The sequence below is a fragment of the Aotus nancymaae genome, unplaced genomic scaffold (genome assembly GCF_030222135.1).
Source record: "Aotus nancymaae isolate 86718 unplaced genomic scaffold, 86718_ANA_hifiasm-v0.15.2.pri h1tg000012l, whole genome shotgun sequence".
In the NCBI taxonomy this organism is placed as follows: Eukaryota; Metazoa; Chordata; class Mammalia; order Primates; family Aotidae; genus Aotus; species Aotus nancymaae.
The window spans coordinates 3,502,717-3,646,895 of NW_026988423.1; the positions used below are offsets into that span (position 1 = coordinate 3,502,717).

General features: G+C 35.6%; 1 pseudogene; it reads right to left on the bottom strand.

Moving 5' to 3' along the window:
* Positions 1-917, bottom strand: part of LOC135274640 (ras-related C3 botulinum toxin substrate 1-like) — a 6,807-nt pseudogene extending 5,890 nt beyond the window's left edge.
* Positions 918-144,179: the final 143,262 nt, after the last annotated feature.

A 144,179-nucleotide genomic window follows, 5' to 3' on the forward strand; every position in this document is an offset into this window, starting at 1 on the left:
AAAACCAGAGAGTGTTAAATGTATTGATATTTTTGTCTGGCATCTTTGATTCCTCAGGTGCCTTTAAAAAATTCAAAAAAAAATGGAACATATGTTTCATGTGCCTATCAATCAACTGAATCAACAGAAACGATATGCTAAATAAATACTAAACTAAAACGCTGATTAGTTTGGCCTTATTGTGATTCTGTTATATAGATTAGAAATTGTGAATTGTAGAAATTATGCTGGCCATCTGGAATACTTTACTCAATCCTTATGTCATCTGTCTATTCCTTGCACTTGGATAGAGGAGTATGAAAAAAGGGAAGTCATTTATTAAAACCCTTTAGGTTATCCTCAGTTTATTTTTGTCAGAAGTCATTATAATATACATAAAGTATATGCATGTGTACATACATTTCTCAATGTAACTAAATATGGCAAAATACAATATTGAAACTCCTAGAAATGTGCTACATAGTTTTTCTTAATCTTTACCTTTATCTTATTAAGAAATAATATAGTCGTGATTGTATGCGAATATGTTGGTAACTGATAACAGAGACAACAAAAATTCTATCTTCCTCTCTTCTAAAATATTTCTTTTGTTTCTTAGATGTTGTTTTCCCAGCTTTTAGGTTCAGGGAGTACATATGCAGATTTGTTACACAGGTACATTTTATGTCTCTAGGGGTTTGATTTACAAATTATTTTGTCACCAAGGTAGTGAACATAGTAACAAACGGGTAGTATTTTGATCCTCACCCTCCTACCACCCTCCACGTTCAAGTAGACCCCGTTTATTTTTCCTTCTTTGTATCCCCGTATATGCGGTGTTTACCTCCCACTTTTCTCTCGTAAATAAGAACATGTGGTATCTGGTTTTCTATTCCCATGTTAATTTGCTTAGTATAATCACCTCCAGCTGCATCCATGTTGCTACCAAGAACATGATTTTATTATTTGCTAAGGCTGCCTAGTATTCCATTGCATATATGTACAACGTTTTCTTTATTCACTCCACCATTAATGAGCATGTAGGTTGATTCCATGCCTTTGCTATTGTGAACAGTGCCATGATGAATATACAAGTACATATGTCTTGATGGTAGAGCAATTTATATTCCTTTGGATCTATACTCAATAATGCAATTGTTGGGTCAAATGGAAGTTCTGTTTTAATTAAGTTCTAATCACCAAACTGCTTTCCACAGTGGCTGAACTAATTTACATTTTCACCAGTGGTGTATAAACATTCTCTTTCTCTGCAACCAGCATCTGTTATTTCTTCATTTTTTAATGTACACATTCTGAGTGGTTTGAGATGGTATCTCATTGTGGTTTTGATGTGCATTTCTATATTGATTAGTAATGTTGAGCATGTTTTTGTATGTGTGCTGGGTGTGTGTACATCTTCTTTTGAGAAGTGTCTGTTCATGGGCAAAGGTGCCCATTTTCTAATATTTTTTCCTTGTTAATTTGTTACATTCTGTATAATTTGTGGGATTAGAAGTTTATTGGATACACAGTTTGCAAATATTTTCTCCCATTCTGTAGATTGTCTGCTTACTCTGTTAGTTTCTTTTACTCTGAAGAAGCTCTTTAGTTTAATTAATAATAAACTAAATTAATTAATAATAATAATAATTCCCATTATCATAATAATAATAATAATTCCCATTATCAAGTTTTTTGTTGCAATTGTTTTTGGACACTTTGTCATGAAACATTTGCCAGGGCCTATGTCCAGAATGGTATTTCCTAGGTTTTCATCTAGGATTTTTGTAATTTTAGGTTTACATTTAAGTTTTTAATCTATCTTCAGTTGATTTTTGTGCATAATGAAAGGAAGGGGTCCAGTTTCAATCTTCTGCACGTGGCTAGTGAGTTATCCCAGAGCCATTGACTGAATAGGGAGTCCTTTCCCCATTGCTCGTTATTGTCCCTTTTGTGGAAGATCAGATGGTTGTAGGCGTGGAGATTTTTTCTGGGTTTTCTAACATGTTCCTTTGGTCTATGTGTCTGTTTTCATACCAGGACCACATGCTATTTTTGTTACTGTAGCCTTGTAGAATACTTTGAAGTCCAGTAGTGTGATGCTTCTGGCTTTGTTGTTTTGGCTTAGGATTTCTTTGTATGTTCAGGCTCTTTTTGGTTTCATATGAATTTTTAAATTGCTTTTTCAAATTCTGTGAAAACATCAATGATAGTTTGATAGAAATCTCATTAATTCTGTAAATTGTTTTGGGTAGTTTTCTCATGTTAGCAATATTTTGTCTTTCTGTACATGAGGATAGCACGTTTTTCTGTTTTTCTGCATTGCCTCTGATTTTTTTCAGGATTGTCTTGTAATTCTCATGGTAGAGACTTTTGACCTCCTTAGTTGGCTGTATTTCTAGGTATTTTATTTTATTTTATTTTTTATAGCTGTGAATGAGATTACATTCTTGATTTGGCTCTCAGTTTGGATGTTATTGGTGTATAAAAATGTCACTGATTTTTATACATTGATTTTGTTTCATGAAATTTTGCTGAAGTTGTTTATCAGATATAGGAGCCTTTGGGCAAACACTCTGCGTTATTCTAGGCATAGAATCATATTGTCTGTGAAGAGAGAGAGTTTCATTTCCTCTCTTCCTATTTCAGTGTCTTTTATTTCTTTCTCTTGCCTGATTGCTCTGGCTATGATTTGCAGAACTATGTGGTATATAAGTGGTAAGAGTGGGCATCCTTTTCTTGTTCTGGTTCTCAAGGGGAGTGCTTCCAGATTTTACACATTCGGTATGATGTTGGATGTGGGTTCGTTACAGATAGCTTTTATTATTTTGAGTTATGTTCCTTAGATGTCTAGTTACTTGAGGGTTTTCAACATGCATGTATATTGAATTTTATTGAAAACTTTTTCTGTGTCTATTGAAATGATCATGTCATTTTTGATTTTAGTTCTGTTTTATATGATGAATAGCATTTATTCATTTGCATATGCCGAACTAGCCTTGTATCTCAGGAATAAAGGCTATTCGGTCATGGTGTATTAGCTTTCTAATATACTGCTAGATTCTGTTTGCTAGTATTTTGTTGAGGATTTTTTCAAGTATGTTCATGAGGGATAGTGGTCTGAAGTTTTCTTTTTTTATTGTGTCTCTGCCAGGTTTTGTTATCAGAATGATGCTGTCTTTATAGAATAAATTAACTCTTCCTCAATTTTTGGGAAGAGTTTTATTAAGTGATACTAGCTCTTCTTTATATGTCTGGTAGAATTCAGTTGTGACTCTGTCTGGTCTAGGGCTTTTTCTGGTTGGTAGGTTTCTTATTACTGATTGAGTTTTGAAACTTGCTATTGGTCTGTTTGGGGTTTCAATTTTTTCATGGTTCAGTCTTGGGGAGTTGTATGCTTCCAGGAGTATATCCATTGGCTTTCTAGTTTGTATGTATTGTAGTGTTTGAAGAGTCTCTGGGGGTGTTTATTATTATTATTATTATTGTGGGATCAGTGGTAATGTTCCCTTTGTCACTTCTGATTGTATTTATTTTGATCTTCTCTCTCTTTTTTTAATTAGTCTAGTTGGTGGTTTATCACCTTATTTATTCTTTTAAGAAACTAACTTTTGGGTTTTTTAATATTTTATAGTGTTTTCACATTTGCATTTCTTTCAGTTCAGCTCTGATTTTAGTTATTTCTTTTCTTTCTTTCAAACATTTTGTCATCAGGCATTGCCTCCATCATCAGTGAAAAAGTACTAAGTCTGTGTGCTACCAATAACCATTGTATAAGTGATTTAAACTGCAATTACGTGACAGAATATTTCTGGCAGATATACAGGAAATTACAGAAAGGCAGCATGTACTTGGAGAATATCATTTTCTTGCAACAGGTAAATGCAAGCTTTTTAGGTTTAATTACCTTCTTTTTAATCTTGTTTGATCAAACATACTCTAAATCAAGATTTTGTCATTAATTTCAAAGCCTGAACAAAAGAATGCTAGTAAGTTTGAAAATCTGTGCTTCATGTTTTTTCATGCCCTCAGATAAATTAGCACCCTGCAGCCACAAGAAGGTGGTCAGCACATTTTGATATAAAGAATAACAACAACAATAAATGATGGAGCCAGTAACATTACCAATGTTACTGGTAAAGTAGGAGATAACAGCCTTTGTCCTCTCATAATAAACAAGACAAAATAAACAAAAACAAATATAGAAGATATCCACAAACCAAAATAGCCCACTGAGGGTTCATGGGCACATTTATGAATCTGCAGTAACATAGTGGAACCAGAATATTCACACAGAAAGGATCATTGGTTAGACTGGAATACCTTAGACTCCAGGAGACAACTAGGAATAAAGACAATAGAGAGAGACTATTGGCATCAGAAATGTGGTCAGAGCCACCATGGTTCCCAGTGTTCTGCTTCACAGACAACACTAATATGCTTTGCCACTGAGGTAATTCTTAGAGAAACCTAGAGAGGAAAATATAGCTGCATACCCCACCCCTCACGAAGCAGTAGGACTCCACTCCTGTGCCACTCCAGGACTCAAGGCACTACCTTTCCCAACCTCATGCATGCTCCTGATCACCTGAGTAGTGGCCATGCTGCAAGTGCCCACACTTCAGACTCCAGATCTATGGCTTCACTGTGCCCTTCTATGCCTCAGAAACCAAAGCCATCATCATAGCAAGCCAATTTTTACCCCAAGCCCCAGAGCCAAGAAGATCTCTCCAAGTGTGCGCACACCCCAGACAGTAGCTCAGCTGCCAAAGAGAGCTTGCCTGCAGTCCAGAACCTGGAGATGCTGTAGCTACCTGTATGCCTGTGTCCCAGGAAAAGACACAACAAACAAATTTAGTAAACTAGCAGGATACAAAATTAACATAGAAAAATCAATAGTATTTCTATACTCTAACGACCTGAAATCCAATAGCTACAAAAAATACAATAGGTAGTGATAACTTAAAACAAGCAAGTAAAAGATCTATACACTAAAAACTGTAAAACATTGATGAAAAAAATTGAAGAAGATACAAATAAGTAAAAAGATACACTATGTTTATAGATTGGAAAAAGTAATATTGTAAAAAATGTCCATACTGCCCAAAGTGATCTACAAATTCAGTGCCATCCCTAACAAAATTCCAATGAAATTTTTCACAGAAATAGAAAGAACAATTCTAAAATGTATGTGACACCATAAAATACCCTTATACCTAAACGAATATTGAAAAAAATAACAAAGCCAGAGACATTGCACTGCTTGATTTCAAAATCTATCTCAAAGCTATAGTATTCAAAAGAGCATGGTATTGTTACCAAAAATAGACACATAGTGAATGGAGCAAAATAGAAAGCCTAGAAATAAACCCACACATTTATAGTCAACTGATCTTTAAAAACGGTGTTAAGATCACATAGTGGGAAATGACAGTTTCTTCAATAAATCATGTCAGACACCTGGATGTCCACATGTGAGAGAATAAAATTAGATGCTTATCTCACAATATGCACTAAAATCTACTCAAATAATACCTACAACTGTAACAATACTAAAAGAAAACATAGGGTAATATCTCCATGTTATTGGTCTGAGCAATGATATTTTAATATGACCCAAAAAGCACAAGTGAAAAATGAAAAATAGACAAATGATTTTATACCAAACTGCAACCATCTGCACAGCAAAGGGAACAATCAATAGAGTGAAAAAACAACCTATGGAATGGAATGACATATTTACAAGTCACACATTTGTTAAGTGATTACTATCCAAAATATTTTAAAAATTCAAACAACTCAATAGCAAGAAAACAACCCAATTTTTAAAAATGGACAAAATATCTGAATAGATATTCCTCACAGACATACAAGTGGCCTACAGGAATAGTATAAGATGGTCAATCATCGGGAAAAGTAATTTTAATTTTTAAATTTAAAGTGAAATAATCTAGGCACAGAAAGACAAATATAGCATGATCTCACTGATATGTGGACTCTAAAAAAACCTGAATTCATAAAAGCAGAGAGTATAATGGTTTTTACCAGAAGCTAAAGGGTATGGGGATTGGGGAGATATTTGTCAAATGATTCAAAATTTAGTTAGACACAGACTCTTCGACTGCATATTATTATTTCACAGATGAAAGAGAAATTCTACTGAATCAAGAAAAATGTCAAAAAGCACATAAGAGTCTACAACTTGCCAAAGTAAAGCTACATACAGTAGCATTTGTGTTAATATTTATTTTCACATGCTTCTTGGTCCTTGGCTTTATATTCTTATCTACATATATAATTCTGATCCTTCTAGGAGGTGTTTTTCTATTTAAGTTTTTTCTTTATATTCAGTCCTCAAACTAGTATGCAGCTTCTCATTTTTTTTAAATTATACTTTCAGTTCTGGGGTACATGTGCAGAATGTGCACATTTGTTACATAGGTATACATATGCCATGGTGGTTTGCCGTGTCCATAATCTAGATTAGCTATTTCTCCTAATGCTATCCCTCCCCTAACCCCCTACCCCCCGACAAGCTTCAGTGTGTGATGTTCCCCTCCTGTGTCCATGTGTTCTTGTTGTTCAGCTCCCACTTATGTGTGAGAATATGTGGTGTCTGGTTTTCTTTTCCTCTGTTCGCTTGCTGAGAATGATGATTTCCAGCTTCATCCATGTCTCTGCAAGGACATGAATCATCCTTTTTTATGGCTGCATAGCATTCCATGGTGTATATGTGCCACATTTTCTTTATCCAGTCTATCACTGATGGGCATTTGGGTTGGTTCCAAGACTTTGCTATTGTGAACAGTGTCACAATAAAGATACGTGTGCATGTGTCTTTATAGTAGAATGATTTATAATCCTTTGGGTATATACCCAGTAATGGAATTGCTGGGTCAAACGGTATTTCTGGTTCTAGATCAGATCCTTGAGGTTTGCCACAGTGTCTTCCACAATGGTTAAACTAATTTACACTCCCACCAACAGTGTAAAAGCATGCCTATTTTTCCACATCCTCTCCAGCATCTGTTGTTTCTTGACTTTTTTAATGACTGCCATTCTAACTGGTGTGAGATGGTATCTCAATGTCGTTTTGATTTGCATTTCTCTAATGACCAGTGATGATGAGCATTTTTTCATATGTTTGTTGGCTACATAAATGTCTCCTCTTGAGAAGTCTCTGTTTATATCCTTCACCCACTTTTTAATGGCATTGTTTTCTTCTTGCAAATTTATTTAAGTTCTTTGTAGATTCTACAAAGCCTTTCGTCAGATGGATAGATTGCAAAAATTTTCTCCCATTCTGTAGGTTGCCTCTTCACTCTCATGATGTTTTCTTTTGCAATGCAGAAGCTCTTTAGTTTAATGGGATCCTATTTGTCTATTTTAGCTTTTATTGCCATTGATTTTGGCATTTTGGTCATGAAGTTTTTGCCCATCCCTATGTCCTTAATGGTATTGCCTAGGTTTTCTTCTAGGGTTTTTATGGCTTTAGGTCTTACGTTTAAGTCTTTAATCCATCTTGAGTTAATTTTTGTATAAGGTGTAAGGAAGGGATTCAGGTTCAGCTTTCTGCATATGGCTAGCCAGTTTTCCCAACACCATTTATTAAACAGGGAATCCTTTCTCCAACGCTTGTTTTTGTCAGGTTTGTCAAAGATCAGATGATTGTAGATGTGTGGTGTTATTTCTGAGACCTCTGTTCTGTTCCATTGATCTATTTATCTGTTTTGCTACCAGTACCATGCTGATTTTGTTACTGTAGCCTTTTAGTATAGTTTGAAGTCAGGTACTTTGATGCCTTCAGCTTTGTTCTTTTTGCTTAGGATTGTCTTGGCTATTTGGGATCTTCAAGACAGACAGTCTGACCGAAGAGGCCTTGCTGAGCTGTGATGGGCTCTGCCCAGTTCATACTGCCTGGGGCCTTTGTTCACACTCTGAGGGGAAAACTGCCTACTCAAGCCTCTGCAATGGCGGACACCCCTCCCTCCACCAAGCTTGATTGTCCCAAGTGGACCTCAGACTGCTGTACTGGTAGCAAGAATTTCAAGCCAGTGGATCTTACCTTGCTGTGCTTCCTGGGGATCTCACCAAGCCAGACCACCTGGCTCCCTGGCTTCAGTCCCCCTTCTAGGGGAGTGAAGGTTTCTGTCTCACTGGTGTTTCAGGTGCTGCTGGTGTAAGAAATAAAAAACAAACTCCTGCCATTAGCTTGATGTCTGCCCAAATGACTGCCCAGTTTTGTGCTTAAAACCCTGGGCCCTGGTGGTGTAGGAACCAGAGGGAATTTCCTCATCTGCCAGTTGTGAAGACCATGGGAAAAATGCAGTACCTGAACCAAAATGTACTATTCTTCCTGGTACAGCCTCTCATGGCTTCCCTTGGCTAGGGGAGAGAAATCCCCTGATCCCTTGTGATTTCTGGGTGAGGCAACACCCCACCCTGCTTTGGCCTGCCCTTTGTGGTATGCACCCACTTTCCAACTAATCCCAATGAGGTGAGCAATGTACCTCAGCTGGAAATGCAGAAATTACCTGCCTTCTGCATCAGTCTTGTTGGTAGCTGCAGACCAGAGTTGTTCCTATTTGACCGTCTTGCCAGTGGCTCCGCAGCTTCTCATTTAGTCAATATTTTGGTCATTTTACCTTTAGTTTCCTTACGCAAGAACTCTTGGAATCATGCCTAAATCTTGCCCTAATATAATTCTATATGTGTTTTGCTTGTGCAAAACCAAAATAGCTGTAGTTGTACCTGAAGCTTTCATGAGGTGTAGGAAGAGAAGTTTTGATTTTTGAGGTTTCCAAGATGCACTGAAGGAAATGTGAAACACTACTTGGAAAATACATAATTCCCCCAACTCCTGAATAAATTTAATTGAGCATTAGAGATAGTGAGAATGTGTTTATTATGTGCAAATGTGACTAACATGTTTATTTTCTAAGCAGACCCCTATGATAAGAATGCAAAATATATCTTCATGTAAGTCTATTTATTGGAAAACATTCTTTTTTAAAATTCAATATTTTCATAAAAGCCATCTATTTGATAAGAGAACTTCTGTCATGCTAGGGAGATCTTTTTCTCCAGACTCCTATTTGCCATGTTTTCATGACTCTAATTCATGATAACTAACTCAAGAAATTAAAACTTCAACATTTTTATTGCATTTTATTACCTAAATCATTCTGAATTTAACAAGAGATTTTAGTGCCTTAAATTTAAAATGTGGAATGTTGGGTTATTATTATGCTTAATAAAATATAAAAGCAATTAGATTCCCTAAACTAATTTTAACCTGATTGTTAAGCATGCTTTGAATGAAGAGACCACCTAAACAGGCTTTGTGTGAGCCACATGGCTATTTATTCACCTGAGTGCAGGTGAACTGAGTCTGAAAAGAGTGTCAGTGGAGGGCAGTGGAATAGGAGTTGGTTTTATAAGTTTGGGATGGGCAGTGGAAAGTTACAGAAATTACAATTCAGGGCAATTTTTTGCAAGCAGAGCGAGGGGATGGGGATGTTTCCTGAGGGGAGAGTGTCACAAGGTATAAGGTCCAGTGTTACAAAGTTGGCTTATCAGTTGAGGCATGAAATGTGGAGTCAGGAACAATGGCAGAATATTGCAAGGTCAGTTAACCAGGCTGCAGAGTCCAGTATCACAAAGATTGACTCAGACTTTCTGGCTCTGAGAGTCCTTCTGGACATGTACATGCAGGTGACAGAGGTCACCATGGCTTGACTTAAAGGTTCAAAGGGTCTAGCATTCCTGTCTTTTTATATTAATAATAGAAAAGTAAAATAAATAAAAAAATGAGGGGCAGTGAAATTTCAGGGGGTGGTACAGAGGGGTGATGGGTGACATTTCTCAGGGCATCTGAGTGGGATTAGGGGTGGCATGGAAACCTAAAAATGGGAGAGATTTTAGACTGCCAAGAGATTTTGAGGCAAAGGTTGATAATGTGGATTAGGAGGAGCATTTGCCACATTGACTGATTGGTTATAGCCTCGATATGGTTTTGTAGGAATTAAGAGATTAGTCAGAAAATGCAAAGTCCTAATAAGAGAAGGAGAAAAATGGGTATGAGTGGGCCTGCTAATGGAAGGAGCTATGATACTCAGTTAGAGAGTGGCCAGTGGCCAGCTAGGTCTAGAATAATTGTTTGCCTGACTAGCAAGCTTTTTGACCCTGTCTTTAAGTCTTCTGATGGTGTTATATACAAGGCCAGATTGGTGTAGATAAAAGCAGCGTTCTTTATTTAGGAATAGGCAGAGTCCTCCTTTTTTAGCAGTTAGTAGGTCGAGGGCTTGGTGATTTTGGAGCACAGTGGCCACCAAGGAATTAACTTGGGCTTGAAAGACATAGTGTTTGAGCTATGTCTGTATTGCTGGTGGAGAAATTATTAGAGAGACTACAGTATGTGGTTACGGAAGTAGTAAGGCCTGCTACACCTGTTCCAGTTGCAGCAGTGGAGACTACTAAGCAAGGGGATTAATGGAATGAGATTTTTGTTGTGTAGGAGTTACAAGGGAGACAGTGAGGGGTTTATTTCCATTGGCAAACTGGAGTTTGGGAGTAAAGAAAATTAAGGTACAGGTACCTGTCCAGTTGGTAGGAAGGCAGATATAGGTGGAAGAGTCACAGAGAAAGAAAAGTCCTTGGCTTAGAAAGAACTGGAAGTGTAAACTGAAAAGGTGAGAAAGTGTTTGTGGGGGCTGGGGTCTTGATTAGCATTTGGTTTGGACAGGCAGGGAGGAGAAAGGTTGGAAGGATGGATAGATAAGGAGGATTCTGAGTTACTGGCAGAGGGAGGGAGGCGGATGGAAGGGAGAGAAGAAAATTTGGGACAGGTTGCATTGAGAGCAGAGATTAGGGAGGGATTAGAGTGTAAAAAAATGCCTGGACATTGGGCACCTCAGACCATTTGCCCATTCGATGACAAAAATTATCTAGGCCTTGCAGAATAGAAAAATCAAAAGTGCTGTTTTCTGGCCATTTGGAATCCAATTTGTATTGAGGTCAGGCTGTGTTACAGAAAAAATGTTTAGGTTTCAGATCTGACAACAGTTGAAGAGGTTTTAGGTTTTTTAGGACGCAGCCTAGATGTGAAGACAGAGGAATAGAGGGCAGAGTATTGCCCCTGGTGAAGGAGGTAAGTTTAAGGAGAGAAATAGAGACAAGGAGAATGAGAGCAGCTACCAGGGTTTTTAGTAGGCATCCCTGACTGAGTTCTGGGCTTTAACGTGGGTTAGTGGTAAAGGCAGGCATCCCTGCTAATGACCAGACACCAAGGGAAGACCATCTTCCCAAGTCCCTGACCAACGTTGGAGTTTTTTGAGCAAACAGATAAAGAATGTCTCCTTTGCCTCTACTTAAAAGGAGAAGGATTTAAACGAAAGGAGAGAGAGAGGGAGAGACTTGTACTTAGAAATAGAAGGATTTAAAGGAAAAGAGAGAGAAAGGGAGAGACATACCTCCTTTTCTCTACTTAGAAGGAAATAGATTTAAAGGAAGAAAGAAAAAGGGAGAGACTTATCTCCTTTTTTCTCTATTTAGAAGGAGGAGATTTAAAGAAAGAGAGAGATAGGGAGAGACTGCTTACCCAATCTGAAGGTGAGAACGGGGTTGTTGGGCTGGTGTGACGTGCTGAGGTCACAGTTGGGTCTCTTCACAGAGGAAGAGCTGGGACACAGGGTCAGTCTCCCAAAGGCGTACCCCTGTCTCAGGTTTTGGTACCAAATGTTAAGCACATTCTGAAGAAGGAGACCACCTAAACAGGCTTTGTGTAAGCAACATGGCTGTTTATTCACCTGGGTGCGGTCAGGCTGAGTTTGAAAAGAGAGTCAGTGGAGGGCAGTGGAATAGGAGTTGGTTTTATAAGTTTGGGGTAGGCAGTGGAAAATTACAGAAGTTACAGTTTAGGGTGTTTTTTTGCAAGTAGGAAGGGTGTTGTCGGGGAGGTTTCACAAGGTCCAAGGTCCAGTGTTACAAAGTTGGCTTATCAGTTGATGCGGGAATAGTGGAGGCAGGAACAATGGCAGAATGTTGCAAGGTCAGTTAATCAGGCGGCAGAGTACACTGTCACAAGGTTGACTCAGACTTTCTGCCTCTGGGAGTCCTTCTGGAGGTGTACATGTGGGTGACAGGGGTCACCATGGCTTGACTTAATGCAGTCAGTTCAAAGGACCTTGCATTGACATTGTTCACTCAGGCTGGCTGTACGGTTGGGCACACTCTTCAACTGCAAATACATGATGGCTAAACTTAGCTTGTACAATTCAGTGTTGTGGTGTACGATTCAAGACTTCACATTTTTTATCCTTGACATTTCTACCTTAACAATTTCTGATATTAAAGTATAACCCTATTTGCTTTCATATTTTCCTGATTCTACTCTGTTGGAATGGCTAGTGAATTACAAAGAGGAGAAAGCCTGGAACGGACCTAAACAAATCTACCACACATTTCTTTCATGTAACTTCGACTAGGCCTTAGGGAAGCACCATTACTTTTAAATTAATTTCTAGTTTGCTAAAACAGGCTTTAGTGTAACTGGGACATAACATCCATATTGTCCTAACTCTACTACTTTAAATCTATAGATTCCCTCATTGCAAAGTTTGTGGAGAGGATAGAAGCCATCTAAAACAAATTTCTACAACGTCTAACTTATCACATTGTTTTATTCATGCTCTCTTCTTTTTCTTTTCTAGCCTTATTCTCCAAACTTTTAAAAAACTATTTTGCATTCACTATCTACACTTACAAATCACCTAAGTCACAAAATACGTCGTAGTCAAGCTTTGGCTTTCATTATTTTTTGAAATTTCTTTGCTGAAATTCCTGAATCTAATTTTTGTTTGTTTTTCCGAGTCATTTTCTATTAACATTGCCGGGTTGATTTTCCAAAAACATATAACAGAGTATATCATTACTTATCTTAAAAGCTTCAAAGCCTGGACTTTGTTTCTGGCAAAATTGGAAATCAAATATTGTAAAATGTACTGGATACAAAAAACATTAAAATGTTGAAACAAATATTGTAACAATTTCTTTAATTCTGTGGATGAACTGACAAGAAGGAAACTCTTTTGAAGCTGAAAGACTTAATAGAAACAGAAGACTAAAAAGGTCAGCAGACATTAAAGTCAATAATACTTCACAAATAGCCTGAGCTTCAGTTTTAACGGCCTCAAAACCTAAGGCTGTTTAGAGATAAAGCTTTACATTTACACAATGCAAAACATCTGACTTAGACCAAAAAGATCAGTTCCTTGGTTATTATCATACCCAGAGAAAGGAGAAACAAAGAAACAAAATAAAATGTTTGTTTTAGATGTGACTGGTTGGGTAGGAAAAAAATTATAAAAGGTTATTTTAAGAATTTGAACAAATTCTTTAAGAATTTGACTAAATGTGCCCCACATTAGTTTGGGGTTGCAATTCACTCTACTTTCATGTTCCAAGAAACTAGAACTAGTCAAAAATCTATAATGTTATGCAAATTAGACCTGTTTTGGTTGTGCCTCCAAACACTGCAACTGAAATAGACGTAAACTCCAATCCTGTCTGAAGTAGAAAAGCAAAGAAAAAACTAACAACAACAACAACAAAAATTTAGTTGAGCCTCAGATATCTGTCAGATAAACTTAGGACAAACTTGACCTCACAATAAGTTAATAATGCAAAAAGAAAAAGCAAAATATACATGGATCACGAACAAGAACAGGCAGAATTTTTTTAAAAAACTGGAATAAGACCAATAAAAAAATTAAAATTTTGAAGTATTAGATCTAGTATAAATGTTTCTGACCAAGAAAAAAAACATAGAAGAAATCAAAATCACATGTAAGGAGAAAAGCCTGTCAAAGGGTCAAATATATATGAAAAATTTAAAAATTTAATTGCAAAACATTTAAAGGAAAAAAATCAAAATTATAATTGTCTTATACTTATTAATTGGAATGTGATATACAGCTGAATAGAAAAGGAGTGAAGTGGATGTTGTTTCTGAAGAAATTATACAGAATGCAGTACAATGTGATAAAGACATAAAATGTGAAGGTGAAGTTAAGAGACATGGATCATAGAGTGAGAAGGTAAAATAAGCTTAACTGGAGTTTCTAAGGAAGATATTAGAAAAAAGATTAAGGACTTGCTTTTTTACTTTTTTATTTGTTTTGAACAACAAAAAATGCATATAGACATATATAGGCTCAGGGAACAAAATAATTCTGATCAGGAAATATACTAAAATGTCTATACTTATATTATCATAAAAACAACTCAGAATATCAAAAACAAGGAAAGAGAAAATTTTAATAGCAACCAGAGGAGAAAAAATTACATATAATGCAATAACAGCAAAGGAGCAGATGATCTCTCAATATAGTATTTTAAAACTATAAGAAAGATATACTATTAAATTAAATGGTAATCCAACAAACTAGTTTTCAATTTTTAGGATGAAATAATGCAATTATTAGCAAACTACAACAGAAAAAATTTAAAATCCAGAAATTCATCTAAGTCACTTGAAAGCATATACTTCAATAAGCAGAAACGTTTGCCCAGAAAAATTTAGGGATAAGACAAAGAGCTGCACAAGAATGGCAAACGTGGACAAATCTAAACAAATATTGACCATATAAAACAATAATTATAACTGTCAGCACATTACTATTACCTCATTGCTATAGAACTTATCTATTGCTGCCTAAGTAATCACTGTAAAAGTAGATGATTGGAACAAATGTATACATATAAACAGTAACAAAAATGCAGAGCCTTAATTTTGTAATTTATTAGCATTTCAGGCTGAATTACATGTTAAAATTTAGATACGTTTTGTTTAGAAGATATGTATTTAAACATAAAGCCATAGAAAGTAGAACATTAGCTGAAGAATAAAATTATAGCAGTCAATTTATAAGCAAATTAATAAAAAATGTTAGTACTAATAAACATTAAAAAAAAAAAAAACCCTTTCAGGATGGGGAGCATGCAGGTGAGTGGGTGCAGAGACCAGGACAAGCACTTCTGGGCAACCACCAGGAGAAGAATTTTGTTCAGGCCTGCAGCAGCATCTGGGGGTTGTCCGCAACCTTTGGAGCCCCAAAGGGTGCGTGTTACAGTGCACTTTCTTAGCTTTGACATCCATGGACAGCTTACTTGTTAAATAGCTCAGTGAAGAGTCAGTGTGACAGCCTCTTGCACTGGCACCTAGGTCCTTACCTAGTGTCTAGGAGGAATGAGGTCACATGAATAAATAGGAGAGTGGTAAATGTGGACTATTTTATTGAGTGGTGGAAGTGGCTCTCAGTGGTATGGGCAGCTGGAAAGAGGATGGAGTGGGAAGGTGGTCTTCCCAGGAATCTGGCCATCCCTGGCTGAATTCCTCTCTGACCATAGTCACTGATGTCCATATCCTTCTTCTCAATGTTTAGATACTTCTTTTTTTTCTCTCCTTCTCTGCCTCACCACTCCACTGACGGTGGAGTTTGGGGTTTTGTGGGTAAAGGATGGGATTGGGGTGAGCCAGGGTGGTGTTGGAAAAAGCAACATTTGGGCAAGAAAATAGAAATACATGTTCTCACTTTGGGCCATAGGTCTAGGCTTGAGGGCAGAGCTTCTCCAGGTACCCTGCCCTCCTCTACACAGTATTTCCCTGCCTCCTGTCCAAATCATAGTGACACACTATGAATGTCAAGACTAAGAACCCTTTCCCTTCCCTTATCCAGGTGTGCACTCACCATTGTTCCATCTGTGAGCTGCATCTTTCTGTAGAAGTAAATTGCCTTGCTGAGGAAATTTATATTTGAGTGCTTCTTTTGCAGCACCAAAACTTTACATGTAACAAAAATATGAGAAATAAAGTAATATACAAGCACATATTACTGACATTATCAATGATATCATTCCCCAAAATAAATATCAAAGATATAGGGGGCTTATTAAAAAACTCATAATATTGAAAAAGTTGTACGATGATGAGAAAAAGGAAGATGACATTGGCTAAAAATGTTATGACTAAACGAAGATGAAAACATTATTTCAGATTTTTAAAAATAAGGTACTATAAATCATTTTAAACTTTTGTTTCTGACGGTGACAAAGTGGAAAACTTTTATAATAATAAATAATATCAGAAGTAATTAATAGAGATTAAACAAATTAATATAATATACCCAGTATGATATGCAATCAGTAATTAAATATATTCCTATCAATAAAACACCAAAAATGTATGACAATATACTTCGCATTTAATAGAATTCTGCTAAGAACACATGACTAATCTATTTAAATGTATGTATTTTACCATATTATTAAAATAGAAAAGAAAAAAAAATATGATCAGCTCCCTAGATTCAGAATGATTATTTGATAAATTGAAGCTATTAATTTTAGAAATAATTCTAAATTTAGGTCTAGAAGGGGACTTTCTTAAATTTTATTAAAAGAAGTTATCAAAAGTTGCAAGGAGTATATATTTTCATGGTGAAACATTTAAAGCTTTACCTCAAAACTCAGGAAATACACACTATTGTGATGTGCACTGAACATTTTTAAGTAAATATTAAGCAGACTTAAAATGAATACAGCTTTGCAAGGTAAAAATATTATTTTTTGCAGATCATATGCCTATATAATTATACTTTTAATAAAAATAAGAGCTATATTATTTTAACCTGTAAGATATTTTATATAATTTAAAGTTATGAATTCCATATTTCAAAAATTATTTTTATCCTTGAAACAAATACTTTGGAAAAGTAATTTTTAAAAATATATGTAATGTGATAGTAATAGAATGCAAATTACAATGAAGATGTAGAGAAGAAATTCAAAATTTATATTTAAAGCTGTGAATGAGAACATTAAGGTTGGTAAAAAATGATACTGTTTTCATGAAATCTCAAGATTATGAAGATGTCAGTGTTTTGTGAACCACTCAAATCTTCATTGGGGCCTTGCATATACAGTCATGCCTTGCTTAAAAATGAGGACACATTCTGAGAAATACATCATTAGGTAATTTGATCTGTGTGTGAACATCATGGAGTGTACTTACACAAAACTAGATAACATAGCCCACTACCTGCCTAGGCTATGTGGTGTAGCCTATTGTTCCTAGGCTATAGACCTGTATAGCACAGGACTGTACTGAATGCTATACGCAATTGTAACACATTGGAAAGTGTTAACAATGTATGTAAACATATCTAAACATAGAAAAGGTATAGTAAAAAACAAGGTAGTATCATCTTATGGTACAACTATCATATATGTAGTCCATTATTTATTAAAATGTGTGGTACATGATTGTATTTTCAATAAGTGATTAGAAATGCATCTGAGAGTAAGGAATATCTGACACATTCCTGGAGAAATACAAAATAGTGGGGAGAACTGCCCTAACTCATATCAATTATATTAATGGAGACGCTGTGGAATTGATAAATTGTCCAATGAAATTTGTAGGACTAATAAACAGACCCATTTATACATGAAAACTTGATCAATAACAGAATTGACGATGCATACCTGGGGGAAATTATGGACTATTCAACACGTTGTGAACAAATTGTTTGTAATACATAACAAGGTTAGAAGGAATGAGAAATTGAGTCCTTGCTTCACACAATTTCAATTCCTAAAAGAATGAAAATACATGTGTGGAAGATAAAACTTTAACTGTTTTAAAACAATATTAGAAACTATATTAATTTGGTATAGAGAGGTTCTTAAGAAAATTTCAAAAAGCGAAAATTATTAAAAAGAGACAGATGAACAACATTGATAGTACTGATAGTTGCTCTTCAAAGTCTACCATGGAAAAGTAGAAAACACAAACTGGAAAATGGTTTGCCATTACTAACTGACAAGTTATAAGTATCCAGACTATGTTTGAAAAGAACTACAAATTAATAAGAGAAATGACAAATCAATAGTAAAATGGGCAAAATATATTACTGCTTATTACAGAAAAAGAAATAGAAAACTGCCAAGATGCATATGAAAAATTCTCAGCCTTGTTAATGAAATGGGAAATGCTCGTGAAAAGTATAATGAAACATACACTGTTTAACATGTATACCTTACTTATAGGAGAGCATGTTGTTAAAACTTTATATAAGTAATTTTATTTGGTTAAGCAGAAAATATTCATACTCTTTCTAGAGGAGAAAATTTCTTGCACACATTTACCAGGCAAGAAGATCATAGAAGCATTTTAGTTAATAGAAAATTTGAAAACAACAAAAGTGACCTCAGTATAATGCATAAAAACAAGATAGTATCATCTTATGGGACAACTATTGCATATGTAGTCTATATTTATATAATGGGAAATATATAGCAATCTATAATTTGTAGCTGTGTTCATCAGTCTCTCCGTCTCTCACAAAGATGATATTGAACACAAATAAAGTCAGATATGAATATGCCTATGTGAATCCCGAATATCTGAGACAAGTCTCAGTTAATTTAAAAGGTTTATCTTGCTGAGGTTGAGAACAATGTGTGTCATGGTTCCTGAGGATATGTGCCCAAGGTGTTCAAAGCACAGTTTGGTTTTTTGTTTTTTTTTTGAGACAGAGTTTCCGCTCTTGTTACCCAGGCTGGAGTGCAATGGCGCCATCTCGGCTCACCGCAACCTCCGCCTCCTGGGTTCAGGCAATTCTCCTGCCTCAGCCTCCTGAGTAGCTGGGATTACAGGCACGCGCCACCATGCCCAGCTAATTTTTTGTATTAGTAGAGACGGGGTTTCACCATGTTGACCAGGATGGTCTCGATCTCTTGACCTCGTGATCCACCTGCCTCAGCCTCCCAAAGTGCTGGGATTACAGGCTTGAGCCACCGCGCTCAACCAGTTTGGTTTTATACATTTTAAGGAGACATGAGACATCAGTTAACATGTGTAAGATGAACATTGGTTTTCTCTCGAAAAGTGGGACAACTCAAAGTGGGGAAGCAAAGGTAGAACAACTCAAGTGGGGAGGGGCTTCCAGGTCATAAGTAGATAAGGTAGAAATGGATGCATTCTTTTGAGTTTCTGATTAGCCTCTCCAAAGGCAGCAATCAGATATGCATTTATCTCAGTGAACAGAGGTGTGACTTTGAATAGAAGGGAGGCAGGTTTGCCCTGAGCAGTTCCCAGCTAGACTTTTCCCTTTAGCTTAGTAATTAAACCCCTAGGAGAGATGGATTTTAAATTTTCTCTTGTTTCCTTCTTCAGTGGACTTATGATTAAACCTGTTTCTCTGCTGCAACTTGGTTACTCAGCCTGTTGACTCGCTTTGCGCATTGGGCAGTGGACCCATTACAGTAACAATTATTCATTCTCACCTTCATTTTGAATACTTTTTCCTACAACCTCATATATGATGTCATGTTGTTAGAATTTTCATTGAGATAGTTGTGGTTTAGATTCTCGGCTCTGCCATTTATATGAATGTAAACAAGTAACTTAATCTCTATGAGTTTTTAATTCTCTATTTATAACATGGGGCTAATAAGACCTACACTGGACTTCATTCATATTTGTATTAAAGAACTGATCCTACTCTACCTTGTTTGGGTTTTTTTCAGGCTTAATTTTAAAACTCTTACTAGTAGTCCAAATTTAATAGTCTTTGTAGTTTCATATAAAGTGGCGATGTCTTATATATAAATGATAGATTGTTATTGTTAAAGGAATCAGTGAATGTTCAAATAAATATATGGCATTTAGTCAGTATATAGACTAATAACAAATTCATCTAGAGGTTGCTGAGAAAGAAAGAGAAGATTAATAAACATACTAAGTATCAGAATATATATGGTCTATGAAATTCAGTAATTGCATGTATTTATTTAACTCACCTATTCCCAAATAATATTCTTAAAAAAGCATTGATATCCATATATGTATATATCAGTTATATGTATATGGAAAAATGTTTTGCATATTTAATTGAAATGTATTTTTTCTTGAAAAAGTTTATTAGGCAAAAAACGGGAACTTAAGAAAAGTATATTGACCAGCTGACTAGAATCTTTGATTTCCATGGGCTTACGAGTGTTTTGTTCCTTCAGGTGTGGTCCTTGGACCAGCCACATCTGTATCTATGTGACCTGAGAACTTGTTAACATTCAGAAATTCAGAGCCCATCCAACATCTACGGAATCAAAATCTACATTTTTAAAAGGATATTCTGCAATTCAGACCTAAATTTTGTAGTTTGAGAACTGCTGTAGTGCAGATGAGTAAATCATCCAGTCACAATTTCTTAAATCTGATAAAATAAACCTCTTCCCCATGTTTAATTCCATATTCTAAGATATATAATCACATGAAATAAGTTAGTTTCCCAGGGGGAATATTCTGTAAAGACAACAGAAACATTCTACCATGTTTGGCAGTTCCTTATTATTAATTGCCATTTTGTTTAGTGGTTTACTGTGAGTCTCTTTCATAAGAGTAGGTCTTCTGTGCCTCTTTATCTTTGGACAAGGTAAAAAAGTAATTACTACATGTAATAAGTTTGAGAAAAATCCCTAGGTTAGTATTCCTCTAATAGCATGTTAGATGCAAATGTGGTACTAGTGAAAATGCAGATTCTTGCAATCTGTAATAAGTCTGACTTTACCACTGAACTTTTATTATCTAGGTTTTTAACCAACCCCACATTCTAAAGCTTGTGAATCATTAGATTATTTTCTTGGTGAACCCATCAAGAAGCATGTGGTACTTATTATTATTATTATTATTTTTTTGAGATGGAGTCTTGCTCTTGTTGCCCAGGCTGGTGCAATCTCAGCTCACTGCAACCTCTGCCTCCTAGGTTCAAGTGATTCTCCGGCCTCAGCCTCCTGAGTAGTTGGGATTACAGGCACCTGCCACCACACCCGGCTAATTTTTGTACTTCCAGTAGAGACGGGGTTTTAGCATGTTGGCCAGGCTGGTCTCAAACTCCTGACCTCAGGTGATCCACCCACTTTGGCCTCCGAAAGTGCTGGGCCAGGCCTGAGCCACTGCACCTGGCCAAGCATGTGGTACTTTAAGTTTTTTTTTTTAACATAATATTCAACTTAATGCTCGGCTTTTAATTTAAAACACCTGTTTGAAATTAATAGATTATACTAAGGAAATAATGCTCACATCTGAAGTCCAAGAACATCTGAGGCTGTGAGGTCTTCTACTTACCTTGTAGTACTCATTATTTTACTTATTCTTTATTACTTTGAGGAGTTAAAGGTAAGACTTATAAGCACAGAAGTTATGTGTACAAATAATAATATATATGAGACCTAAGTGAATTATACCAACATTTTATATTTATTGTTACCTTAATATTCTTCATTCCTTGTTATTCATATCTACATAGACCCATGTAGCTGAAATAGTTTCTATTTTATTTCTATTATCAACTAATTTACTTCTCTTATTTAATGAATGCTTAGACTTTTTAATCAATAAGTTGATGCACCATGTGCTAGGAGAATGTCACAGAAAAAGCAAATTGTCAAGACCTTATACATCATAGAGAAAAAGATTTACTTTGTCAGTTATACAAAGTCATTAAATGGCACTGGAGCAATGGTAAAAACAGCGTGAATAGATATCTGTTAGTGGTTTTTTTTTAGTACGGGAAATTATTTACTGTGAAAACAATAAAAAGATAACCAAATATATTAATATGTAATCTTGTTCAGGGTCCAGCCCCTCAGGGTCTAGTGGGTGTTCTTTTGTGTGCGGAGGTGATAGATTGCAGCAAAGGACACAAGGACACAGAGATAAGATAATTCAGCTAGGCCTGGGTGACCACTACTACCAAGGCGCGGAGTCCAGTAGTGGCCCCGAATGCCTGGACATGCTGATATTTATTGTACACAAGGCAGGAGCGCAGGGTCAGGAGAGTGACTAACATGATTGGTAGCGGTCAAGCAAATCACATTCTTACAATATGAGGGGCCACGAGTTCAGGGGGTCATATGGGTACAGTACAGGGGGTCACATGGGTACAGTACAGAGGACCTCTCCCTCTCAGGTAGCCACAAGGAGGGGAGGCATATACATCAGTATCTTTCTATGCACCTATCAGAGAGATCAAAGGCTTTTAGGATTTCTCTATTTTTCTAAGAATTTACAAGGGAGCATCGGGTGGGAAAGTGGAACATGAAAGCGGACAAAGATGGTGACCATTGGAGCACAGCATTATGGAGAGGTGTTTAAGCCTGTGAATGTCTGTGGGCTGGCCTGGCTAGTGTCAGACCTTCACGGCCAACTAAGCAAGGGGTGCCTCCCCAGATGTTGGCGTTACCGCAAGGCCTGCCTGCTAAGTAATGGGCACCTTCCCAGGCGCTGATGCTACTGCAAGGCATTTACTCTCACCTCCTGATCACTTCTCACAGTGTCCTTTCAGTTCCAAATTATATTTCACCCAATTATTTCTATACTATAAGGCTAAAAATGTTCCTACACTGTAATACTAAAGCAAAGGTTAATAATAGAGAATAACAATGTAATAACATTGAAGCTGTGATTATGTGATTGTATCTAAATCTAATTGATGTCATTGCTATAACTAATCAGTTACTTATTATGCTATAACTAAGTAATCAGTAAATATATTTGGTAGCATTGCTATATCTAAGGAATCAGTTATTTATTATGCTGGGACAGATTGTGCCTTTAGTCTCTTGCCTTGGTACCTGGGCGACTTTCTTCCCACAATCTTGCAAAGTATATATCTAGCTAAAATTGTGTAATTATTTTATGAAAATTATAGTGTATAAGAACTATTTAGTAACGTAGCAAATACAAATTTATAAATACTAGGTAATTTGCTGGATGTATTTAACTATCACTATTTTAAAAAATAAAGCAAAAAAAGAATAATAAAATAACAACAGTAAAACCTTCCTGGCCTACAGCTTACTTAAATTACTGAATCTGCATCCTCAAAAAATAAAAATAATGATAAAAATTAATGAGAGATTACAGAAGCCAAAGCGAAAAAAGAAATAATTATTTTTAGAGCCCAAGATACCAATTATATTTGTGGTAAGAAAGCTTCCCATTTACTGAAAATTATTTCAACCTAGATTCTCTATTTAATTTCATTTACATGTATATTAGTAGATTTTAAAATCAGAGTTAATTGAAGAAAGAAACAAGAGCTTATTTACAAAGATTTCCATACCAAGATTTCTCTTAATCTTGGATAATCAGAACAGTACTAAAATTCCCCCATTCTTAACCTCAGTTTGTCTATGTTCTAGATTAACACCTCAATTTGTCTCATGTTGATGATTTTGGAGTAAGTTATTTTAAGAGATTCTGTGACCCTTTTTACTGTTTCAGTATGAAGGAAGTAAAAGGTGTTATATAAAACCATGTAAAAAATAAACAGTTAAAAATTTCTTCCTTCAGTGTAAATCAATCGGAATTTTTTATACTTAAATGTTTATATGGACTTAAGCCTTCCACATGATTTGTAAATGAAGACTATTTCTTTTTGCCTCATAATCTGAAGAGAAGCCTATGCTAATTTCAATGGCTAATGTTCAATTATTCACTTTATTTTAGTTTTAAGTACTTATTTATTTATTTATTTTTTACCATCTCTGCTTCTCTATCTCATGATCAGAAACAAATTTTTTCCTTAGGCCATTCAAAAACACCCTTCAATTCAGAAGTCTTAAAAGAAATATCCATGGATCTACTTTGTTTTCAGATTTTGTAGCCTGTACAATGAGAGAAGAGTTTTGCCCTAAACTAATGTAGAAATAGGATTAACCTATTTTATTAGAGACCATTAAAGGCCATACTGATACTAATGTTTAGAAGCAATGATTTACACTCCTTCATTTGTAAGCCAGTATCACTATTCTAGACCATGCCTTTAAAAGCTTAACTGCTTTCACGTTGAACTATTTGTGATTAACTTTTTATAGAATAGTTCTTCTAAAAGTTTAATCATCCAGTCTTATGACTAAATGTCTTTCCATGGAAGTAGGAAATAAGAGATGTAGCCCCAATTTTAAACTAAAATAACTAAAACATGATTTAAAAAATAGATGCTAAAAAAATCAAAATTAGCCTAGATTGTGAAAGAGAATAAATACGGAACAGAGAATTTGTGATTTGATTGATTTAAAGAGGTAATTTTTTGTTTTTTTGTTTTGAGATGGAGTGTCACTCTGTCACCCAGGCTGGAGTGTTGTGGTGCAATCTGGGCTCACTACAACCTCCTCCTTCTGGGTTCAGGTGATTTCTCTGCTTCAGCCTCCTAAGCTGGGACTACAAGCGAATGCCACCATGCTCAGTTAATTTTTGTATTTTTAGTAGAGACTGGATTTCACCATGTTGGCCAGGCTGGTCTTGAACTCCTGACCTCAGGTGGTCCCGTCTGTCACGTGCTGGGATTACAGGTGTGAGCCACTTGTGTCCAGAAAGAGGTGAAATTTTTAATATGAAAATAATTTTTAAAAATTTAAGGAACATAATTTCTATAGATTTTTAAAATAACCTCTTTAAAAAGGATTATTTATGCCTATGGTTAATAAAAGCCAAAAGTAAAATACAGTACATAATACAAAGTAACCTCTGTTCACATCCCATAATCCCATTACCAAAAGCAAAGAGAAAGAACAGTGGTCTGTGCATGTACAAATGTGTGTATATCCTCCCAAAATTGCATGCATGTATAAGCATATAAACATATGTATATTTTTTTACAGAAATAAGAGCTTATACACATTCTTTTATAATACTTATTGCTATTTGCAGTTACCATATGGATCATCTCATAATACCACATATAAACCTTCATTCCTCTTATCTCATTACCGCAAAGTTGAGTAACAGTACTTTGTATGGATGTTTCAGAATTAACTAATTTTCTTGTGATGAACATTGATTAATTTGCCTTCTGCTTCCCTTTGCTTTCCCAACTGCATCAGTTAGAAAAATATTAAATAATAATGTGGTAGTTACATCCTGACTTAATGGAAGTCCTTCTAAAATTTCTGCAGTAAGTGATACTGATGGCTTTTTATTTATGCACACATACACACAGTCATCATGATACAGCAATTTCCGTGTCTTCATTTATTTCTGTTTTACTAGTATTTTTGGTAGTTGCTATTTTTGTCTGTTTTTGTGTATGTGTTTGTGAGTTTTTTTGCACTCATGGCTGTTAAATATAGCGAAATGCCTTTCTGCAACTATGGAGATAACATTTTCTTTTTCTTCTGTGACTTAATGATTTATATTTATAGAGTTCTAATATTCTACAGTTCTTATAAACTAAAATGAATTATATGTCATGATGTGAGTATGCTACTATAACCAGGGTGGGGCACAGGAGCAGGGGACAGGGGCAGGGCTGAGGGGGAATCCCAAAGACGCTTTCTGTTCTCCAATCCTATGTTTTCTCTGTTGTGCTCAGGTCCTTGACCTCTCTTACCCCAGGAATGGAAAAGGGGTCCTGGAGGTGCGGTGAGCTTACCATTCTAATAAATATCTTGGACCCAAAGAATTTAGCAGAGAGCGATTTATTAGGCAGAGAGAGAGAGAGAATGAGAGGAGAGAGAGCTCCCATGCTGTTGTGGGAGGGGATCCAAGAGACAAATCCGTAAAAGTAAGCAGCAGTGGGTTAACCTTGGAGTTATTCCCATCCCATTCATGTTCTTGTCCAATGAGAGGAGTTCTTTCAAACTTCCGCTGGAGTGATTGATCTTTGACTCTGATACTGGATTGGCTGCTAGGTCTGCAACAGGAGCCCATCCTCCCAGAGCTTTTCACAAGCTTTTTGAACAAAGGAGCACACCTGGATTTTCCACCTAGCCCATGCACAGGAAAGTCAGACAAAGAAGTCTAGTTTCCTGGATGGGGGTGTGGATGGAGGTGTGGTGCTGGGAAGCTCCTTCCTTTGAAACTACACCCCTTGTGGACTGGGGAAGAGAATTTTTTTGTTCCTTACCACAGTCCCTCAGGCACCCCCATGAACAGGGAAATCCAACTGCTGCTGGGACATGGGCGTTGATTACTCTTTAACTACTTCCTCTGAATTGGGGCATAGAAGGGGTCCTGCAGTTGAGGTTTCTTCCAGAGGGGAGTCTTCCAGGGGTGCAGGTTGATCCAGAGGTCGATGGTAGAACTCATGAGCCAAGGACATCTGGGGTTTCATTTCCAGGACCATTTGTGACCTTATGGCTTTAATTCTTGAAATGAATTTGACAAGAAGGTTAAAGATGAGAGTCCCGAAGACCAGCAATAATAGAATGGTTATAAATGGGCCCAGAAGAGGGTAGAGCCAGGACCACCAGTTGTTAAATAAATGCTGCGATCCTGTTTCTTGAAGGTCTTTAGCCTCGTATTTTATTATTTTATTTTGTCCCTAAGTTTTTTAACTTTGTTTAAGACAATACCTGTTGGTTTATAAAGTAGCAACATTTTTTTCCTAAAAAGAGACAGGTTCCTTCTCTCTTTGCTGTTAGCAGTTCCAGGGCCCTTCTATTTTGAAGAGCTACAGCGGCTAAAGAGTTAAGCTGCTTCTGCAGAGAGAAGTAGCAGCCTTTTTCATGTAATTATTTAACTCCTGAGATAGCTTATAGTAAAACTGAGTAGAGGTAGTAACTCTCCCAATGCCAGTACCAAGTCTTTCTATTATTCCACTGCCCCATGAAAGAAATAATTGGGGTTCGAGTATGGCATGGGCTTGGCAAGAGAAGACTGCACCTGAGACTCAGTGTAAATTGTCATGGAGGGGGCACTAGGAAGGAGGGGAGGAGAGCTATTAGGCCAATCTGTAGGGGCAACTGCATAGAGTCATGTCACAGATAGTAAAGTTAAGAATGATAGTCCTATTAATGCCAGGATATAAGTTAGAATCATGAGTAGTTACTTTCCTGGAGATCTCATAGGAAGAGCAAACTTAGAACCTCTAAGGGCTTGCAGGTATATGAAGGGTCGTCTCCTAGAACTTCAGCCTATGGAGTGGAGGACCCATGATTTTCTGCAGAGGTGTCCAAGGCTTCAGCCAAGTGTGATGAATCCACTATTCAGTTCCCACTACCTTAACTGCCGTTGGGGTAGACAGAATAACTGAAAATGGTCCTTCCCAAGATGGGCCTAGAGAGGGAAAGTCTGACGGGAGAGACTTGACAAGAACCAAGTCTCCAAAGCAGAACAACTCTTTTCCTCTTTCCCTAGGGTGTCTTCAAAGATTGTGGGTCAAATTGGTCCCAGTTATCCAGGATACACTTTAAGGGTGATATTGCCTTGAGAAGGGTAGCACCAATCTTAAATCGAACACAGAAATGCCTGCATCCCTGGTTATTCCCTGCAACTGCTAGCCCTGGGGACTCCCCCAGTTATAGTGCTAGCCCTGAGGAATCCCCCAGCTATAGCACCTTGTAATTTCCTTGCACCCTAGATGTGTGATCATATTCTGGGCCCCCCATGTGCCGGGTTTAATCACGCTAACTGGCATCATGGTCATACCCTCACTGTCTAAATGTCCTTATCAGCCACCATAAGGACATGGGGACTGCAGGATTAGTGGCCCTGTACCGATGCCTCCTTGAAGAACTAGGCTAGTGTGGCTTGGGTGATGGGTGCCAATATTCCCTAGCAAGAGTTCAATTAACATAGGCCTAACCATAAAACTGCCTGGGGAGGGTAAACTCCTTGGGAGGGACCCATAAGCATAATAATCTTAAAGAAGGTAATGGCTGGCTGCATGGCCTCATGGAACAATGCCCTTGGGACCCAGGCCTCCTCTCCCGCCCCACTGTTCATTATAGGAATATGCCCTAGGGTTGTGGGGACTGTAATTAACTATTTGAGCATTGGACCAGTCTGACTATGGTATTCTAGATGGAGAAGTTCCACCATATGGAGAGCTGATCCTAGGCAAGACAAATTGTATATCATTAGATTCTGGAACCATTCATTTAGATTGGGAAATTTGTGGGTGATAAAAACACAATGTCCTATAGCTTCCAGTATCTGCTGATAGACTTGGGCTCCATTAGGACATAACCTAGCACTACAGACTAAGGGAACTGGCCCTGTGCATTTATACTTTAGAAGGTCCTCATAGGCATAAGCCTGAGGGCACTGTGGGCATGGGTCCCTGACTGCCACTGCCCAGCTTGGGGGTCACACATGATGTGGCTGTCTGCCATGGTGGCCGCTGGGGCCACGTGTGTGCATCAGGCCCCTCCCTGCACTGCTGCCTCCTGGACACCCTCTGGCTGGCTGAGGTTAGCTCGTCCACTCAGCTCCATGTGGCTCTGTGGCAAGGGCGGTGGCAGGGATGCCCAGGGACAGCTGCAGCATGCGGAGTCCCTGGGCCTGGCCTGGCCACGCCCCACCCCCTTCTGGCCAATCTGCGCCTGCCTCCCAGTCCTTGACTTGGCCTGGAGAAACAGAGAGCAACAAGAAAAGGAAACTGGTTCAGAAACAGCCTGGTGCCATGCTATTGAAAGGCTGGGCATGGCTCCTGTGGGAAGCTCCAATCCAGCTGCCCAGCCTCGCTGCGCGCGGCCTGGTGCAGCCGCTCCCGTGCGTGGCCCGTGTTTCTCCTTAACATATTTAAAAGAAGAGAATAACAAAGATTTTTGCAAGCAAAAGGGGTCCAATACACTCACCGCTCTGATGTTTGCTCCTGGCTGACTTGCCAAAGGTGTAAGTGGTGCGGGACACAGGGACTCAGCTCCCTCCCCATACTCACCAAAGATGTAACCCAGTGCGGGGGGTAGCAGAGCAGCAGGGCCATCCCATAGATTATTACTGTTTTCAAATCTGCTGTTTTCCCCAATGTGCCCAGGTCCTTGACCTCTCTTACCCCAGGAATGAGAGGAGTTCTTTCAAAGTTCCACTGGAGTGATTAATCTTTCACTCTGGCACTAGATTGGCTGCTAGGTCTGCAGGGACCCCTCCTCCCACAGCTTTTCACAAAGGTTGTGAGCAAAGGAGCACACCTGGATTTTCCACCTAGCCCTTGAGCGGGAAAGTCAGACAAAGAACTCTAGGTTCCTGGATGGGGGCGTGGATGGAGGGAGGCATGGTGCTGGGAAGCTCCGGCCTTTGAAATCATGCCATTTGTGGACTCGAGAAGAGCAGTTTTTTTGTTTCTTAACAGAGTCCCTCACTACCAGATTTTCTTTTCTATTATTTAAAATAAATTTGAATATATATGAGTATATATTTTCAGGTGTTTTTAAATATTGGTTTTGTTACGTTATGTCAATTCATCCCAGCCTTTTAAGTACAGATCTTTGAAATATATCCATGTTCTCATTACTAAAAAATTTTAATTGGTATTGAAACGGTGTAATTTTCATATTCACTTATAAAATCACATAGTTTTGTGAATTTGGCAATATGGGAGATACAATGATGCTTGCTATTTACTTCTTTAATTTCTTCTATAATTGGTTTGTACAACATCTATATAACTTCATGTGTCTTGTCCTTATCTTAAAATATCCTTAAATGCCTAAATAACAAAATAATTTCCTGAGGAAACAAGACGAAACTCATTTAATCACTTCCTAGTGTAAAATTCATTAATGGTGATCTTCTTGGTGTGTTTAGAATAAATAAAATACTGCCTACCAAGCACACTTGGTCCTATATGTTAAGGCTCAGTCTCTCATTCTAGTCAAATTTTTCATGAATCCTCGTCCAACCCCTTTAGTCCTGTCATATAAAAATATTGGGTTGGTGTAAAATTAATTATGGTTTTGCCATGATTTTTAATACCTGTAAATTCTACAGATGTCATATTGGCCCACAACCTCTGGATTTACATTTATTATTTTCTCAGGCATAAAACTGAGGCAATATAACTGTTATCTGAACACTTAGGAGATCAGCCTGGTTTCATTTATCCTCAATATTTTTTCTTAGCATTATTTACATATTTCTATCAAGTAATTACCATACTGTTCATAGTCATTGATTTGTATTTCTGTCTTCTTCTCTCCAATGCTTCCAGAGCTGATGACATTTATCACAATTTAGGACCACCCTACTATATCTATACCCTGCCTTATAGTAGGGAAGTCCTAAATGAGTGTAAAATGCATTCCTTCAATTGATTAAAAAAAAAAAAAAAACTTCAAAAATTTTACCACTAGAATAAGAATTGCTATCATATTAGAAAATATGTGTTTTAATTATTTTCTATTATTTTACAAGTTCATCTTTAACTTCTAATATTCTCATATATGATAGTGAACTTATAACAGAACTTAAGAGAATGGCCACTTTCCCCCACCTCAAACCTAATCAAACAAAAACATACCAAAGAAAGCTGATTTACTAATCTCTTAACAACGTAAAAATTCAAATCACACTATCTGTTATCTACCTAAGCAATTTTGTGCCAACTCACAAGAAGGGGACAGGGGCCAGAGATTATTTTCTCCATTTTTTAACTGAGGAAAAGAAATGTGGATAATTAAAATACTTATTACTTTGTACAGAAAAAAATAGATGTTCTTGAATTGCAGTTTTGAAATAATAAAAATGAATGTAACTCTTTAATTCATAATTTTCTTACTGAGAATTGACTATCATCCTGCCTTTGAAAAGGTGACTAATTGCAGTATTGCAGCCACAAAACCCAAGATCCGAGAGTTTGCTTGGCTGCAAAACAGCATAAGGAACAACAAAGCTCACCATTTAATCTCTGTTTTACTTAAAACTAAGTGAAATACCAAACAGGAAATTTGAGAGAATCAAAGAAAGAAAATACCTATTTTAACTATTAAAATCCTCCAGGAGAGCAAATAGAATTTGAACCTCAAGGGAATAAAGATGCCAGCTTAAGGAGAGGAGGTTTTTGTTATTTCTTAGCAGTTGAATTTACTCAGTGAAATGATGCAGTAAAGAGGCTTTTAATGTAATGATAGGGAGCTGTGCGTTAAATTAAATAAATTTTTATTTTTCAGTCAGATGTAACATATCTAGGTTAGTCTGAAGCCTGCTATATCTTCAGTTGTTTATAGTGTCTCTCTCTAAATATATAAAATTACTTCAATATTAATCATACATATATACAATATATTCATGTCAATATTAATCATACATATACATATCGCTTCAATATTAATCATACATATATCATTATACTAGGTTGCTGCATATCTTTTAAAATTTCTCATCTGCCTGTGAAAAGAGGTTAAAAAGAAAAAGAGAAAGATGGGAAGGGAAGAAAGGAGGAATGGAGAAAGGGGAAAAAAGAGAGAAAGAAAGGAATTTGTTACTCGAAAGTGAAACTATAACAGACAAGTACTTAAGGTCTGGAAGTCTGGGGAATACCCATGATTATTTTCTCGTTAGATCACTATAGTTTGACTTGTAAAATACTGAAGATATTCAAATAATTTTTGTGTTCTTTCCTGTCCTAGTTTTCTGTTCCTCATTAGATTACTGTTAAATGTACACATAAAAATGACTTGTGTTGCTTATAATATTAAAAATACAGGGGATATTTTGATTGCTGTAACACAGTAATTCTAAATTACACCAGTATTACTTTACCATGAATATATACAGAGGGCTAAATTTACCCTTTGAGATATCAGCATTCTAATCTCTGGAGAACAAAATGGTTTTTCAATAGATTGCAATTCTGATGTTTCACCTATGACCAGATGAAATAGAAATTAATATGATTTAGCTTTCTTTCAATAATTACTAAAATATAAATTATTAAAATTTTCAAATCACATTTAGGAAACAAAATAAGATTCTCTAAGTTTTTACTTCTATTAATAAGTTACAGCTAAAATAATCTGAAAATGGATAGTTTTAGTCTACTTTTTTACTACCTTAAACCCAACAATTTATCAATGTTGAGAATCTTATATGAATTACCAATGAAAATAATCTGTATTCTTACATTATTTTTTGTTTGGAGTAGATAAGGGGATGGGATAGCAAAAATAATGTGGTCATAAAATGAATTAATATACCTAATTTCTTTCTTACCTAATATACCAACATAATTATTGTACATTGCATAATAAACAGCTTTACATTTACATTATAGAAAATTCTTAGCATATAATTCATTTGTCATTATAAACACACCAGCATGCCTTGGAATGACAGGTAATTCACAAATACAATATCCTATACTAATTGAACTAGGATGAAATAGAAGAACAGTAATCAAAAATGATTTCACATTCTGCTAACCTTCTGGATTGAAAATGGTATCTTCTCCCCAGGGGGAAATATCATGGCAGCCTAAAACCAACAAGAATTATATTACCTAATGCCTCATGAGAAAGAGAGAAATCTAACAGCATAGCTTTCAATTAACAAGTAAAAATACCTGGAAAGAAAGGGATAATTAGAAATGAAGGAAGCTACAGTGACAAGAGTAAATAGGATTCAGGGTCCTCTTTTGAATACACTCTGGTTGTCTGTTTTAAATTTACTATGTTTGGTTTGATTGTTGCTTTCCTCTCCTTTCCCCTCCTCCTCTTATTTCTTTTACCTGGGACAAATTTTTTGACTAATACTTTGCATAAATCAAAAGAAATACTACATGGCTTTTGACAGGTAATGTTGACATTAAATTTCCTTATTTCATCTTGGACAGCATAATAAAGACCTTATAAATTTAAAAAAAATCAAAAAAGAACATCCACACATGATTATAAATGTCTACAGATCTTGCATATTTTGTATAATTAAAGACAATATACTGTTTTCTGATGAAAATGGCAAATAACTTTTGTTTAATGTTTTTGAAAAGTGTTTGAAAAACTTTTCTAATTTTAGGAATAGTATATTTTAAAAAAGTAAAATCTGGAAATTTTGTCTCACTTCAAAAAAAGTACAGAAGCAAATTGCCTTTTGTACATGTTCTAGTCTGTAAGCCACTTGCTTTCTTACCTTGTCATACAGTAAAATTAGCTACTTTTAACAATAAACCTAGGTTCAATAAAAGTAAAATGTCATGTCTGTTATTTCAAGCATATTGCTATAACACCAAATATGCCACTTTTTTTTTTAGAGATAATCAATGTGAATTAAAAATTTCCAGAAGATGACATGTTAATTTATTATTGGGCATCTTTTCATACTTAGATTTATAAACTCTTCAATTTTATATAGTTTATTTGATTAATAGAAATAAATAAATTGAACCTTGGCATAGCAAATGTAAGAAACAAAAGAGAATGTATTTTCATAGTATAAACTACTCACAAAATATTCACATAATACTTTACTTCCTGTTTAAAATATAATGTATAATTAAAGTATAGGTAAACAGATACAAATAGGTATTATCTAATTGTTAAGTGATTTTTACTGTGTGAAGTGGCTCATTTCAGAGGACACAATTTGTTGGACAAAAGACATAGCATTGTTTTACTAAGTAGGTGGACTGGAATCAAGGCATTGGGGAAATTTTAGAAGTTAGAGGGAGAAGTAGCAGAGATACACATTTGGGAATCCATTATTGGGTATGGCCATATTTCATTTCATAGAACAGCAAAAATTGAGTGTATGCTACCAAGTGCAAGATCTTCATATGAATAGTAAAAAAGATATCTATCTCAAGCCATCTTGGTACTTACAGTCTGTGAAAAATATAAATATTAAATAATTTTTATGAGTGTTAAGTACAATTTATAGGAGGTGACTGTTTTGAACTAAGCACCTGAATTAGGCTCCAACAAATGTGAGAAAATCAGAATGGAGTCAGTCTTGCTAGGTACCACATAATCAAACAACCACATAGTTTTTTTCTAAAAATAGGAGATTTGCAGCAATCAGTTGAAAAGGGCCCAGACAAATTGACCCAGCATAAGAAATCCCCTCATTTTTATCCTATAAGGAAAGTAACTTTGAAATGACCAATCCACTTTTTGTCCTTTTCCTCTGCTTTCTTCATCTTTAACTTTACCTATAATGCCCATTTTCTCTGCTTAGCTTATCAGAGCACCTATTCTATTTTGTAAAATAAGATGCTGCCCAATTCATGAATCACAAACAAAAAAGTCACTGTCTTAAAAATTTTATCTTTTGACATGAATAAATTAATACAAATATATGTACAAATTATACTAATAAAATGTGTATGTAATATGAAATATAATAACAAGGAAGTTTAATTTAGACTTTCTGTACAAGTGACATTTAAGCTGCTATTCAATAGATGAGCAGGATTTAGCCATGTGAAAGGCAAGGAGAAGAAAATAGAACGTTCTAAGATAGGAAAAATGTGATGCTTCTGAGGAGCTAAAAAGAGACCTTATGGCTGGAGCTGGGTGAGAAAGCTGCAGTGTAGTGGAAAGTGAGTGTGGAAAGATGAGCAACTATCACACCAGAGAGACCTCGTAGGTTACTGTGATGACAGAATTGAGGTTCATTTTCATGAGAATTTTACATTGTCTTCAGAATGAAAAAAATTTGTTATTTTGATACCTGTTAAACCACCTAGAAATCAATAGCCTTTGTTTTGAAAAATCTTTAAACTTTAAACAGTTAACAAGTATAATTATAAACCTTACATTTTTTATCTGACCTATTGGCGAAGAATAAGAGGAAGACAAACAACACCTGTGGTATCCAGATGTATTTCTGACTGTAATAAGATGTTTAAGGTTTATAGTGAGAAGACTGGGTGATACTTTCACATCTTCTCCAAATTGGAGATTAAAGTGGTAGTGATCATGGGGTCTCTCTTAAACAAAATAATACTCTTAGATAAATAGATTGTACCATTCACAATGGAACTGATGACTTATTGTACATACATGGGTCAAAACACACCCCCTTAAATTTGAAGAGTTTTATACCTAACCTAGTTCTAATGGCACAATAAGCTTCCTGAATAAATGCAAATTTCTAAGAGTCTGTATAACAGAACTTCTCACACTTCATTTTATTATCCCTAAAGCCCAAAGATCCACCATATTTAAAATGGTAATGCCAATAATAGCAATTAAACAGTACATTAAACAAAGTTTATTATGCAGGTATATTTTGGAGAATTATTTGAACTTAATTGATTGGTTATAAGGCAAAAAGATAGAAGGCTAGCATAATTTTTGGTAGCCTTCTATCTGTTATAGATTATAACAAAGGTCTTGAATTCTGATCTCATTTCAGTTATTAACCAGTCTTATAACTTGGGCAAGTTACATAACTTCTCTCCGTCTTGATTATAGTATGAGAAAATTGAATGTTGGACTAAATACAATGACTCTTATACATACTTACACAATTTATTCAGATAGTTTCTTAAAAATACCAGCACTAGATTGTAAAAAAAGAAAAATGGCCAGTTAAATCACTAAATTTTAAAATCAGACTCATCAATTAGATGTAGTACTAGACAAATGCATTTGATAGCTTAGTTTCTATTATTCCAGATTAAAGTACACACAGATGAAAATTTCCCCAAACATGGTCATAAAATTAAGCATACTATCAAGTAAACAGAGTTTTTAGAAAAATTTTATAATATGAAATATAATGTATATTTTACTCAGTGATGGTTTCTACATTGAAAATAATGTTGCATTGTTAATATTTTTATGTGCTTTGTGGGATTTATAAGGCCTATTTTATTCTCATACAACATGATGTTTTTAATTGATTTAAGTATACTTGGTAAAATTATTAAACATATTGAACATTTTTCATATTGAGTATAAATAACCAAAAGCAGAACTCTTTTCTTTGCCAAACTTAATAAAACAAATTAAACATCTATAAAAATCCCTGCACATATAACATAAACTCCTAACCACTTACCCAAAAATGAGCCAAGATTCAATTAAGGATATTGTTCATTCAAAATGATCAACTTATTCATTTATATTTATTTGTGTGTGCTTATTGGGTAACAAATGAAGCTCAGTATCTGCATGTGATGTCTGAGTTGAATGTGGAATCCACTTAATTTATGTAAAGAAATTCAACTTGAAAAAGACCTAACAGCCAGAGATCTAGTATATTAATTTGCAACATAAGGTATAAATAATGGTAGAATTGTGTAACCTTACATTAAATCATTAAAGTAAAAAAAAAAAAGTTTGTTTTTATATATGCTGAGAAGAGACCATTTTTTCATATTATTTTATATTTTAAATTCAACTTTATTGAGCTATAAGGATACTGATAATCTAGAAAAAATGAATTTTGGAAACCAAGTATAAGTAAGCATGTATTTTATTATGCTTAACACTCTACATATGTTTTATCAGTAATGTAAACAGATATACTTAATTACTAACTTATACTAGAAAGTAACCATAATATACATAGATGTTAAAATATTGCAGTATGCATTGTACTTTCAACCACAAATATAGTAAGATTTTTACTGTATTTTGATATTCTCTCTCAGTGTACATATTCTAACATACTTCTAATATTTGAATGGGTTTATTAATTTTAATTTCAGTAACCTCAGCAAAGAGGGAATTATCATGGTGGATGGGAGGCAGGACTAGATTGCAGCTTCCACTGGGACAGAGTGGCATGTGGAGGCTTGTATCATAACGTTTTGCTCCAGAATGCCTGCAGGAATACATTAGGAAAGCCAAGAGAACCCACAAACCCTATGAAGGAAGTGAATTGCTCCTGCAGGACTCAGGAGATACCCCAAATACTGTGAATGCCCAAACTGTGGAGGAAGGAAAGGGAAATCATCCACCCTGAAATACATACCCCCACTGGGGAACTTGAATATCTGGATTACAGGAGATGATTCTGACCTGACCTTAGCTGAGTCAGTTTAGGGAGCAGAGTGAAATACAAGGGTAGAGGAAGCAGTGGGAAAAGCCCTTTGGGCTTGCTGGGTCCCCTAGCAAGTCATTTCTGCCCTGCCTTACAGGGGTCCTTGGGTAGGATGACCAGAGGCACTGAGAAAAGGCCACAGGAAAAAGGAAACATCTAGCGGATCTTTGATAACAATTTGAACTGATTGAGAAGTCTCCTAGCCAGAACTCTGGGTAGGGCCTGAATCTGGTATGCAGACTCCACAGGTGGGGGAAGAATGAAAGCCCTAAGTGCTTTCACAGCTGGGACATGGGTAGCCTGGGACAGATTCTCAGCCCTGCTCACCCATTGTCTGGAAACAGACTCAATGCTGTCTTGCGGGACATGGTGGGAGTGAGACTGGCCCTTCAGATTGCATGAGAGCTGAGTGAGCCTGTGACTGACAGCTTTTTCCCACTTCCCTGGCAACCTGCATGACACAACAAAGAGTCATAATTCTCCTAGGAACATAACTCCATTGGCCTGAGAACATCACCTCTATTCCCCATATGAGCCACAGCAAGACCTGCCCAAAGAGAGTCTAAACTCAGACATGCCTAGCCCTGCCCCACCTAGTGGTCCTTCCCTATTCACCCTGGTAACTGAAGACAAAGGAGATATATATATATATATATATATTATATGTACATTTAAAAAATATTTTACTGTAAGTTCTGGGGTACATGTGCAGATGTTGCGGGATTGTTACATAGGTATACACATACCATGGTGGTTTGCTGTTTCCATCTCCCTGTCACCTACATTAGGTATTTCTCCTAATGTTGTCCCTCCCCAATCTCCCTACCCCCTGCTAACCGTCCCTTAGCCCCCACCCCCCAACAGACCCCAGTGTGTGATGTTTCCCTTCCTGTTGTCCATGTGTTCTCATTGTTCAACACCCACCTATGAGTTAGAACATGCAGTGTTTGGTTTTCTGTTCTTGTGTCAGTCCACTGAGAATGATGGTTTCTATTTTTATCCATGTCCCTGAAAAAGACATGAACTCATCTTTTTATATGACTGCATAGTATTCAATGGTGTATATGTGCCACATTTTCTTTATCCAGTCTATCTTTGATGAGCATTTGGGTTGGTTCCAAGTCTTTGTTATTGTGAACAGTGCCACAGTAAACATGTGTACCTGTGTCTTTATAATAGATGGATTTATAATCCTTTGGGTACATACCCAGTAATGGAATTGTTGGGTCAAATGGTATTTCTGTTTCTAGATCCTTGAGGAATTGCCACACTGTCTTCCACAATGGTTGAACTAGTTTACACTCCCACCAGCAATGTAAAGGTGTTCCTGTTTCTCCACATTCTCTCCAGCATCTGTTGTCTCCAGAATTTTTAATCATCGCCATTCTAACTGGTGTGAGATGGTATCTCAGTATGGTTTTGATTTGCATTTCTCTAATGACCAGTGATGATGAGCATTTTTTCATATGTTTGTTTGCCCCATAAATGTCTTCTTTTGAAAAGTGTCTGTTCATATATTTTACCCACTTTTTGAAATGACATATATTCTTTGGAGTTTTAGAGCCCCACCCACTGCCTCATCCTCCCCATACTGTCAGTTGATGCTCTATTGAAAGCACCACCTCCGGGCAGGAGACCAACCAGTACAAAAATAGTGCATTAAGCAACCCAAGCCAAGGACCCTCAGGGAGTCCATCTTACCCCCGCTACCATCTTTACCACAGCAGGTGCTGGTATCCATGGCTGAGAGACTCACAGATGATTTATATCACAGGACTCTGCAGACAACCCCCAGTACCAGCCTGAAGCCTGGTAGACTTGCTTGGTGGCTAAATCCAGAAGAGAGATAACAATCCCTACATCCTGGCCCTCAGGAAGCCACATCCTTAGGAAAAGGGGGAGAGTATTACATCAAGGGAATATCCACAAGACAAAAGAGCTGGAACAACAGCCTTGAGTCCTAGACCTTTTCTCTGACAGAGCCTACCAAAATAAGAGGGAACCAGAAAACCACCTCTGGTAATATGACACAACAAGGTTCTTTAACACCCTTCAAAAATTACACTAGCTCACAAGCAATGGATCCAAACCAAGAAGAAATCCCTGATTCCTCTGAAAAAAGAATTCAGAAGGTTAGTTATTAAGCTAATCAGGGAGGCACCCGGAAAAGGCAAAGCCCAATCTAAGGAAATTTTAAAAAAAGAAATGATGCAAGAAGTGAAAGGAGAAATATTCAATGAAATAGCATAAATAAAAAACAATCAAAACTTCAGGAAACAATGGACACACTTACAGAAATGAAAAGTGCTCTGGAAAGTATCAGCAATGGAATCGAACAAGCAGAAGAAAGAACTTCAGAGCTCAAAAGACAAGGTCTTTGTATTAACTCATATTTTCTTATTCTTTTTCTTTGTCCAACAAAGATAAAGAAAAATAAGAAAATATGAACAAAGTCTCAAAGAAGTCTGGGATTATGTTAAACAACCAAATCTTGGAATAATTAGTGTTCCTGAGGAAGAAGAGAAATCTAACAGTTTGGAAAATATATTTGGGGGAATAATCACGTAAAACTCCCCTAGCCTAGCTAGAGACTTAGACATCCAAATACTAGAAGCTCAAAAAACACCTGAGAAATTCATTGCAAAATGATCATCACCTAGGGACATGGTCATCAGGTTATCTAAAGTTAAGATGAAGGAAGCAGTTTTAAGAACTGTGAGGCAGCACACTAGGTAACCATAAGAGAAAACCTATCAGTTTAACAGCAGAAACTTTACACCTAGAAGTGACTGGGATCCTATCTTTGTCCTTCTCAAACAGAACAATTATCACCCAAGAATTTTGTGTCCAGCAAAACTAAGCTTCATATCTGGAGGAAAGATAAAGTCTTTTCCAGACAAATAAATGCTGAGAGAATTCACCTCTACCAAGCCAGCACTGTGAGAACTGCTAATAGGAGCTCTAAATCTTGAAACAAATCTTGGACACACATCAAAACAGCAGCTCTTTAAAGCATAAATCTCACAGGACCTATAAAACAAAAATACAACTAAAAAACCTCAAAAAACAAAAAACGAGGGCATACAGGTAACAAATAGCATGACAAGTGGAATGGTACCTCACATCTTAATACTAACATTGAATGTAAATGGACTAAATGGTCCGATTAAAAGGTACAGAATTGCAAAATGGATAAGAATTTGCCAATAAACTATCTGCTGCCTTCAAGATACTTTCCTAATACATAAGGACTCACATAAACGTAAGGGAAAGGGGTGGAAAAATACATTTCATGCAAATGAACACCAAAAGTGAGCAGGAATGGCTATTCTTAGATTAGAAAAAACAAACATTAAAGCAACAGCAGTTAAAAAATACAAAGAGGAACATTATATAATGATAAAAGGCCTTGTTCAACAGAAAAAAATATTACAATCCTAAATATATACGCACCTAACGCTGGAGCTCCCAAATTTATAATACAATTACTAATAGACCTAAGAAATGAGATAGACAGCAACATGATAATAGTGGGGACTTCAGTTTTGCTTCCACTGACAGCACTAGACAGGTCATCAAGACAAAAAGTCAACAAAGAAACAATGGGTTTAAGTTATATACCCTGGAACAAATTGACTTAGATACTTACAGAACATTCTACCCAACAGCTGCAGAATATACATTCTATACAACAGTCCTTGGAACTTTCTCAAAGATAGACCATATGATAGGCCACAAAATGAGCCTCAGTGAATTTATGAAAATTGAAATTACATCAAGCACTCTCTCAGACCACCGTGGAATAAAACTGGAAATCAACTCCAAAAGAAACCTTCAAAACCATGCAAATACATGGAAATTAAATAACCTCCTCCTGAATGATCATTGGGTCAAAAATGAAATCAAGATGGAAATTAAAAAATTATTTGAACTGAATGACAATAGTGACATAACCTATGAAAACCTCTGGGATATAGCAAAGGCAGAGCTAAGAGGAAAGTTCATAGCCCTAAACGCCTGCATCAAAAAGTCTGAAAAAAGCACAAACAGACAATCTAAGGTCACACAGCACAAGGATCTAGAAAAACAAGAACAAACCAATCTAAACCTAGCAAAAGAAAAGAAATAATCAAGTTGAGAGCAGAATTAAAAGAAATCAAAACATTCAAACAACAACAACAAAAAATCAATGTAAAATATAAATGAAACAACTGGTTCTTTGAAAAGATAAATAAAGTGCATAGACCATTAGCAGGATTAACTGAGAAAAGAAGCTAGAAAATCCCAATAAGCTCAATTAGAAATGAAACAGGAGATATTACAACTGACAGAGAAATACAAAAGATTATTCTATGAACACCTTCATGCACATAAACTAGAAAACATAGAAGAGATGGATATAGTCTTGGGAAGATACAACCCTCCCAGTTTAAATCAGAGAGAAATAGATATCCTGAACACACCTATAATAAGCAGCAAGATTGAAATTATAATTTAAAAATTACCAACAACAAAAAGTCCAGGACCAGAATGATTCATAGCAGAATTCTACCAGACATTAAAGAAATAATTGGTACCAATCTTCTTGATATGATTCCACAAGATAGAGAAAGAGGGAACTCTCCTTAAATCATCCTATCAAGCCAGAATGAGCATAATATAAAAACCAAAAAGGGACATAACTGAAAAAGAAAACTATAGACCAATATTCCTGATGAACATAGATGCTAAAATCCTAAAAACAAAAAAAACTAGTTAACCAAATCCAACAACATAACAAAAAGTTAATCCGTTATGATCTAATGGGTTTTATACTAGGGATACAAGTTTGGTTTATTATTCACAAGTCCCATCCTAGCCAACATGGTCAAACCTTGTCTCTACTAAAAATATAAAAAATTAGCAAGATGTGGTGGAAGGCACCTGTAATCCCAGCTACTTGAGAGGCTGAGGCAGGAGAATTGCTTGAACCTATGGAGGAAGTAGAGGTTGCAGTAAGCTGAGATCACACTATTGCACTCTAGCCTGGGTGACAGTGAGACTCTGTCTCAAAAAAAAAACAAAAAACACACACACACACAAGTCAAAAAATGTAATAAACCACATAAACAATTAAAACACACACACACGTCAAAAAATGTAATAAACCACATAAACAGAATTAAAACCAAAAATCACATAATCATCTCAATAGATGCAAAAAAAAGCATTTGACAAAATCCAACATTGCTTTGTGATTAAAACTCACAGCAAAATCAGGATACAAGGGACATTTCTTATTGTAATAACAGCCCTCTATGACAAATCCACAGCCAACATAATAGTGAACAGGGAAAAGTTGAAAGCATTCCCTCTGGGAACTGAAACAAGAAAAGGATGCCCACTCTCATCACTCCTCTTCAACAACATAGTACTGTAAGTCGTAGCCAAGGCAATCAGAAGAGAAAGAAATAAAAGGCATTCAAATCAGTAAAGAGGAAGTCAAACTGTCACTGTTTGCTGATTATATTTTCCTAGAAACCTAATGACTCCTCCAGAAAGTTCCTAGAACTGACAAAAAAATTCAGCAAAGTTTCCGCAGACAAAATTAATGTACGTAAATCAGTAGCTCTGCCATACAGAAACAGCGACCAAGCTAAGAATCAAATCAAGAACTCAATCCCTTTTACAATAGCAGCAAAAAACATAAAATAAAATATTTAGGAATATACTTAACCAAGGAGGTGAAAGACCTCTACAAGAAAAACTACAAAAAACTGCTGAAAGAAATCATGGATGACAGAGACAAATGGAAACACATCCCATGCTCATGGGTGTCTAGAATCAATATTGTGAAAATAACAATACTACTGAAATCTACGAATTCAATGCATTTCCCACCAAAATACCACAATCATTCTTCACTGAATTCATTTACTTTCTTTTTGTGTGTGTATGTGCGCGTGCGTGCCTTAGAATTTTCTATATGCAAGATGTCATTGTCAAGTAGAGATAGATTCATGTTCTTTATGATCATAAGTACTTTTTCTTTTTCTTGCTTAATTACCTTTCTAGGTCCCGTAGTATGTTGAACAGAAGTAGTAAAAGCAGAAATTCTTGCATGTTTCCTCATTTTAGAGGGAAAGCTTTCAGTGTTTCACCATCAAACGTAATTGTAGCTACTAAATTTTGCAAATATGCTTTCTCAGTTGGAAGAAGTTCATTTCTATTCCTCGTTCAGTGTTGTTGTTGTTTTTTAATCATGAGAGGGATATGAAATTTTATCAAATGCTTTTTCTCTGCCAGTCAACATGATAATGTAATTTTGTCCTTTTTTCTTTTTAATACTATGTATTATGTATCAAATTGATTTTTATATGTTAAACTGCATTTCTGGGATAAATCCTACATAGTCATGATGTGTAAGGCTTATTCGTTGCTACATTTTCACATCTATATACAAAATGAACATTGGTCTTTAGTTTTCATTTTTTATATATATTTTTTCTGGTTATGGCATCAAAGTAATAGCCTCAAAGAATGAATTGGGAAGTGCTCTCTTTACCAGTTTTTGGAAGAATTTGTGAAGAGTTGGTATCAATCGTTATCATCCTCTTTTTTCTATCTCATTTGTGTCTCTGAATCTAAAGTGTATCTCTGTCTCTTTTACAGTGCATGCAGTTGGCCCAGTTTTCTTTTTTTTAATTCTATTATGACAATTTCTGGTTTTGATTGAAATATTTCATCAATTTATAATTATTCAGTAATTGTAATTACTGAATCAGCAAAATTTACTTCTGACATTTTTGTACCTGTTTTACGTAGATCCTATTTATTTTGTGTTCCCGTTTCTCCATTACTGCCTCCTTTTGCATTAAAAAGAGATTCTTTAGCATAGCATTTTCTTTCTTTCTTTTAAATTACTATATTTATGAGTTATTTTGTCACTGGCTGCCTATAGGACTACAATGAACATATTAACAAAAGACACCTTGTCTACTTAATTTTTGTAATATGCAAAAAAAAAAAAAAATCATCCAATATAGATGTTTCCAGACCCTCTTTTGTGGTATTATTGTCACAAGATTTTGAAACTCTCCATCACTGGTTCTCTTTCTTCTGGGATTTCGCCTTTAATTTTTTAGCTGAGCAGATAGCCCTGAACTCTGTTCATTTACTCCTCAAACAGGTAAGGATGAGGCTTTCTTGCTGAGTTCTATTTGAAATGCCACCGCAAGAACTGGAGAGTGCTCTAAGGGATATTGTGTAAATTTGTATCTTGGTACTCAGTCATAGTTGCTTCCTTTTTTCAAAGGTCAGATATCCCCCAGTTTCTTTCATCATTTTTGTTTGTTTGTCTTACCTTCTCAAGAGGGAATCACTGTCTTTGGCAGAAGTGTTATTATTATTTTATTATTAGTTTTTATAGCCAGAATCCTATAGAGAAGCTTTAAATTCATTTAATTTACACTCAGACTTACTCCATGCTCATCAGGAAACAATGAGATTATCACTGCAATTAACATTTTTACCTAAAACACTCTACTTAATTTCAATAACATGCAAAAAAAAAAAAGATGCCGCATTATGTCTCTTTTCCTAATCCCTTCCCCTACTTTGTGCAATTATTGTCATACAAGATTTCGAAGCTCTCTCTATTTTTGGAAGGAGATACTTAGATAACAGGGAAACTATGTGCTAATTAGGCTTAGAGATAACTAATGTCAGCCTGCCAAGTTTATCTGTCATGGTTAAGTAATAAGTGGTACTATAGTTTTAGATAAAATTCTCAGGTACATTGGTCTAAGCATGGTTCAACATTTTCTAGTTTCATCAACTGTGAGAAACTAGCTGAAGTCTGGAAATTTGTTCACCATTATTTAGACTTTGATGAATTATCTGAAGTAATATCATATTGTAGTAATTTCTAAGAAACTCATGGTGACCTTCTGTGGTGACAGCCTATGATTAACATATAGTCTGTTTTGAATTTAAAATTTCTGCCAGGCAATCTTCTGTACCTTCACACAAACTCTCAAGCTTGTGCTTGTTGTTGTGAATTTAGTCTTGACATACTTAAGCCCAACAGGATCCACATCAATAGAGAATAATTGGTAGCCATCGAAATGGCCCTTAGTTTTCTACTGTTTCTTTATGAGAGACTCTTCTGGTATTGTTGAAAGTAATCCTTCCACTCTCACACAATGAGTTTCTAGCCTCACTTTTCATTCTATTTAGAAACTAGTGGCTTTTGCATTGGTACGAGTAGGGTGCCCATGATGCCTACTCCACAAAATGTAGCTTGGGTCAATGAACTGAACACTGGATACAAACCAGGGGACACAGAGTTCAAGTCTTGGTTCAGTCTACTAAATAGTATATGACCCCCTGGTCTCTGGTTTCTTCTATAAAATATAAGAAGGTTGAATTTGATCGTATTGAATTTCCTGTCAATTTTAATACTCACCATTTTCCTCAGTACTCATAACCAATCCAGTCAAATAATCTGCAAGTTTGCCTAAGTTTCCTGATGTTTCCTTGAATGTAATTCCTAACATTCTTCAGTGTTATATGAATAGATACATACCTTCAGTAAATATTTACGTCTTTTCCTGTTTCTGCAAATTGCAAGGAAAAAATAAAGATGAGGAATAGCATAGTGAGAGGCTGGGACACACTTTTACTTTTTCATTTTTAGAAATAGTCATTATTTTACAGAATTATTATAGCTATAGTATTATTAAAATGTATGGGCCAGCCACGGTGATTCATGCCTGTAATGCTAGCACTTTGGGAGGTCGAAGCGGGTGGATCTTTTTAGGAATTTGAGACCAACCTGGGCAACATGGAGAAACAAAAAGTATAAAAATTAGCTGGGTGACATGGCAGGCACCTGTAGTCTCAGGTACTGGGGTGGTAGGGGGCACTGAGGCAGGAAGATTCCTTCAGCCTGGGAGGTGGAGGTTGCAGTAAGCCAAGATACACACACACACACACACACACACACACACACACACACACACACAGACATATATACATATATATGTGTGTGTGTGTATATATATATGGACATATATGTCACATACCTTTAATTGTGTATTTTTTTGTTGTTGTTTGTTTGTTTTTGAGAGGGAGTTTTGCTCTTGTTGCCCAGGCTGGAGTGCAATGGTGTGATCTTTGCTCACCGCAACCTCTGCCTCCTGGGTTCAAGAGATTCTCCTTCCTCAGCCTGCCAAGTAGCTGGGATTACAGGCATACACCACCTCATCTGGCTAATTTTGTATTTTTTAGTAGAGACGAGGTTTCTCTATGTTGGTCAGGTTGATCTCGAACTCCTGACCTCATGTGATCCACCCGTCTCAGCCTCCCAAAGTGCTGGGATTACAGGCATAAGCCACTGCGCCTGGCTCCTTTAATTGTTTAAATCAAATTACATCTCCTCCAAACTTGATTCACTCCTCCACAAACCCCATCAGAGTATCTCAGATTTTTGTGTTCTAAAAATCTAGAGGAGGAGCCAGATCCCAGTCTGAATCCTAAATGTTTCTCATGACTATCTTCTGTTTTCTGGGCAGCTTCAGAGCTTGCCTTCCAGGACTCTGTTTATCTGAGCCTGATTTAGCACTCCAGGAAAATTTTCCCAGCAAGAGATCTCATCATAAAATACTTCTGACCAGCATCTCTTCCCTAAACTTCTCCCTAGTGTCAGGGTAAGTTAAACTCACCCTTAGCTCAAGCCACGTTTACTTTACTTTACTTACTCGACGTATCTCCCACTATTTATTCCTTCTACCACATACTTAATGTGAAAATTTAAAATAATTCTCCTCAATGGAATTCGGAAAAATCAAATGCTGACCTCTAATTCTTGTCACAGGGTTCTTTTCCCTAAATAATTTATCATGTTACACTTGAAAATAATTTTATGTTTCTTTTTAAAATTTGGACAGGAAAGGAATAGAAATTCAATTTTATGCCTTTCTTCTCATCTACATTTGAAGGGCATGTACTGTATACTCTAAATGAACTCTTATGAATAAATCACTGCTGTCTCAACAGTTTGCCTCTCTACCAGTTACCATGTTAATTTACCTGCCGTAATATATGTGATGTTGCGTTATCTGCCCAATTGGCAGAACTTCTTTTTGCCTGGAGAGTCGTTGATTATTCATTATACTCTAGAGTCTAGCCTACCTCCTGGCCCAGTGGAATTATTGATTAATATTTGTTGAACAACTTCTTCACTACCAACCCAGTCATTCAGTTCATTAATTAATGGAAGAGGATTATGGAGGAAGTAGTGACAGAAGAACTTTCTAAGAAGACAAATTGGCTTCTCCTTCCAGTGATTTTCAGGTCTTCATCTTAATCTTCACTTCATATCCCAGTATCTTGAAACCAAACTATGGGATGCAAGAGGGGAGAAGACAGCAACTCTTCATTTCCTCGGCAGTGGGAGAAGAGAGCTTAAGGGTATAAAAAGAAGAAGAAGAAAATTCTTCACTGAATATATGATAAGATTAGTACACTGCATTATTTCACAGGGTACTTATGAGTTGTCTTGAGACTAACCAGGATTTCCTATAATAAATTTTATTTATCTTTTAAATAAATGTTACATTCCCCTACAGAACATAATGCAATTATATTTTACTATTTACCTTTTTTTTTTTATCAGTGAAACCATGGCTCTGGAACACTTTAGATTAGAAATAGAAGTAATAATTAATATTTTCTAAATTATGATTATCCTCAACATGGCATGCTTGTCAATACACTGTGGTAGAGGGTGGTGTGTAATATGCAGATAGATAGAAACTAGTCAAAAGTAATAAATCTCTCCAAGATGACAACTTAATGTAATATTGAAGAACAATATTGTCAGATATGATGTACTCTGTGATAGCAAAGTTCACTAAAGGATAGGCATATACAAGAAGTATCAAAAGTCTAGAAATTTATAATTATAAGGCAGCTGAAATGCAGAGATAGACCAGCAGATTTTCCTTTCAAAATGTTAGCCAACTTTTGTGCTTTTATTTTAAATCTAGGGTTCATACAGTTTTAAACCAGATGTTAAGCATGATGAAAACTCACTAACCTCCTGCTCATTTTTATAAATGGATTAATGCATTAAGGTATTTTGTAGATATAATTATTCTCATAGGGCTGCAATAATATCAGTCCAAATTATGTGCAGTACATTAAAATGACTGCTGTTTAACTTGCTTTAATTACTTGCACTTGGTCAAATTTGTCACATACAAATTTGTCACATGGAGATAAATAAGACCTAGAGTAGATACTTTTCATTCTCAGTTTTCTCATGTTAAGAAAGTTAATATAGAATGTCTACCTAGAAAAACCAAGCACAGGCTTGGGATAGCTGTCTTCTCTATTTCATCATCTTCTCTATTTTAATGTTTTGTCCCTTTAACCTTTGCTTGAAATGCAGCTGCTGGTTTTCATTTTGTGTCAAAGTCTTCTGCCCATGAGAAGTGAATCGCTTTGGATAGCTGAACTCTTTAAGAACTCAATCACTCCTGTCTTAATCAATTTATCAGATACTGGGGCTGACAATCAGCAGTAACAAATGCAATTATATGCTCATTTAACAAATTGTTAATCCTTAGTATTTAAAATTATATTTTCAAGCTTCTTTTTCTTATTTTTTTTCTGCTTAGTTTCTTTTGAACAATTGCCTGTAAGACTCAATGTATATGATTTGTGTTTGTGTATGTTTGTGTGTGTGTGCATCGATGTAAATCAGGGCACAAGGTGGAACTGCATTATTCACTTAGATTTATTCCTTGGAATGATCCTGGTGGAAGTTTCTTAAATGTGTCGGAAAAGTCACTACAGGTAAACTTTAATGCGATGAACCAGGAGCACTCATCAATAATGTATTCTTTCCTTTCCTTTTTAAGCACTGGGCTATTTCCTTCCCACTGTATGAGCTCAAAATTTGTTTGTTGAGTTGAAAACATATACCCTGGAAACAGAATATCACAATTTTTAGAAGTATCTAAGTACATATTATTTTATCTAATTTTATTCAACAGATGTTTTGATAGATTAAATAACTAGTTCCTTTCTGAAAACTAGCAGCTTAAAAATTGAGAAATCAGATTGTTTATTTGGGCTGGTAACTAACAGATTTTCTGGAAACTACTCTCAGGCAGTTTCTGAGAGCCTTTCTTCAAAGCCTTGATAGAAGGCAGCTGGCCTTTGAAAATGTACTATCTGAAGTGTGCTGAAAACTCACAGGCACCTGTAGGCACAGATGATCTTTCTGTAATGTCAATTACTGGGGACAGACATTCTTGCATTTTTTTATTTCTGCGATTTACAAAAAAGGAAGCTCCCTTTGACCAGGAGCACACAAAGTCAGTATCCCCTTCAAGTCTTATATTTTAGGGACTATGCCACTGGTGAGAAAGTATTTAGGTGGGAAAAGTGCCTCTAAAAAGAAGAGATTTCGATAGCCTAATAGCCTTAGATTTTGCTCTATATATGTTTTTGTGTGATAGGTTCTCATTAAAAAAAGATAATAATTACCATATTACTTAAAATTTCTGTATTTTACTCAGAGTTCACATATCTGTGGTGTTTGATCTAACAGAACTCAGAGGTAGATGCTTGGGGAAATGTTTTCAGCAAATTCATATGAATAAGAAAAACTGGGTTTTGACAGATTTACTGACAGAATATAAAAAGGGACCTGAAGGAGGTAACAATTTTGACAGATTTTGATGGAAGGTTAAGGGGGTCAGAATTTTGAAAGTTTTGTGAAAAGTCAAATTTTTGCCCCCTCAGTATTACCATAGCAACTGAGCTAGTATTAAATAACAGTGGGGTGTAATCCATGAGACTGGTATATTTCAGCACAATAGTAGAATGTATTTAAAAAGCAAGATTCCCATGCTGAGAGTATATAAAAAGCACAAAGTTTCAAACGTGCATCATAATGTAAAACTGTTTTCGTGAATATTTAATGTATTTATTTTAAAATAAAATAATGGTACTTGATTATTGAAACCATTAAAGCAATAAAATTCCAAGACCATATACTTCCCACCTCCCAGTCAGCTAAAGAAGTAAATGTTCCTTTGTACATGTAATATTCCAGATTTTGTTCTTAACCATATTAATATATTTCAGACAATATGATAGATTAGATTTTGTATTCCATTTTCACTGGACAAAATACTATTTGCTACAATGTTGTCACCTTTTTTTGGTTTGCTACATTTTATCTTTTTCATTCCCAATCCCAGCCTTTTAAATTAATAGGTATTGAGAATCAAGTATAATGTCACTCTTTACAACTTTTGTCATAAATACACAATTTTAATCATGTGTATATACAAATATACTTGTATCAAGTTACTAATAAAAGTCTATTCTACTATTTAGGTTCCCAGCAACTCCTTTTTTATGTTTAACTATAAGCTGTTTATAAAGACAAGAGACAACCAAATGGCACCCAGGTGATTGTGCACAGGAGGCTTGCTTAAACGTGCCCACAGTGAAAAATTCTGTCCTTTAACACATGCGCAGTAAGAGAAATAAATCAATGTGGAGTGGCTCAAACCAAGGACCCTCCTGCTCTCTGGAAGAATGGGGTGGAACCACTGGGAATTCGTGCCTTATGCAGAGGGGAGGAGCCTGGCCTCTTCAGCTTGTGTGTGGCAGCCTAGTATTCAGTCTGTGAAGTGGGAGCCTGTTGGCAGGACCCACTCTTTTTTTGCTGAGAGCTTTCTTTTAATAAATTCTGCTCTCCTCACCTTTCAGTGTGTCTTCATGACTAATTTTCCCTGGTCGTGAGAAGAACCCAGATTTTAGCTGAGCTAAGGAGGGAAACATCCTGTATCATTATGAATATCCTTCTGAGCAAAAGAGAAAAGGATAATTCTCTTTATTAGATGTATCCTATTCCACAGTATATGTGTAATAACATTTATTGAAATGCTTATTAAAGTCAGTTGTTATTATTCTTTCATTGCCACGACAGACCCAATACATATTGCCTTACATACTGGTGCTTTTAATTCTATAGGATAGATGTTTGGAGGGTAGGATTGTTATGATATAATTACATGATAATACATTGTCATATAATATCCCCAGACTATATACAGTCATTAGTCTCCTAGAAGAACAGAAGAGTTCTGACTTACATTCTTGCCAGATCTTGATGTGGTTATATATAATTTTTACTCTCAAATGTGAAAATATGTCTTCTTATTCATCCTTATTCAGTGTCAATATATGTCCAATTAAGAAAAATCATTAGCATAAAAATATTGTTTGGTATTGGTTACATTAAACTATATAAGCTTGATTTAAAAATTGAATTGCTTCCTGTAGAAAACTTTACAGTATCTTTTGAAAAAGAAATGTATAAAGGTAAAACTAAGAATAAACCACTTTACTATGAAATACTGAGGCTGATTTGTAAAATATATCATTTATGCTTATTGCAGTAATGCCCATTTCTTTCTTGAAAACTGCTCTAAGAAATTATTAGTCCCAGAAATATTTGCAGGTTAATACTTCTGTTAATTTGATGATTTCAAGTTTTCCATTAATCCTCATATAAACATCTTGACATCACTTAATTATTCTAGAAATTACTTATAAATGCTTTTACTAAATTATTTTTATAGCAAGAGACTCCTAAATGGGGCGATTAGACTATTTTTTTGCAGGATCACACCAAAAAGAGTTTCTCTAGTGTTTAGATTGCATTTTCCAATCCTCACCATGCTACCCTCATTAAAAATGCACATAATTTATCAACTTTATTAATAGCAACATTTATACTTAACAAGGTTTGGTACAGATGATGCTTGATGTTCATACCACATCTTTTGTGGCATAGAAAATACATTCCCAATTCCCTCTTTCAATAGTATCTGGAGCAAGTGAAGTAATATGGTATTGACTAGAAGGTGGACAGAAGCCATGAAACTAAGGCAAGCCACTTCTAGGCTTGGCTGTTAAACACCTCATAATAATCCAGCTTCCTTTCTCTTCTGTGTCTATCTTCAAGCCCTATATTCCAGATGGCATAGGTATGAGAAGGAAGAGCACTCTCAGGTATATGAGGGTTAGGTGTATGTGAGAGATACATTTTTATTGTGTTAGTCTATTAAGATTTCGGGTTTTATATATTACTTTAGTACAGTTTATGTATCTATTTTGACTAAGACATATGGTTTGGATTATCTCTGATGGCCTGACTTGTTTTTGTCTCAAAACTCATGTCTTTAACTCCTCAGCCCACATCACCAGGACTTGAAGGACAGCAGCACATCTTTAGTGAGTACCTACTATGAGGTATTCACTGCCTCACACTCTGCTTCTCATGATAAGTTGCTGTCATGTATAACTACTTATAATGTTTTAAATTTCCATTTTTATACAAGTTTTTTCTGCACTGGTCTCTACCTAGAACATTCATATTCTTTTTTGCTTCTTCTATACTTTTTATTCTTTTGCTGCTATCACTTTTATTTATTATATACTGGGATAGGGTTGGAACAAAATAATAACCAAACCTAATACAACAATAATAACTAAACATAATAAAAAAAAATAACAAAACTGCTTTCCTGAGAATCTTACTGTAACACTATAGAATAAGTTCAGTACCTGTTTGGGGGCATAATGAAAAACTCCATAGTAGTACTCCTTACATCTGATTTAATTATCTGGGTTTCCATGAGGGCAGTGGCCATGTCAATCTTGTGTATGCCTGTGGAAAATATCTGGCAAAAAATAGACTTTCAATAAAATGAGTTGATTCATAAATTAATTTTTATTTGCAAAGATACAAAACCTCAGCATGCAGTTATTTTTGAGTAGTTAGCTTCTGTAAAATGATTCCATTGATATATCACTTTCCAGAGAACGGCGATAAGAAATAAACTGATGAACTGGAAACTATTTCTTCCTTTACAAACTGGCAGAGTTATGCTTTTATATTTCTCTTTAGCACCTAAAATTATGTTTACAGTGATAGATTAATATGTTTACTCCCTATATTTTTTCAAGAAATATTTTATTCAAAAATCTGAAAATTCATTTTATACTCATAAATTCTGCCTACATAATTTAAAATAACTACTTGGAAAGTATTGAGTGAATCATTAATTTAACTTTTATATACAGTGTCAAAAAGTTCTAATTTTCTTCATAATGCATTTTCTACATAAACCATATATGTATCAAAATTTCTATATGTTTTTATGAAAAAAAATAATTTGTCAAGGATATCTGTAAAATATTGATTGATTACAGTGAAAACCTCTAAGTTCTTATAATCAAGACCCCTGTAGAAAATAAGGACAAAGGGAAACACACAGGATACATACAACACATGCCCCCCTACATACTCTCACCTACCACTTAATAGTTTACAATGCCTTTTAGCCAGACTTCAGAGGCTAGAGGACTAGCTCAGAATAATCAGGGCTTCAAAGTCCTTATCTAGGTTTTTCAGAACATTCAGAGTAGATGCCCTTGCCAGATAAATTCTGTCTATGACAAACTAGTCGGAGACTAGAAAAGGTCTGCCTTTAACAACAATAAGAACAACAAAAAGCCAACCATGTATAGTACAGCTAAATAGAAAAGCAAACAACACTTTGAAAGTGTGTATATGTCACAGAACATCTTTTCTGAGACTTCTCCTAAATGCTAAGATTACAGTTGCCCTTTCACCTGACTGCTCTACCGTGCCTGACAATTTACTGGACTCCTAGTTTCATAAGGATGCTAACTGGTCCCTTGCCCTGTTATTTGGATTTATTAAGAACAATCGACACTTGAGTCTGCAATTGAGTTACTTCTTAGACTTCAATAGTTTTAAATCACATAATTTAATTTGCATCTGAGTCACCCACAGATGCACTGTGGGTGACTTATATGCAACTGAAACATATCTGCAGTTTTATATATTGGTATGTTTTTAAATATATGTTGTTTTGCTTAAAAACAAGATAGTCCTTGTTAGAGTTATTGCACTTGAGTTGTTATGAATACTCTACAAAATTTGTGACATAAAACACAGGCACTCAGATATTGCTTTAGAAATAGAGTTTTATATCACGGAGAATACCTTTCAGAAACTTTGCTATGAGACTCTTTTAAGTAAGGATCCATATATTGAAGATTCCTTACTTTGACTCAGTGTGACAAAAAGCAATGGCAATGTAATATTCTAAAATAACTTTGGAATCAAGAAAAATTAAACTTGAGATACAGTAATACTTCACAAAATAATCAAAACAGAAATAAAAATACAGGATAATAGATAGTGTCTGGAAGAAGATGCCATCAAATAAATCATCTTTTCTTTTCTTTAATACAAATGTACTAGGTAATAACAGACATAAAAACATAAAAACATATTACAAGTTTTCTTTGCTAAGGAGTAGTATTTTAACTGAAGTGCAGGACATGAAAAAAAAACTGATAAAAGTCATGAAAGATGGATTGCCATAGAAAAGTAAATATAGTTTTCTTGAACATTACCAGATAAAAAGGGCATTATCAATATGCTGTTGTAACATGATGTCCAGACTGCCTGCAAGACTCAGCCCTGCAAAACAGAGCAGACGATTCGAAATGGGAGACAGATGTTGGAATACTGAACCAGAAAGTGATGCCAAGACTGAGGCGTTAGTAACACATTGCTGAAGTCTGAGACGTTGAAATAATCAAGTAGTGGAGACTAAACAAAGGCGTGTTAGCATAGAAAGAAGAAATTGAAGAGTGAAATAAAGAGTTGGAGGAAACGTGAGAGAGTGGTTATCCACAGGCAGAACTGTTGAAGTACTAGGGTTGTTTGTTGGTGTGTTTCTAAAGAACCAATTTTAATGAAAAAGAGGTTACTAACTGTGATATGGATTAAATCAATGAATCAGGAAGACTTATTTTTCTCATTATAAAGCAGAGGTTGTATTATATACCTTGCTGAGTTTTGTGAAAATTAGAATTTATTTATAGCTACTCAGTATTGATAGCTCTTGTTAAGTGTATGATTTCATTGATCAAAATATTCACCGAAAACATTCATAAGTATCTACCATCCATCAGACACTCTGTTAAGTGCTAGAGGCTTGAAGATAAATAAGATGAAGGCCTACCTCTGATAGGGTCATAGTCCAGCATTCTACAATACAATACTAGGAGTCCATATTTGGTGCTATAAAGGCACAAAACAAGAAGTAGTCAACTTTACATTGGGCGATAGAGCTTTCAAATTCACCTTCAATGCAGTCTTACAAAATTAATTCTAATGGAGAGGGTCTCTTTACAGTAGAATGTGTGCAAAAAAACCCAAAAGCTTAGAGGCATGCAGTGACCTTATAAATTTGGGAACTGTAATCAGGATGATGAAGATGAGAAATGCTTGTGACTGAGTAAAGCAAAAGATAAAAAAAAATAACTTAGGGCTAGGGCTCATATTATTCAGGTTTTTGTGTGATATATTAAATAGGTCTGCGTTTAAAACTAATCATGGGCCGGGCTCCGTGGCTCATGCCTATAATCCCCGCACTTTGGGAGACCGAGGCAGGTGGATCACAGGTCAAGAGATCAAGATTATCCTGGTCAACATGGTGAAACCCTGTCTCTAATAAAAAATACAAAAATTTGCTGAGCGTGATGCTGTGCTCCTATAGTCTCAGCTAGTCAGGAGGCTGAGGCAGGAGAATCGCTTGAACCCGGGAGGCAGAAGTTGTAGTGAGCCAAGATTGCCCCACTGCACTCCAGCCTGGATGACAGAGTGAGACTCCATCTCAAAAGCAAACAAAAAAATGAATCATGGTTAGCAGTATGGACTCAGGATAGAGAAGTAGATATGAATACACAGTAATTCTACTTTCCTAAGACAGCAAGAGTTGCTTTGTTCCCTTCATTAGGGCACATCCATCCAAATGACACAGAATTTGTTGTGGCAGAAGTGACATTATGTGACATTTGCTGTCACTCTGGATTGGTTTAACTAAATTCACACATCTCCTCTGACTTTGTATCAAATGCACCATGAGGGCTTCCTTAAAATGACTCAGTTAACTATAGACCTACATTTCCTGGGCAGAGGTAACTTTCAAAGGGACACATCAATGTAATTAAACACTATAAACCTACCTTTAAACTTTAGGTAGTAAATATATAATACTTGACTACAGCAATCTGCTTTGGCCCCATTTGGACATTTTCTTAGAGTTAAGGATGTAGATAAAACTCAAAAGATAGAACTTAAAAAGGAAGTAAAGTAAGATCTAAAACTGAGTAAAAGTTTTCTGAAAAATTATAGGATACGTAAACTATGGAAATGATTTAGATACATTTTAAAACTGGAAATATTAGACATTTCTATGAGTAGGTATTTTGTTAATCTTAGAAGGATTCTAATCACTTATCTCTTCAAAACGTATTCATTATGCAGTTATCACTAAGCGCCAGATGTTGAGTCATAGTGATTTGATAAAACATGAGCACGCTCCTGCCTTAGACCCGCTGCTTAAAATGTACTTTTCACATAGCTACATTTATAAATCTCTTCAGAGCTCTGTCTTAGGTCACCTTCTCAGAGAAACTTTTCCTAGCTGCTTACACACGGTTAACTGAGACCACTGTACGTACCCAGCCCCATCACTCTTCATTCCTCTTACCTGCTTTGCTTTCCTTCATAGTAATCATCTGGCCTTCTATATATTTACTCGTTTATTTTTATTGTGTCTTTCCTTCCTGGAATTGACAGCATGGATGTTGTTTCCACACTGTTCCTTCTTTCCTTTCATATAGCTAAAAGGACAACCTTGGCTTTCTCCTTTCTGAGACTCGTCATTTCCTCTGGATCTTGGATCCCATTTTCTTTCAGAAAAGAGGTCTCTCCCAACAACAGGTGGTCAAGTGGCAAAAGGAGGGGCAAGGAATTAAAGTAGCTAAAGATTGACAATTTAAATATGTTGTGTCTGAAAAAGATTAGGATCCACACAGTTATAATGGAGGGAGAATCCGACATAAATAATTGAAGTACAGATATTTTTGTGAGATCTGTATGAATTAAAGTATAAGTGAAAGAACGACACTTCGTTACATTCTCATAATTTTCTTATTTTGTATAAAAGATAAAATATTTTTGTTTTTATTTTGATTAACACTTTTCTTTACCTTGTTAGTATCATGGAAGTATGAGATTAAACTCTCTACCTACTCCAGACTGAACTTTCAGAGCAGGTTGTTTTTTGTTTTTGAGACAGAGTCTCACTCTGTCACCCAGGCTGGAGTGTAGTGGCTCAATCTTGGCTCACTGCAGACTCTGCCCCCTGGGTTCAAGTGATCTCCTGCCTCAGCCTCCCTCTTTTTCTGTTATTAAATCAACACTCAGTTCCTTTATTGTTTCTGAAAATTTCGAGAGAAGCCTTATATGGGGCACAAAAGTACAAGACATTTGGTCAGTGACTCCTAGATTGTTGTATTAGTTAAAGATAAAACAATTGATATAGAGGGTGGCATGCTGGTGTTAACTGAGTTATCTCATGAGTGTCCTCAGCCAACCTCAACCCATCTCAAGATATATTTGATCATGAGATGTGTTGGAAAATTATCCTAAATGCTTTATGTATAATGTATTGATGGCTTAAAGTATAAGGAAAATGAGGGAAATGTCAGTTGGATTTGAAAAAAAAAAAAATGGTTCTTGAACACCATTACTTGCCTTAAGAGTTTTGTATTCAGCAAGCTGATATCCTCTGTTCTGTTTTGCCACATTGTGGTTATCAGTTCAAGGAGTTTCATTGAATTCCAGTGGAGCAACTACTGGAGTTGGCTCACTACTTTTGCAAGTAGACTATTAAATTATTGTCAGTCTAACTAGCTGCCTGGCCATGGAAGTTCCTACAGATACTCCCTGTAGGAGAAGGCCTGGATATAGTTTTCAGCTCTGACAAGCAACCTAATCTTACCTGTCTGTCAATATAGTAGACAATTTTTTAATCTTTGTAGGAGCAATTGTCTTTCCTCCTTCTAATTTCTTTTAAATTGTCTTTCTTCTTTCTAATTTATTTTCCTTTAAAAGAAATTAGAAGGAAGGGTTATTTTATTTTACAACTAAATGGAACAGAATATTTAAGGAATACTGAAATGGAATAACTGGAAGGCTTGCTTTCCTTTACAATTGGATGGAACAGAGTATTTCTGGAATACTGAAATGGAATAACTGGAAGGGTTGCTTTCCTTTACAACTGGATGGAACAGAGTATTTCTGGAATACTGAAATGGAATAACTGGAAGGGTTGCTTTCCTTTACAACTGAATGGAACGGAGTATTTCTGGAATACTGAAATCCTCTGCCAGATCAGTTCTGCCTTTTCTTCCCTTGTTGGAAAAAAAATGCATCTTGTCTTGAGTAGAGGGCTTTCCTCCTCTAATTTCTCTCATAGATAAGCACAAACCTTAGGATATTTTCTGTTGTTACCTTTTACTTCCCTTTTTTAATCAATGGAAATCTCATTTGACTCATCTCACATACTACTTTATCCGATTAAAAGGATTTCGAGCATTTAACACATAATGTTGGCATCACTGAGCTTCTTAGGGCTATATGTTGTAGATGTCAGTTATTTGTTGCTGCACAACAGTCCCAAACTTACTGTTATAAACAATAACAATCATTAATTTGCTAAGAAATCTGCAGTTCAGGCAGAGCTCAGTGAATGCATCACACCTCCTGCTCAAAATAGTGTCATAAGAGGTAGTTTGAAGACTGGAAGCCTTGCTGAGGTTCTAGGGGTCAAGATTGATTGTCAGCTGGGACCTCACCTGGAGCCATCATCCAGAACATTTATACACAACCTCTCCTAAAAGCACGATGGCTAGGTTCAAAGGACAAACATCTGAAGATAGAGTAAGTGGAAGCTATGAGTTTCTTAAAGCCTAGGCCCAGAAAATGTCCGTGTATCACTCTATTTCCCACAGCCCAATAATTGTAGAGCCCAGCTTCCAGGGGAGAGGAATGACAGAAAATATTGAGTCCATGTATCATAACTGGTGCTTACTCTAGTAACATTTATATTCCTTTTACATACTAAACACACTCATCCAGTGACAATGACAATACAGTAGTCCTCCTTCTTCAGCCATAGTTTCGCTTTCTGAGCTATCATTTATCCATGGTCCACTGTGGTTAGAATATAGGTGAGTATAGTATTATAAGATATTTTCAGAGTGGGGGTGGGGAAGCCACATTCACATGACTTTGATTATAATTTATTATAATAATTGTTCTTTTTTATCATTGGTTATCAATCTCATACTGTGCCTAATTTATAAATTACATTTCATCATAGGTATACATATCTAGAAATAAACATAATATGTACAGTGTTTGGTTTCATATGTGGTTTCAGGTATCCACTAGGGGCTTGGATTGTATCCCTCATGGATAAGGGGAGACTACCATATTCCCCAGAAGTTGCGTTCTGTTAAAGTACTTGTCTCAGGCTTGAGTTTCAGAACTTTGTCATTTTTTCAGGTCCAGGTACAAATAAGACTCCTTTGTATGTGTTCTCTGGTATAACTGCTCAAAAACACTTTCTTCTGACACTATGACCTCAGGATTAAAGAGACAAGTTATCTACTCTCTACATATTCATTATACACTGACATTCAAAAAGAGAGAAACCAGAGGCATCGAGCATTCTCTGACCCATTGAAATTCTGAAGTGAGTAATACACATACGTATTTCCAATTTCTTGACTCAGGACCTGTGAATGATTCTTTCTTTCTTCTGCTGTTTACATTCTTGGTTCTACCTTTTGAATCATCCCATTATTTGATAAAACTATGAAGAAGTTGCCTTTTCAATCTACTCATAAGAAATTTGGCAACCAAAGGTCTCTTTTCACTTTATAGGTCTCTGTCTCTTTTAATCCAAGCTGATCATGCTTCTATCAGTACAGTTTTCTTTAAAAAAGAAAGCTTGTGGGTCCTTTATGAATCTTCACTGCATTGGGAAAAAGGATAACAACCATAGATCTCTGCAAGAGAGGACTTCTTCAACACCACACTCTCTGTGAAGCTGTAGCTCAGAACACTTAAGATTCTAAGAAGCCCTATTGTTTAAGGAGAATATCTGTGAGGCATGCTCCTAAGCTTTTTAGAAGACCTTTTATGTGTAAGGTCTATGAGGCACAGCCTTCGATCTTTCTGAAGCCTTAACAGAGAATTTCACAGTCATGCCCTTAGCTTTATCTTTAGATCATGTTTTCCTAAAAGTGCGTGGGCTTGATCTCTGCTCTGAGATCTTTTCTTATTTTGAGAATTTCCTGCTGACTGTAGAGGCTGGGAATAACAATGAGTTTTATTTTCAAACCCAGCAAGCTTTGGCTCCTTTATACTTAACCATTCTGTTTTGGGCTTACATCTCTCCTATAGAATTTTAACATAGGCAACTAGAAGAAGCAGTGTGGCACTTTTAATATTCTAACTGGAAATCTCCACTAGATCATCAGATTCATTAATGTTGTTCCTACTTTCCACATTACTGGAGGTGACACTATTATCAAACTTTCTGCCACTACATTAAAAGCATCCCTTTTACTCCAGTTTGCAACAATATTCCCCTACTTTCTTTGACCACTCAATCACAACCTTCTCAAGTTTCTTTAGGCCTCTGGGAAACCTTTAACTTTTTACTAAAAGCCTCCCAAATGTCCTTTCACTTTCCATGTATAATTTGATGTCAAACTCAGTGTCTCATGTTTTAGGTTGTCGTTATAGAAACACCCCAGTTCCAATGTCCAAAGTCTGAGTTACCGAATACAGCATAAAACCACCTCAAAATTAATGCCTCTAAAACAGCCAATTATTATACTCATAGATTGTATAGGTTAGGAGTTGGAGAGGGCACATTAGAGGAAACTTGTCTCATCCCATGATATCCGGGGACTCAGCTGGGAGTATTGAAGACTTGAGGGGACTCCATGGCTGCAGCTAGAACCATCTGAAGCAGTGCTTCCAGTAAAACTTTCTGTGATGACAGAAATATTCTATATCCACATGGCCCAATTCAGTAGCCTAGCTGCATGTGGCTACTGAACATGTGACTAGCACCACATTACATTTATTTTCAATTAAGTTTAAATTTAAATAGTCATATGGGCCTAGTGGCTACTGTCTTGGGCATCACAGGACTGATGGCTGTGTTCTAATATATTTTGGGGTTGATTCTGGCTGTCCTCTAGCTTCTAACCTATATGTGACCTCACTTTGTGTTCTCTCTCCTTCTTCATGGCAGTGATAAGATTCCAAGAGCAAGCATCTCAAAAGGATCATAGAAGGTTATATCACCTTTATCACTTAACCTCAGAAATCAGGCAGCATCATTTCTTACTTAATCACACACCCACTCAAATTCAAGAGTAGGAAACATAGATCCCACTTCAACACCGTGTTTTACATACAGCATTTGGCTGGGAGATCCTGTTGAGATCATCTTGGAAAATACATTCTGCTATACCATTCATTCATCCTAGTAAAAGGGGAGGGTGTGTATGGCTTATCCTTCCATTCTGCTTTCCCAGATTCTAATTTTTATTCCTTAAACCATGTATCTAATTCATATAGCCTGGATTATTTTGTCAATTTTGGGATTCCTAGTAGACTTGTAAGTTATTAATTCAGCAGAAGTAAAATAAATCTCTTTTCATTAAAGTGAGCAGGTGTATGTTTATCTTGGGCATTATTTCAACATTTTAGAGCAAAGTTAAAAATAGATCATACAGGCTTCCTCAGAGACCTCCATTCCTCTCAAACTGTTGCTCCTGGATCAGTGTTCATAGTCATGAGAGATAGAAATCAGGAGAGCACCCGTATCTTTTCACAGGATACTTTCTCTCTTACCAACCAACAGATCATGTTGTTAATGTGTTACATTTTTTACAAATCATTTTTTCTTCATATCACTGGAAAAATAACCAATGTCCTGGATACTGAAATGTTCACAGAACCCAAGAATCTAACAAATCATAACATAAGGGTTTAGAAGCAATAGGAAATCTTCTGAGAAGATGATCAGGTCATGGCCTACCACCATATTACATGAAAAATGCATTATATTGTAACCTGAAGATACTTCTCTGGCACATAAGAATCAAAATAATTCCTTCCCTGTGAATCCTTTTTAACAACATGAGGCATAATTTTTACTCTTTCTTCTATTTTGTATAATTACAGAGCACTTGGTTCATATTCAATATTTGGTTGTAACATATTCTATATGGCATAATTATAGTTTTTTAAATCTGACTTCCGAGTTAACAGTGAAATCATGAGAAAAACGGATGGCATCATATTTAATGTAAATCCCCAGAATCCCCAAGGTGCCATGTAGAGAGTAGAAGCACAATAAATCTGGATTGATGTGGTTGTATTAATGAATAAGCAAGTATATTGCAAACTTATGTCTATAGCAGAATGAAAGACACTGCTCATAGTTGCCGTCAAATTATTTGTTCCTGATATATAGTAATACACATTTACTTGAATTAAATTATCAAGCAACGCCTTTAGAAATCTCCTCTAAAAGTTACGGAAACATCTTAAAACAATGACCAGGGCATTAGATCAAAATATTAATATGAGGGGCTTTTACCTGGGGCTGTAATAAATCTGCAAATAAGCATTTTTTCACATATAAAATTATCAACAGATGATGGTTAAATTAATTAGGCTTTGCCTATCATGGAGGCTTATAACATAATGTTTAAAATTGAGGAAATAGGCATGTATTTATTATGTATACAACTATATAAATACAACTATATAAAATGCTTGTGGTATTTTTAGTAATCAAATACTTGGCAGAGATAAATATAGTAAAATAAATTATCAGTAATACACATTTTTAGTTATTTAAAAATTTTCTCTTACTAAAATTGCCTATGCTAATCAACAGTATTATAATAATAACAAAATTAATTGGATTAATATTGCAAAAATTTTCAGCTTTCAAAATTTAAATTCTTTTTAAATTTTTTTAAGCTAGAAGAAAGTAACAATAGCATCCTAAAATCTCTTCTTACTTAAACTTCACAATGTTAATTAAGTTAACCCCAGGTTCTCCCAGTACTGGGAGTTCTCTATAGTTTTAAGTTAAATAATTTACTATGATGCATATTGATTTTAAGCCATTTCAATAACTTTTAAAATATTGTACAGAAAATCAGTTAGTAAATGTGAAAGTAAATCACAATTATTTTTAAAATATGCCTTTATAAGTCATAGCACTGTAAATTCAAATGTCTTTAGGGACAAAATACCAGTGAGTGGGAGAGTAATTAACTGAATGAGTGAAGTGAATATCTCAAATAACTCAAATTATTTTTCTTTGAGCAAAAAAAATATACTTGGTAGTAGCTTTTGTCCTGTAGGTTACCAGTTTATATTTCCTTACTTGGCTTTAAAATTTTATGTTTTTAAAGAAATGTACCTTTGTGTACATTTATGTTTGTGCTAATATATTTGTACAAGTTTTCATTTACACATATTTTCCGTTATCATTAATTATTGAATTCTGTGATAATTTATGATTTTTACCTGTAGTGTCACAAATTAAATCTACTTAAAGAGCTTTTTGTCTTTAAAATTGTCTTTACAATTAAAACATGTACATATTTAAGAAAACAAATAGTGCTAAAATATTTAACATTTTAAAAAATCAACTGAAGCTACAGTCCTCCATATCTTTAATTCTTATTTGTTTTTACTTTTTACCTAATAAAAGCATTAATATGTATTTCTAAATGATATATCTATGTTATTATTTATTTTCCAGGTTTATATAGTATATATCATTTTCTAATCAGGAAGACTATAATAAACAATTTGTCATCCCACACAAACTTTTTCTGCTTTATACCTGAAATATAAATTCATCACATATTTTCTAAATGAATATAAAGTATTTATATCATGAAGGTCATTAAGATTAGAAAATATTGAGAGATCCAAGATGGCCGGTTAGGAGCAGCTCAGGATTTCAGGTCCAAGTGAAAGCGCACAGGGTGAGTGGACGCCGCATTTCCAGATGGATTTTTACTGCCCACAGACCAGGAGATTCCCAGGCGGAGGAACCCCACGAGTCGTCAGGGTGGCTGTTTTGCCTGCACCCCGGGGCAGCGGTTCCCAGTGCACAGTAAACGAGACTGTGTACCCTCTTAGCCAGCAAGGGGAGCTGAAACAGGGAGCTGGGCCAGGAGATTCCCAGGCAAAAAAGTGCCACGAATCTCAGAGCCGCAGTTTCACCCGGCACAGTGGGTTGCCACACGGGAAATCACACGGATCCTGGCACCTATTCAACAGGCAACCAGGTCACCTGGTAGAGAGCTGACCTTTCAACTAAAAAAAAAAAGGCTCTGAGGCAGGGAGCCAGGTGATCAGGCCCGGCTGGTCCCACCCCCACAAAAAGAAAAACAAAAACAAAAAAACAGCAATTGGAAATGCTCTGGGTTGAGACTTTCACAGCAAGAACAGCTGAACCCAGGACGGCCCAGCTCTGTGGGGGAGGGGCGTCCACCATTACAGAGGCACTCTACCACTACAGAGACAGTCCGCCATTCCTGAGGCAGCCTGCAGTTGCCAAGGCAACTTGCCATTACCGTTCCTGAGGCAGTTCTAACTACACCCATATAAACAGGACTGCAGGGAAGTTCACAGGGCAGCTGGGCAGAGCCCACAGCAGCTCAGCGAAGCCTCTGCAGGCTGAGAGTGACTAGGTTGCCTCCTTGTGGGCAGGGCAGCCCTGAAGAAGAAGAAGAAAAAAAGAAAAAAACAGGCAGCAGCACAGTGGAAACTCATAAAGCCCTAACTCCCTGGGACAGAACACCTGGGGAAAAAAAAGGGGTTTATGAGCTGCTGCTGCAGACTTAAACTTACCTGCTGAGCAGCTCTGAATGAACAACGGGGCACACAGTTGAGCAATTGAGCTACTATAAAGAACAGACTGTTTCCTTAAGCAGCTCCCTGAACCCTGTATATCCAAAGAGTCACCTCATAAAGGAGAGCTCAGTCTGACATTTGGCAGGTATCCTTCAGGGACAAAGCAGAAGAAACTGGTAGCAACCTTTACTGTTTGGCAGCTGCTGCAAGTGATCCCCAGGCAAGCAGGGCCTGGAGTGGACCTCGGCAGTCCTACAGCAGAGAGGCCAGACAGTTAAAAGGAAAACTAAGAAACAGAAATAACTTCATCATCAACAAACAGGACAGCCACTGAGAGACCCAATCAGAAAGTGAACAACTACAAAGTCGACAGGTGGATAAATCCACAAAGATGGGAAGAAACCAGCACAAAAAGGATGAAAACACCCGAAACCAGAATACCTCTCCTCCTACAAGGGAGCACAACTCCTCACCAGCAAGGGAACAAGACTGGATGGAGAATGAGTGTGATGAAATGACAGAATCAGCCTTCAGAAAGTGGGTAATAAGAATCTTCCATGAGCTAAAAGAACATGTTCTAACCCAACGCAAAGAAACTAAGAACCTTGAAAAAAGATTTGACGAAATGCTAATGAGAATGGACAACTTAGAGAGGAATATGAGTGACTTGATGGAGCTGAAAAACACAACACGAGAACTTCGCGAAGCATGCACAAGTTTCAACAGCTGAATTGACCAAGCAGAAGAAAGGATATCAGAGGTCGAAGATCAACTCAATGAAATAAAACGAGAAGGCAAGATTAGAGAAAACAGTGTAAAAAGGAATGAACAAAGTCAACAAGTAATATGGGACTATGTGAAAAGACCAAATCTATGTTTGATAGGTGTACCTGAATGTGACGAAGAGAATGAATAGAAGCTGGAAGATACTCTTCAGGATATTATCCAGGAAAACTTCCCCAACCTAGCAAGGCAGGCCAATACTCAAGTCCAGGAAATACAGAGAACACCACAAAGATATTCCTCAAGAAGAGCAACCCCAAGGCACATAATCGTCAGATTCACCAGGGTTGAAATGAAGGAGAAAATGCTAAAGGCAGCCAGAGAGAAAAGTCGGGTTACCCACAAAGGGAAGCCCATCAGACTCACAGCAGATTTCTCAGCAGAAACCCTACAAGCCAGAAGAGAGTGGGGGCCGATATTCAACATCCTTAAAGAAAAGAACTTTCAATCCAGAATTTCATATCCAGGCAAACTAAGCTTCATAAGTGAAGGAAAAATAAAATCCTTTGTGAACAAGCAAGTACTCAGAGATTTCATCACCACCAGACCGGCTTTACAAGAGCTCCTGAAGGAGGCACTACACATAGAAAAGAACAATCAGTACCAGCCACTCGAAAAACATACCAAATGCTAAAGAGCATCAACACAATGAAGAATCTGCATCAACCAGCGGGCAAAACAGCCGGCTAGCATCAAAATGGCAGAATCAAATTCACACATAACAATATTAACCCTAAACGTAAATGGACTAAATGCCCCAATCAAAAGACACAGACTGGCAAATTGGATAAAAAGCCTAAACCCATCAGTGTGCTGTATCCAGGAAACCCATCTCACATGCAAGGATACACAAAGGCTCAAAATAAAGGGATGGAGGAAGATTTACCAAGCAAATGGAGAGCAAAAAAAAGCAGGAGTTGCAATTCTCATCTCTGATAAAATAGACTTCAAAGCAACAAAGATCAAAAGAAACAAAGAAGGACATTACATAATGGTAGAAGGATCAATGCAACAAGAAGAGCTAACGAACCTAAATATATATGCACCTAATACAGGAGCACCCAGATACATAAGGCAAGTTCTTAATGACTTACAAAGAGACTTAGACTCCCACACAATAATACTGGGAGATTTTAACACACCATTGTCAATATTAGACAGATCAACGAGACAGAAAATTAACGAAGATATCCAGAACTTGAACTCAGACCTGGACTAAGCAAACCTAATAGACATTTGCAGAACGCTCCACCCCAAATCCACAGAATATACATTCTTCTCAGCACCACATCACACCTACTCTAAAATTGACCACAGAATTGGAAGTAAATCACTCCTCAGCAAATGCAAAAGAACGGAAACCATAACAAACAGTCTCTCAGACCACAGTGCAATCAAGTTAGAACTCAGAATTCAGAAACCAACCCAGAACCACACAGCTTCATGGAAACTGAACAACTTTCTCCTGAATGTTGACTGAATAAACAATGAAATGAAGGCAGAAATAAAGATGTTCTTTGAAACCAACGAGAACGAAGACACCACATACCAGAATCTCTGGGACACATTTAAAGCAGTCTCTAGAGGAAAATATATAGCAATAAGTGCCCACATGAGAAGCAAGGTAAGATCTAAAATTGACACGCTATCATCAAAATTGAAAGAGCTAGAGGAGCAAGATCAAAAAAACTCAAAACCTAGCAGAAGACAAGAAATAACTAAGATCAAAGCACAACTGAAGGAGATAGAGACACAAAAAACCCTTCAAAAAATCAATAAATCCAGAAGCTGGTTTTTTGAAAAGATCAACAAAATAGACTACTAGCCAGATTAATAAAAAAGAAAAGAGAGAATAACCAAATAGATGCAATAACAAATGATAAAGAGGATATCACGACAGATTCCACAGAAATTCAAACCATCATCAGAGATTATTACAAACAACTCTATGCACATAAACTGGAAAACCGGGAAGAAATCGATAAATTCCTGGACAGTTGCCTCCTCCCAAGCCTAAACCAGGAAGAAGTCGAAACCCTGAATAGACCAATAACAAGGTCTGAAGTCGAGGCAGCAATTAAGAGCCTACCACCCAAAAAAAGCCCAGGTCCAGATGGATTCACAGCCAAATTCTACCAGACATACAAAGAGGAACTGGTACCATTCCTTCTGAAACTATTCCAAATAATCCAAAAAGAGGGAATCCTTCCCAAATCATTTTATGAGACCAACATCATCCTGATACCAAAACCCGGCAGGGACTCAACAAGAAAAGAAAACTACAGGCCAATATCCATGATGAACATAGATGCAAAAATCTTCAATAAAATACTGGCAAGCCGATTGCAACAGCACATCAAAAAGCTTATCCACCATGATCAAGTAGGATTCATCCGGGGATGCAAGGCTGTTTCAACATACGCAAGTCTATAAATGTAATTCACCACATAAACAGAACCGAAGACAAAAACCACATGATTATCTCAATTGATGCAGAGAAGGCCTTCCACAAAATTCAACAGCCCTTTATGCTAAAAACCCTCAATAAACTAGGTATTGACGTAACGTATCTCAGAATAATAAAAGCTATTTACGACAAACCAACAGCCAATATCATACTGAATGGGCAAAAACTGGAAGCATTCCCTTTGAAATCTGGCACTAGACAAGGATGCCCTCTCTCACCACTCCTATTCAGTATAGTACTGGAAATTCTAGCCAGAGCAATCAGGCAAGAAAAAGAAATAAAGGGTATTCAATTAGGGAAAGAGGAAGTCAAATTGTCTCTATTTGCAGACGACATGATTGTATATCTAGAAGACCCCATCATCTCAGCCCAAAATCTCCTGAAACTGATAAGCAACTTTAGCAAAGTCTCAGGATACAGAATCCATGTGCAAAAATCACAAGCATTCCTATACACCAATAAGAGACTTAAAGAGAGCCAAATCAAGAATGAACTGCCATTCGCAATTGCTACAAAGAGAATAAAATACCTAGGAATACAACTAACAAGGAATGTGAAGAACCTCTTCAAGGAGAACTACAAATCACTGCTCAACGAAATAAGAGAGGACACAAACAGATGGGGAAACATTCCATGTTCATAATTGGGAAGAATCAATATCGTGAAAATGGCCATACTGCCCAAAGTAATTTACAGGTTCAATGCTATCCCCATCAAGCTACCAATGACCTTCTTCACAGAACTGGAAAAAACTACCTTAAACTTCATATGGAACCAAAAGAGAGCCCGCATAGCCAAGTCAATCCTAAGCAAAAAGAACAAGGCGGGAGGCATCACACTACCGGACATCAAACTATACTACAAGGCTGCAGTAATCAAAACAGCATGGTACTGGTACAATAACAGAGATATAGACCAATGGAACAGAACAGAGGCCTCAGAGGAAACACAACATATCTACAGCCATCCAATATTTGACAAACCTGATAAAAACAAGCAATGGGGAAAAGATTCCCTGTTTAATAAGTTGTGTTGTGAAAACTGGCTAGCCATATGCAGAAAGTAGAAACTCGACCCCTTCCTGACACATTACGCTAAAACTAACTCCAGATGGATTAAAGACTAAAACATAAGACCTAACACCATAAAAACCCTAGAAGAAAACCTAGGCAAAACCATTCAGGACCTAGGCGTAGGCAAGAACTTCATGACCAAATCACTAAAAGCATTGGCAACAAAAGCCAAAATAGACAAATGGGACCTAATCAAACTCCACAGCTTCTACACGGCAAAAGAAACAGTTATTAGAGTGAATCGGCAACCAATAGAATGGGAAAAAATTTTTGCAGCCCACCCATCTGACAAAGGGCTGATATCCAGAATTTATAATGAACTAGAACAGATTTACAAGAAAAAAACAAACAAGCCCATTCAAAAGTGGGCAAAGGATATGAACAGATACTTTACAAAGGAAGACATACATGAGGCCAACAAATGTATGAAAAAATGCTCATCATCACTGGTCCTTAGAGAAATGCAAATCAAAACTACATTGAGATACCATCTCACGCCAGTTAGAATGGCGATCATTAAATAATCTGGAGACAACAGATGCTGGAGAGGATGTGGAGAAATAGGAACACTTTTACACTGTTGGTGGGAGTGTAAATTAGTTCAACCATTGTGGAAGACAGTGTGGCGATTCCTCAAGGACCTAGGAATAGAAATTCCATTAGACCCAGCAATCCCATTACTGGGTATATATCCAAAGAATTATAAATCTTTCTACTATAAGGACACATGCACACAAATGTTCATTGCAGCACAGTTTACAATAGCAAAGACCTGGAACCAACCAAAATGCCCATCGATGATAGACTTGACAGGGAAAATGTGGCACATATACACCATGGAATATTATGCAGCCATCAAAAACAATGAGTTCGCGTCCTTTGTAGGGTCATGGATGAACCTGGATACCATCATTCTCAGAAAACTGACAGAAGAACACAAAATCAAACACTGCATGTTCTCATTCATAGACGGATGTTGAACAATTGGAACACACGGACACAGGGAGGGGAGCACTATACACTGGGGTCTGTTGAGGGGGAGTGGGGGGTACAGCGGGGGTTGGGAATTTGGGGAGACATAGCATGGGGAGAAATGCCAGATATAGGTGAAGGGGAGGAAGGCAGCAAATCACACTGCCACGTATGCACCTATGCAACAATCTTGCATGTTTTTCACATGTACCCCAAAACCTAAAATGCAATAAAAAAAAATTAGAAAATATTTATAGCTTGTATATTTTGTTTTTTCTAAGTAATTATTACATTATTGGTTAGTTTTATGTGTAGCACAACTTTGTTTTCAGCATTTTCAAGCAATGAAATCAACATTTGATTCTTTTTCCCTTTTTGATTGATTTCTATTTTTTAAGACATACCACCTGTAGATCTCTTTTGTTCTGCTCCGATTTCGCTAATTTTGTCTTGTGCTTGCTGCATGTTACTTTTCTGAAATTCCTTCTGCCAATGTCTTTTCCCTTTTTTGCACCCCATGTTTTCTAGATCTCTTGTAATCTCCTGTATCTTGTTTAACCTGATGGGTTTACAAATTACATCTTTAGCTCCCTGAGGAAAACAAAATGGGAGGTTGTTTTTTCTTTATTCATTTGTTTTTTTTTTCTGAGAACTTGTTGTTCTAATTTCATATTTTGTACTTACCTTTGATTGACATAAAATTGGTTTATAATTCTAGTTGAAAGCAATTGCATTCAGCATATGCTCTTCTTGGAAAGTTTGTTGATTTTTGTTTGTTGATAGGCTTTGATTGCTGTTTCTTCAGTTTGCTATTTATTGATTTCTTTGTGTCACGTGTTGTTATTCTGATGGACGATTGTTGATCATTTTTGAAATTTCAAATTTGTTTAATAAATTTATTTAATAAATATTCATGTTTAGTTTTGAGGCAGGGGCTCGCTATATTGCCAGGCTGGAGTATGGTGGCTAATTATAAATATGATCAAGTGCACTGCAACCTCCAGCTCGTAGACTCAAGCCATCCTCCCTCTCAGCCTTTCAACTAGCTGGTACTACAGACATGCACCACCACAACTAGCTTTCTTCCTTTTTAAAATTATCATCTTATACCTTAATATATTTTCTTCTTTGATGATTTTATTTATTCCATTGTCTCCATCATTGTTACCTCTAGTTCATTTTTTAAAGGTTTTTTTTGTTTTGTTTTGTTCTTTAATTTTCCTATTGGTAGCTGTATAGAATGTGTGGAGCTTGTTAATTCATACAGCACTAGAAGAAGTGATCTGGTAGAAACTTAACATTTCAACTTGGGATCTGTTATTTTTGTTACTATGAACCTAGAAATAAGTCTTACATATATATGTATAATATATTATAAGAAATATATAACACATATACAAAATAAATATACATTATATATAAATTATATAAAATATATATATAGATTGTGTGTGTGTGTGTGTGTGTGTGTATAATTTCACCTGGAGGCCATAATCCTGGTACCAGTGTTCTCATTGTTGATAGAGGAAGAATCTTTGAGAGAATTAGAAGTCTCTGTATAGTTAATATACAATCCTTTGCTTGAGCCTGTTTTCAGAACAGCATCACTCCTCCTGCTTTCAGCTGTATTTGGTATCTGAAAGTACAGAGATCTGTGTATCAACCTCACAAGAACACAATGTTCTGTTTTCCTTGGAATAGGGAATGAGCAGTCACTCACTAAAAGCTTTGAAAGAGAGAATCTGAATGTGAAATTGCTTATTAAAATTGACTTTCAAAAGATCTTCCTGTTGAAAGCAGTACCTCAAATCTATCTTCTCAGTTTCCTAATCATTCTAGAGTTCTATGCAAAACTTGACTTTTTCTGGTGAGCTGTGTAAGTTATAAATACTGCATTTGCTCTACAACATTCATTTTTTGTTGCTGAAATTTTACATATTTAGTTATTAGTTTTGCTTAATTTTTGTTCTTGGCAGTTAAAATATCATAATGTTACTTCTCAGTCTACCATATGGCTGAAACCAGTCTGCCAAAAATCATTAATAAATGACTGCCATTCATTAATGTTTTCTTCCTAAAAGGCTAAAGAACTAGCCAGTATTTTTAAATACGAAAATACATATCCCTGACTATCCTAATTAACTGAGAAAATAGTTACCAACTCCCTCTTCTTAGTCCCCAAACATGAAAAAATTTACAACAGAGAATTATGCAAAGATAGAGAAAATGCAGTGATTATTACTGCAGAGGAAAAAAAATAATTCGAGGAAAACTAAAGTAGGAATAGCTATTGCAACGTACAAACATCAGTTGTACACAATGAATTATCTCTAATAAAGAGGAAAAGTGAGGACATATTTTGTGTTTGCTCACTTACATGACCTCACTTTCTTATAGTATTTCAATTAAGAATGTGAGCATTGTAATTCTTCATAACATCTTCCTGGTCAAAAAGGCAGCAAAACCTTAAGCAAGAGATTAGGGAGAAGGAAGGGAAGGGGAAGAGAGAAGGAAGGGAAGAAAATGAAGAAGAAAGGGAAGAGAAGGGAGAAGGAAGGGAAGGGAGAAGGAGAAAAAGGGAGAAGGAACGAAAGAAGAAAGGAAGGAAAGGGAGGGAAGGAAGGAAGGAAGAGGTTAAAGGCTGGATGATAAAATGTAATTGTGTAATTTCACACACAATGGGATATAATGCAGCCTTAAAAACAAAAGGAGACATTGGCATGTGTTACAACATGGTAACATAAGCCTAATACACCATGATAGGTAAGCCTAAAAAACATTATGTTAAGTGAAATATACCAGACACAGTGACAAATACTGTATGATTTCACTTTTGAGTGGAATCTAAAAATGTTGAACTGTAGAATCAGAGAGTACCATGTGCTGAGCAGGAGGAGCAAATGGAGAGATTATGGTTAGGATGGATATGGTTAGATTATAATTAAAGGGTACACATTTTCAGCTGTAAGATTAATAAAGGCCGGGCGCAGTGGCTCAAGCCTGTAATCTCATCACTTTGGGAGGCCGAAGCGGGTGGATCACCTGAGGTTAGGAATTCAAGACCATCCTGGCCAACAGCGCAAAACACCGTATGTACGCAAAAATACAAAAATTAGCCAGGCATGGTGGTGGGCACCTGTAGTTCCAGCTACCTGGGAGGCTGAGGCAGGGAGAACTGCTTGAACCCGGGAAGTGGAAGTTGCAGTGAGTGGAGATTGTGCCACTGCACTCCAGTCTGTGAGAAAAAAAAAATGAATAAATTGCGGTGATCTAATGTACAGCCTGGTGACTATAGTTAGTAACACTATATTGTTAACTTGAAATTTGATAAGCTAGTATAAGTGTCTTCCTCACAGACACAGAGACACACACACACACAATGGTAAGTATAAGCAGTGTGGATGTGTTAATTTGACTGTGGTAATCATTACATAATGCATGCATATATTGAATCATCACATTTTACACTTTGAATATGTACAATTTTTATTTGTCAAATAAAGCTAAAAACAAACACCTTTACCTAAGAGAGAAATACACTGACATCTTTTTAAAGGTACTTTATTTGGGACTGTCTTTATTATAGGAGCTTAGCCTGTACCAAAAATATACAGCCATTATAAAATATTAGTTATTAAAAGTAAGTCTGATGGTATTGAGAACCACTGTTTTAAATTACTAAATATGCATACTGAGATGAGAACCATCTGTATTTTATTTTACATGGTAACATTAAATGAGATAAACCAAGAAACCATAAAGATAATACAGTTAACTCTGTTATCAATTCCTGCGGTTAAAAAAAGCTAATTAATATTTTTGTTTAATTGGGATTCTGTTTTTCCAGATTGCAAGTATCTTTGTTACAATTAAACTGTTTTTTTTTAGTTTTTAAATTAATTTATATATATAATTGTTACAAAATGATTGTACCTATCTATGTGCTGTGTGACATTAATGTACAGGGGACAGTGTGATGTTTCAATGCATGTATACATTGCATAATAATCAAGTCAGAGTAACTAATACATCCATCACTTTAAACATTTATCATTTCTTTGTGATAATAACAATCTATATTTGTCTGTCTCTTAAAATACATGCTTTATTGTTATTAACTGTAGCCACACTACTGTGCAATAGAACACCAGAATTTATTTTTCCTGTCTAACTGTGACTTTTTTCCTATTGATTAACCTTTCCTGATTCCTCCCTCTTCACTACCCTCCCAGCCCCTGGTAACCCACTCTGGTACTCTCTTCTAGTAAATCAAATTTTTTAGTTTACATCTATGAGTGAAATGATGAGGTGTTTGTATTTCTGTGACTGGATTATTTCACTTAATATAGTGTCTCACAGATTCATTCATATTATCATAATTGACAATTTCATTCGGTTTTATGGCTGAATAGTATGCCATTGTGTGTTTGTGTATATATGTATGTAAATGTATGAATATATACATGTATATACACACACATAAAACAGGAGATATCACCATTTGTTGCAACATGATAACATACTTATGTATGGGGACAATGAGATGTTTCAATGCATATATATCATATAATATCACATTTGTTATCGATTCATTTGTAGATGAGCATTTAGGCAGATTCCAATTTTGGCTTTGATAAGTGCTGCAACAAATGTAGGCATGCAGATATCTCAATATAACTGATTTTATTTCTTTTGAATGTATGCCCAGTAATGGGATTCTTGGATCATATGATAGTTCTATTTTTAATTTTCTGAGGATCTTAGATCCTGTTTTCTATAATGGCTGTAATAGTTTACATTCCCACCACCAGTGCATATGAGTTCCCCTTTCTCCACATCCTCACCAGTACTGGTTATTTCTTGTCCTTTTGATAATAGCCGTTCTAACGTGGGTAAGGTGATATAACTTTGTGCTTTTGATTTGCATTTCCCTGATGATTAAAGATGGTGAATTTTTTTTCATATATCTGTGGTGAATATTTCTATGTCTTCTTTTGAGAAAAATGCCTATTCACATCTTTTGTCCATTTGTTAGCTGAACTATTTGCTTGTTTTACTGTTGAGTTTGAGTTTTTTATGTATTTTGGTTATTTATGTATTTATGTATTTATTCATATTTTTTGAGACCAAGTCCCGCTCTGTTGCCCAGGCTGGAGTGCAGTGGTGCCATCATGGCTCACTGCAACCTCTTCCTTGTAGGTTCAAGCAATTCTCTTGCCTCAGCCTCCCAAGGAGCTGGGATTACAGGCACACACCACCGTGCCCAGCAATTTTTTTGTATGTTTAGTAGAGACAGGGTTTCATCATGTTGCCCAGGCTGATCTGGAACTCCTAATCTCAGGTGATCTGCCTGCCTCAGCATCCCTAAGTGCTGGGATTACAGGCATGAACCACCACACTCAGTCTGTATTTTGCATATTAACACCTTATCAGATGCATAGTTTGCAAATACTTTCTCCTGTTCTGTATGCTGTCTCATCACTGAAAACAAAGGATGTTTCCTTTGCTATGTTGAAAATTTTTAATTTGATATAATCTGACTTGTCTAATTTGCTTTTGTTGCCTGTCCTTTTGAAGTCCTATCCAAAAAACTTTGTCCAGTCCAATTTTATGAAGTATTTCCACCATATTTTCTTCTAGGAGTTTATAGTTTTGAGTCGTACATTTAAATCTTAATCCACTTGGAGTTGCTCTTTATATAATGCTGAGAGATAGGGGTCTAGTTTCATTCTTCCACACGTGGATATTGTTTTCCCAGGACTATTTATTGAAAATACTTTCCTTTTCCCAATGTGTGTTCTTGATAGTTTTGTCAAGAATCAGTTGGATGCAAATGTGTAGATTTATTTTGGGGTTCTCAATTCTGTTCCATCAGCTTGTGTATCTCTTTTAATGCTAGTACCATGCTGTTTTTGTTACTATAGCATTGTAGTACGTGTTGAAGTCAAATAGTGAGATGTCTCCAGCTTTGTTCTTTTTGCTCAGGATTGCTTTCTCAATCCGGAGTCTTCTGCATTTCCATTCACAATCCTCCAGGATTCCATATGTTTTCAGGGTCCTTAGTTTTAAATGGCAATATTTGTTAGGCTTTGTTCATAGGCTCTCTCAGACTGTATTCATTAGACATGTATTGTTTATTGAATATTTAGTTAACGATGAGTTTTCTTTCCTTAAATATGTTCTTGAAAAGGTGACTGTATCTTTTGCTTGTTAATAAAAGTGGTTACATCTGGTTGCTGCCCTATGTTTTTAACTTGAGTGATCTGTAGTTTCTTCTATAGCACATATTTAATCCGGTATTTCCCTACTCCACATATACCATAATGAATGAAAGGAAGATGTTCTAAAACCTTGTTTCAGGAAAAGAAAATCAAATTACTAATTTCTGTTTAAAAATGCAAGTTAAAAACTAGCTTCCATTGAGTAGCATAATGACTATCCCTGAGAATAATCTTTATATACACTCAAAGGGCAGAAGACAAAAAACATTCATTGTAAAATTCTCACACACAGTCACCAAGTAAGCTAAAGAATAGTGAATGTTTTGGGTCTAAAGAAGTTCTTTAATTACCATAAAAATAATTATCAGGCTAAGAATAATTAGACTTGGAAGCAAGACAGAAATTTCCTCCAGAAGTTTGTGATTTTTAATTGTCTATAGTCTACTTTCAGCAGGTGCAAAACGTCAAAATTGTTTTGGGTCTTTTAAAATACATTTTATATTATAGTTATACATACTTATTATATTTTCTTTACTAAACTTTGACTAAACAGAACATCCCTCAACACCTCATCAACCATGGATAGTAGGGTTAGGATTTTAATCATGGGATAGACACACCTAACTTAAAGTAAATATGAATAATAAAATTCTTGGTATGGTAAAAAAATACAAAAATATGGAAAGAAAATGTTCAGTTTACAAAATATCAAGAATTTGTTTTGAAGAAACTGTCTATCACTCCAAGCAGATTTATTTGTGTGTTTGCTTGATACACAGGCCTTCTTATTCAATAGCTTGCTTTGAAAGCAATAGGCTTAAGCTAAGAAGATTATTAATAAAGTCTAAAAATCTGAGTTTTACTGGAACAGTTCATATGTTTTTGGAATTTCTTTGTAGCACTAGAAAAACACCTTTTTTAAAGAAAACAAATGGTAGATATTTGCTTAATGAGTACAGAAGCAAATGGAAATTAAACATATTTAAAATGTTTTTAAAAGTCTACAGTTAAATTTATAACTGTGATACAGTTGTAAATGTCTCAGTAACAGCAACAACAAAATGAACTAGGCTTGATAAACTAACTCTTTATCTTAAGAATCTCAACAAGGAAAAGCCGATTTAACTCAAAGCAAGCATAAGGAAGAAAAAAATGAGTAAAGTAGAAGTAAATGAAATAAAAATAGAAACATTAGAGAATAATCAAAAGCAACTAGAGTTGGTTCATTGAAAAGATCAATAACATTCACAAACCTTTAGTTAGATTTACCAAGAAAAAGAGAGAAAACTTTAAATAAAAACAAAAGCGTGGAGACTACTACAGGGCTTTGAGATAGAAAAAAATATTATTAGGGAATACTATTCACAATTGTATGAAAAAAATTAAGATAACATAGGTAAAACAGACAATTTCCTAGAAAGACACAAACTACTGAACAGACTGAAGAATAAATTTAAAATATGCATTTTCCTACAACAAATCTGTTTGTTTTCAATGACTGCTAATGAATAAATGATCCAAAAAATGGGTGCTTTGAAATAAAAACTATCTCATAATTCTGGAAGACAGATGTCTAAATCAAGTTGTCACTAGGGCCATGTTTTCTCTGCAGGGCCATGGAAAGATTCTGTTCCCTGCCTCTTCCATCTTCAATTGGCTTTATGAATTTATTGGTTTATGGCTGCATTATGCCAATCAAGCATCTGTGTTCCCATTGCTTCATTACCTTCTGTCTGTGCTCCTCTATGTTTCTTATGAGGAACACTATAATGACTAAACTGGGAAACACACACAAATTAATAAATTTTAGAGTGGATGTGGAAAATTGGAATTCTCATATACACTTCATGTAAAATGAAGTGAGTCTTTTAGAAAACTGAATTTCTCATGTTATTCACAGAGATACCACATGACCCAGTAATTCCACTGCTAGGTATATAACAAGAAACTTAAAATTATGTTTATACCGGGTGGGTGCGGTGGCTCACGCCTGTAACCCCAGTACTTGGGGAGGCTAAGGCAGGCAGATCATGAGGTCAGGAGATCGAGACTATCATGGCTAACACAGTAAAACCCCATTTCTACTAAGAACACAAAAATTAGCCAGGTGTGGTGTCAGGTGCCTGTAGTCCCAGCTACTCAGGGTGATGAGGCCAGAAAACCTGGGAAGGGGAGGTTGCAGTGACACAATAACTCGCCACTGCAATCCAACCTGGGTGACAGAACAAGACTCCATATCAAAAAAAAAAAGAGGTCTGTACAAAATATTTTACATGAATGCTTATATCACCATTATTCATTATATCCCAAATATGGAAACAACCTAAGTGTCCATAAACTGATTAAAATGCTTTTATCCACATAATTGATCATAATTTTATCATAGAAAGAATAAAGTAGCATTACATGCTACAATCTGTGTGAAACATGAAAGCATTATGATAAATGACAGAAGTCAGACACAAAAGATCACTATTGTACATTTGCATTTAGATAAAATATGTACAATAGCCAAATCCACAGAGGCACAAAGTAAATTAGTGGTTGCTATTGTCTAGAGAACGGCAGTAACTGCCAATAGTTACTGGGATTCCTTTTGTGGTAATAAAGATATTTTTGAATTATTAATAAAAGATATTTTTGAATTATTAATAAATTGAGGTGATGGTTGCACAACTTTGTGAATATGCTAAAAATCACTACATTATACTCTTTAAATAAAAGTGTGAATTTTGTGGTAGGTAAATACATCAAGAAAATTTTTTAGAAATCATGTTTATAGTGAGATTTCTCTATCTTCCTTTTCAATAATTATACCCTTTTTTCTTCTCATTTCGTGAGAATTTGTATGCATTTCCTTAATTTTTTTAATGATTTCTTTTGGTCCTTTGAATATAATTATAAGAGCCAATATGAAGTCTTTGTCTGGTGAGTCCAGTCAATACCTGAGCTTCTCAGTAAGTTTCTATTGACTGTTTTTGCTTTTCATGTTTTTCTTATGAATGAAATACACATTCCTCATTCTTTGTGTGTTTCAAATTTTTTTAACTTTTGATATTTTAAATAATATGTAAATTCTGGAAATAATATCTTCCCTCCCATCTCAGAGTTTCTTCAGGTGATGGCAGAGATATTTGTTTATTTAATGACTTACCTGGACAAATTACTAATACCTATCTTCTTTATAGTGTGAGGTCATTGAAGTCTTTATTTGGTTTCTTTGTGGTGAGCTAATAATTGAATAGAAATTTCCCTAAATTGTTAAACTAATAAGGGTTTTTGCCTTTGCTGAAATGTTCAATGTATGTGTTTGAATTCACCTTCAATTATCCAATAAGAAGTATATGTTTATGCCAAATATAATTTTTAAAAAATGCTTATACATTATATTAAAAAGATCAACTAGAAGTGCCATTAGAAAAAAATTGTAAAGAGACTTAACTAGAAATTTTATAAAATTATAATATGAGAAATGCAAGCAAAACACCATTATAATATTCTACTATTCCCATATGACATTGACTAAGTTAATTAGCCTGGTGATTTGTTTATTTGTCTTTAAAGAGGACATAGAGAGATTGTGGTAGAAAATTTATTCAAATGGGCAACAATGGAGAACTTCCCAAACCTAGAGAAACATATCAGTATTCAAGTACAAGATTTTTTATTAACGATCTCCCAGAGTAAATGTTGGGTCTTGGAATAACCACTATTGTGACTGCTGTGGTTGAAGCTACATAAATTTCAGTACCAATATAGGCATTAGTAGGACTTACAGAAGCCCTCACTGTAGAAATGTTATGGTTAGTGGTAACAATCACGGACACACAGTGGCATTATAATCACTACAAATTTCAGCTTTAATTGATTTACAGGAGAAGCCGTTGAATACAAAGCATTGGGTCATCAAGTGGCTACTGCAACAAATTAGTATCGAAACAATGACTGTTATGAAGGTTTTGCTACTAGATAGTCACTTTTAATGGTTTTAAGGACAAAATTCTGGGGGAAAAAAGGATCTGATGCTCAGACCTGGACTTGGGTATGGAGAAGCTAACCTGATAATCTTGGAATCCAAAAGTTTTGTGAGACATTCTGACTATGAGCGATAGCCCTTTCTTCTTTGCTGGAAGGGAAGGACAAACCTAGCTTTTTCTGTAGACCATAGAATACTGCATTGAATTAGGCAAAGGACATTCCTAACTCTTTTTGAAGGTCCTCTGTGAGATACTGTGCTCTAAGCTGACAGTAATTACATTATAATTGATATGATTTTGCTCTGTGTCCCCACCCAAATCTCATCTTGAATTTTCATACCAATAATCCCCATGTGTCTAGGGAGAGACATGGAAGGAGGTGATTGGATCATGGGGGCAGTTTCCCCCATGCTGTTCTTATGGTAGTGAGTGAGTTCTCATGAGCTCTGATGGTTTTATAAGGGGCTGCTCCCCCTTCATTCCTCACTCTTATCTCTCGCCATGTAAGATGTGCCTCTTCTCCTTCTGCCATGATTGTAAGTTTCCTGAGGCCTCCCTAGCCATGTGGAACTGTGAGCCAATTAAACCTCTTTTCTTTATAAATTATCCAGCCTCAGGTATGTCTTTATAGCTATGTGAAAATGAACTCATACAATAATCTTCAGAGTGAGATTTACAGAGGTTGGGTAGGAAAAAAAAAAAGTTTGGACTTAAGCCCAGTGAGTCATGGATGATTCTGGTTATGTTCTTGGCTTTGATTTTAGAATTGGGATAGATCTAAATGGACATTGGTAGACCCTCATATTGGTTCCCTATATTTGGAGTAACACGCAAATGAAAGTTTTTGAGTGGTCTCCACTGTCTTGTCCAACATTTTAACTCTAAAGGAAAATTACATGTAAGGAGAATTGCAACATCAGAATCATCATCAAACATACAGGTGTGGTAGTCTTATAATATCCATGTTTAGTTCACCTTTTTGTTCTTCCCAGATATCTAATGGATTTAGGTTATTGAACTGTCTGAGAGAATAATGGTAATATAATTTTTTAAATCTTAAAGTCCCTTTGAGTTGACTTCCATAAACTTACCCAGTATGTGGTTACCATGGCAGTTGCTAGGGCATAATAATGAAGAAGCTAAGATTCACTCAGCAAAACTGAATCTACTATCTCAAAACATAATATTGATCAAAATAAACTAAACGTTGTGGAAGTATAAGATTCCATTTACACAAAGTTCTAAAATAGGCAGAATTATTTAGTGGTATTAGCAGGATAATCATCACTGATGAGAATCAAGGATGTTGAAATTGAGAGTGTACATAGAAGTGTTTCTAAGTTTCTATTAATATGTTTTTGCCTGGGTGGTAGATAAATGGGTATGCTTATTTTGTTAAAAATTAATATATTGCCATAATATACTTTTAAAATATGCATAAATTTATTAATGAATATTTTGCTGCGATTAAAAACGTGTATTAAAATGTACCTTAAGGATAAAATATTAGATTGTTCTAATTCTATTACAGTCCAGAATTAAAAGATATATCATTTTTTATTTTCTCATTACAGTTATTGATAATAAATCAAATTTAAGAATTTTGCTACACTTAAAATTTTTTGCCTTTTGTAAATTTATTTATAAGATAATCTTAAATTTAATGCTAAACATAATACAAAAGTTTCAAAATACTGAGCAATCTTTTAGAAGAGAAATGGAAAGCCAGTAAGCAGGTTACAGGCTTGGTACCAAATGAAAGTTTTTGTTTTCCCATTTTACTTTGAAATATATCTGAGGTGAAAGTAATTAATTTGCCTTAAGGATGAATTAAATTTCTTTGAGTCAAAGTATACTTTTTTTGGTTAATTCATGAGCCTCCTGCCTATAAAACTATTTTATAGATGGACTTGACCTTGCAAATTACTATTTACACTCAGGAAGTGGAATCCCACACAATTTATTTTTTCCCTAGAGATATTGATTACAATGGTGTATATTTTTTAGACAGGAGTACAGTAAGTCTGTCACGTAGGAAGATATTGTGTATGATATAAGTTATTTCCCAATGGCAGATTTTTAAGACAGAAGCAGCAAATTAAGGGTGCTGGTGGAAGCATTTGTATATACCACAAAATTGTAACATGCAAAGCACCTTTCATATCTGCTTTTCTGTAATTTTCACAATAACTTCATGAGATGGGTATAATTATTTACAGTTTACAAAAGTGGAATTTGACTTAGAAATTATACCACTTGATGTGAGAGGTTGAAACATAATTTGAATCTAAATAGTTCCCTTGGTAAAGCATATATTCCTTCTATTATATATAGCAACAACTCCTTCAAACAAAAACATGGAAATCAAGTGTTTCTTTTTAATAGACTTTATTTATTGGAGCAGTTTTAGATTCACATCAAAATTGAGCTGAAGGTACAGAGATTTCCTATATAACCTCTTCCCTGAAACATGCCTAGCCTTCTCCATTATCAATATCCCTTACCAGATGAGTGCATTTGTTATCATTGAGGAACCTACATTGACAAGTCATTATTACCCAAAGTCTGTAATTTGCATTAGGGTTTTCACTTTTGGTATTAGTCTGGCTAAAGGTTTGTCATTTTGTTTGTATTTTCAAAATACCAAGTTTCCATTTTGTTGATATTTTATATTGTTTTTCTCATTTCAATTTCATTTATTTCTGCTCTGATCTTAAATATTTGTTTTCTTCTGCTAAAGTTTGCTCTCTTTTCTAGTTCTTTAAGTTCAATCTTTAAAGGTTGTTTAGTTGAAGGTTTTCTACTGTTTTGATGTAAGCACTTACTGAAATAAACTTCCCCTGAGTACTGCTTTTGTGTATTCATAGGTTTTGGAATGCTTTGTTTCCATTTTCATTTGTTTCAAGAAATCTCTTAATTTTCTTCTTAATTTCTTCATTGACCCTCTGGTCACTCAGGAGTGTATTATTTCCTTTCCATGTACCTGTATAGTTTCCAAAATTTCTTCTGTTATTGATTTCTAGATTTATTTCATTGTGTTTAGAAAAGATACTTGATTTTACTTCAATTTTTGAAATGTTAAAGACTTGTTTTGTGGAGTAACATATACCCAATCTTTGGGAATGACCCATGGGCTGAGAAGAATGCATATTCTGTGTTGGAAGATGAAATGTTCTGTAAATATCTATTAGGTTTATTTGTTCTTTAGTGCAGGTTAAGTACAATATGTCTTTGTTGATATCATCTGGATGATCTGTCCAATGCGAAAATGTGGTGTTGAATTCTCCTGCTATTTTTATATTGGCTTTTGTCTTTCTCTTTTGCTCTAATAATATTTGCTTTATATATCTGGGTGCTTCAGTGTTGAGTGCATATCCTCTTGCCAAACTGGTCACTTTTTACTTATATAATGACATTCTTTTTATAGTTTTTGTGTTGAAATGTATTTTATCTGGTATGTTTAGCTTTTCTGGCTCCTTTTTGCTTTCCATTGGCATAAAATATCTTTTTCTATCTTTTTATTTTTACCCTATATTTATCTTTATAGAGACAGTAGGTTTCTTGTAAGCAACAGGTTATTGGAGCTTAAAAAAAAAACAAAAACAACTCTATTTAGCAACTCTGTGTCTTTTGATTGGAGAGTGTAGTCCACTTACATTCAATGCCATTATTGTTAAGTAAGGACTTAGCCTATTCTAGACATATTGGAATGCCTTTGCATGTTGTTTGTTTTTCCTTGCTGCTTTTAGGATGCTGTATTTATTCTTGACCTTTGGCAAGTAGTCCCGTTTGGGTTAAGTCTGCTTGGGGTTCTGTAACCTTCTTGTACTTGAATACTGATATGTTTCTCTAGGTTTGGGAAGTTCTCCATTGTTGTCCCTTTGAATAAATTTTCTACCACAATCTCTCTATGTCCTCTTAAAGACAAAACTCTTAGATTTCCCCTTCTGAGGTATTTCCTAGATCTTCTAGGCATGCTTTATTCTTTATTCCTTTTCTTTTGCCTCCTTTGACTGTGAATTTTCAGATAGCCTGTCTTCATACTTAATCTTTCTTCTGCTTGGTTAATTCTGCAGTTGAGACTCTGATGCATTCTTCAGTATGTCCTTGGCATTGCTCTACTCAAGAATTTCTCCTTGATTATTTTGAAGTATTTCAATCTCTTCGATAAATGTATTTAACAGGATTCTGAATTTCTTCTCTGCATCACCTTGAATTTCACTGTACTTTCTCAGAAAAGCTATGTTGGATTATCTGTCTGAAAAGTCACATGTCACTGTATACAGCCATATAAGCTTCAGAAGACGCCCAAAGCCCAGTGATGCTGTGGCTCTTATAGACTCAGAAATACTACCATGGTGGTCTTCTGTATAATCTGGAAGAATTATCTGAATTACCAAGCAAAGACTCTTGTTCTGCTCCTTTACTTTCCCAAAACAGAATATATTTGTCTGTGCTGAGCTGCCTAGAGCTGGGAAAAGGGTGATAATAGCACCTGGGTGGCCACCACCATTTAAACTGTGCTGAGTCAGACCGAAAGCCAATACAGCACTGGGTCTTGCCAAAGGTCTGCAGTGACCACTACCATGCTATCATCTGTTTATTGAAGGCCCCTACAATCAGTAGTTGACAAATGGAGACAGGCTCTTGTCCTTTCCTTCAGGATGGCAAGTTTCTTCAGCCCTGGATAGGTCCAGAGTTGCCTCCCAGAAGCCAGGGCCTAAAGCTGGAAACCTTCGAATTCTACCTGGTACTCTGTTCTACCGCAGCTAAGCTGGCACCGATACCTTGAGACAAGTCTTTCCCACTCTTCTTTCCTCTTTCCTCAAAATGATTCTCTTCACATGAACACTTAACCCAGGCCCACATCTACCTCTCTACTGCTGTTCACTTAACACCCAGGGGCCCTTCTGTCAGCTTGAGGTGAATGCTGTCCATCCTGAGTCTCTCTCTTGAGGGCAGTAGGCTCCACTCTGGACTAGGGAAGGTGCAGTAATGCCATCTAGGAGCCAAGGCCTGGTTTGAGGGACCCCAGGAGCCCACTTGATATCCTGTCCCACTGTGGCCATGCCAGTACCCAACCTGGAGACAATACCCCCTTTACTTTTCCTTCTCTTTTCCTCAAACAACAGAGGAGGTCTCTCCCTGTAACCGTCTCAGGTGGGAATGTGCTGAGTTACACCTGAAGCCAGCATAGCTCTGAGTCTTGCTCAAGGCCTGCAGTGAGTACTACCTGGCTACCGCTACTGATTATTCAAGGGCCTCCTAAGTCAGCAGGTGACCCCTCCCCTCCCCTCCCCTCCCCTCCTGCAGAAGAAATGAGTGTCTCCTGGTGCTGGGAGTGGCGTTGCTGGGGTTAAGGGAGGGACGATGCAGTCACTGGCTACCCTAGCTGGTACCTTACTAGGTTACATGCACCACAAGTCCACTGGCTTCAAGCCCAGCACAACATCACGACTTACCTAGGAATTGGCAGTCCTTGTAGCCTATACTGCCCTTCAAGTTTATGTAGGATTTGAGAGTACATCAGTCCACAGTTGTGGAGCTTGCCAGAACTCAAGTTCTGACTGCTAGACTGGGCAATTCCTTTATGGCTAGGGCTGATCCAAATGCTTCTTCCATACCCTGGCTGAGTTCCTCTCTGTTTTACTTTCTGTTTTGACAGGGCAGCACTGAGTTTCAGGGCAATATCCTACAATCACTATGCATTCCTTCTCCCAAGCACACAGGTTCCCTTTCAGTGCCACAGTGAAAGGAATAGAGAATGGGTGATGCAGATGATTCAGGACTATCTTTCCTATCCTTTTCAGTGCCTCTTTTTTGAATATGATGTTAAAACCAGGTACTGTGATTGCTCACCTGATTTTTAGTTCTTATAAAGTTGATTTTTGTGTGGATAGTTATTCACTTTGGTGTTCCTGAAGACAGGGTGATTACCGGTGGCTTCTATTTGGTCATCTTGCTCTGCCTGCAAACAAAAATTTTTAATTTTAGTGATGTCCAGTTTATCAACTTTTTCTTACATGGATTATGCCTTTGGTATTGTATCTAAAAGCCGTATCACCAAACCCAAGGTAACCTAGATTTTCTCTTATGTTATCTTCCAAAAGTTTTATTGCGTTTTTGTTTTACACTTAGGTTTATAATCTATTTTGAGTTAGATTTTATGAATGGTGTAACAGTAGTATCTAGATCCATTTTCTTCTTCTGTATGAATATCCATTGTTACAGCACCATTTGTTAATAAGACATCCATTATATTTCCTTTCCTCCTTTGCCAAAGATTAGTTGACTGTGTTTATACGAATCTGCTTCTGTCCCATTAACCTATATGTCTTTTTGTTTTTTCAGACAACACACTCTCTTTTATAATAAGTCTTGGAGTTGTGTAGTATCAAGTATCTAACTTTGCTATTCTCCTTCAATAGTATTTGATTATTCTGGGTCTTTTTCTGCTCCAAAGAGAATTTACAATTTGTTTTTTTATAGCCAAAATAATTTGCTGATAAAAAGTTGTTTTTGTTTTATTGTTGGATAGTATTCTGTTCCTATTAAGTTATAAACTATATGTAATTAATTTCTTCACTATAATTTTAAGTGGTTTTTTTTGCTTTACTGATTTAATTTTTATATTTTGTACACCATAATGCCAATACCAAGAACATTTATGATTTACACATTTATGTGTAAATTATATTCTGCTGTTTAAATTAGTTTTGAATAATTTTGAATATGAGTCACAAAATAACAAGTGTTCAGGAGGTTTTTCTGATAAGTTAAATGAGAAGAACAGAAATCCAACTGGACATATAGCAAATCTGGGGCATAGTAAAGGCACTGTGGGTCAAGTGAGAAACTGAAAGTAGAAAGAAAATGAGTTAAGTACACTAAAATTAACTCCAGATAGATTGAAAACTTAAACGTAAGACCTAACACCATAAAAACCCTGGAAGAAAACCTAGGCAAAACCATTCAGGACATAGGCATAGGCAAGGATTTCATGACTAAAACACCAAAAGCATTGGCAACAAAAACCAAAATAGACAAATGGGATCTAATTAAACTCCAGAGCTTCGGTACAGCAAAAGAAACAATCATTAGAGTGAACAGATAACCAACAGAATGGGAAAAATTTTTTGCAATCTACCCATCTGACAAAGGGCTAATATCCAGAATCTACAAAGAACTAAAACAGATTTACAAGAAAAAAAGAAATAAACCCATTCAAAAGTGGGCAAAGGATATGAACAGACACTTTTCAAAAGAAGACATACATGAGGCCAATAAACATATGAAAAAATGCTCATCATCACTGGTTATTAGAGAAATTCAAATCAAAACCACATTGAGATACCACCTCATGCCAGTTAGGATGGTGATCATTAAAAAATCTGGAGACAACAGAGGCTGGAGAGGAGGTGGAGAAACAGGAACACTTTTACACTGTTGGCAGGAGTATAAATTAGTTCAACCATTGTTGAAGACAGTGTGGCAATTCCTCAAGCACCTAGAAATAGAAATTCCATTTGACCCAGCAATCCCATTACTGGGTATATACCCAAAGGATTGTAAATCATTCCATTTTAAAGACACATGCACATGTATGTTGATTGTGACACTGTTTACAATAGCAAATTAAACAACCCAAATGCCCATCAATGATAGACTGGACAAGGAAAATGTGGCACATATACACCATGGAATACTATGCAGCCATAAAACATGATGAGTTCATGTCCTTTGTAGGGACATGAATAAATCTAGAAACCATCATTCTCAGCAAACTGACATAAGAACAGAAAATCAAACACCACATATTCTCACTCATAGGCAGGTGATGAACAATAAGAACACGGACACAGGAAGGGAGCGTCACGCACTGGAGTCTGTTGGTGGGGCCGGGGAGGCACAGCGGGGGGAGGGGAGGTTGGGGAGGGCTAATATGCAGAAAAAGGCCAGATATAGGTGATGGGGGGATGGAGGCAACAAACCACATTGCCATGTGTATACCTATGCCACAATCCTGCATGATCTGCACATGTACTCCAGAACCTAAAGTACAATAAATAAAAAATAAAAAAAAAAAGATGACTTCAGAGAGCTGTATCAGTTCTTCTGGCATTGTGAAAAAATAGATATTGTGAAAAGTGAGCCAAAACACCAAGAATCCATTGCTGTACCACTCATATAAATGTTCAGATTTTTTTTTTTTTTTTTTTTTTTTTGCATGTGAAAAACATGCAAGGTTGTTGCATAGGTGCATACGTGGCAGTGTGATTTGCTGCCTTCCTCCCCTTCACCTATATCTGGCATTTCTCCCCATGCTATCTCTTCTCAACTCCCCACCCCCGCTGTTCCCCCCACTCCCCCCCAACAGACCCCAGTGTATAGTGCTCCCCTCCCTGTGTCCATGTGTTCCCATTGTTCAATACCCGTCTGTAAGTGAGAACATGCGATATTTGATTTTGTGTTCTTGTGTCAGTTTGCTGAGAATGATGGTTTCCAGGTTTATCCATGTCCCTACAAAGGATGCAAACTCATCGTTTTTGATGGCTGCTTAATATTCCATGGTGTATATGTGCCACATTTTTCCTGTCCAGTCTATCATCGATGGGCATTTGGGTTGGTTCCAGGTCTTTGCTATTGTAAACTGTGCTGCAATGAACATTCGTGTGCATGTGTCCTTATAGTAGAACGATTTATAATCCTTTGGATATATACCCAGTAATGGGATTGCTGGGTCTAATGGAATTTCTATTCCTAGGTCCTTGAGGAATTGCCACACTGTCTTCCACAATGGTTGAACTAATTTACACTCCCACCAACAGTGTAAAAGTGTTCCTATTTCTCCACATCCTCTCCAGCATCTGTTGTCTCCAGATTATTTAATGATCGCCATTCTAACTGGCGTGAGATGGTGTCTCAATGTGGTTTTGATTTGCATTTCTCTAATGACCAGTGATGGTGAGCATTTTTTCATATCCTTGTTGACCTCATGTATGTCTTCTCTTGTAAAGTATCTGTTCATATCCTTTGCACATTTTTGAATGGGCTTGTTTGTTTTTTTCTTGTAAATCTGTTCTAGTTCATTGTAAATTCTGGATATCAGCCCTTTGTCAGATGGGTAGGGTGCAAAAATTTTTTCCCTTTCTGTTGGTTGCCGATTCACTCTATTGACTGTTTCTTTCACCGTGCAGAAGCTGTGGATTTTGATTAGGTCCCATTTGTCTATTTTGGCTTTTGTTGCCAATGCTTTTGGTGTTTTGGTCATAAAGTCCTTGCCTATGCCTAGGTCCTGAATGGTTTTGCCTAGGTTTCCTTCTAGAGTTTTTATGGTGTTAGGTCTTATGTTTAAGTCTTTCATCCATCTGGAGTCAATTTTAGTGTAATGTGTCAGGAAGGGGTTGAGTTTCTGCTTTCTGCATATGGCTAGCCAGTTTTCACAACACAACTTATTCAACAGGGAATCCTTTCCCCATTACTTGTTTTTATCAGGTTTGTCAAAGATCGGATGGTTGTAGATATGTTGTGTTGCCTCCGACGCCTCTGTTATGTTCCATTGGTCTGTATCTCTGTTTTTGTACCAGTACCATGCTGTTTTGATTACTGCAGCCTTGTAGTATAGTTTGATGTCTGGTAGTGTGATGCCTCCCGCTTTGTTCTTTTTGCTTAGGATTGACTTGGCTATGTGGGCTCTCTTTTGGTTCCATATGAAGTTTAAGGTAGTTTTTTCCAGTTCTGTGAAGAAGGTCATTGGTAGCTTGATGGGGATAGTGTTGAACCTGTAAATTACTTTGGGCAGTATGGCCATTTTCACGATATTGATTCTTCCCAATTATGAACATGGAATGTTTCCCCATCTGTTTGTGTCCTCTCTTGTTTCGTTGAGCAGTGGTTTGTAGTTCTCCTTGAAGAGGTCCTTTACGTTCCTTGTTAGTTGTATTCCTAGGTATTTTATTCTCTTTGTAGCAATTGTGAATGGCAGTTCATTCTTGATTTGGCTCTCTTTAAGTCTGTTATTGGTGTATAGGAATGCTTGTGATTTTTGCACATGGATTCTGTATCCTGAGACTTTGCTGAAGTTTCTTATCAGTTTCAGGAGATTTTGGGCTCCGATGATGGCGTCTTCTAGATATACAATCATGTCGTCTGCAAATAGAGACAATTTGACTTCCTCTTTCCCTAATTGAATACCCTTTATTTCTTTTTCTTGCCTGATTGCTCTGGCTAGAACTTCCAGTACTATACTGAATAGGAGTGGTGAAAGAGGACATCCTTGTCTAGTGCCAGATTTCAAAGGGAATGCTTCCAGTTTTTGCCCATTCAGTATAATATTGGCTGTTGGTTTGTCGTAAATAGCTTTTATTATTCTGAGATACGTTACGTCAATACCTAGTTTATTGAGGGTTTTTAGCATAAAGGGCTGTTGAATTTTGTGGAAGGCCTTCTCTGCATCAATTGAGATAATCATGTGGTTTTTGTCTTCGGTTCTGTTTATGTGGTGAATTACATTTATAGACTTGCGTATGTTGAACCAGCCTTGCGTCCCCGGGATGAATCCTACTTGATCATGGTGGATAAGCTTTTTGATGTGCTGTTGCAATCGGCTTGCCAGTATTTTATTGAAGATTTTTGCATCTATGTTCATCATGGATATTGGCCTGTAGTTTTCTTTTCTTGTTGAGTCCCTGCCGGGTTTTGGTATCAGGATGATGTTGGTCTCATAAAATGATTTGGGAAGGATTCCCTCTTTTTGGATTATTTGGAATAGTTTCAGAAGGAATGGTACCAGTTCCTCTTTGTATGTCTGGTAGAATTCGGCTGTGAACCCATGTGGACCTGGGCTTTTTTTGGGTGATAGGCTCTTAATTGCTGCCTCGACTTCAGATCTTGTTATTGGTCTATTCAGGGTTTCGACTTCTTCCTGGTTTAGGCTTGGTAGGAGGCAACTGTCCAGGAATTTATCGATTTCTTCCCGGTTTTCCAGTTTATGTGCATAGAGTTGTTTGTAATAATCTCTGATGATGGTTTGAATTTCTGTGGAATCTGTCGTGATATCCTCTTTATCATTTGTTATTGCATCTATTTGGTTATTCTCTCTTTTCTTTTTTATTAATCTGGCTAGTGGTCTATTTTGTTGATCTTTTCAAAAAACCAGCTCCTGGGTTTATTGATTTTTTGAAGGTTTTTTTGTGTCTGTATCTCCTTCAGTTGTGCTTTGATCTTAGTTATTTCTTGTCTTCTGCTAGGTTTTGAGTTTTTTTGATCTTGCTCCTCTAGCTCTTTCAATTTTGATGATAGCGTGTCAATTTTAGATCTCTCCTTGCTTCTCATGTGGTCACTTATTGCTATATATTTTCCTCTAGAGACTGCTTTAAATGTGTCCCAGAGATTCTGGTATGTGGTATCTTCGTTCTCGTTGGTTTCAAAGAACATCTTTATTGCTGCTTTCATTTCATTGTTTATCCAGTCAACATTCAGGAGAAAGTTGTTCAGTTTCCATGAAGCTGTGCGGTTCTGGGTTGATTTCTGAATTCTGAGTTCTAACTTGATTGCACTGTGGTCTGAGAGAGACTGTTTGTTATGGTTCCATTCTTTTGCATTTGCTGAGGAGTGATTTACTTCCAATTATGTGGTCAATTTTAGAGTAGGTGTGATGTGGTGCTGAGAAGAATGTATATTCTGTGGATTTGGGGTGGAGAGTTCTGTAAATGGCTATTAGGTTTGCTTGTTCCAGGTCTGAGTTCAAGTCCTGGATATCCTCGTTAATTTTCTGTCTCGTTGATCTGTCTAATATTGACAATGGTGTGTTGAAATCTCCCAGTATTATTGTGTGGGAGTCTAAGTCTCTTTGTAAGTCTTTAAGAACTTGCCTTATGTATCTGGGTGCTCCTGTATTAGGTGCATATATATTTAGGTTCGTTAGCTCTTCTTGTTGCATTGATCCTTTTACCATTATGTAATGTCCTTCTTTGTCTCTTTTGATCTTTGTTGCTTTAAAGTCTATTTTATCAGAGATGAAAATTGCAGCTCCTGCTTTTTCTTGCTCTCCATTTGCTTGGTAAATCTTCCTCCATACCTTTATTTGAGCCTTTTTGTATCCTTGCATGTGAGATGGGTTTCCTGGATACAGCACACTGATGGGTTTAGGCTTTTTATCCAATTTGCCAGTCTGTGTCTTTTGATTGGGGCATTTAGTCCGTTTACGTTTAGGTTTAATATTGTTAGGTGTCAATTTGATCCTGTCATTTTGATGCTAGCTGACTGTTTTGCCCATTGATTGATGAGATTCTTCATTGTTTTGATGCTCTTTACCATTTCGTGTATTTTTGGAGTGGCTGGTTCTGGTTGTTCTTTTCTATGAGTAGTGCCTCCTTCAGGAGCTCTTGTAAAGCCGGTCTGGTGGTGATGAAATCTCTGAGTACTTGCTTGTTCACAAAGGATTTTATTTTTCCTTCACTTATGAAGCTTAGTTTGCCTGGATATGAAATTCTGGATTGAAAGTTCTTTTCTTTACGGATGTTGAATATCAGCCCCCACTCTCTTCTGGCTTGTAGGGTTTCTGCTGAGAGATCTGCTGTGAGTCTGATGGGCTTCCCTTTGTGGGTAACCCGACCTTTCTCTCTGGCTGCCCTTAGCATTTTCTCCTTCATTTCAACCCTGGTGAATCTGACGATTATGTGCCTTGGGGTTGCTCTTCTTGAGGAATATCTTTGTGGTGTTCTCTGTATTTCCTGGACTTGAGTATTGGCCTGCTTTGCTAGGTTGGGGAAGTTTTCCTGGATAATATCCTGAAGAGTATTTTCCAGCTTGGATTCATTCTCTTCGTCACATTCAGGTACACCAATCAAACGTAGATTAGGTCTTTTCACATAGTCCCATATTTCTTGTTGGCTTTGTTCATTCCTTTTTACCCTGTTTTCTCTAATCTTGCCTTCTCGTTTTATTTCATTGAGTTGATCTTCGACCTCTGATATCCTTTCTTCTGCTTGGTCAATTCAGCTGTTGAAACTTGTGCATGCTTCGCGAAGTTCTCGTGTTGTGTTTTTCAGCTCCATCAAGTCACTCATATTCCTCTCTAAGTTGTCCATTCTCGTTAGCATTTCGTCAAATCTTTTTTCAAGGTTCTTAGTTTCTTTGCGTTGGGTTAGAACATGTTCTTTTAGCTCACAGAAGTTTCTTATTATCCACTTTCTGAAAGCTGATTCTGTCATTTCATCACACTCATTCACCATCCAGTCTTGTTCACTTGCTGGTGAGGAGTTGTGATCCCTTGTAGGAGGACAGGTGTTCTGGTTTCGAGTGTTTTCATCCTTTTTGTGCTGGTTTCTTCCCATCTTTGTGGATTTATCAACCTGTTGACTTTGTAGTTTCTGTTTCTCTGATTTTGGTAATTTTAAGTCTGCAGCAGCAGAACTCATAACCCCCTTTTCTTCCCCTCAGGTGTTCTGTCCCAGGGAGTTAGGGCTTTATGATTTTCTGCTGTGCTGCTACCGTTTTCCCTGCCCACAAGGTGGCAGCCTAGTCACACTTAGCCTGCAGAGGCTTCACTGAGCTGCTGTGGGCTCCGCCCAGCTTCCATGTGAACTTCCCTGCAGTCCTGTTTATATGGGTGTAGTTAGAACTGCTTCCACTATGTTGGCCCGCCCCTGTAGTGACGGAGTCTCTGTAGTGGCGGATTGCCTTGACTACAGCAGATTGCCCTGGGAACTGCAGGATGCCTCCGTAATGGAGGACGCCCCTCCTCCATAGAGCTGGACCGTCCCAGTTCAGTTGTGTTTGCCGTGGCACTTTTTTTGCCCGGGAATCTCCTGGCTTGGCTCCCTGTTTCAGCTCCCCTTGCTGGCTAAGAGGTGACACCGTCTCATCTGCTCTTCCCCGGGAGCCGCTGTGTCGGCTGAAGCCGCAGCTCTGAGATTCGTGGCGCTTTTTTGCCTGGGAATCTCTTGGCCTGACTCCCTGTTTGAGCTCCCCTTGCTGGCTTAGAGGGGACTCAGTCTCTCTCACTCTGCACAGGGAGCCACTGTGCCAGGGCTCAGGCCAAGCGGCCGCGCCAGTCAAACCAGCGGTGCTGGCGACCCGTGGGGCTCCTCCGCCTGTGAATCTCCTGGTCTGTGGGCAGTAAAAATCCGTATGGAAATGCAGCATCCACTCACCCTCTGCACTTTCTCTCAGAGCTGCACTCCTGAGTTCCTCCTAACCGGCCATCTTGGATCTCCTCTTCGTTCAGATTTTTGAAAATAAATTTGTACAGTGTAGACTCTTTTTCCTCACTGATAATTTAAATTCTGTGCTCCTGTTTATACAACCTACCTCTAAGATGTTTTGCTAATCAAATATGTAAAAACACTATGTGAAATACTTTATAAATATAACAGCAGCATTTTTCTTGATAACCTGGAATAATCATTAACTATATGTTAAAGCGCAGTGTGACTATATTTGAAAGAAGGGCATTGATGGGAGTGCTTAAGGTAAAATGAGGCTGTAGGAGTAGGGCCCTGAATAGATAGAGTTGTGTAATTATAAAAAGAGGAAGAAAGACCACAGTTGTCTCTCTCTCCATGTGTGTACACTGAGGAAAGGCTGTGAGAGGACACAGCAAGGACGTCAAAACTGAATCAGCCAGGATCTTGATCTTGGACTTCATACTCTTCCATATTATAAGAAATAAATTTCTGTTGTTTAAGGTAACCAGTTTATGGTATTTTGCTTTGGCTCCGAACCAAGACAGTAATTTAAAAAATTCTCATTTGTCTCCTACCCAAGAGTATGTTACTACATTGATCTTGTTAAGAAAAACACATTAAATCATTGCTACCTGGTGCTCTAGACTATGATACCTATCTCCTGTTACTCCCACTGGCCTGGAAGGTGAACTCGTAAACACCATGATGCTTAAATTAAAGGTCATATTATCTGAAAATACACCTTCCATACAAGGCAAAAATCTGTTCCCCATTTTTATATGATTCAATATAAAAAATATGTTTATGTATAGACATGTTGTAATAAGATTTTCAATATTATGTATTCTTTCTTTTGCTAAATTTCCTAGTGTTATGGGAACAATGAAGGATTTTAGGCCTCTATTTTTGTTGCTTGCAAGAAATAGAATATTTTTCTGGTACACTTAAGTAAACAGAAATTCATAGAAAGGTAACTGAGGAAGTTGATAAACTAATGAAAATCTAGGCATTTGGGAGATAAAGAAACAGGAAGTTCCAACATAATCTTATAGCATTAAGGCTTTACAGGATGCTTTTATCTTTACCAATGCCATTACCTAGTATTTATTCATGTATTTAACAAGTATCTTTCAGGGAAATACTATATACTGGTGACTTTTCTTGGTACTAGGGATACATCAGTGAAGAAGGCATGCCTGTGTAGTCATGGAGCTTTTATGCTAGTAAGGGAGTCCACAATAAACAAATAAATGTGCAGTCTATATAATTGCAGCTTATGGAGAAAGAGAATTATGGGCAAATAAGGGAGTTTTAAATAAAATAGAAATGACATACCAAAACTCCTCCGTGTAGGGTATTTTTAACTAATCAGCATTAAGTCATGGGCCTGTTCCATAATAGGACAGCAGTGAGTAATGGAAGAACTGGCCTTTTCAGTTTCTACACTTGGATATTTTAATCTTTCACCAACATTAACCACCAAATGAAACAAATAAACATGTAGAAAATAAAAAAGAATGTGCTCAACCAAAGATATGTCAAATATACATTATGTCTGGACGATCTGTTGCATTTCTTAGATATTAAATTGAGAGTAATATAATCCACTTTTAGAATCCATACAGTGTCTCAAAACCAGCTATAGAGACTGAAGGCAACTAATAGCAAGATACCCATGAGTATATTGCAATAATTTTTGTTGGATACTTTTATAAAGTCAATTTAACAAGAACTTATGGAACACTTTGTGCAAAGTATTGGACATTTTGTACCACTCTGCTCAACAACTTCCAGAGAGGCAGGATATTTAGGTGTATTTAACATAATGAACATTGATGCTCAATTTGTCTGAATAAGTCAATTCTAATGAAAATTTAGAAATCTGGATAATACCACCTTACAGATCAAAATAACCAGTAAATACAAAACAAGGCTTATTATGCATGCTGAATGAGTCTCACTTAAGTTTTTAAAATGGTACTGACATGCAACAGAGTTAGGCATTTATCTCAATAATGTTGTACCTTTTTCAAATAAATGTTTGCATATAAATTGCTTTGAAAACTATCTTACCAACTAGGACGGTAAGAAGACTGAATTAATTTTAATCCTACTTAAGCTTTGTAGGTCTAAAGTTTACTACTAAAACAGGATCTTTTGAAAACTTTCAATTTTGTGAATATAATTATTCTCAGTTCTTAGGCTTTAAAACTTTTAGCAGGTTTAGTGCGCAGAATAATATGCACCCTAAATAACTTCATATTTATGTACTGCTCTCTTTCCCTGGAAAACATATTGCCATAAATTCTGATGTTTTTAGAGAAATAATACTCTGTTAATGTTTTCATTTAGTTCTGTCAAACTAAATAAGGGTATTAATTGTAAAAAACTTGTATTAAATATAAAAACTAGCATTTTAAGATTGACCATTTGAAAATGAGTGATACTGCTAATAGTAATAAAAGTTTTAAAATAGCTTGTTTTCTAAAACTCAAATTTTCTTAAGTCTTCATGCTCTTCTACATTACATCCTAAAGTTTAAAATAAGACTGTATTTCCTTTGCAGATACTAGTTCAAAAAATCAAAAAAAGTATTGCTTGAATTTTGTTTAAAATACATACTTCCTTTGGAATAAAAAGAATGAATTAATTTTATATCTTTAAGGCAGAAATTATATAAGAAATAGTAAGAATTAATGTTTTTGCAGTACCCATACTTCCTAAAGTATTTCACATATTTTATCTTATTTGATCCTCACAGTAATCCTGTGAGGGAAGTTTAAAGTGAGTCTCTATAATCCCAATAATACAGATTATCATATTAAGGATAATAAATAATTTGTCAAGGTCCTCAAAACTGTTAATCGATATTTTCCTTTTTATATTTTTCATTCTGTTTAAAAATAATCCTAAAATGTATTGCTTAGTCTATGTGTTTTAAATTAAGATAATATTAACCTGGTTTGTAGATGAAGGAAATACTGAATTCTCCCTTCAGAATCTGTGCTTTTAACAATTTACTCTTTTATTATACAAGTATAGTAAGACACAAAGACAAATTTTTGAAAACAAAATTCTCTATAAAATGTCAGGTGGTTTTCCTCAAGGTTCAAACTGGTTGCAATTGAATTACCCCAGCCAAGTGATGCACATATACCCAGTGATCAAAATGCAAACTTTTCCTTATAATATATAGCATCTGCCCCTAATGTAACATGAAATTAGTTATCAAGTATAAAATCATTTGTATTTCTGAATTTTGATATATTATTACTTAAAAATAAGCTTTATAATTTCTTTATCTCATGCATTCAATTAATACAGTGAATACATATAAGAACTATATATATTTGTGAATGTTTAGTCCAAATTTAGACTCACTTTACTAATCAAAGATTTAAAAGTTTGATAAACCTAAAAGGAGCAGTAACCATGAGTAAGAATAGTGAATTGTTATAGAAAAATAATTAAATATTAGAAGAAAGATCAATGCATTGTGAGGTGAAAGTGAGCTTTGAGAATACTAGAATGAATAATCTTAAAAAATAATAATAATTGAAACTGAAAAGAGAAAAAAATACCCAAAAAGTATTGAATAGAAGTATCAGTACCAGTACTGATCAGCAAACTCTGATCACCAAAGAAAAGCCTGGCATAGGAAATGCATTTTACAGATGGTAGAACTACAACGCATGGGAAAGTGAGTAAGATATAAGTGTATCGAATACATACAGAAATGTTGCTAAGGTTTCACTTAATCCATGAAATGAGATTTCTGCTCCAATGCAAGAACCACTTTTTTCATGATAAAGAAAAAAGGTGACAGGGAATATAAATAAAAAAAAAATCATTTAGTAAGTTTACATCAACAGAAATGAAAATTATTTCAATTTTTCTGATTTAAAATTAACATTTCTGATTAACATATCTAATATTTTTTAAATCCAAAAAATGGATTTAAAAAATATTAGATATGTTAAAATGTTTTTGAAAATTAAAAAAAGGTAATTGTTTTTATAATATAATTTATAAATGAATGAATGAAATAGATCGTATTTCAGTAATAAAGAATCTCCAGATTTACACATTACATAATGATAGCTACCATTAAATAATTAAACATGTAGAATCAGCCAAAATATTTATTAGATAAGTTCTTATACCATTTTATTATTGCTTATGTATTTTAGAAATGGTTTCATTGTTTTTACTTACTTAAAAAGTGTTTTGGAAAAAAAAATTGAAGAAGTAGAATACAAATGTCCTAAAATCCAATCATATATAAGTAACCCCATTTAAAATATGACAATTTTCTTTTTAGTTCTCACTTTCCATATGTACACACACACACACACACACATACACACACACACAATTGTGTTGGTAGAATTTTCCAACAATTCTATAATACTTATCTGCACTGCTTTCTACAGATTTTAAGTGGTTTTTCCACTCCTTACATTTGGCCTAAATGATTATATACTTGTGGTTTATTTGTATTCATTTTTGTTTTAATAGGAGGAAGTTTTTAATTAATTTTTAAAATTGAAATAAAATATATTTTTAACTTCACAGTTTCTGAGTGCTTCTCTTATTTTGAAAGCCTTCTTCAAACCAGAATTATCTTGTTTTCTCTAAACATTACATGCAAAGAAATGTTGCTTAAAATTTAATCTATATGGGAATTATTTTTGTATATAGTGTGAGAATAGAAACCAATTTTATTGTTTTCATTATTTATGAAACATTGAAATCATACTATTTTCATGTATAAAATTCGAATATTTATCTTATTATCTATTTTCATATATTGTTCTGCACTGAACTCTTAGTGGAAATTTAAAAAAAATCATCCCCTTGATTATCATATAATTTTAGAATATTTCATATAATCTCACACAAGCCCATTTTTATAGTTGCATAATTTTTTAATTATTCACCAATGTTCATTATTTTTCATATAAAGTTAAGGTAAATTCTATTAATTTTAAAGGTAGAACATATTGCATATTTTCTTAATTTCATATAATTGTATACATGTTATAAGTGAGAAGATATTAATATTTTATTATGTTCTCTTTCCTTTCCATTACCAGATTATGTTTTATTATTTGTGTAGATGGTGTTTAATGTTCTTTAAGATGAGTTAAAGTATTAATATACTTCAACTGTGTTTAAAATATTTTTAAAATTTAATTTTATGTGGATTTTCTTTTGTTTGAATACATTGTCTTCCATTTATATGTGTGACTGAGGCATAAAGAATGAAAACAATGTTCATTTTGGAGGAATCTAAATATTTAACATAATTTCACACAGAAAAGTTGGAAGAGTGGTACATAGTACAACTATGATTTCCCAGGGATGATTATCTTTTTATTTACCAGAACATTGTGTATTTCTAAACTTTTTAAAATAAAGTTTGAAATTTTTTTCTACATTGTTGAGTTTTTAAAATTTCTTTCCTTCTTTTCAGCTTCTGTGCCATCGATTACATATTTGTTAGACTATCTAATTTTATTTCACAGTTGATTGGAACCCTCTACATTTTTTATTCTTTTCTCTGTTTTTCAATTGTACAATTAATATTTACACATTTTTCAAATTTACCAGCCATTTTTTTACATTTTTAATCTGCTATTATACCAAATTGTTGAATTTTATATTTTATTTTTATATAAATAATCTACATTTGTTCATTTTTATAGTTTTCATTTTCCTACCATCTTTTTATTTATTTTAACTATATTTTCTTCTAATTCCTTTAAGATGTTAGTAACTTATTTAAAGTTCTTTTTCTGTAAATACCTACATCTGAGGTACCTTGGTGTCAATTTATATTAACTGCTAATTAGATATATTTTTTATTTCTTCACAGGTCCAGTATTTTTTATCAGATACTGGACATTGTGCAGACTATGTTGTCAAGAGTCTTGTTTGATTTATTTTTTTCTGAAAAGTATTGAATTTTTTTTTCAACTGAAAGTTAATTTTGCTGAAGTAAAAGTTTAAACTCTGACATCCCTACAATGGGCAGTGAGTACACATTTTATTCTTTTAGCATTTCAATTATTGGATTTGGTAGGAAATTTGATGTTTTTCTCAGATATACACAATTAACCTGTCAACAATAAGCCAATAAATTGAGCACAGTTCACATTCTAATTAAGGCTATCTTTTCTTTTCTTTTCTTTTTTCTTTTCTCTCCCTCCCTCCCTCCTTTCTTTCTTTTCTTTCTCTTTCTTTCCTTCTTTCTTTCTTTCTCTTTCTTTCTTTTTCTTTTCCCTCCCTCCCTCCTTTCTTTCTTTTCTCTCTTTTTCTTTCTTTCTCTTTCTTTTCTCTTTTCTTTTCTTTTTTTCTTCTTTTTTTTCTTCTTTCAACACAGTCTTGCTCTGTCATTTAGCCTGGAGTGAAGTGGCATGATCTTGGCTCACTGCAACATCCACCTCCCAATTCAAGTGATTCTCTTGCCTCAGCCTCCCATGTAGCTGGGATTACAGGAATCCACCACCACACCCAGCTAATTTTTGTATTTTTAGTAGACACAGGGTTTCATCATGTTGGCCAGGCTGGTCCTGAACGTTCAATCTCAGATGATCTGCCCACCTAAGCCTTCCAAATTGCTAGGATTACTTGCATGAGCCACTGTGCCCAGCCAGGGTTCTCCTTTCTATAGCTTCATTTTCCATTATTTTATTCTATCTGCCCAAGCTGCTTCTGAATGCCTATACTCTGTACCATAACTCCGTAAGCAAGTTATACTGTGACTTTATGCTTAAGTCCAGTCCACACTGTTTCACATGAAGAATGTCTCCAGGTGAAAAGCCATACACACAGGAATGTTATCTAGTAAAGTTTAATATCTTCAGAAAACATAGAAACCTAAACAAGGTAATCTAACTTAGATAGTACTAATATGTATCAGACTTTACAGATATAAATAGAAATTATATCTGTTTCTCAAGGAAACATGGGATATTTCAACAAGCAATCAAATATTCGATCACAGTATAAGCATCAGTAAATTTAGAGTTATTGCAAATTGTTTAAAATATTACAAACAGCATCCCTCACAATGCATAACATAGAAATTAGTAACAAAATCTAAAACCAAAAACTCTTCTAACTAGAAATTAAAAATAAAAATATTTTAATAGAAAACCTTATAGTATAGGACACTTGAATGTAAAAAAAATAGAAGCCAATATTATAGAAGTTGTAAAATATAATTATCACTAATCATGGAAATTATTTTCCATTTCATCATTAAGATTTTTCTTCTCAGTTAAATTATAAATGCTTAAGGATAGAAAAAACATATGCAATTATTTTAAAATTCCTTTCTCTACCTTACGTTCATTCCATCTCAGGCTGGTATGTAATAAGTATTAAAACGAATCTATTAAATCCCAGGGGTTCCACTTGTAGATATTTCTTTAAATTTAATAGACAATTTTTAATTGATAATTTTTGTCAATTATATTTCAATAGACCTGTAAAAAAAGGAAGTATCTCCAGTGAACAACTGACAACTACTGACCAGTCTTTTCTTAATTATTAGTTCTTAGCTAAGAGCGTTACTTTTTCTCAAAGATAGAATTACATTTATTGTAAGAACTTTGTTTTCATTTTCTCATTCCCCAGTATGAATATGCACAATTATATAACCTTTCAAGCTCTTTTTTTTTCTTTTTCATTTTTCAGAAACAGGTTTTCACTCTGTTGCCCAGGCTGGAGTGCAGTGGTGTGATCATGTCTCACTGCAGCCTCAGTCTCCTGGACTTAAGCAATCCTCCTGCCTCAGGCTCCTAAGTAGCTGGAACTACAGGCATGAGTCACCATACCCTCCTAATTTTTTAAATTACTTTTGGTAAAGATGGGGGTCTTTCTGTGTTTCTCAGGATGATCTTGAACCCTTCAAGGCATCTTCTCATTCCAGCCTCTGCAAAATACTCGCAAGTTCTTACTCTCTTTTCTTTCTTTTCTTCATATTTTACTAATCTGAGTAACACTATATTCTTTAGGATTATCTGTATAACTTCTATATTAACTCAAATTCTAGTCCAAATTTTCTTTTGTTTCCTTATCTGTAAAGTATATATGACAATTTATTGTCTGAATAATTACTAATCTGCATATTGTTCTTTATAATTTACAAATCATTAAAATCCTCAAAGTATTTTTATCTTTATTTTACAAAAAGTGAAGTATACTGAAATGTAATGACTCTTTGGGTGAATTGACTACTTCGGAATGATAGTGTGTTGCTGATCTGAGAACTTAAGCTAGGTTTTGCCTGTCAGATTTAATGCTATATTTCACACAACACAGCATTACTTGGTGAATTAACCTATATACTTTGAACATATTTGTTTCCCAATATCATAAAGGCAAATTAAAAAATATTTTAGTACCAATAATGTTGATTTATTTCACTAGTCATGTGCAATAACAGGAATTCATAAAGCTGATCGGCATTGGAGGAACAATTGTGACCCTAAACTTTGCAACAACCTAATGGAGACAATAGTCCTTATATCCTAGTTTCAAAAGAAATCATTTCTAAGTTACAGAGATTATTGACTGTAAACCTGTTAAAGCTTTAAAATCAAATCAGAACTCATTTCTTTTCTCTCACATGTTTCACAGCTCCTTCTACTTGATATATTTCTTTTACACCGTTAATTATTTCTAATATTCTTAATATTTATAATTATTTCTCTCATGGTGATATTATTGCTTCCATGTGAATTATTTGAAATATGATTCCTTAAAGAATACTTTCAATTACATATGTATTTCCAGTGATGTTACCTTTATGTAAGATAAGCAAGAATAATTATGTCAAAATTTTTCATTTATGCTGCCACAAGTAGAATTAATAAATATGCTTTTAATTAGATTGAGTATCTCTAAGGTTATGTATGTTTCAATCACTGAAACATTACTTTTCAATTAAAATAAGAACAATATCTGTGGACAGTTGTTATTTGAAACAAAGAGGTAAGCTAGATAGGCAGAGAGCTATGAAAATCCTCAAGGACTTCTCAGCTGACTTTTTTTCTTTAGTGGATAGGTGGTTATAATTTATATTTTAGAACTATTCAGATTAAACAATATGTAACTTGTTTGCATATTTACACTGCTTTTATACTTCTAATAAGTATTTTCTTTCTTTAATGGTCTGGCAGGGAATGTCAATTATAATCAGTTCCACTAGACCTAACTGGAAATTATATGGAATGACAGTCATTTGCAATTAGAGGTTTGCCAAACACTATTAATATTCACTTCACAAAAATCATCTTCAATTGTTGAAAGGTTTTCCTAAGAGATAGCTCTGCTCCTTTTCTGAACATGCTTACCTACTATTTTCATATGAGACTAACAGGGAGCAGATAGATGAGAGGAACTGCCCTGAGTCTCAGTCACCCAGTGACTGCAAAACTTGGACACTGAATTTTATTTCATTACTGTTACACACTGTCTTTGAAAGTTTTATTATAGAAAAGTGACTCTCACCCCCATGTGATGTAGAGGGAGCTTGCATAATAAGATAACTAATGATTTCTAGCAGACAAATTACAACAAAGAGAACAACAGAAAAAACATAGAACACTAGGAATAAATAAATATACTTTAACCAATACCAAAGGAAAGGCATACTTTGGAATTGAGGTGGAAAATCCTCATGGCTTGCACAGGTAAAGGGGCATAAAATTGGAGAAAAGCAAACAAACAAAAGAAGAAAGAATGAAAGAAAATTAAAAGAAGAAGGCAGAGTAAAAGACAGCCAACACTATTTCAAGGAAAACAAATTCCAAAAGCGAAGTGAATTAAAGTAAATGTGCACAGCAGGGAACAAAACAGGAAGCATTATATGAGGGGTACTGATGTTAAACATAATGGAATTGCAGCATCCTGTACTTGGCATTCTGAGCTGATTGTGCAACAAATTGAATACTATAATAGTTTAATGAGTAAGTTCCTTGGAATTTATGAGGAAATGTGTCAACAGGAGTGCAAATATAATTAACCTGCTTAAATATGTTACCATAAACCCAAGGATATCTGCGACTGACAGCAAGTGCCTAAATCTAAGATGACTTCCCCCTCTAATGAGAGAGTTCAATTATAGATGGAAAGAATCTTTCTTTGTCTCACATGAGCAACACAAGTCTCTTTAAAGAGTCATGCAGGGCCGGGCGCGGTGGCTCACGCCTGTAATCCCAGCACTTTGGGAGGCCGAGGTGGGTGGATCACATCATGAGATCGAGACCATCCTGGTCAACATGATGAAACCCCGTCTCTACTAAAAATACAAAAGCATTAGCTGGGCATGGTGGCACGTGCCTGTAACCCCTGCTACTCAGGAGGCTGAGGCAGGAGAATTGCCTGAACCCAGGAGGCGGAGGTTGCGGTGAGCTGAGATCACGCCATTGCACTTCAGTCTGGGTAACTCCGTCCCAAAAAAAAAAAAAAAGAGTCATACAATTGGGGTAGTAGCAAACCTGGGACGTGTCAAATGTGGTATATTCATTTTAGGTGAAGTCTATTTAAACTTTAAAAAAAATCACACAATTACTACTAATTTAGTGATTTTAGAAATGGGAGTACAAGCTTACAATAAGAATTCCATGGAAAAGCACTGTCAAAAGTAGTGTTTGAAAAGGAGCTGATGGAATCAAATGGCATCATTTTTATAATGTAATATTTGAAAACCCATGATTATAAAAATATACAGTACATAATGGTGTATGAGTCTGTTCTTACACAGCTATAAAGAATCACCTGAGACTGGGTGATTTATAAAGAAAAGAGGTTTAATTGACTCACAGTTCCAATGGCTATACAGGAGGCATGGCTTGGGAGGCCTCAGTAAACTTACAATCATGGTGGAAGGAGAAGTATAAGCAAGCAGATATTCAAATGGCAGCAGAAGAGGGAGAGAAAGAAAAGGAGGAAGGACCACACATATTTAAACCAACAGATCTCATGAGAACTTAATCAGCATCACAAGAACAGCAAGGATATAAGGTCTGTGTCTTCCCTTCCCTTCTCTCCCCTCCCTCCTCTTCCCCTCCTCTTCTCTTCCCTCCCCTCCCCTCCCCTCTTCCCTCCCCCCTACCTTCCCCTGCTGTCCTTTCCCTTCCCCTCCCTTCTCTCCCCTCCCCTTCCGTCCCCTACCTTCTTTTACCTTCCTTTTCCTCCCCTCCCCTTCTCTCTCTTTCCCTCCCTTCTACTCCTCTACCTTCCCTTCCCTTCTCTTCCCCTCCCTTATCCTCCCTTCCCCTCCTCTCCCCTCACCCTTCCCTTTTTCCCTTCCCTTCCTTCCTTCCCCTCCCCTCTTCCCTTTCTTCCACTTCCCCTTCCCTTCCCTCCTTTCTTTATTATTTTCTTCTCTCCTTCCCTCCCTCCCTCCTTCCCTCCTCCCTCTCTTCCTCCTTCCTTTTTTTTTGTCAAGTGGATGTCCTGTTGTTCTGGCACCATTTTTTGAAAAGACAGTGTGTTTTCCCAGTCATTATTATTTTAAATTTTCAAATTTCTATTTGGCTTTTTCTTAAAACTTCAATTTCTTTGCTAAAACTGGATATTCTTACTTTTAATTAGTTATTTATTTTTTATTATACTTCAAGTTCTGGGGCACATGTACAGAATGTTCAGGTTTGTTACATAGGTATAGACTTGCCATGGTGGTTTGCTGCACCCATCAACTCATCATCTACATTAGGTATTTCTCCCAATGCTATTGCTCCCCTATCACCCAACCTCCCGACAGGCCCCAGTGTGTGATGTTCCTGTGTTTCTGTGTCTGTGTGTTCTCATTGTTCACTTCCCACTTATGAGTAAGAACATGCAGTGTTTGGTTTTCTTTTCTTGTGTCAGTTTGCTTAGAATGATGGTTTGCAGCTTCATCCATGTCCCTACAAAGGACACGAACTCATCCTTTTATTTATGGCTACGTAGTATTTCATGGTGTATATGTGCCACATTTTCTTTATCCAGTCCATCACTGATGGGCATTTGAGTTGGTTCCAAGTCTTTGTTATTGTGAACAGTGCCACAATAAACATACGTGTGCGTGTGTCTTTATAGTAGAATGAGTTCTAATCCTTTGGGTATATATACCCAGTAATGAGATTGCTGGGTCAAATGTCATTTCTAGTTCTAGATCCTTGAAGAATCACCACACTGTCTTCCACAGTGGTTGAACTACTTTACATTCCCACCAACAGTACAAAAGTGTTCCTATTATATTTTTACCTTTGTTTTAAGGAAATTCATAATTACCTATTGAAGCAGTTTTGTAATGTCTCCTTTAAAACCTTTCTCAGAGACTTTCAATATTTGATTCATCTCAATATTGGCATCTGTTGAATATCTTTCTAATTCAAGTTGTAATCTTACTTGTTCTTGGTATAATGAGTCATTTTTATTGTATTCTCTGTCATTTAGAATATTATGTTGGGAGTCTCCTCATACTGTTTAATTCTATTTTAGAGTCTAGGCTTCTTGTTTAGATTTAGATTGTATGTTGTGACCTATTATTGTGGACTGCAGTTACAATTAAAAAAAAATAAATTTTCTGAGCCTCTGAATTGCTATTCTGGTCTGCTTGATTGTTCCAACTCTGCTCAAATTCTTGATAGATCCCTGCTCCTTCCATCTACAAAGACAGAAGACAATTATTAGCCACGCAATATCATTAGGTGGGTTTGGGGAATCAGGACCCATGGATGAAAAGCATTCACTCTGGCCTGTTTCTGACCACCTGTTGGGGGGTGTTCCCATTCTATGTCTGCTGGTGTCAATATGGGGGAGAAATGCCTACTTAGGCCACCTTTTGCCACTAGGTTAAGGGCTGGGATATGCTGATCCAGAGTTGCCTTCTACTGTTTATCAAAGAACTGGAAAATTCCTGGTCTTGATCTTTTGCTACTTCTAAGTGGAGAACAATACGAAGTTAAGTCTGGCTGGCTCTATGCTCCTGGCTAGAAAACTGTGACACTCAGGTCATAGGTCTTCTGCTGTTGTTTAGAGGACAGGTACGTGCAGGCTTGCTGGTGTCACCAGTGTAGGCAGATGGGCTCCTGTTGCTTACTAAGTTTGTGGGACAAAAGCTGAGTAAGGCTGTCTGGGTCCTGGTCGCCACTGCTGCGGGTGAATCGGAACTATTTCACGTGGTTGTGGGAAGGAAGAGGTTACATTTATACCATTGCTGTTGAAATAGGAAGTTTCCTTGTATCTCTCTCAGGACATGTGAGGATGGTGTGGTTCACTTCTTTGATGTCCCACTGCTTAAAATGCCTAGGGGGAGCAGGCAGACAGGCAGGTCAGGGAGAGCATGAGCTCTGACTCCACAGTGGCATCTAGGGTTGAGTGTTGACAGCTATTGGAGCCCCATTAGTAATGTGTTACAGTGTGCTCTTTCAGTTTAGACATCCTCAGGGGGCTTGTGTTAATCAGCTAACTTAGACCCTCTCCCTTATGGCAAGAACAGAGGGCTTTCTGTATCCTGGCTTCTTGCCTTAGTGTACTGAAAAAATTGGATCACACATGGGCTTGGAGAATTAAGTGCAAGGTTTTATTGAGTGGAAGTAGCTCTCTGCAAGGTAAATGGGAGGCCAGAAAGGGTATAGAGTGGGAAAGTGGCTTTTCCTTGGAATCAGGCTGCCCAGCAGCCGGACTCTCTTCTGACCACCCATGGCTGAATTCCATATTGTCGGGATCATTCTACCATGGATGGCCTGCCGTAGTCTGTAGGTGTGTTCTTCCACTCCTCTGCTTCTGTCGACGTCCAGCTGCTTGTGTCTGCCTGCTACGGTCTCAGCGTTTTTATAGGTACATTGTAGGGGTGTGGTGGCCAGAATGGTCTTGGAAAATGCAACATTTGGGAGTGAAAACAGGAGTGCCTGTCCTCACCTAGGTCTGTGGGGACAAACCTGAGGGTGAAGCCCTAGCCAGGGACCCCGGCTTTCTCTACCCAGCACTTCCCTGTCCCCTCCCATATCACTGTGAAAGACTGGCCTGCTGCTGCCTATAGATGTAAGGGAGGGATGGGTTAGCACACATTTCTCTGCTAGCACTGCTGTGGCTTGGCTTTCCTTTTCATAGGACTTTTAGTCAGAGAACACAGACATTTCTTCTCTCCCTCTCTCTCTTCCCCCTGCCTCTTTCTCTCTCTTTAGGGGAGTGTGTGTGTGGGTGGGGGTGTTGTCTATACCTACTAGTATTCTAGTATTTCTGGATTGTCATTCCCTTTCTTGCCCATATTGTCCAGCCTGGATATTTAGGAGATAAAGATAAAATCAAAAAAACTCATCATGATGTCTTTCTTCAAGTCCTGAGATCCTTAGCAGACTTTTAAACCTTTCAGATTCCATTTATGATAATCTATTAAATTATGTAAAATGTTTCCAGAGTATTTAGTTGTACTTAGAGGGGAAGAACTGGTAAATATAAGTTTATGCTATTATATCCCAAAAGATAAGCTGGTCTTTCTGTAAAATTGAAAAAAAAAATAATTTATGGCCTTTTATTACCTAATGTTCAAGATATTAGAAATTTCTACTATATGAGATGTTAATGATACACAGTATGTGGTGTAAAATGTGCAAAATTACTAAGTTTTTTCCTCCTTTTTAAAACTAAGAATATATTTTTAGCCAGATGGTCTTAAAACAAAAGGTACTTTAGATTACCTTACCTTTCTTCAAGTTAATCTTTATATTTTCAATTTTTTCTTAATTCACAAAAGAAAAAATACTTAGGGGATTTATTTATTTATTCAGTCATTTTAAATTAAATAGATGTTGTAAATTAGTTGTAATAATTTGTGATAATATAGAACACTGAAAATGCTAAAACAAAAGATGCAATTTGGAGAAAAATACAGACTGAGATACAATTTTGCACAAGAGTTTTAAAAGAAAAACTTACTGAATATCAAGTTTAGTTACTGAGTAGTATGTCTATAATATTATCAATTACAGACATAGAAGTTAAAATTGTTACACACATTTGTTTAAGAAGACTAAGAGAAATACAGTGTTATATCTAGGAAATGTAAAAAAGACAGCAGAAAAGTGGAGAAACATAAATAATACGTAAGGTTTAATTAGTAGTATTTGATCAATGTGCTGTTGTTATGTCAGATGGGAACATCAGAAGAGGGTAGGTACAGAGTAGATACGAAAACACTCTGGAGTATTTTCTGACTCTTTTTAATTCATAAAATTATTTCAAAACAAAGAATTTAATAAACACTCAAAAGCTTTAGTAGGATATTAGATTCTTTCTTATATTATTTATTTTATTTTGTATTACAAATCTTAAAAAAATGAATGAATAAGTTCCAAGGTAGCTGGGATTACAGGTGCATGCCACCATGCCTGACTAAATTTTTATATTTTTTGTAGAGAAAGGGTTTGCAATGCTACCCAGGCTGGTCTCAAACACCTGGGCTCAAGTAATTTACCCACCTCAGCATCTCAAAATGCCATGTTTATAGATATGAGCCACTGCACCCAACCGTTTTGTTGATTTTTTTAAGTTACATTTGGCTTGGCTTGGTTCTTCTAAGAGTTTCACTGAATATTTATTGGGAATAATAGTTCTATGTTCTTAGCAGAGTTGAAACTATTTTCTGTTGCTTTTATGTACAGTTATGCATCACATAATGATGAGGATACATTCTGAGAAATGCACTGTTAGGTGATTTTGTCTTTGTTCAAACATCATAGAGTGCACTTACACAAACCCAGGTGGTCCAGCCTCTCACACACCTGGGTTCTACGGTAGAGCCTACTGCTCGTAGGCTACAGGCCTGTATAGTATGTTACTGTACTGAATGGTATATGTAAACTGTAAAATCGTGGTATTTTTAAATTTATCTAAACATAGAAAAGATACAATGAAAGTATAGTATAAAAGATAAAACGCTGTACATGTGTATAGGGTACTTTTGTGATGGAGCATGCAGGACTGGAAGTTCCTTTGGGTAAGTCAGTGAGTGAGTACTGAGTGAATGTTTAAGGCCTAGGACATTACTGTATACTATGTGGACTTTACAAACACTGCATACTTTGGCTACACAAAATATATTTTTAATGTATTTTTTAAAAATTATTTCTTTAATAATTAATCTTAGCTTATTGTAACTTTTTTACTTTAGAATCCCTAACTTTTTAAAGTTTAACTTTTTTTAACTTTTTAACTCTTCTGTAATAACCTTAGTGTTTGTACAAGTGCACAAAATTTTGTTTGTATTCTTCTATAAGTTTCTTCCCTTTTTTTTTTCCCTGAGACAGACTCTTGGTCTGTTGCCCAGGCTGCAGTGCAGTGGTACTGTCTCAGCTCACTGCAACCTCTGCCTCCCAGGTTCAAGCAATTCTCTGCCTCAGCCTCTCAAGTAGCTGGGACTACAGGCACCCACTACTATGCCCAGCTAATTTTTGTATTTTTAGTAGAGACTGAGTTTTACCATCTTGGCCAGGCTGGTCTTGAATTCCTGACCTTGTTATCTACCTGCCTCGGCCTCCCAAAGTGCTGGAATTAGAGGCATAAGCTGCTGTGCTCTGCCTTTTTCCCATTTTTAATTTGTATAAGGTTCAAAATTTTTCCTTAGAAACTAAGACATGGGCCGGGTGTGGTGGCTCACACCTGTAACTCCAGCACTTTGGTAGGCCAAGGCAGGCAGATCATGAGGTCAGAAGATCGAGACCATCCTGGCCAACATGGTCAAACACCGTCTCTGCTAAATTTTAAAAAATACTAAATTTTTTTTAAAAATAGCTGGGTGTGGTGGTATGTGCCTGTAGTCTCAGCTACTCTGGAGGCTGAGGCATGGAAATCACTTGAACCCAGGAGGAGGAGGTTGCAGTGAGCCGAGATCGTACCACGGCACTGCACCCTGGTGACAGAGTGAGACTCCGTATAAAAAAACAAAACAAACGAACAAACCAAAGCAACTAAGACAGGAACATACATATCAGGCTAGGGCTACATGGGGTCAGGGTAATCAATATTATTGTCTCCCACCTCCACATCTTTCTCCCACTGGAAGGTCTTCAAGGGCAATAACACGCATGAGGCCGTCATTTCGTGTGATAACAATGCCTTCTTCTGGAATACCTCTTGAAGGACTGCCTGAGACTCTTTTACAGTTAACTTTTTTGTAAGCAGGTGTAAACTCTAAATTAATGATGAGAAGTGTAGTATAAAACTATGTAAACCAGTCACGTAGTCAACTGTATGTAATTTTATGTGCTATAATTTTGTATGAACGCCAGTACAATAAGTTTGTTTGCACAAACATCACCACAAACACATGAATCATTGTGCTATTATGGTAAAATTGCTAGGGTACGACAAGACAATACATATTTTTCAACTCCATTATAACTGTATGGGCCCACTGTTGTATTCATACTCTGTTGGTGACTGAAACATAATGCATTACATGACTATACTTACTAATGTATAAAATTCTTACATTACTTTTCTCTTCTCCCTGAGAAATTAAAAGAAATTGTTCCATTCTCTTGAGCTTTGACCATTGTTCCAGAGCAGTGTCAGACCAGCGTTCATTCTTTTAATTCTTTTTAAGTAAAGTAGTATTCTTGCCTTGCAGCATAGGTTTCTGTTGATATATCTTTGAAGCCGATTACCTTTACTGGCCATGTTGTTTAGGATTGACTCCTCTGAATCTTTGTACATTCAAATCGTCTTTATTAAAGGAAGCCTTTCTTGGGGGGTTAAACCTACAAATATTTATTCTGCTTCTTACCTGAAGTTTTTATAGGTTCTGCGATCAAATGGTGATAGACTACTGGGGTATCTGCAATTATCCAGTGTATACAAACTGTAAAATCATGGTATTAATATATTTTATTGCCCTGTTGCCATGCTACTATGAGGACATGCCTGAGACTGAGTAATTTATAAAGGAAAGAGGTTTAATTGACTCACAGCTCAGCATGACTGGGAAGGCTTCAGGAAACACAGTCATGGCAGAAGGTGAAGCCAACACATCTTTCTTCATTGGGTGACAGGAAGGAGAATTTGAGAAAAGGTGGGAAGGTAATCCTTTTATAAAACCAGAACATCTGGTGAGAACTCATCACTTTCATGAGAACAGCATGAGGGTAACCACTCTCATGATTTAATTACCTCCCACTTGGTCCCTCCCACAACATGTGGAGGTTATGGGAACTACAATTCAAGATGAGATTTGTGTGGGGACACAACCAAGCCATATCATATATCTAAATTTATCTAAATATAGAGAAGATACAATAAAAACATAGTATAAAATACATAGTATAAATGATGTGTGTGCTTACCTCTAAATTTCTTCATGCTACAGAGATTTATTTTTATCATAAGTCATTATTTTTTAAGTCCTTTTTGTTCCCAAACTTAATGCTAACTGGTCAATTTTTATTATTCTCTTTATTTCAGTAACATAGTTGTTTTCATAATGAACTATTTCTTTTTATAAGTATTCAATATAATTGGCAGTGCTAATTTATAAGACTGTCAGTTAAAAGCAAGATCTTTCAAGGATTTGTGAAGGACTGTTTCAGGAGAGGTTGAACTATTCTTATCATCCTAAGTTCTATGTGTATGATTAGCCTTCATTCTAAACTTGAATTTGGTGTTCAGGAAAAAAAAAAAAAAAACTTTCACTTTATTTTTGTAAGTAAATGAGACTGATTTCCTCCCCACTACCCCTGCTGTACACTAAGAATGCTTCTTCCAGATAGGAATTTGCCATTTGATTAATCATTAACTTTACTTTCTTTGATTTTCAGTATCAGAGCCAGGCTCAGCCCTCCTATCACCTGTGTCTCCTTTTTACAATGACAACCAAAGGATTTAGGATGGGCACAATAGACTTTATTCCTCTTGTTGAGGGTATGTGTTTCTCAGGCTCTGCCTGAACTTGGTAATCACATTACCATTTAGTGTGGGGGCGAAAACATGCTTCACTGGAACATAGTTGATTTTTTCCTAAATTTGATGTCTTAGGTTTAGCTATTTCTTGTTTTCGTAAAAATAATTTTACTGTTTCTCTGTTTTCTTATTTATTTACAAATTCCTTTCAGAAAATAAAGAGAGAACTGCTGATTTTTGCAGTCTTGATAAAAATTACAAGCTGAAAACTGCTACCAGAGTTGCTTTTACTTTAACTTGAGACCAGGAAAAACTATCATAGTGAACTAGATTATACTATTTTCATGAGTTTATGAAATACATTTGGGATATACTTGACAAGATATTACATAATTCAGTTAATTATTTTTAAAATACTTGTTTATTTTGTGTATTATTAACTTCTCAGCATGCACAAAGCAATCTAGGACTTTCTTGCTAAGCTGATTAGATAAACTCTGGAAATGCAGATAGAAGAAAAGCTAACTGAACTCTACTATTGGTTAGATTATTGTTATTTCAAAGGAATTCTATTGGAAGCGTCACCTGGTCAAAATAAATGCATGTTTTATTTACTTTTTACTCTCTTGATTGATGTGTAAGCAGGCAGCCTAATTTGACTAAATTCTACCTATATTTTAAGGATGAATTCTTTTATATCTTGTACTTTCTCTATTATTCTATATCACTTGATCTTAATTCTTTTTATTGACCAAAATTTTGATAATTTTACTCATAAAAATTTTAATTTAGTTAATATTATTTTAAGACATTTCTGTATGACACAGTCTCCTTGATCAAGAGTCTGAGTCTTGTTACACCAAGAAACCCCTACTTTCTTAAGATCCCACCACAGCCTTTCTGGGAATTCTCTCCTGTAAGAGAAATATGAAAATGCTTTTTATGATGACAGGATGTTGCAAATGTGAGACATAATTATGATAATTGGCATTTTCTCCAGCACTGGATAGTTTACAAAAATAAAATGTATCAATCTTCCCTGTCATTGTAGAAACATAAACAAGGAGATGTATTCATTCAGCAAATATATATTGATTATTTCCTATATGTGACTCACGGTGTTCAGCATTTATGGTATACTGGAGAGTAGGCTCTTTCTCTCTCTTGATATAGTTCACCATTCGGTAAGAAAGATGAACACTAGTCAAACAGTTATTTAAATTATTAGACATGTTTAATTATGAAAAAGTATGAAGAAAAGACAATAAGTGAGAGGGCATTCACATATAAATTTGAGTTAATGTAGAGTTAAGATTCACTGAAGAAATCATATTTGAGCTAAAATCATATAGATAATTAGATATTAAGTAGGACAAGAACATGTGAGATGAGGAAAGGCACGTTTTATTATCCACACCTCTCTAACTTCTTATAGATTCATGGGCTCAGACATTCCTCTAAAACAATAAAATATCAATCAATCAATCAAAATTATTTGATCATTTAATATTTTATTGAGTATATTGATTGGTTGATATTAAAAATTTAAAAACAATTGATTTGTAACTTGGGCCACAGTCATGGTGCTATTAGCCTTCAAATATGTTAAAATATGCAAATAATCAATGATTAATAATTGGTCATATTGTCAGAGATGTTTGAATTAGAGCAAACACCATCTTGATTAGGGGTTTGGTAAAATAAGACTGAGACCTGCTGGACTGCCTTTCCAGCAGGTTAAGGGATTCTTAGTCACAAATGAGATAGGAGGCCAGCACAAGATAAGGCCATAGAGATATTGCTGATGAAACAGGTTGCAGTAAAGAAGCCGGCCAAAACCAAGATGGCAATATGAGTGACCTCTGGTCATCCTCACTACTGTGCTCTGGCCACCGCCATCACAGTTTAGAAATGCCATGACAGTGTCAAGAACTCACCCTGTGTGATCTAAACAGTGGAGGCATGAATAATTCACCCCTTGTTCAGCATGTGATCAAGAAATAACCATAAAAGTCAGCAACCGGGCTGGGCGCGGTGGCTCACACCCGTAATCCCAGCACTTTGGGAGGCCGAGGCGGGTGGATCACGAGGTCAAGAGATCAAGACCATCCTGCTCAACATGGTGAAACCCCGTCTCTACTAAAAATACAAAAAATTAGCTGGGCATGGTGGCGTGTGCCTGTAATCCTAGCTACTCAGGAGGCTGAGGCAGGAGAATTGCCTGAACCCAGGAGGCGGAGGTTGCAGTGAGCTGAGATCGCGCCATTGCACTCCAGCCTGGGTAACGAGCGAAACTCCGTCTCAAACAAACAAAAAAAAAAAGGTCAGCGACCAGCAGCCCTCACAACTGCCCTGTCTATAGAGTAGCAATTCTTTATTTCTTTGCTTTCTCAATAAACTTGTTTTCACTTTATGGATATGCCTCAAATTCTTTCTTGTGTGAGATCTAAGAACCCTCTTTTGGAGTCTGGATCTGGACCCATTTTCCATTAACATTTATCTCAGATACATGATTCCAAAAAACAAAAGAGAGAGAAAGAGAATGATTTTAAATTACACATTTAATGAAAGAAACTACTACTAGCCCTTACTAAATCAAACTTATAGAAGTAGTTCTAGGTATATCCCAGTAGCTTTGCTTTTGTTCAAGCATCTCTTTTCTTGTCTTCTCTTTGCCCTAAAAACTGATCAAGTGGTTCACTAGGTGAAAATGGAAGGCTCCCAAGAGTGTGATCAAATAATGACTTTTGAAACTTCACTGTCTGAGGTCACAAAACAATAAAAGAGGAAGGAGTGTGGCAAATTGCTTTATTTTACCTTATACTTGTGTCACAGCAGTGCGGTTTTTTTGTGGGGCTGGGGGAAGTCACTTTCAGCATTTACTCTGAGCAAATTATTTTATGTGTAACTTTTGTCAGAAGATTCTCATTTTATATATATTAGATTGGGTCATGTGTATCTATCAGGTTATTTTTTTATACTCCAGGCAAGCAATCATTGAATATCTGTCTAGCTACCTATCTATCTATCTATCTATCATCTATCTTTACTTTTCTGTCTTCTAGCAATACAAAAATTTATTTCTTTCTACTTCATGATAACTTTTTGAAACAAACAAATAACTATAAATTATATATATCTTGCCAAAATAAAATGAGTTATAAAATATAAAATGCAATAAGTAGTGGTTTTATATATTGAAATGGTTTAATAAAAGGATGAATTTCACACCAAATAATAAAAGGCAGCAATTTAAGTAAGTGCAATAGAATGAATTTTGTTTTATATTTTGTTCCTTGTTCTTACTGTCTTTTCCAAAATTTGTACTCCAATAAGTATTTTAATATAAATGTATTACGAGTATAATAACCTGTGCTGAATTATAAATTAGTATATAAGTTTAGGAAATCATTGGTACTATTTCTGCTTCATATTTCTTGATTATAAAATTTTAAGTAATTTGTTAAAATTTCTTTTTATAATCTGAATTTATCAGTTATTTTGTTAAAAATATAAGTTATGATGTCTAGGAGAAAACACTACAATTTTCATAGACAATTATTTTCCTTATTATTAGACAACTATAATGTTAAGCTTTCATTTCCTTCATAATTATGTAAACACTGCTATAATAAAATAAAATAGATTGATAACAGTTTATGAATGACATTGGCAAAGAAAGTTATTTAAGAAGTCAGTAAGTTCTGGAAATATGACAGAAAATTAAAGATTAAAATAGGTAAGATTGATGTAATTTAGCTTAAAATATTTTTAAAAATCTCTATTATAAGTTGATACAATAGATATTTCCTGGGTACTTAAGAAATCTAGAAGAGTTTTACCAACACATGGATAAGGCAGAAATGCTTCTAAAATAATATGTAATTAATTAGTGGTAATTATTTTTAGTTAAATGTAACAACCAGAAAAGGTAAAATGAAAAAAAAAAAAAACAGCTTTGGTGGACATATGTTGCATCCTGGTTTCTCATATTCTGCTTTCAGGAGTGTGAATGGTAATGATCAACTTCAAAATGTTTGGCATTATCTACTAAAATTAAATATATGTACACTGTATGACCTAGCAATTTTAGACCTCACTTTACCGTGTGTGTGTGTGTGTGTGTGTGTGTTTATGTGTGTGTACCTAAAAACAACTGTTTGAATGTTAGTAGCAGTACTATTTGAAATAGGCACAAACTGGAAAATCTCAAAGGCTCATTAACAGTAAAATGGTTATAAATATTGCTGTATGTTCACATAATAAAACAATATGTGGCAGTGAGGCCGTGTATAAAAACTACATAGTAACAATAAAATTAAGTTTCATTAGCAAAAATAAGGAAAGCTGAATACCAACATATAATACTCAATATGTATAAGGTTGAATTCAGCAAATTTAGTCTATGTTATTAGAGGTCAGAATAGTATTTATCCTTGAGCCATGTGGGATAGTAAGTGGGAAAGGATGCAAGAGAGATTTATGGGAAATTGATACTTTGTTTCTGGACCATGATACAGATTCGTGGTATTCTTCCACCTGTGAAAATTTATTGAATTAAATATGTTACCTGCATATATTTTATCTTCAATGAAATGTCTAAATAAAATGTACTTTCCCATAGGTATGTTTTCAGTATTACTTTTATTGATAAAACTCATTATGTATGTAAAATTCTCATTTTCCTTAAAGATGAAAACAGAAGAAAACACAAGAAAAGATTCTAATCAAGATCATTAAAACCATATTATTTTTATGATATTAGTGATTATTTATGAAAAGGAGCATAGAATATTTCTGTTTTCATAAAAAGATTAAGATATCACAAAAATATCATGAGGAAATGACTACTTTAAGTGCATTTTTGTGTCTTATTTTGTAATGAAAGATATTTCAAACTAAAAATCCATACTGGGTTCATTTTGTTTGATTTCCTCATCTCCATGGATTAAATAAACCGGACAAATGTAAAATCTGATTTTGTTTGATGCTAATGAATGTTACCTAAATGTCTAAATCGCATTGCATCAGTGGAAGTAAGAATATATAAATGGATCTGGAAATGAGGTCATTAGCGTTCCAATTACCCCAGATGAATTACTCCTTATACATTTTTCTTGGCTGTCCATTGTGCTATGCTCACATGACTGACCAACATTAAACTGTTTGTTTTTTTTGAGCCATTACCTTAGTTTATCTGAATCTCTGATATAGCAGCTCTCTCACTCTGGCTTCTATGAGGGCTATTTTTGTATTGTTCATCTTCCTTGTTGTATTGTTAACTTTTTGTGGTCAGGGACTGTGCTTTGCTTATCATTTTTATCTCTGCAAGAGCTGACCTCAAAACCTGATGTTTAGGAAGCATTCAACAATATTTATTAAATGAAGTATTTCTTTTTTTTGTAAATGAAGTATTTTTAATTCCAATAAGAAAACCCAGATCTTACTGAAGACTTTGGAATTTATATTTAGAGTTTCCTGGGAGCTACAACCTAGTTCAAAAGGAGATTGGTCTTAAAGCTTCTGTGTTTATATTGCATTTTTATTACAAGCAACTTTGGAGATGCTGATAGATATTTTTATGCTAAAATATGATTCATAAGAAGCACCTTGGCAATTCAAATTGACACCTATTTTGCTTTTTAAAAGCTTTTATTAAAAACACATATTTTGGCCTGGAGCTGTGGTTCACGCAAGTAATCTCAGCGCTTTGGGAGGACAAGGTATGCGGATCACTTGAGCTCATGAGTTCTAGGCTAGCCTGGTCAACATGGTGAAACCCTGCTTCTACTAAAAATACAAAAATTAGCCAGACATGGTGACACATGCCTGTAATCCCAGCTACTGGGAAGGCTGAGGCAGGATGATTGCTTGAACCTGGGAGGTGGAGGTTGCAGTAGGCCAAGATTACACCACTGCACTCCAGCCTGGGTAAAGAAGCGAGACTCCATCTCAAAAAACAAAACATAATTTTTCAGGGCAGACTGGCTCACACCCATAATCCCAAGTGCTTTGGCAGGCCAAGGTGGGATGACAGCTTGAGGGTGAGAGTTCCAGACCAGCCTGTGCAATATAGCGAGAGCCTGTCTTTTAAAAATATTTTAAAAAGCTAGGCATGGTGGCACGTGCCTGTTGTCCCACCTGCTGGGGATGCCGAGGAAGAATCGCTTGAGTCCAGGAGCTCGAGGTGGCAGTGAGCCATCATTGCACCACTGCACTCCAGTTTGGGTAACAAAGAACAGAGTGAGGCCCCAACTCAAAAAAAACAAGAACAAAAGCAAAACAACAAACACCACTTTCTTGCATATCTATTTTTTGAAAAACAAATAAAAGCTTGAGGTCAAAATAATATGATCTTAAAATCTACATAGTAGATCAACAAATATAGGTGTCTCAGAAGACACTGCAACAATTCTGCAGATAACTGGCAGTTGTCTTTGGAGGATTCTGAGATGTCTTACCCCTGCGGATTCTGGACAAGCTCAAGGACATAAATTATAGCTGGTGAATAGAACCTGCATGCCCAGTTCTTGATGTTCTATCACTAGCCTAAACATTAGATAGCTTTCCTTGATGACAGAATGAGAGGGAAAACATGATTCTTTAACTGACACATTGCTAGAAGTTAATCCACTCTGGGACTGAAATTTGATGACAACTGAGTCAGCTAAAATTGTAGATAAAGCATTTGCTTATACATAATTCACTAAACATGACCATATATTCAAGGTACATGATCTTTAATCAAAAGCACCAGTGTTATCACCAAGGCAATATTAATCAAAGTACCATTGATTTTTGACCTACTCTAGTCCTAATTTTAGTTTCAAAACTAATATTTTTAAAAATATCTTGTGTAACTCATGAATGTTTGGCTGGGTCTACATAGCCAGAAGAAGATCTGATTCATCAATTCTGAAAGGAGAGCCCTATGACTGTTTCTGGTGTTAGTTGTAAGTTAGTTATAGATTTTTGTCTGTCATAAAGATGAAATGAGCTAGCTGGTAACTTTTTTTTTTTTTTTTGAGATGGAGTTCCGCTCTTATTACCCAGGCTGGAGTGCAATGGTGCGATTTCGGCTCACCGCAACCTCCGCCTCCTGGGTTCAAGCTAGCTGGTAACTTTTAACATGTTCTTTAAAGTTTAAAAGTCCTCTGGCAGAACCCAGGACCATGGTTTGGAGATGTGTAGGTGGATGAATTGCATCTGGCAACCTAGTTTTGCTTCATAAGCTGGAGTGCATTAAAACAACAACAATAACAAAAAAAACTAAAATCTTTAGCTGCAGCTCTCTTGAAATGAATATCCTACTGTGGTTGCTGGTAGTTCATAATCCAGAGATGAAGCACCTGCTGTGAAACTTAGAAAGGACCAGGAAGAGCGGAACTTGGTGAATCTCTTGGGTCCCAGATACTTGCCTGCAATTTCATTCTTATATTATACTCTATTCCTTAAGTTTGATTACAGTCCTTTTTTTTTTTTTTTTTGAGATGGAGTCTCCCTCTGTCGCCCAGACTGCAGTGCAGTGGCATGATCTCAGCTCACTGCAAGCTCTGCCTCCTGAGTTCAAGTAATTCTGCCTCAGCCTCCCGAGTAGCTGGGATTACAGTCATGCACCACCACACCTGGCTAAATTTTTTGTATTCCTATTAGAGATGGCATTTTACCATATTGGCCAGGCTGGTCTCGAACTCCTGACCTTGTGATCTGCCCACCTCGGACTCCCGAAATGCTGGGATTATAGAAATGAGCCACCACACCTGGCCCTGATTACAATCTTAAATGTTAATTATCTGTGCAGGCTTATCAATCCTCTCAGTTACCTTATCTGTGCAATCTTGCATCGACTTATTGGTAAATGCAAATTTTTCCCATAACCAAAAAGGAGAGATATCCATCTATAGTCTGTTTGATTTTTGGCAAACTTTGTGATCCATAGCATATCCACAAATTCATTTGAACTGACTTAGGTCAGAAAACTCACAATGATACCAATTCAGTATGCAAATCATTTAAATTTATGGAAAGTCATGTTTTACCATCAAAAAGCTCTGTGAGCTATATTGCCAAATTTTGACTTGTTACAAGTTAGGGATTGTAAAGGAGATTAGATTGCTTTTCCTCATCAGTTTTATGACAAATTCAAAGTACACACATAAAATCTAAGTAAAAACCTTACCGAGCTTCTAGCCTCCCATTTCAGCTAGATCGCTGCTTCTAAGTCACCTGCCATGTAGAATTTATCACAACTGATAAACAAGGAAGTTTCTGCTTTCATCCATAAAAACAAAGACTCAAGAAATTGAGGTAAATTGGTTAACATCACAAAGTAGTTGCCCAAACTCTTCCTTATGCAACCTAACCAATGTAGATTCTCTAATGATAGCTTCCAATAAAAGCTTAATGAACATTAGTGTTATTTTAACCTGCTATTCATGTTAAGAAGCTCAAACACTGAAGTACTTGCATTTGATAAATAATATTATTTATAACAGAAAGCATAATTAACTGGATATATTTAATAACAGTAATTCTGCAATTGAAAGCAGGTTAATTAATGAGTTCTGTGTTCAGTCTAAATTAGTAATTGTTGCATACACCTCGTTTTCTTTTCAATTCATTCCTCCCTAGTAAAGTTTGACTATTTATTTTCCTGAATTTTATAATAGAATAGGTTCTATTTTATTTTTCTAGGATGTGAAATGATAGCTCAGGTGGAAAATTAAACAAGACACATAATATTAAATATTAAATTGGTCTTACTCTATTAAGAAAAATCAAGATAGAGGTATGAAAGAAATACCAATATTACTACTGAATTTTTAGCTTTTAATACATGCCACAATATCTGGCAGCAGTTTTTCAGGAGACACTAGATTGACAGGTTAATTATAGAAGATGTAAAACTATATGTACAGATAGCAAATCAAACAAGTATTCATTCATTCACTTGGCACTCTACCAGAAAGCAGCAGAGAACTTTTATTTGAAACTATTTGAGGATACAAATCATATAATGTATGACATTGAAGATTCCCATAACAAATGCATGGTGAGGCTGCCAGTATGATTACTGATTCACATCCAAACATAAATTTATGGGGAGGAAAAAACACCTCAATTCACTTCAAAGTAAATGAATTCTCCTATTAGGGTGTACTGTACTGTAGTATGCTGCACAATATCCTTCATCCTGAATGAGATCACCTTCAAGTTTTACCATTACCACACTGATGTCTTGACATAACTTGAAAGTTATATTATTACCTTTGTCATTTTGCACTGAAAAGATGCAGACACACTGGCAAGGAATTTCTTGATACAGTACATTTGGACCAGTGAAAGTAATTTTTTATCCACATTTATACAGAGGCGTTCACCTAGCTTTGAAGGCAGTCTAAACTTCTGAAAGTAGATATAAGGGATACCTGCTTAAATATATCTATCTTGAAATGATAAACCTTCCAGAAGACATCATTTCAATATCAGATGATGATTTTCATATATGCCATGTGGAACTCCAAGCTGTGTTGCTTATTGGTCTGAGTAGATAGAGCCTTGATATTTCATGTTATTTTGGCTATGAATAAGTCTTAAAGAAATGCAAAATATATTTCACAAGTGTGAGAATTGTTCTGCTCTTGTTCACCAAAATCATTCCTCTCTCCACTGTTGTGCCATATGTTCTGTGCAGATTGTCTATTTGGCTGCTGCTATCAGCCCTGGAAATGGCCTCATTTCAGTGGTGAAATGATCCCTGTATGAAAGAAGTTTGCAGGACACTTTGGGGACTCACAAAATGAGTGAATCTGTGTCACTCTAAAATGCTTTAATTAGTATGTGATTGCTTTCATGTCTTTGGCAAATCCACAAGCAGGATAAATTAATGCATTCTAATATGGAATCCGTGGCAGAGATATGGTTTGAATATCCTCTTCCTTTATTATATTGTTTAATTCTGAAACAGAGGAATCTGGGTAATTTTCTTTGGGGAACAACCAAATTAACAAAAACTTTCCGATTCTTCTATTTGCCTAGCGTCCAAAGACATCAGTAACTAATAATTCATTGAGGATGGAGCCTGTTGCAGTCCCTTTTCTTAGCCTCTTTCATGTACTTACTTGTATTTGTCTCTCAATGTTTCAATGGAACACGTTATTTTATTATTATTATTATTTAGTTTAATCTGAGGTTCAATTAAGTTGAATTCATTTATTCAACAAACATTTGAGTGCCTACCAAAGATGAATGTATTGGGAAGCTAATTAAGAGTATGCCTTATGGCCATTCACTTATAGGGACTTCTTTTAATGCCTAGATGGAGACTTAGGGTTGTGTTCATATTGTTGAAGCTCATTAAGTATTTCCAATGTTGTATTATTTTTCTTAGGGTTACCCAATTTATATAAGATTCAGCTGGCACAAAATTTGAATCATGATTCTATAATCATCAGAAATAATTATAGAAAAAATTTTAGTCACTTTGTGTCTTATTCTATTTGAGCCTCCATAAAAAAATATCAATCAGCTGAGTAGTTTATAAACAACGGAAATTTATTGCTCACAGTTTCAAAGACCAGGACCTAGTCCAAGATCAAGGTACTGAAAGATTTGGTGTCTGGTGAAGGCCCACTTTCTGGCTAATAGATGCTGACTTCTTGTTGTGTCCTCACATGGTGGAAGGTGTGAGGTGTCTCTTGTGGTTCTCTTTTATAAAAGCACTAATCCTACCCATGAATGCTCTGCCCCGATGATCTAATTACCCCTTAAAGACCCACATCTAATAACATCATGTTATGGGTGAGGATATCCAAATATGTATTTTTGAGAAACATAAACATTCAGACCATGTCAGTGGGAAAGTTCAATTGTTAAATGTTTTAGAAAACCTACAAAGCTAAAAAAAAAAAAATCAAATGGCATAAAATGTAGATCTTGTGTCAAATAAATCATAATCACATCCAAAAGATATTACATACATATCTAGATACATAGCCATAGGAGGAACACAGTCTTATTGCCCAATAATTTCTAATTTTGGATCTCAAAGATGATAAACAGAATGTTTCAGAATTCTTCCTGGAAGAGTTGTAGCTAGAGATGAACTTTGAAGAATCAATAAGCTTTGGATAAAGGAAAAAGACCTTTCAGGAAATGTAAGTTAGTTAATCACCAGATTTCTACCTCAGTGCTCAGGCTGCTGTCCTCACTACCCAAAACATTGTTCTATTATTCTTCAAAACCTTTTAGATTTAATTATTTTAGAATCATTAAAAAATGTTTCATCTCCCAGCTATTTGGGAATGCCTGATGCAAGGCAGATATTTTGAGCATCCCTTTATCATGTCAGCAATCCTAAAAATTTGGAGCAGTCTCAGAATTTGGCACAAAGCTTTTTATATTTTAGGCTAATCTATGAGAAAAGGCATGACTCTTGTATCCTGCAGTGAACTCTTTCATTCCTTGTGAGCACCAGCATACTGAAGTGTGTGTGTGCATGTGTGTGTGTATGTGTTTGTGGGTGTGTGTGTGTCATGTTTCTTCAATTCAGATGTGCTCTGGCCTTTTGGCCTTTTGAATTTAGGAATAAATCACACAAGATATAAACCATAATAAACAAATTTCTACTAAGCATTCTATATGGAAATTGCAGTTTTTTGTGTAATATCTGATTAATAATTATGTTAACAGCATAAGGCCTTATACATTCATAATAAAATTACCACTTCTGTACTTAATTATTAAAGCCATGAGTGCATCAAATCATTTTTTATGTAATAGTTAACTTCATTCTTTAAAAAAGCATCCATATAAATTTCTCAACAAGTAAAACACTTTTGATTATCTGCTGTATGTAACGCAGTAACCAGCTCCCATTTGAGGTAGCCACCAAAGATTTCCAGCTTTTACAATCTATACCACTGTGTAATCCAGTACTTCTCAATAGCAGGTGATTTCCCTCACCCCCAGAAACATTTGAAAATATTTAAGGATAATTTTAGTTGTCTCAATTTGGGGAAGGGGGTGTTACCCTATAGTCTCTTGAACTGCCTGCTCTGAGAAAAGCTAATTGCTATGTTGTGAAGACACTAGCTATCTAGGGAGGCCTATGTGATAAGGAACTGAAACCTCTTGCAAGACATGTGAGTAATCCACATTGGAGGCAGATCCTGCAGCCCCAGTCAAGCCATCATATGGTTGCATCCTTAACCATCCTGACTGCAAACCCCGGAAATTCCTTGAGCTAGAACTACCTAACCACACCATTTCTGAATTTTTGAATCATAGAAATTGCGAGATATTGTTTATTGCTTTAAGCCACTAAGGCCTGGGATAATTTTTATACAGAAATAGATGACAAATGCATAAATTAATTTATATATATATCTGTGTATGTATTGTGCTTATTAAAGCTAAGTACAGCTATCCCATGATCTGTTCAGAGGTAGCAAATTTTTAAAATCATTTCTATAAAAATATGGCTCACGACATAGAGAAATGGTATCACCTCAGAATTTGTTGGCAACACAGAATCCCAGACAATATTTCAGAAGTGCTAAATCAGAATTTGGAAATTTAAAAAAATCTTCAGGTTATTTCAAAGTCCTTTGTACTTTAAATGCTATCTTAAAAGGCAAGAAAAAGAAATAAAATAAAAAACTAGGCATTGCCACTCACTAGGAGCTTCTGTAGGTTGAAATAGAAAATTAGGTCAGATGGATGAAGTATTGTTTTATGTTAATAATTTAGGTTATGCCTTTGTAGAACTTTTTATGCATTTTGCAAAGATAAATGAGTCAAACAGTTATTTTATAATAGTAATAGATTTGTTTGTGACTGAATATTTGTATGTCTTCAAACCAAATATGTTACATTACTAATTGTTTGTTTACAAATGAAGCTTAATTCATGGGTGGATATATTTTATATATGCTTGTGTTCTCACTATATAAGGGAATTAAGACTAGCTCCATTGAAGGAAGAAAGGATTATTTCTCAAAGCAGTGAGTTTTTTAAAATGCCAGTTAATGTCATCAACTTGGCAATTCTAGTCCCAAAGGGGTGTTGGTAATTTGTGGTTCTGAGGGACTGTATTAAGGAACAAAAAACTTCTCTTCCCGAGTTCACAAGGGGCGTGGTTTTAAAGGCAGGAATTTCCCAGGCCATACCTCCATCCATGCCCCCATCCGGAAATGTAAAGTTCTTTGTCTGACTTACCTTCAAGGCGGCTAGGTAGAAATTCCAGGTGATGTTCACAAAGCCCTCGGAAAGCTCTGGGAGGAGGGGGCTGTGATTGTGGGCCAGGCAGCCAATCTAGTATTGGGGTCAAAGATTAATCACTCCACAGGAAATTTGAAAGAACTCTCATTGGTTGAGAACACGAATGGGGCGGGAATAACTTCGGGGTTAAAAACCTGATGCTCCTTATCTATACGGATTCCTCCCTTGGATCCACTGCTATGGCAGCACGGGAGCTCTCTGTCCTCTCTCTCTCTCTGTCTGCCTAATAAATTGTTTCTCTGCTAAACTCTGGGTCCACGAGTGCCTCCAGGGCCCCTTCCCCATTTCTGGGGTAAGAGAGGTCAAGGACCTGGGCACATCGGATGAGGAAACTGGGAATGTCTTCAGGACGCCCAGCTCCCCTCTCCTCCGCCCACAGTTCTGTGCTGGTGAAATCTTAGAAACTTCTACCTAGTAACAAAATTGAAATTTCCTTTTATCTATAAGCAAAAATTACTGAGAAGTACTAAATTAAGAAATATGTTTTAAGTAAAACTCTATTTGTGTTTTTGAAATGGATTCTTTTCTGGTTCAAATATCTACCCCCTCCTGAACTCCTGCTGAAATTTAATTGCCGCAACTTCATACTTAATATAAGTATTAAGAGGTAGGACCTTTTAGAGGTGATTAGGTCATGAGGGTTCTGGCCTCATGAATTGATTAATGCTGTTATCATGGGAGTAGATTTTTTTTTTTTTAATAAACAGACTAGTTTTGCTCACTTTTCTCTCTCTCACACCCTCTTTTTGTCCTTTTGCGTGGATCAATGCAAGAAGTCATTAACCAGATGCCAACCCCTCAACCTTGGATTCCCAGCCTTCAGGACCATGAGTCAATACATTTCTGTTTATTGTACAGTCTGTGGCATTCTGTTATGGCAGCACAAAAAGACAGATGCCTTTACTATTTTTTTATATCAACCATATCCTTTTTTCTTGCATTTCTAAATATAACCCATTCCTTTTATCATTCTGCCTTGCTAACTGATACTTTTTAACTTACCGTGCAGGGATTTTTCTCCTCTACTATACCTCTAATGTTGGACTTTCCTGGGCTGTGCTGTCTATTTTCTTCCCTGTACAATTTACCCTAAGTAGTTACCATTTATATGCTGATAACGCCCTGCTGTAAATCTCCAGTGTAGACCTCTCCTCCAAGTTCCAGATAAATTTTGTCTACTTTCATCTATTTAAGAACCTCATCAATATCTCACATTAAACATAGTCAAAATGTAATTTTAAGTCTCTTTTCATCAACAAATATCTGTTCTTCCCTAGTGTTCCACATCTCAGTAAACAGTAGCATTATCTAAAGCCAGAAAGCCAGTTCACATATTTTCTTTTATTTTCCTCTGCTCACATCCACATGTGTGCTGCAGTGAGGACTTACTGGTTCTGATTTGGAAATACATATGTAATCTATGTATATATTTTTATACTGGCTTACAATACTATAATTACTCACCTGCAATAGTCTCATAAATGACCCCCTACTTGGACTAATGAAGGGTTACATGATGACCTTATGGAAACACACATAATATAGTATATGTCATATCATATCATATAACGTAATATAATAAATGTTCCTCTTTGAATTCTTCATGAGTAGCATCTCTTCACACTACAATTGAATCCAAACCATACAGGATTAGCTACTGAACTTCATGTCAGCCTCTTTCTAGCTTTTTCCTCTGCCTCAAACTATGATATAATTTACTCACTAAATGAAATCATATGCACCTATCTTCTAAATAAATTATTTCTTGAACGGTACAAGCATATTATTCTACTTTGGTGTTTATTTTCAAATACAAGACAATAATTGATCTTGTGAATTAAAAAGTACTTCATGTACAACTAAAAATATGCATCATGCATAGTGAATATTATTGAGACTCCTATTTGTCAAGTCAAAGTGTTGTTTTTAACTAGAATGCTTAGTCCTCAGTGATTTTATTTTAGGGAAAAAAATCATGTCAGTGTTATTTTGGAAATTCCTTTTTTGCCAAACTCAGCATCTGTCTTTATTTGAAATCTTTAACATAGTTCTTCTGTTGAGTTGAAGATCCCTAGTTCTGGATAGGCCATGTTCTCCCTTTTATGAGAAAGGCCTCCCAGGATATATATGCCAACCTTCTCTCCATTAAACTTCCCAACTGTGTACATGGAAGGAAGATTAGTTCTGTGCAGGATGAAATGCCAGTAGTTGCATGTTCTGTAGGTCACTGCCTAAAAATTATAAATGCTGTGGCTATGCTCCTTTTACCATATTTGTTACAAGGCTTCCATCGGTCTAAGCACAGACAATCTCATCCACTTCTTACAAGGGTACAATTTAGGAGGAGAAATACATCGCTAGAAGAAACTTTATTTCAGCTGATATTTCTGAGTACTTTGAGGTACAAATGTTGGACGAGACATGCCACTGGCAATGTTTGTGTTGTTTTTCACGTGAATACAGTTATAACTTTGACCTAACTAGAAGAAAATCCAAGACTAATGTTTATCAGTTTACAGTATACTTAGGGATGATGAATGATTTTGACAAGGAGTCTAAAAGAACAAACTTTTAAAAAATGTCAGTAAGGCCGATGATGTAGAACTATAAAACATATTGTGTAAATTTCCTGTTGCTTCTTTACCATGCCACATAACTACTACCTCAGTTTTACAGAGAACTTAGTTTAAAAATAATCAAAATATTTCTTTAATCTAGGTCTCTAATTTTTCTTTTTGCAAAATAGCTACAGTTCTCTAAATCCATTTTGTGTTAAATTCTTTAGGCACTCTCTTATTATAACCAATAATTCATTATCATCATTATCATTATCACAAAACAGTCATTGAACAAGAAGAGGGGACTGGTTTCGGATGCCTTTTTAGTTATTTTAGTTTTATGAGTATAATAATGTGTGAATCATAAGTTTCAAAAAACTACTCTATTGATATGAATGATGTTTTGTCTTTACATAATTCCTAGAAATTATGTTTTATAAAGTAACCAATTAAGTATTAAAAGGAAAATTACCTCTGTACCACATCTCACAAATTCAAGCAATGTCCATGCTAGTTACAGTTTGATGTTGAGTCACTTGAAGGGGTGTGCCATGTACTTACTTATACTTTGAGCATAAGAACTTTTGACAATACCCTAGTTTATGTGAAGAGAGTAAAAAAACTGAGGAAAGCAGACAATGTAAAAATTTAAGCCAGGGTGTGGTGGCTCATGCCTATAATCCCAGCACTTTGGGAGGTTGAGGTGGGTGGATCACCTGACGTTAGGCGTTCGAGACCAGCCTGGCCAACATGATGAAACCCCATCTGTACTAAAATTACAAAAAATAGCTGGGCATGGTGGCAGGTGCCTGTAACCTCAGCTATTCAGGAGGCTGAGGCAGGAGAATCACTTGTACTGGGAAGCAGAGGTTGCAGTAAACTGAGATTATGCCATTGCCCTCCAGCCTGGGCAACAAGAGAGAAACTCCGTCTAAAAAAATAATTAATACTCAGCAATAGAGTCCTAAAACCAAATATGTTTTTCTAATAACCACTTATTACTTTTTCTAATATAGTAATACTTTGTTTTAGAAGGTATCTCAGAACATACAGATAACTACATATATAATGTCACTCAATTAATCTGTAATTAAATTCTGTAACATTAAGTAACTCTAGGAAAAAACTAGTTTTGTGATACCCTGTTCTCTATCCAGTTATGAAGATTGAAGAATGTGGCTTTCTGCACACCAGGCATTGCATATAATCTATTTTACATATAATAACTATTAGATATGAGAAGAATATTTCTGATTTTCAGGGCAACACATTTGCTCTACATAGATTTGAGTTAAATGCTAGGGACTACATTAAACAAATTAAGAGTGTAGCAGCTCCAGGGAAACCTATGAACTCTCGAATGGAGATTTCTGGTTTGGGAGTCTCAGAGGGCAAGTTAAGATGTGATGTTTGAGCTGCTCTCCAGCCTGCCCAGTCACGTCAGCCTGTCGTTATAAAGACAGGCCTGAGTACTGGCAGAAGTGAAAAGGAGAGAAGGTTCCATCTTTTTCGTCTATTTGTTTTCTCTACCTAAGAAGAGGGTCTGTCTCCCCACACACTTTCCAATATCAGATGTTGCTAATTTAGATTCATTATTTGTGCTTTTAAGTTTTTCCCCAGTGAATTCTTTTAACCTTTACTCTGTACACTTTAAGCTTTTTATAAATTTTATATGGAGATCAGTAGCATCACACCACCTCCCGGCAAAACATTTTAAATGTTATATAATAAAAACAGAATTAAATTGAAGGCAGCTAGGTTCTTTACAGGATCTTTGAGCTAAGAATTCAGGGTTGGTGTATAGACTGAAAACTACAAACAGGGGCAGAATAAAAGCCATAACAGTTCTTTATTTTCACCCTGTGATTTGCCAGCCTTTCTCAGTTCCCTGTCTACTCCCTGTTGCAAGCCATGTCCTAATTTTTGATTACTGAAGTGTCTATGACAAGTATAGAGACAAGCAGAGGTACTTCCATTATTTTTGAGCACTGGATTTTCCTTCAAGGAGCTTACAACCAATCCAGTGGTGGAGATACTTGACAAGGTTGTATGGTAACACAAATCCAACTCAGGAGCAAAAAATGGTTTCTTGGATGACGTGGCATAATTAGAAGTTTTGAAAGAAGGTAAGGCCAAAATCAAAGAGAAGTTTATTCTAGGCACAGGACTCACAAGGCAGGAGGATATATAATGAATGAAATATTTTAGGAAGAAATGTAGGATGGTAAATGGAACTTTTTAGAGAGAAAAGTGTGGATAAATATATTAAAGGGCAGTATGTATTATGCTAATAGGTTTGAATATTGTTTTGAATATTGGGAGAAGGCTTGGGAGAATGTTAGACAAAGATGAATATATCAAATGTAGAATTCACAAAATTTTCCTAGGATTAAAGTAGAAGGTGTATTGCAAGTGAGCAAAAGGTAAGAATATCAAGAGGGAAGCCAGTTAGTCATATTCATGGACATTGAAGCTTAGATTTCACAGATACTAAGGGCTGTTCCTTTTCAATGTCATAAAAGGTTCTTCATGAAATGGCTTTCCTATTTCCCAAAATGTCCCCCAGAATGTTTCTTCATTGTGTCTGATCTAAGTCCAGATGTTGTGAACTGCCTCCCAGGAAAATTAGAATTATTTTATATTTGAATTACCGTGTAAATTGCCTGTAGAAACATTTTCCCTGTTAAATTATTCAGCCTAGATTTACTGACCACCTGTGTAGGCAAGATTGTATTAAGAGATTTGTAGTAAAAAAAAATCATAAGCCATGACAAGATGCAATGCTTGCTTGCACTTATAAGTCTTAAAATATAAGGAAGAGATGTGAGGCACGTAGAAAACACGTTTCACTTGTATGGACCAGATTTAAGAAGAAAATTCAGAAGAGAAGTGATTTCTACCAAGGAATCCATCCTAGATGTTCCGTTTTAACATTACTTAAAAAGTGAACCAGATATAAAGTGAAGAAAATCAAGTGTTCTGTAAACAGACAGAAACAAAAAATGTGCAGGGGAAGACAAAGTACTAGTAGAAAAATTAATTGATTAGGTATACAGTTATGATGCCTCACAACTCATTTCCTTCTGAAAAACTACACAGAGATCTATGTGTACTACTGTATATGCAGTGATACACTAGTAAGGTCAAATTCAAGTTTTGCAAAAGCATGTGGGAGTGAACATTTAAAAATAATGCTATCACCGGGCATAGTGACTCATGCCTGTAATCCCAGCACTTTGGGAGCCTGAGTGGGGTGGAACATGAGGTCAGGAGATCAAGACCAACCTGGCTACCATGGTGAGACCCTGTCTCTACTAAAAATGCAAAAATTAGCTGGGTGTACTGGCACGTGCCTGTAGTCTCAGCTACTTGGGAGGCTGGGGCAGGAGAATCGGTTGCACCTGGGAGGTGGAGGTTGAGGTGAGCTGAAATCTCGCCACCGCATTCCAGCCTGGGTGACAGAGTGAGACTCCATCTCAATAAACAAATAAATAAATAAATAAAGCTAACAACACCTTTTTGTTCCATAAATTTCTGATGGAATCTTTTTTTTTAATTAGCATTTTCCCTCTAGAGTAGTAAAAACACTTAATGAAGGACGAGAAGAAAGTACTAGCTAAAGTTACTGTGTCTGTCTAGGCTTCTACAGCAGTGAGTCATTCCACTGTCCTAAACGAAACAGCCTCGCTATATCAACAGCCTTAGTCTCTCAATTTATGCATTTTTGCACTTTCACAAACATCCCTATTTTGGGTTAGGAAATGAGCACTTCACGGTCACCTAGAGGACACAGTGTTCCTTAACTCCAGCTATACAGGTTAATGCGTAAGACTAGAAGACAGAAAGAAATATGGTGATTATTTTAACTTCCTTGCCAAAGGATATTTAAGCCCAAGGGAGAAAGAAATTGGGATTGCACTATGTTGTTTATATATCATTTAAATTCTTCTCAGGAAAAAAAAGCATTGAGAAACCAATTTCTTTGCAGCTCATTCATGTTTAAATACTCTGCCAACCATTTACCTCATATTTCATTTAAGGTGAAGTTGAATATCTAAAAGAAAATCACTTCAGCATGGGCTTGATGCTAATTAACATCATTTTGTTTCCTTCCTTTTTTCTTTTAGCTAAAGTGATCAGAGATACTAGGTGCATACCAAGTCAGTCATATACAAAAACATCATTTGTTTTTGAACAACAATTTACTCTAGCTTTAAAAAAGAGCATATTGTTAATAGGCTTTGCCAATACTGCTTCAGATGTCATTAGGTTTACATGGGTAATGGCAACATGGATAATGGCAGAGTTATTTGGATTAAAATAGCAAATCGAGTGTGTTTCATTATTTCTCTACATCCATGTTTCTAACTTAATTTTTTTCCTTTACTATAACAACAAATTGACAATGCATTAATTTAAATGTTCAATTTAAAAACCAGCCTTGGAGTTAATGCACTTACATTGGTAAAAGCAAAGATAACAGCAGGCTAAAAGCTTTGTGTAAATTGAAAAGCTATCAACCCAATTTAAATAATTTTGATTCTACCATGATTTGTCTTCCTTATTCTAAAAAAGGACTTACCTGCTTTAAATCTGTTGCAGATTTGGAAAGTGTAATGGTTCTCTTATGATGTTATGGAGAAGGCTTGGGGAAGTTCCCAAAGTTTGTTAGCCATAAGTTTAATATCCCCAAAAGAAAAAATATATATATTCTTTTTGAATCAGAGACTCAAGTTATGCTTTAACAGTTTTAGATCATTATTTTTATAGGAAATTTCAAATATGACAATTTATGTTAAGAGCTTTATGAAAAATATATAATATGCAAATATATATGATAAGTAAACTTATAATAAGAACAAAGCCTTTTATATAAATGATATATTCTTAGTAGAACACAAAGTGTGGAAACTCCTTAATTATAGGTGTGTTTTTTAAATCAAAACAATGAGAGGGAAATCCGTTGGTAAAAATCACTTAACCTGAAATGACTTCTTTCATACTTCAACTCAAGCTCCTATTAAATAGGTGCTCTAAAACATGATACCTACTACACATCATTAAAGTAGTTAATTATAGTCCTCCCAGCTTCCATAGTCCTGAGAACACAGACAGTTCTCTTGTTATATTAAAATAAATAAATACTAACAAGAGAGTCAAGCTAATTTAGAGGTACATTATAGCAGTTTAATCTGAACCTTAAAGATTGCTTAAAATCTCTCCCAATATAGAAGTTAGGCTTTCTGGCTTTGGGATCACTGTTTTTTTCACTCCTTATAGTATTAGCATTTTTTTTCTCTTTCTTTTATGTCTCTGTCTTACTGTTTTGACTGTATACCCACTCTATTTCCCATACACATTATCCACCTCAAACATTTATGATTTTATTACCCCTTCCTATGAAAATGTACTCTTAGAAAAAGAGTACATATCCTTTATTTCTATAAAAATACCACATCCTAGTTTTTCTTCTGAAATAATTCCTTAAGAGAAAAATTAAAGAAGAGTTCTGATTACCAGTAAGATAAAATAAGTAGCTGAAGATTTTGTCAAAGTAAAAATAGGTGGATTGAGAATGAAGACCAGAAATCAATGTGTCACTAAACTGACAATGTGTTTCTTCACCCCTCTCCCCTCTAGTACACTCTAGGTGAAAGCAATACCTGGAAATGGACAGTAGGGTGCAGAGAGGGCACTAAGAGAAGCCCTCTAGTTTTGGCTTGAAGAGCAGAAAAGAAAATTTCCATTCTAAGGGAGAATGAAGACTCTCTTTTATCTCCACATACTTTTTTTTCCTTCTGTTCTCTCACACCCTAGCTCCAAAGCAATCTTGTGGAAAAGTGGCAATGACATGGGTGTCTTTGTCTCTAAATTTCTTCATCTTTTAAGGATGGCAGTCACATTGGATGGGCATACCGTAATAACCTCATTTTAACTTAATTACCTCTTTAAAGGCCCCATGATTAAGAAGAGTCCCATTCTAATACACTGGAAGTTAGGACTTCACCATATGAATTTTCTGGCAGCATAATTCGGCCTATGACAATCATAAATTACCAGATGTAATTTAAGATAAATAGATAATCTGTATAGTACAATAACTATAAAAGAAATGAAGTTTGTAATTAAACATCTAAATAAATAAATCTCAAGGCCCAGATAATATATATGATGGATTTTATTAAAGACTTGAAAAAGAAATGCCAACAATTTAACACAATTTCTTCTGGGAAATAATAATAGAAACAGAGGGACTACTTTATAACTAGAACTGTAAGGTCAGGATTAGCCTAATATTAAAACTAGAAAATACAACCAAAAAAAGATAGGTACAGATCAGTCTTCCTATTAAACACAACACAGATGTTAAAATCCTCAACAAACATATTTGCAAATTATATCCAGCAATATACATACAAATAACAATGTTCCACCACCAAATATGTTTTGTTCAAACAATGTAAGACTACTTTTATATTAGAAAAATCAATCAATATAATCTACCATATCAACAGTCTAAAGATAAAAATCCTCACAATCTTAACAATTAATAAAAAAGAGAAAATTGACATAATTAAATATTCATTCCTGTTTAAAAATAAAAAACCTCTTAGGAAACTAGCAAATTAGGTAAATTCCTAAAGCTGGCAATAGGCATCTAATAAACAAACAAAAACTATAGGTAACACTATACTTAATGGTGAGAGAGCATGAATGCTTTGTCTCTAAGATCTGGAACAAGGCAAAGATATCCACACTCTCCACTGTTATTTGACATCATAATGGAAATCCTAGTAATGAAATAAGTCAAGAAAAATGAATAAAACATACAGATTGCAAAGGAAGAATTAAACCTCTACCTGTTTATAGACAAGATTGTCTACTTAGAACACCTCACAGAATCTATAGAAAAGCTCCTAGAAGTAATACGTAATTTTAGCAACATTGCAGGATATAAAGTTATCCCCCAAATTAAATTTTTATATACTAACAGTAAACTGTTAGAATCAAATAAAAAAAAATTACCATTTACAGTTGTTTCAAAATTAGAACACATAGCTATAAAGCTAGTTAAACAGGATCTGTGTCTGAAAACTACCAAATGCTGACTTAGAAAACTGAAAGATCTAAATGATTAGAGAGATATTCTTTTTATGGAATGATACCCTCGAAATATTAACCAAATCAATTTTCCCCTAGTGTGATATGTAGAATTCATATAATTCTTATCAAAATTCTACAGTAAATATTTTAGATGTGGACAATCTTATTCTAAAATTTATATAAAAAGGCAAAGGAACTAAAATATCTCAAAGCTTTTTTAAAAAACAAGTAAGTTGAACCACTCTCAGACTAAGACTTACTATTAAGCTTCAATAATTGAGATAGGGTGGTTTTGGCAAAATGCTATTCTCAGGTCAATGGAACATAATAGAGAGTTCAGAAATAGACCAGTAGAAATATGGTCATTTTATTTTTGAAAAATTTGCAGAAGCATCAATGTAGAAATAATTTTTTTTGGAAATTAGGATGTAGTAATTGGACATTTTGTGCAAATAAAAGTGCCATGACTTAGAAATTACTAACCAATGTATTTTTATATGAATATTAACTAAAATGGCTTATATGTCTAAATATAAGCTATAAATCTATAAAACTTTTAGAAGAGAATCTTTGTGACCTAGTGTTAGGCAAATAATTTTTAAACACTATTCCTAAAGTACTATCTCTGAAAGAATAGAAAACATTGGACATCAGAAAAATTAAGAACATTTGTTCTGTTAAAGACACAATTAAACTTATGAAAAGATAACCCATGGCATGTGATAACATGTCGGCAAATCACATTTGCAACAAAATTACTTTATCCCAAGTGTGTAAATAATTCTGAAAACTCAACTGTTATAAAACAACTAATTTCAAAAAAGACACAGGACTTGGACACTCCACCAAAGCAGATACAAGGTTGGCACATAAGCACATGAAAAGATATTAAATTAGCCATTAAAAGTACAAATCGAAAGCATGATGAAATATCACTACATGTTTATTAGATGGGCTAAAATATAAAATGCTGGCAATACAAAGTGCCAAGTATATGAAGATATTAGAACTCTTACAAATTCCTTGTGCAAAAACAAAATGTTATTAATGCTAGAAAACAGTTTTACAATTTCTAATAAAGTTAACCATACATTATGTGTCCTAGTAATCCCACTCCTAAGTATTTACCCTAGAGAAACACAAATTTATATTCACACAAAATCCTACAGCAATGTTTGTTGTAGCTCTATGCATAATCCCTACAACTGGAAACAGTAATATCTTCAACAGGTAAGGGAACTCAACATATTATGGTATCTCCATGTAATGGAGTGCTACTCAGTAATTGAAAGGAACACACTATTGATACATACAGTAACTTAACTTGAACTGTAAAGGCTGTCTGCTGAATGAAAGAAGCCAGTCTCAAAGGATTGCATGTCATATGATTTTATTGCTAAAGCAGTCTTGAAAGAACAAAATGATCTGATAGAGCACAGGTCAGCAGATGTCAGAAGGTTAGGGAAATGTGTACCGAAAATGAGATAGCATGAGGGAGCTTTGGGATAATGGAACTGCATTCTAATTGTAGTCGTCATTACATGAATCTTTATATGTGTTAAAATACATCAAGCTGAATCATCATGCAGTATCAGTTTTACTGTATGTAACTTAAAAATAGGGAAAAATTTGAATTAGAGAATCACATTCCAAAACAATAAAAGGTAGATATGTTAAATTAATGCAGTTTTCCAGGCCAAAATGTAATATACCAAGTCATTAATAAAAATTCAGTTAATGTGAGTTGTTCAAAAAAGATTGACATTAAATAAAAAAGGTCCCAAGGTTTTGAATTGAATGCATATGGTAATGATAATTATAGATTGTTAAGCTTGATATTAATGCTCCGTGTAATTTGAGGAACAAAATTAAAGAGAAACCTGATTGCAAATTATTACAAAATGCATTATCAGTGGATGCGCTTATTTAGTTTAAATACATGTCATACCAGAATATTTTTTATTTATTTTTTAATCAGATTTCTAGGCTAGTAGATCTGAGAAATGTAGTAGACAAAGTATATATGTTTAATGTTCATTAATAGAAGTGACTGTGAGAAATCTACAGTATTCTATTAAGTACAGGAATTCAAGGAAGTATAGTATAAAATCCTTAAGTACAGTATAAAATCCTGTCTCAACACCACATTTCGACAGAAAAATAATGCCAAGTGTGAATTTAAAGTAATGACTTTAGAAAGTTATCAAATAATTTAAAAAACTGATAGCAATAAGCAATTCAAGCATTTTCAGAAGCAAATATACTACCAGATGTAAAGTGTATAGTGTGGCATATATGTATTGTATTGCTGAATGCTTTGTTCATATGCTGAAATCCTAATCCCTAATGTGATCTCATTAGGAGTTGGGGCCATTTGGAAGGTGATTAGGCCATGAGGAAGAAACCTTCATGAATAGGATTAGTTCCCTTATAAAATAGATCCCAGGGAGCTTGTTTACCCCATCCACCATGTGAATACACAGCAGGAATTTGTCATCTATGAACCAAAAAATGATTCTTACCAGGCGCCAAATCTTCTGGTGCCTTCATCTTGGACTTTTCAGACTCCACAACTGTGAGAAATACATTTCTGTTGTTAATAAGCTTCCCGGTTTATGATATTTTGTTGTAGCAACATTTTGAGAAACATTTAATGAGTTGCGGTAGGTTATGCTTGATTTACAAGTTGGACTAAAGCCTGATTTCAATGTGCTTTCTGTTAAGTCCTGCTTACATATAATGATGATTAAAAAGCAGGTATATTTAAACCAGAAGGTGGAAATATGATTCATAGGGAGAGTCGGGTGCATAAAAGCTGTTTTAAGATATTTGCAGAGACTGAACATTTAAAAAAAGATTTAGTCAGATGAGTACTGATTCATTCAAAGAATGATATTAAGTACCTTCAGGTACTAAACTTGTGGGAGATGCTAGGAGCTAGAAATGAAATAATAAATAAGGCAGCTGCCATTTCCCAAGGTGCAGAAATAGGGAACAAAAAGTAACTTTTCTGGAGGAGTTTTTTTAGTTGATATCAAGGTTTACCTCTAAAAAATTGATTACACAACAATAAATGTATTTACTTTTTAAAGTTACTAGATTACCTATATGATCTACTAGAAATTTAAGTTCAAAGGAAATAACATATAGTCTTGCTCATTCCTTTTGAAGATGACAAAAAAATCATGTTGTGTAATTTTAAAACGATGCTGTCTGTGAAAGAATGATCACACAAGTTTCAATCCAGCTAGAATAAAACTTCAAGTCTTTTCTTTCATAGGTATTAATAATTTCAGCAAATACTTCTAAGGGACTTATTGTCTGTTAAACTTAGTTAAATATTATGGAGATGTTCGCAATGACTTAAATAAATTGAAGCATTTAATATAAGTTACCTGGCATAGCCTTTAACGAAACAAAAAGGTTTCAATAGTCATATGCCCTTTCAGTCAAGGAGAGACCACATATAAAATGGTGGTCCCCTAAAATTATAATGTTGCATTTTTACTAGGCGTTTGCTGCTTAGATGTGTTTAGATACACAAATATTTACCATTGTGTCATAATTGCCTACATATTCCGAACAGTATGATACTGTGTATGTCTGTGGCCTAGGAGCAATAGGCTATACAATATGGCCTAGGTTTGTAGTAGGTTATACCATCTGGGCTTGTGTAAGTATTCTCTGTGATGTCTGCAAAATGACAGCACCACCTAATGACACATTTCTCAGAATTTATCCCCATTGCCAAGGATCACATGATTGCATATTGAACTGGCTATTACCACTGTTATTATTTATTTTCAGAAACTGAGAGGCAATCCTAATAATAAAACCATTACAAATAAATATTCTGAAATCCTGTATTATCTTTGAATTTTTGTAATATACTGAGGTAATAAAAAGTATGAAATTATGAGTCCAAATGATCAATATATTGACAACTTGAAATTAAAATAATTAAAGTAATACTGGTCTTCAAAAAAAAACCTTTTTCAAGAGTATGAAAGCTCTTGAACTAGAAAAAAATTAGCATTTGCATAATTTGAAGAAGTATGTTGATTTATTACATTTCTGAAGCATTCCTGGAACCTTCCCAGGAGTCTAGATAATCACACCAATTGCTTCTCCTCTCCATCAAGGCACACTCCATAAACTGCGTGGATAATATGTCTGCCCAAGGTCTAAATATCTAAAGTTAAGCTTAAATTTTGCTATTATTCATATAGCGCTAAGGCTGCTTGAAGTTAACTGTGATAAACTGTCCATTTTAGTGAATAATCTGAACAGTATTCTCAGCAGCATTGGGTGCAAATTTATTCAAATTGACACTAAGGAAGTCATAGATCTCTGATTTGAAACACACTATAGTATTTTTTTTGTGTGCCAAGAAAGTTAAAGAAGATAAAGATTTGTCTAGCAAGCCAGCATGAATGCAAAAATCAACAGCAAAGCAACAATTTATGAGCTGCACTTGCATGATGTAGGATGGATATATCTAAATTTTCAGAAGACTGGTTTCTTGTAATGGATTTTAAGTAATCTGAGAATCTATGGCCCATAAAAGGAAATGAAATGAGGAGAAAAACTTTCAGGAGACAAACAGAAAAAGCAGTATAATACCAAATGAAATAAGGAAAACTGACAGAAATGACTTGAGAAGAGCGGCATTGTCAACACTGACACATGCATTACCTCAACTAATAATCACTGCAGCCCTTGGAGTAGGTTTTACTATTATCTCCATTTTGTAGAGGAAGTGAGGAAGCTGCTTAAGAAGTAATTTGCTCAAGTTGCAGATTTAGCAAATTATAGACATAGAGTTAGAGTTTAAGCCACTCATGTTTCTGGAATAAAAATCATTTGATGAAAACATCATGTCACCCCTTTTATTATAAGTTAATTGGACAGCCAGCTCCAGAAAGTGCCCCTGGAAAATGGAGATTCTTGTTTTGGAATATAGAGAAAGAGATATTGCTGTTTACTGTCTTGTTACTTTACAAAGATAAATTTAAATACTGTTGCTTATTAAATGAGGGATATCTATATTTTAGCAACCTCCTGCTCTTATCATTTAGGTTAAGCCTTAATTAAGGTAGCAAGGAGAACTACTGGTTGAATGAGAAAACAAGAAAAACACTTCCAACAAGGAGGTAGTTCAGATGACTGCTCTGATTGCAGTCAGACACTGGAATCCTAAAGCAAAATGCAATAATTCAGATGTTTCAGGGAAGCATAAAATAAAAATGATAACACCGTTTTATATCTTGGAATAATGGATTGTGTTGACAGTGTTTATTTGTTATCAATCACCAAAGCAAAATGAAAGCAAAAGAACAACAAAAATGGCAAAGCAGAGGAAGGCACTTACGAAGCGTTTGTTTAAAGCACCACAAACTGGGATTCCCTAACAAAACATGTATAGGTCAAAAACATGGGTTTTCTTTATTACCAACTGGATAAAAGGAAGGGTCTTACCCAATAATAAAAGACCTCCATTGTTTGGTATGATTTTCCACTGAAATCATGTTTCATTAGCTCTTCATTCTAAATCAGATTGGGCTAAACATACCTATTTGCCCTTTCCCTTAATTTTGTTTCTTCCGTATTTGTCTTTTCCCTCCCTTCGCATCACCTACCCACACACCTGAATGTGTGCTTACACTATATAATCTGCTTCTTTCAGTGCCTATATTGGGGATGTTCCTTTCATCCAATTTGCATGTTTACTTCACTCCTTTTCCAACTATTTCTGATGCTCTCACACTTCCCAGTATATCTGTAAACTTATGTCTTTACAAAGGGACTTTATGAATTGATCTGAAGGAATTAATTTTATACCTATTCTACTAAAGGGTTATAAAGACAAGATAAACTAGACCAATTAGATCTAGTTCATTTTTTCTGCTTTCATTAGACTTTCAACTTGAGAAAATTTACATATCAGGGTACAAGTTAACACATGCACACACACACAAACACACATTCACACATTTATAACACACACATGCAAATACCAAACAGACATAGACACAAGCACATTCAAGCTAGAGACAAGCGGTCTATTTTATTACATCATTTGTTGTTTTTAAAGCAAGAACCAATTAACTGTTAAGTGTGAAAAATGTTTCGTTAATATTTTAACCCAACCCAACCAACAGTTTTTGAGATTCTGGTAAGCCAGTAGTGAAATAAACATGGAAACTTATCCTTCAAGGAACCAGTAGCAAAAGGCTAGTTTGAAATAACAAGCAAAATTAATATTTGATAGAAGTTAAAATACTGATTACCTCTGGGAGTTAAGGAGTAACTGTGAAAACTGGATTTATTATGTATCTTTACATTAATGGTGACTGTATGCGAGTAAATTTAATAGTTTTATGTACTTACAATATGTGAACATTATGTAAATTATTCTTAAAGACATGTTTTAAAGTAAAAAAAAAAAGATGGATCCATAGAATATGCATACTATCAGGTATTAATCTCTAAAAGTATCAAAGTAATTTATACATTTTTCCTAAGTCTCTTGATTTCCTTGAAATGTATAGCTTGCCCTCTTCTTTTATTTATTTGTTTATTTATTTTTATTTATTTTATGAGATGGAGTCTCACTCTATCACCCAGGCTTGAGTGAAGTCACACAATCTCGCTCACTGTAATCTCTGCCTCCCAGGTTCAAGGGATTCTTCTGCCTTAGCCTCCCAAGTAGCTGGGAGGACAGGCGTGTGCCACCATGCCAGGCTAATTATTGTATTTTTAGGAGAGATGGGGTTTCACTATATTGACCAGACTGGTCTCAAACTCCTGACCTTGTGATCCACCCACCTCAGCCTCCCAAAGTGCTGGATTTACAGGCGTGAGCCACCATGCACAGCTTTCTTCTTTTAAAGAAAGTCATTGTAACACAGCAGTTTTATAAAGCTGACATAGAAAGAGCTATTTATAATGTTTTAAAATCTCAAAATTGAAATCATAGTTAGCAGTTCAACAATTAGTCTACTATTAAGTATTGCCAACAAAAATCATATTCATCAATTTATTTCATTTCCATCTTGTTTCTACAGCCTGCACACACAAATTGAGAGCAATGTATTCTTTTCTAAGTAGAAAACAAGCTACTTTAATATAGTATATATTCAAATAATCTTTGAATATTTATTATGACTAGAGGCAAATCCAAATTTGGGTCTAGACATTTATACAAATGTGAAGGGAAGGATTACTTAAAAATGAGGATATTTATAAATAAACATTTACAAAAAACATGTATTTATAATGGAGAAATTATATCAAATTTCACATTTTAAAAAAGTAATAGCAAAATCACAACTCTGGAAAAAAAATGTAATTACCTGACACAACTCTAAAAATACATATTTATCTTGACTTTTGTCTACATCCTCTTTGACTAATCATTGAATCTTTAATGATTAGAATAGTGCTTTACATACTATGGTTTTGTCTTTTTTAGAAAGAAAAGAAAATTCTTGTCTCTAGTGCAGTTTACAGAATGGTTTTCTGTTTCTTTTAGAAATGCTCTTTTCATTTTCACTACTTATTGGCAACTTCAGTTACATTCGTAGGATTGCCAAATTGGGAAAATGCTCTAAAGTGTGTTGTCAGATAAACTAAAATTTTGAAGTTTTCAATTTTTTTCATGTATTTGCTTAAGTTTTTTTGAGTTATTACTTATTAGACAGTTTGTTGTTATGTACATAACATATGGGAATATTTGAGTGTATTTTACCTTTGTCAGTGCTACTATTTTGTTTCATTTAAATCTCTTTGTTTTATCAAGAGATTTAAAATGTTTCTGGGGTCCATGTGGTCCATTCCTCTTAATTGACTTAGTTGACATTGTTATCAAACAATGCAAAAACACATCCATTCATTCAAATTTACTTTAATGAGTTGCTGGATTGATAGTATCTATTATTTTGGTTAAAATTTATGTATAGATGTCAAA